The 141,467-nt window shown below is 34.2% G+C and overlaps 17 protein-coding genes and 1 pseudogene across 31 annotated transcripts; 8 read left to right on the top strand and 10 right to left on the bottom strand.

Moving 5' to 3' along the window:
• Positions 1-6,867: 6,867 nt before the first annotated feature.
• On the bottom strand, positions 6,868-7,296 carry LOC7493531 (uncharacterized). Its single transcript, XM_002305817.3, has one exon. The coding sequence runs from the start codon at positions 7,294-7,296 to the stop codon at positions 6,868-6,870; it is 429 nt and encodes a 142-aa protein (XP_002305853.1).
• Positions 7,297-12,257: 4,961 nt separating this feature from the next.
• LOC7493532 (histone deacetylase 5) lies at positions 12,258-18,140 on the bottom strand. The gene is made up of 15 exons (XM_052452477.1): positions 17,981-18,140; positions 17,667-17,875; positions 17,372-17,573; positions 16,803-16,949; positions 16,539-16,651; positions 15,961-16,172; positions 15,067-15,131; positions 14,618-14,788; positions 14,386-14,469; positions 13,900-14,020; positions 13,690-13,811; positions 13,314-13,507; positions 12,968-13,097; positions 12,786-12,850; positions 12,258-12,701 (listed from the first exon to the last, which is right to left on the bottom strand). Exons 2-15 carry the CDS (start codon positions 17,837-17,839, stop codon positions 12,533-12,535), a joined length of 1,968 nt encoding a protein of 655 aa, XP_052308437.1. The 5' UTR covers positions 17,840-17,875; positions 17,981-18,140; the 3' UTR covers positions 12,258-12,532.
• A 6,759-nt stretch (positions 18,141-24,899) lies between these two features.
• On the top strand, positions 24,900-25,508 carry LOC7487364 (uncharacterized). Its single transcript, XM_002305151.4, has one exon. It carries the CDS (start codon positions 24,961-24,963, stop codon positions 25,402-25,404), a length of 444 nt encoding a protein of 147 aa, XP_002305187.2. The 5' UTR covers positions 24,900-24,960; the 3' UTR covers positions 25,405-25,508.
• A 3,794-nt stretch (positions 25,509-29,302) lies between these two features.
• LOC18097595 (protein PELOTA 1-like) lies at positions 29,303-31,396 on the bottom strand (annotated as a pseudogene).
• An 8,413-nt stretch (positions 31,397-39,809) lies between these two features.
• Positions 39,810-41,517, bottom strand: LOC7493534 (probable carboxylesterase 18). The gene has a single exon (XM_002305819.4). It carries the CDS (start codon positions 41,305-41,307, stop codon positions 40,282-40,284), a length of 1,026 nt encoding a protein of 341 aa, XP_002305855.1. The 5' UTR covers positions 41,308-41,517; the 3' UTR covers positions 39,810-40,281.
• Positions 41,518-56,211: 14,694 nt separating this feature from the next.
• LOC112327274 (uncharacterized) lies at positions 56,212-63,243 on the bottom strand. Its single transcript, XM_052452282.1, has 2 exons — positions 59,993-63,243; positions 56,212-59,772 (listed from the first exon to the last, which is right to left on the bottom strand). Exons 1-2 carry the CDS (start codon positions 63,241-63,243, stop codon positions 56,331-56,333), a joined length of 6,693 nt encoding a protein of 2,230 aa, XP_052308242.1. The 3' UTR covers positions 56,212-56,330.
• A 6,031-nt stretch (positions 63,244-69,274) lies between these two features.
• On the top strand, positions 69,275-75,687 carry LOC7493535 (uncharacterized). Of its 8 annotated transcripts, XR_008059054.1 has the most exons (15): positions 69,276-69,541; positions 69,755-69,868; positions 70,000-70,086; positions 70,689-70,742; positions 70,919-71,064; positions 71,220-71,370; positions 71,458-71,595; positions 72,312-72,383; positions 72,466-72,539; positions 72,636-72,777; positions 73,222-73,300; positions 73,795-73,896; positions 74,210-74,478; positions 74,629-74,889; positions 75,447-75,687. XR_008059054.1 is itself a non-coding variant. In XM_024599822.2 (12 exons), exons 1-12 carry the CDS (start codon positions 69,392-69,394, stop codon positions 74,306-74,308), a joined length of 1,329 nt encoding a protein of 442 aa, XP_024455590.1. In that variant the 5' UTR covers positions 69,275-69,391; the 3' UTR covers positions 74,309-74,622. The 8 variants fall into 8 exon arrangements, 3 of the variants coding, with proteins under 3 accessions (XP_024455590.1, XP_052308360.1, XP_052308359.1); XR_008059052.1 differs by lacking the exon at positions 73,222-73,300 and having other exon boundaries at positions 69,275-69,541; positions 74,210-74,411; XR_008059051.1 differs by lacking the exon at positions 73,222-73,300 and having other exon boundaries at positions 69,275-69,541.
• A 481-nt stretch (positions 75,688-76,168) lies between these two features.
• On the top strand, positions 76,169-78,987 carry LOC7487366 (uncharacterized). 2 transcript variants are annotated; one of them, XM_024599826.2, is made up of 4 exons: positions 76,169-76,444; positions 76,910-77,283; positions 77,939-77,981; positions 78,184-78,987. In XM_024599826.2, exons 1-4 carry the CDS (start codon positions 76,312-76,314, stop codon positions 78,678-78,680), a joined length of 1,047 nt encoding a protein of 348 aa, XP_024455594.1. In that variant the 5' UTR covers positions 76,169-76,311; the 3' UTR covers positions 78,681-78,987. The 2 variants fall into 2 exon arrangements, with proteins under 2 accessions (XP_024455594.1, XP_002305189.1); XM_002305153.4 differs by having other exon boundaries at positions 76,170-76,444; positions 78,205-78,987.
• Positions 78,988-79,371: 384 nt separating this feature from the next.
• LOC7487367 (ATP-dependent Clp protease proteolytic subunit 3, chloroplastic) lies at positions 79,372-83,627 on the bottom strand. The gene is made up of 5 exons (XM_002305820.4): positions 83,239-83,627; positions 82,170-82,284; positions 81,021-81,196; positions 79,985-80,080; positions 79,372-79,867 (listed from the first exon to the last, which is right to left on the bottom strand). Exons 1-5 carry the CDS (start codon positions 83,578-83,580, stop codon positions 79,580-79,582), a joined length of 1,017 nt encoding a protein of 338 aa, XP_002305856.1. The 5' UTR covers positions 83,581-83,627; the 3' UTR covers positions 79,372-79,579.
• A 3,989-nt stretch (positions 83,628-87,616) lies between these two features.
• LOC7493536 (E3 ubiquitin-protein ligase SINA-like 10) lies at positions 87,617-91,481 on the top strand. The gene has a single exon (XM_052452530.1). The coding sequence runs from the start codon at positions 90,252-90,254 to the stop codon at positions 90,891-90,893; it is 642 nt and encodes a 213-aa protein (XP_052308490.1). The 5' UTR covers positions 87,617-90,251; the 3' UTR covers positions 90,894-91,481.
• An 860-nt stretch (positions 91,482-92,341) lies between these two features.
• On the top strand, positions 92,342-97,048 carry LOC7487369 (uncharacterized). 6 transcript variants are annotated; one of them, XM_024598440.2, is made up of 9 exons: positions 92,342-92,610; positions 93,290-93,420; positions 93,536-93,593; positions 93,689-93,823; positions 93,898-94,500; positions 94,585-94,728; positions 94,800-94,928; positions 95,195-95,236; positions 96,322-97,048. In XM_024598440.2, exons 1-9 carry the CDS (start codon positions 92,608-92,610, stop codon positions 96,943-96,945), a joined length of 1,869 nt encoding a protein of 622 aa, XP_024454208.1. In that variant the 5' UTR covers positions 92,342-92,607; the 3' UTR covers positions 96,946-97,048. The 6 variants fall into 6 exon arrangements, with proteins under 6 accessions (XP_024454208.1, XP_002305192.1, XP_024454205.1 ...); XM_002305156.4 differs by having other exon boundaries at positions 92,342-92,628; XM_024598437.2 differs by having other exon boundaries at positions 92,342-92,732.
• Positions 97,049-98,431: 1,383 nt separating this feature from the next.
• On the top strand, positions 98,432-100,339 carry LOC7487370 (uncharacterized). The gene is made up of 3 exons (XM_002305157.2): positions 98,432-98,824; positions 98,969-99,044; positions 99,370-100,339. The coding sequence occupies exons 1-3, from the start codon at positions 98,786-98,788 to the stop codon at positions 100,092-100,094; spliced, it is 840 nt and encodes a 279-aa protein (XP_002305193.1). The 5' UTR covers positions 98,432-98,785; the 3' UTR covers positions 100,095-100,339.
• A 1,143-nt stretch (positions 100,340-101,482) lies between these two features.
• LOC7487371 (uncharacterized) lies at positions 101,483-103,520 on the bottom strand. Its single transcript, XM_002305821.4, has 3 exons — positions 103,246-103,520; positions 103,034-103,119; positions 101,483-102,480 (listed from the first exon to the last, which is right to left on the bottom strand). Exons 1-3 carry the CDS (start codon positions 103,332-103,334, stop codon positions 101,681-101,683), a joined length of 975 nt encoding a protein of 324 aa, XP_002305857.2. The 5' UTR covers positions 103,335-103,520; the 3' UTR covers positions 101,483-101,680.
• A 9,167-nt stretch (positions 103,521-112,687) lies between these two features.
• LOC18097593 (AAA-ATPase ASD, mitochondrial) lies at positions 112,688-120,069 on the top strand. Its single transcript, XM_006384109.3, has 2 exons — positions 112,688-114,700; positions 119,961-120,069. The coding sequence occupies exon 1, from the start codon at positions 112,688-112,690 to the stop codon at positions 114,230-114,232; it is 1,545 nt and encodes a 514-aa protein (XP_006384171.3). The 3' UTR covers positions 114,233-114,700; positions 119,961-120,069.
• LOC18097592 (histone H2B) lies at positions 114,446-115,132 on the bottom strand. Its single transcript, XM_006384108.3, has one exon. It carries the CDS (start codon positions 115,042-115,044, stop codon positions 114,595-114,597), a length of 450 nt encoding a protein of 149 aa, XP_006384170.3. The 5' UTR covers positions 115,045-115,132; the 3' UTR covers positions 114,446-114,594.
• LOC7493537 (AAA-ATPase ASD, mitochondrial) lies at positions 117,900-119,657 on the top strand. The gene is given in 2 exon segments (XM_002305158.4): positions 117,900-118,941; positions 118,944-119,657. Coding segments are annotated over 2 exon segments (1,545 nt in total). The 5' UTR covers positions 117,900-117,945; the 3' UTR covers positions 119,493-119,657.
• On the bottom strand, positions 119,706-120,298 carry LOC127905186 (histone H2B). Its single transcript, XM_052452031.1, has one exon. It carries the CDS (start codon positions 120,296-120,298, stop codon positions 119,855-119,857), a length of 444 nt encoding a protein of 147 aa, XP_052307991.1. The 3' UTR covers positions 119,706-119,854.
• Positions 120,299-128,754: 8,456 nt separating this feature from the next.
• LOC7493538 (uncharacterized) lies at positions 128,755-133,058 on the bottom strand. Of its 2 annotated transcripts, none has more exons than XM_002305823.4 (10): positions 132,376-133,054; positions 132,113-132,250; positions 131,542-131,730; positions 130,934-131,071; positions 130,725-130,846; positions 130,433-130,565; positions 130,217-130,346; positions 130,054-130,133; positions 129,809-129,943; positions 128,755-129,331 (listed from the first exon to the last, which is right to left on the bottom strand). In XM_002305823.4, exons 1-10 carry the CDS (start codon positions 132,925-132,927, stop codon positions 129,104-129,106), a joined length of 1,845 nt encoding a protein of 614 aa, XP_002305859.4. In that variant the 5' UTR covers positions 132,928-133,054; the 3' UTR covers positions 128,755-129,103. The 2 variants fall into 2 exon arrangements, 1 of the variants encoding a protein (XP_002305859.4); XR_002981539.2 differs by having other exon boundaries at positions 129,174-129,331; positions 129,809-129,972; positions 132,376-133,058.
• Positions 133,059-141,467: the final 8,409 nt, after the last annotated feature.

Genomic DNA, 141,467 nt, shown 5'->3' with positions numbered 1-141,467 from the left:
CAGCATGACAATGGTAGGGGGGATGAAGAAAAAGAAGGAGAAGGTTACTTGGCGTGGGGAGCGTTGCAGGTGGTCGGGCTATGAAATTAGTGGAGAGGACGGTGATTGATGTCAGATGCCGGAGGAGAAAGAAGAAAAAGTAGGAGAACTTTGCGGTGGCCCCCTCATGTAAGGTGGTCGGCTGGTCACTTATGGTGGAGATTGTGGTGGAATAGCTGATTATGAGAGTGTTGGTGGCTGAGGGTCACAATGAAAAGAGAGGGAAGAGAGAAACGGTTGTAGTAAAAGAAAAACTGAGAGGGGGAAGGCTGATGTTTTGTTGACTTTTGACTCGATTTTCTCCTTTCGCAGGCCATGAAATCTATCTCTATTTATAGAAGGTGGAAGAGAGACATTTTGTCTTTAATGGTGCCAAATCTTGGCCCTTGATTCTACCTAGAAGGATCCCAATTGTTGGTTCAAAATGACTATCATGGATTATCAGATTTGCTACAAAAAGGGGTTGGTCGGGTTTGCTATTTTGGGGCGGTACCACAACCGATATGGTGTCAATCGACCAGAAAGGATCATACTAGCATGTATTCAGGTGTTAGACTATCGTTTTCATGCAAGTTTTGTCAAATTTGATGGAGAGATGAAACATTAAATGCTTTGGGAAGGATGCCACTCGAGTAGGTTTTCGGTAAAAATCTGAAGAACATTAATAGCTAACCCAAAACAGTGCTATTTAGGTAAAGTTCATTTTAGTCCTTCCATTTATAAATTCTCTCAATTACACCCCTGATTAGTTTCAAACTTTCAATTTGTTCAATTTTGCCCCCGATGAAATTCAATTTATTTTGGTCATTGATCTTGGATTTAAACAATTTGACTCTTAATTGACCATTAAACTTTTAATTCTCTTCCATTTCACCCCTGATTTTAATCAATTTGGTCTCCATAGTTCGACGCCTTTTGTATAATGGTCCTTGACTATGAATTTCTTCAATTTAACTCTTAATTGACTCGAAAACTTTGATTTTCTTATAATTTTACCCCTGACTTGAAGCATTTGACTTTGCAAAGATTATGTTTGGTCTCCTAAAATTTCAATATTCGCAATTAAACACAAATTGGGCTCCCAAACTTAATGTTTCACCAATTAAGCCCTTAATAAAATTAATTTGATCCATTTAAAGTATAATTAAGTCTTTGCACCTAGTTAAATCCTTCAATTGGACCCAAATTAATTCTTAAACATAATTAAACTTTAATTTGGCCCATAATTAAATCAAATTGGCATATTAAAAATCTAATTATGCCTATAGAATTAATTTTCATACAAATTCGACCAATAGTAATTTAATTTGCCCTTAAATCTCTATTGTCTCTTCAATTTTGGATAAAACAGGGTACAATTAGGCTCCCAATTCCATGCAAAATAACAAATAAATTTATCTACATTTGAAATTCTCCTAGCTTGCTTTTGCTAAAATATCAGTCTTTTTTTTTTTGCCTCTTTCTTAGGCCATGAAATCTACCCTTATTTATAGGGGGTGGAAGAGGGACATTTTATCTTTAATGTTGTCAACTAGGCCGAAGTCAGCCGGATCGGGTTGGGCTAATCAGCAGCCCAACAGACCTGGCTTTTTTTTTTGGCTGGGCTGGACCCGACCTAATTTTCTAGGCGAGGTCGAGTGCTGATCCACATGGTTGCTGACTCAGCCTAATTTTCTGGGCGAGGTCCAGTCCTGACCCACATGGTTGCTGGCCCGGCCCATCAACCATGCAATTATCTAATCATTGCATGAAAAATCATGTAATGACCAGATTGGGAAGGGGGGAAACAGGAGTAAGAGGCAGCACTACCATGCTTGGCCGAAGGCAAACGATTGCAGGGAAGATTGGAGCGTGGTTGGTGGTGGCAGAGGCGTGAGGAAAAAATAAGAAGAAGAGGTGGTGGAGAGAAGAAAAAATGGAAACAGGGGAAAAGGCTGATTTTTTTCAAACTTTGGCTTTTGATTTCTCCTCTCTCAGGTTATGAAATCCATCCCTCTTTATAGGGGGTGGAAGAGGGACATTTTGTCTCATGTGGTGCCAAATCTTGGCCCTTGATTTGACTCGAAAAGAACTTAATTGTCAGTTTAAAATGGCTATCATGGGCTATCAGATTTGTTGTAGAAAAGGTTTGGTCGGGTTGGCAACTTTGGAGCGGTGCCACAATCATTGTGGTGTCTATCGGTCATAACAGACCACGTTGGGGTGTAGTTATATGTCAAGTCATCGTTTGCGTGAAAATTTTGTTCAATTTGGTGGAGAAATGAAGCATTAAACGTGTTGGGAAGGAAGCCACTAAAGTAGCTTTTGGTGAAAAGCTGAGGAATAAAATGAATAGTCAACCCCAAAACAGTACTGTTTTGGTAAAGTTCATGTTAGTCCTTATATCTTTACCTATTTTTTGGGTTATTCCCCAAATTCTTCTTTCTTTCCAAATTATATATATAAAAAATAAGGACTAATATTTTGGCAATAAAAAGGAAAGCTGGGAGGACTTCAAATCAAACTGCAATTTTAAAGCTTAATTATACCCCAATTTATCGAAAACTAGAGAGAAAATACAAATTCAAGGAAAAATTCAATGATTATCGGATGAATCTGCTTAAAAATTAAGCCTAAAGACATAATTAGATTTTTAATAGGCCAATTTGATTTACTTATGGGCCAAATTAAAGTTTAATTATGTTTAATAATTAATTTCGATGCAATTAAAGAATTTAATTAGGTGCGATGACTTACTTATACTTTAAATAGATCAAATTAATTTTATTAGGGTATTAATTGAGAAGATTGGAATTTTAGAAGATAAAATTTAAGTTTTACCAAGTCAATTGATTGAAACCATGGGTAAAATCGCAAGAAAATCAAAATTTTGGGGTCAATCAAGGATTAAATTGAAGAAATTCATAGCCAAAGACCAATTTGCAAAAGGCGCCGAACTCTAGGCACCCTATCGGTTGAAATCAGGGGTGAAATTGAATACAATTGAAAGTTTAATGGTCAAATAATGGTCAAATTGCATAAATCCAAAACTAAGGATTATAATGAAAAAGACGCTGAAATTCAAGGCTAAAATTAAAGTTTGTTGAGGGGTAAAATTGCATAAAAGTGAAAGTTTGAAGCCAATCAGGGGTGTAATGAGACAAATCACAAATGGAAGGAATAAAATGAAAAAGACCAAAACGACAATGTTTTGGTGTTACTGTTCATCATCTTCTTCAGATTTTTCACTGAAAAGCAGCTCAAGTGGCCACCTTCCCGAGGCATTTAATGCTTTATTTCTCCTTCAAATTTGACAAAACTTGCACGCAAACGATCACCTAACATCTGACTATACCTCAGTATGGTCAGTTTTGGCCAATTTACACAACAACGATCGTGGTGCTAGCACAAAATAGCCAACCCGACCAACCATTTTACTACCAGATTTAACAGCTTACCATGTCCACTTTGAACCAACGGTTAAGATTCGTCCTAGCCAAACCAATGGTCAAAATTTAGCACCATTAAAGACAAAATGTCTCTCTTTCCCCCCCTATAAATAGATCTGGATGTCATGGTATGAAGGATGAGAAATCAGAAGCCAAATTTGAGAAAAAATCATTTCTTCCTAGTTTTTTCATCGCCCCCTTCTCGGCCATTACTTTGATCATTTCTTCCACTGCCCCTCAGGAGCTATTTCCACCACCAACCACTCGCCGGTCTTCCCTACAACACCATAAATGTCATCGGCTACTTTTCCGGCCAGATAAGCCTTCCCCCTTGTCCTTTTTTCTTTCTTTTTTCTCGCCCTCCGGCCAACCACTGCATGTAAAATTTGTATGCAGTGGTGGCTTAAATATGGATAAAGGGCTGGACCCATGCCAACCTAGCCCATTGATGGCTTGATCGGGTCCAACCTAGTAAAAAAGGAGGAGGCCAAAACCATTGGGCCAACGGTGGCCCAACCTGTTAAGCCGCCAGTCAGCCCAACCAGATACGACGGGTCCGGCCCAGCCGAATATAATAATAATATTATAATATTATTATAATAAAAAAATATTATAAAAAAATATTTATGGGCCCCTCACATGTTTTTCCAATAATGTTGTATAATAACGGGTTGTATATTTATACTGTAAGATATGAATCCGGTATTAAAATAACGGGTTTTCTCTGAAACTTTTCTAAAAATAATTAAAACAAATAAAAACAAATCTTAAAACTTTTAAATTAATTTCCTCTTTTAGAAAAATAAAAAAAAAATATTTTTTTCAATACTAAAAGTTTTCCAAGCATATATTCATAAAAAAACAAAAAAATTGCATATTGCTAATGTTTTAAAATGTAATATGGATATCATAACCAATTTATAATTATTCGTTAAGGTTCGGCCAAAATGTTAAAAACACTTCACCAATCATTTTGCTTAATGATCGTGCCCCCAAGTGTGGTGTTGTTTGATTCATCATGAAGGAGCTTAACAAATCGTTCATAAGATAAAATATATATTTTTTGAGTTAGTATATAGTTTTTTTGTAACATTTGTAATATATTTTATGTCATGTATGAAGTTAATTAGAAGATTATGATATTGTTATGGAATTTTTATAAATATTTAAAGACCGTGTTGTACAGTAACTAAGTGTATAAAAATAAAATTGATTGATGGTACGTCTGAGGCTACTTGTGTTGTGTTGTGTTGTGTTGGTTACATGCAAGAAGTTAGCGGGATGAGATTTTAGGTAAGGCCCATATTAGAGGTTTCGTTAAAATTATATAAATTCATTCATGTTAAATTTCACATTCATATTTGTGAACTTATATATGAAAAGAATTGTGTGTTATGATGCACAATGAAAAATTTCCTAATAATAATGAACAAATTAAAAAAGCACGCAAGATTTCGATGGGAAAGAGAAAGCAAGAGTGGGGTTAGCAGAGTTTGGAAAAACCACAATGTAATTATATAAGGAAATTAACAAATTTTATATTTAGAAATTGTTATCTAAAATTTTCAATATCTCATATATATTTAACAAATATTTTTGTACAGGGTTGTGTGATTTGTGGTATGGTGCCCATAAATATACAAAAAATCAAGTTGACTCTTATGACATCGATGTATTGAAGAAGTGTATACCGAGTCATGTCACAAAAAATAAGTATGAGAAGTTTCAAGAGTTTATGGAATTGGAAGATCTTAGAAGGTGATCAAGATTCGGGTCGCTGAACCAAAACAAAGAAACACTTGGTTCGGTGAGCAAGCATACCGGTGGATCATTCCCATTTATCAACCATGAAAAACGCCTAGTAAGTTTTTAAATTATTGTCTTCTTTTTTCAATACGATGTTTATTTGTTAGAATGTTTTACTACTTATTTATTTTGTAGGAATAACAGCTTTGACGTGAGCCTACACCGATGGAATTATATGAGGAAACTTGTTCATTGTATTTTTTTAATTCTTGTATTTTTTTTAATTATAATTGACCTTTTGTTTTGTTTTGTAGAAAACATAAAATGTCTCAATATTTGAAAAACATAAATAACACATTTCCACTCATTCTCCTCACAATCCTCAGTTATAGTTGGAGGTTAGAGCAATTAATGGACCCAATATGAATTAGGTTTATGAAATGCCTATGACATCGGTCAAAGAAATAAGATCGAGTTGTACTGCCTTAATTTTAGGCACACAATTGTTCGGCTCAAGCCAATCGACACTGGATTTTGAGTTGAAGGTCCTAGACAAGGTCGAGGAATGAGTAACCAAATTAGAAGAAGAAATGAAAGCCAGTTTAGAAAAAAAATGTTGAATTGAGATAAAATGATGGAATATATGTCTTCATATTATCCTCTTCATTATGGTCCTTTCGGCATAGGATTTCCCCCCTCCACCTCCACTTTTGTTTGTGTAATATATTTGTTGTTGTAAAATTAATATTTTTATGAATATTGAAATTAATAAAATTTTGATGTTAAATAAAATTGATAGTTTTAGGTTGTTTTGTGATTTTTGTTTTTTTTTTATTTAACAATTACATAACTAAGAAAACAAAAAAATCTACTAACTTTCCGATGGAATCACTAATGGGCAAAAAAAACTCATCAATGATTCTGTCAGAAAAAAAGATATTATTTCATTGAAAAGTTATAAAATAATTAATAAGTTTGATAGATTTAGCGAAGGAGTTAGCAATGATAATTATGTTGCCAATTCCATTACCTAATCCATTAGCAACATTTTAGGTTTTACCGGTGGAATAGATAATGAAATATTTTGTCAGTAATATTTATCTCGATGGAATTTGTAGGGGGTACTCTTGATCTTAAAAGGAAAAGGAGGGCAAATGTTTGAGACTCCATCATCCATTTAATACTCTGAGGATATTTTAATGCTTCGATTTTATGGAATTCAGTAAAAAATACATCATGATTTTTGTTTTATGTTGAGTTAATCTTTATATATAACCGGGTTTGTAAAATTTTAACTTGATTTGATTTAATAATTGGATTAAGATTTTTGCTCGTTTCTGACAGCAAGCTAGACGTTCCACACAATCTTCATAGAAGGAGTAATATAATTAATTCAAAGAAACTCAAAGAATCAAAAACGAGGAAAAGAAAGAAAAGAAGATTTATGAATTGAAGCAATTGGTCATTGGTAAAATGATAATAATCCGAATACATGAAAAGAAGGATTTCATGATCAGCTCAAAGTAAAACAAACAGTACAAGCTGATCACAAAGCTTGCAAAAGATCATCAAAGTCATTAATACTCGTGAATTCTTGATATATATATATATATATATATATATATATATATATATATATATATATATATATCATCTAATGTAAGGCGGATAGAACTCCCATAGCCATCTCTATAGCCAGCAACAAAACCATCCCAGTAGAGATGGCCACACTCAACGAAACAAGTAGCACCATCCCTAGTGCCAAACTTGGTCTAACATTCATCAAATAGTTCTGCAACATCTGCACTGCTTCACAAACATCGTTGTTGTAGTTGCAATGCATGAAATATTGTTTCTCCCACTCCATCCAATGAGAAGGTGGATTGTTGCTTTCTTCCGACATCTTCGTCTCTTTAATTCGTAATCGCAGTACAATCATGCTTTCATCTACAAGCTTACCCCCATAGTCTCGTCCCTTATTTCTTCTATCAAGGGCGACAATGGTGTTTCTTCTAGGGCATGGTTTCACTGAAGAAATTGGCCTCAAGGCAAGCTTGGAGGATGAGAATTTTGTTGCTTCCATGAGTGAAAACAGAAGTGCTCAAGCAAAGTTTTTCTTTTCTTACGGCTGAGTTTTACAAGAGGCAGGCATAATGGTGTATTTATATATAGCAAGGGGAACTTGTGGTTCGTGGTGGCTTTGTTTATGTCTTAATTATCTCTACTTCTATTTAAAACCGTGTTAAGGGGAGTTTGAAATTCTGAGACGAGTGAGTGCTCAATAAAAAAACAATTAGCAAGGTAGGACACAACTGTCCCAGATGCATGAACGTTAAGAAGGAAGGAATGTCTATTTTGAAGCCATAAAAAAGTCATTAGCTAGGTAAGACACAACTTCGAAGAAAAGAAAACTACATCAGGATTTTCTACGTCCATTTGAAACTGATGGCACTTTCTTCGAACATGTAATTAGTTTTTTTTTTATAATAATATGGTTGTATTATAATACTCAAAAATCGTGGTGTAAAAGTAAAGAATTTGAGATTTACATAATAGGTTTCGAGTTCGAGTCAGGATGTGTATTTTTTATAAGAGCCTGAGACAGCCGGGATTTTACTCATTCACCTGAGCTCATAAAGTGCGCTTTTCAAAAAGTGAGGTTTCCTCGAATCCAATATATATATATATATAATTGTATTATAATTAAATACCAATGCTTTTTAAAATATATTTGAATTGATGATTGAATTCATATTAAGAACACAATCAAATGGTCTAGATGTATTTTTCTTTATTGTGTATTCTGATTTCTATTAAAAAAAATATAGACATAGATTTTTATTTGATTTTAATTTGTATTGCGCACTTACCAATATAATAACATTAAAATTTTTCTTAAAATTACACGATATGTAGAGTGATTTGAGGTGGTAGTAGCTGTTTCCACATTTTTCAAGACGAAAGGGCACACCGCGTGGCCAAGCAAAGTGCATGCACCTGGGCATGATCTTTCCTACCATAAAATATGTTATGCCTCGACTCCCGGCGAAAAGAAACACAAAAAATCAAAACATCATATCAACTGGAACAGTGACTGTTATACAGAATTATATTCTTTAATCTCCTAATTAAATAGAATTATTGTTAAAATTATTATATCAGTATTATATATATATAAAAAAAACTAAACTATAAAACATGGAAAATACTAAATCTAATATAAAAGTTTTACCGATGTTTGGTTTGATTTACAAGTTCATTTTATTCTTTTTTGATTTTTGGATGAGAAATACTCATAGAAAATAATGATAAAACGAAAGTGATTAATTATTGTAATTTTAATCATTAAAATGATGAAATTTGGTATTTAAAAATTTCATTTGATCAAAAGAGTTTTAATAGCTGTAGTTATTCATTATCAAATCGACTGAAAATAAAAGCTAAGAAAGATATTGAATTTCATTTGAATTTTTTATTGAATTTGACTGCGAATGCCCACTAAGGATACTTTAATGCATCAAGTCGGTTTATTGAGATATGTATGTTGTCTTTCATGTGTTTTCATGTCAATGATCAGTTCAAAAATGGGTTTCTCCCCGGAACCCATATATTCTTTTTTTATTCTAAAGATGAAATTTCCATTTTGGAAAACTTTAAATATTTTTGGACCTTCTGCTTAATTTGTTGTGTTTGGGAGGACCCTATAATTTCTGGGTTTGAAAAAAAAAAAACCGACCCTATAATTTATGGGTTGGTTTTATTGTTCATATAAACATAGAACCAACTGATTTTTTTTATTTTCATTTTTTTTTAATTATGCCTTTCTATAGCATAATTAGAAGAAATTAAACCTGAAATTATAGTAAAAATATAATATTTAAAGATTAAGAACTAACATATAAAATACAGAAAAAATATATGGCTAGATTTATATGGTTTTGATTAAGATTTCACCAACAATATGAAATTGCAAAATTCACTTTAGATGTTGTCCATTTTAGAAAATTGACAAAAATGATTTAAAATCATTGTATATGTATTTTTGGTAAATAAATTGTTCAAAAAAACTTTTTTTAAAAAAGAGTGTAATATAAGTTAGAATCCTTAAGTTAAAAGTTAAAACTCTATACTTTTAATTAATTAAAGCAAAATTTTAACTCAATTTTATTAAAAAAAATTTAAATTAAAAGTTATTTCTAATTAAGCATACTTATAATTCTTTTGAGTAAAAAATTAAAAATAACTTGAATCAATTTCTAAAAATCATATCAAATATAACTTACGAGATCCAAACCTATAATTTCATATCACATATCTCTCAAAAGTTAATACAATTTCTTTTCGAACTCTGATATTAAAACTATTCATCACATCATCTCCATAGTAGATTTAGATTTTTTTAATAAATGAACAGAAGTTACAGAATGAATATATCTGGAAAGAAAAGTTTAAATTGTTTAATATCATTTTTGTTTTTTTTTTTTTTAATTTAATTGAAATTTGTTCGGTTGAACATATTTTCTTTTAGCTTTTTTTTTTTTTTAAATGCACTTCTTCTAAATGAGATACTCAAATTGTTGAGACTAGTGCTTGTAATCAAAGTTTAAAAGGCTTTGAACTTGGTTTTTGCCTGACTCCAAGCACTTTGTACCAATCTTGGGTGTCCTAGATCCAACATTGGTCCTAACTCTCGGCAGCTTCAATGCAAACCCCCGACTCAAAGTTAGCAAACCAGGGTTACATAAAGAAATTCTTGATTGAAAAATGATAATTTATGAGAGAAAAAATTTGACTGAGATGAAAAATCCTCAATGAATTTATTTAGATACCAATTGGAATAGAGAAATAAATTGGTATACAAAACGATAGCCTAGTCATAAATCATGTAAATCCCCCAATCAAGTAAAATTATTATTTAAATGATTTTTTTTTTTATAAATTGAGGTGAAAATAATTAGACAATAATAATAAAAATAACAGAATGGAACTCTAAATAAATTAATGTATGATCTTATACGTGAATAACATTGATCACTGATACAAGTTTCACGAACAATTGCATAAATTTTGACTGAAACTGATAAAGATCTGAAGAAATTTTTATTACAGTTAGATATTAAAATCCCTAAAAAATTAGTTAAAAATCTTGATGATTTAAGCATATAAAATAATATGTAAAAGTAATAACGGTAAATACAAGAAGTGATACATGACTTATTAAGTAGTGGCATTTTTGTAATTTATGCAAAACAACAGCCAAATATCCATGTGATTTTACTAAGGGAAAAACAATCTAAGAGAAAGATTTTAAAGAGGAAGGATGTTTTAGGAGTGGAATAAATTAGTGAAAGGAAGCTTAGATGGAAGTGAAGAAGTGGAGAGTTGACAAAGACTCACTAGATCAAGTTCAAATTTGGTTGGGTAAGGTTTTTTTACAATCTATTCTCTTTTATTTTAATGCTTTTATAATAAGAGAGAGAAAGAGCTAATTGTTGGGGGAAATGTGTATTTTAATTCTATATGCTCAAAAGTGCTAGATAAAGTAGAATTATGATGACAATTGAAAGAAAAAACATGGACAATTCTAAACCATAGGCCAGTCATAAAAATAATTTGGAGGAAAGGAAGAATTGAGTTAAATTGTGTGATATTAGACATAATGTCATGGCTTTATGATACTAAGACAACTCATTATGTCATGTTGAAAATTGCTAGACTCATTTATGTGGAACCCTACACTAGCTTCGAATAATTTTAAGAATATATACTTCAATTTATACACCTAAATGTTTCCTAAAACAATCTTTCATTTTATATATTCTAGATATCACAAAGTCCTTGTTTTTTGTATAATAATTTGTTTTTATTAATGATTTTTTTTTTAATTTCATGATTACTTCAGTCTTGCCAATGATCAAGTTTCCAGAGTTATTCTTATATCTAGTATCGTTAAAGATAGTTTTACTAGCTTTAGTATCAACCCTTTATATTTAGTCCTCAAGTGTTTTCTGTCAAATAAAACTACTCATGAAATCTTGCGTTATCAATTTAGTCATCCACACTCTTGTATTTTTTATCGAATTCTCTCTAATAAGGCTCAAAACTTGTGTCAAACCCTCTATATCGTTAAAAATGTTCTTTTGATTTCTTTCTTAGCCAATTATCATTTTAATTAAGCAACTTTCCTCTAGGCAAGTCCAATCAATCTCCTTTGGGGTTATTGAAGCATTTTAGTTTGGCTTTTTTATTCTTAGTCTTTAATGATATTTGGGTTCTTTCACTAACCTGCTCAGTGAATAGATATAAATACATTGTTATTTTTGTATATTTGTTATATATATATTTCTTTATGTAATACATTTAAGACTTCTAATGTTTTTATTCAATTTCAAGAGTTAGTTGACACTTAGTTGGAACTAGTATAAAACAATTTGTTTTGTAAAATAAATTCTTATTTTAAAATTGAAAGGATTGCTCATTATATGATTTGTTCTTATACACATGATCAAAATAAGGTCGTGGCACACCGATGAATCGATGAAACTCTATGAATCGCTGTTCAGAAATTGTGTGTTTGGCGTTGGAAAGTTGCCGAATGCTCTGCTTGTTTCTTTGTTCAAAGGCTCCTGGTTTCATGACACCATAAACACAAGTAATCTGGACAATTATTTTCCATTGTTAGATTGCCTAAGCTCCTTGAAGTTGTGCTTTTATGGGTACAAGGATGCATGCTCGGTAGCCCGGCCAGACCCAGAAAAGAATCGCATGGACTTAGTCCAATTACAGACTCTACAGCCATGACTTCGATGGTGAAAGGCAATACAAGTCAGAGGACCTCGGAATCTGCGCGCTATGCACACCGCCAGCGGGGTGTGAATACTGGCACTGGAGATGTGTTTAAACTTAAAAAGTCCTACCCAAGTTGTTGAATGAGAAAATAATGAGTGAATTACCTCGGAATAGATGTTCTACAAAGGACGAATGAAGAAATATAGTTGACCATGCATGTGCAATCATACTCGTAATAATCAAGAATATTCCAAATAAAAAGAAAATCAGCTGCATCGCTAGTAAAAATGTCTCTACATCAGTCATCGTAGGAGGAATGATGAACAGCAACACATCATGGATCAATGGGATCTTCAGACCCACAGCAATGCCAATTGCCAATATTGAAAGGTTTGGCCAGAATCAGGAGTATTCATAGGACATACAGTAATACACTCTCAAACTTCCTGTCAGAAGAGCACGAATGACTGTTTCATCAAGCCTACTGATTTCAAACATTTACATGAAGATATTAAATAAGACTGAGGTTGCTAACACAGTGGTTTCGAAGAAGCTTCTTCTATGTAAGCAATGGCTTCCTCTTCTGAGAGTTGTCCACTTTCAACCAGGCCCTTCACTAAGGTATTGGCATACTCTTTAGAAGGACGGCGCAAGGGAAACTCTCCAAGTTTAAAGCTTTCAGCATCAGAAATCGAACACCTGAATAATCACAAAGTGCAAAATGCTTAGAGAAAAATTCAGAAAAATAAAATCAAACAGCAAAGAAAAAGTCTCAGTGTGTACGTCATAGTCAGTATAGGAATATCACGCTCATTTCCCAAGTAAACAACATTACGGTACCAGCCGCTCTGCATGAGAAACAAAGTGTGAATTTTGCGAGCAATACAAAACCCACAATGTAAAATAGTATTTTACTGTTGTCTGTTGCAGCCTGATACAAGCCAGGCACAACAAATATGACATACCTTGAAAACCTCCAAAGAAATGGACCCCTTGTTCTTGATAGACTGTAGTGCAGCCAAATCAAATACAGGTGAATTCATCTGATAACTCGATACATTTTCTTGAAGCAAAACATCATTGAACTGCTCTAGTCTGTGCAGAGAAGGAAAAAAAAAAAAAGGAAAGCTAGCAAGTGAGAAGACAAATAAAGTGGATAATAAAAAGAAACCCTAAATCATTTTCATGAATTTTCTATTCATTATACTGAAAATCTAACATAGACCAAGATTCACTTCAAAACATCGAGAGGGAGATATACACATTAGAAATTTGAAAGGAAAAAAAAAAAGAAAAGAAACAGGAACATACGTTATTTTATACAGGCACATGTAAGTTTTTTCACCAACACTATTATCAGGATGAAGAAAAGCAACTCCCCCAGGGCCCCATGTACGTGTAGAATCACGACCAAAGTATAGTCTGTGTGGGAAATTTTTCCACAAAATCTCTTTTGGCAGGTTTTTGTCCATTGAACCAGTACATGGCTTCTTCATACCATCTACCTGAAGGTCATTTACAAAAATGGAATTGATATATGCTAAAGCAGGTGGACTCTTTCAAATTTTCAAGATATTAATTGCACAAACTTTAAAAAGCATAGGACCAAAACCTAAGAAATGCTTTGAATCTGTTAAAACCATGTTCATTCAGTGTGGTATCATCACTATGATACCAAGTATAGTACCTGACCACCTTCAATATAGCATAGGAATCTAGGCTTCCACATATTTGATCCAAAAGAAGCATACCAAATGTCAATCTTTGAAAGCTCAGATCTCCAAGAGGTAGAAGATGTAGCCACTTGATCTGGGATTTAGTTGACAATATGTAAAATGAAACGAAATTACAGAATAATTCAACTTTGACGTCTTCTGGCTTCAAATTATCTCGTTACCTTGGTTATCTTCAACTTTCAGCTTCGAAAAGGGTTCCATGACCTCCTGAACAATTTCTGACACAATATTTGGAGCCTTTTCATCCTCACCTTCAGAGTCAGAGTTTGAGATAAGAATATGCTGGAATGAAAAATGTTTATCTTAGCATGGAACACAACTAAAGAGTAGAAAGAACTGCATTTTAGGCAAAACCATTAAAATGATAGCAGTAAGCAAAACATATCTAAATTACATGAGGAAATATAAAAAATTAAGTTGAAAACTCTTTTCCTTCAAGAACAACATTTAGATCACCAGCATTCAGGTATTATGTCTAATAGTAATTCTACAATCATGTCCTTCAATGCCTTGCCCTATCTACTTTTTTCCCCCACAAATTCAAGTTTTTATTCACCCATAAAAAAATTGTCTGCTTTTAAATTTGGTGAGACTATGACGTGAAAGACTTGCAAGAGAAAGGATGTTCCTTTTAAGAAAAGCCTTACCGGATGAGGGGCATTTTGAATAGTCAACTTTAATGGTAATTCATCTGCAAGTGCAGGCCAGTAGGGACTTAATTTCTTGCGAACCTGGGGAATAAATGATACATGTTTTAGTCAAATAGAAAATAGCTGACACACGTCGCTTGAGATTGAAAAAAACAATTACAGAAATAAGCAAAATTGATACTGGTGGAGGAAAAAGATAATCTGGTTTAATTCAAATATGCTATTTTACCGCTTGTATCACACGCCATGTCGACTCAAATGGGTATGCCTCTACAGACCCACTGACAGGCTTGTCTTCAAGAAGAACTTTCATGCATGCAAGAAATGAATTTGCTATAGAATCAAGGTTGTATCCTCCTTCTAATGCCAACATAATCTTACCTTGTGCAAAATCCATCAACTGAAAAGAAAAGTTAAAAATAAATAAAGAAAGAAAAACGTTATGTTCTCATGCAAGTAAGATCCCTATAAAAAAACCAATCACCACCCATAAAGGCAGTTCAAATAAAACCTAGAGAATTCAAAAATAAAATTAAGTTTCTCATGCAAGTAACTTCCCTGTCAAATGTGCTACTGTACAAGTCCAGAAGTCTTTACCCCTCAGTTGAGGAAACATCACTATGAAAATACCATACAAATTTAAAAAGAAAGAAAATAAAAGTTAACTGCAGCAGCAACCTTTTTCAACATTACTGAGTATCCATATGGAGTGACACAACATCCACCAAGAGGATCACCAACAGCTGTTGAAAGATGTAAAACAACACTTAATAAAATAAAAAACAAAAAGCCAGTTATCTCATAAAATTATTATAAGCACACATCAAATCAACATACAACAGGGAATATGATTTCTATCTTATACATAAATTACAAAGGAATGCCTAGATATTTAATGTAGAAGTAAATGCAACCAAAAGAACATTTTAACTAATATAATGAATTACAATATGGCATTAAGCATCCAATGTATTCTGAAAAGTTGCTTAAACATGTATTACTAGGCATAACTACACCAGCATAAACAATCAACTGAATAAAAAATAGATTTGATTGGTACAAAGGTTTCATAAAATCAATACTTTCATTCTTGCTGTTAAAAAGGCTTTGTTGAATTGAATTAGTTTCTATCATAAATATTTATCACTGTTACTTGTGATGATCTGCTTGTAAAGAACAATCAACTGAATAAAAAATACATTTGATTGGTACAAAGGTTTCATAAACTCAATACTTTCATTCTTGCTGTTAAAAAGGCTTTGTTGAATTGAATTAGTTTCTATCATAAATATTTATCACTGTTACATGTGATGATCTGCTTGTAAGGCCGCTGTGTTCAAGGTCATGTTTAAGGCATATGAAGTCTGCTTGTAAGGCTGCTGTGTTCAAGGTCATGTTTAAGGCATATGAAGAAGAATAATGTGCGCATTCATGCATTATATACAATGTGTGAGCATCTGGTAGTCAAGGCTATTACACTTAACAGAGCTTTGACGTGTATACAAAGCTAAATCTCTATACCTAAAACACATTCATAATAAAAAAAAAAAAAAGTAATTGCAGAAATCAGACCTGCATCAAATCCTGCAGATACTATAATCATGTCAGGATCAAATTTCTTAGCAACAGGGATCAAGATGTGATCCCAAACAGCAAGATAATCTGCATCCCCACATCTTGCATGCTCCCAAGGGACATTTATATTATATCCCGTACCTGGTCCTTCTCCAATCATAGTATAAAAGCCATCATCATTCCCTGGGTAAAAACTCCCAAACTCATGCCTACATAAATTCACAATCCACATAATCATCATGATTAGATACAAGTAAAATTATTATCCATAGCACACATAAATTACAAATTGAGTGTCAACTTAAAACATCCCAACAAAAAGAACAAAGATAAAATTATGACAAGATAAAGCTTGATAAATCACTTCCTAAAAAGCTGAAGTTGGATATATCACTAACAATCTGTGACAAACATAGAAAATTACCTCTCAAAAAATGTAAATGCTTCAATGAAAACATATCAGAATCAAGAGATAAAGATATAGACAACATATTACTAAGGTTACATTGCCAAGTTGGGGCTTGTGATAAAAGGATGATGGAAGAGAAAATTAAGAACTTAAATGTATACAGTACCTATGAACAGAGAAAAATAAGACCCGAGAATCATTCCAAAATGTCTTTTGAGTGCCATTTCCATGATGAACATCCCAGTCAACAATCAAAATCTTTTTAACACCCAATTCTGGCTGTCATAGTCAAAGGTAACAAGTATAAGATGAAATGTTGAAAAAGACAGCATCTTAGTAAGAGTTTAAAAACAAAAAAGTATATTAGTAAACTAGATTCAAGGATAAAATAAAATTTGAACATATGTAAATACAAAAACATAGTTCTCACTCTTTCATCTAATAGAAAACTCGCTGCCACTGCCACATTATTGAATAGGCAAAAACCCATCGCCTCATCATATTCAGCATGATGTCCAGGAGGCCTAACAATCGCAGCACCAGAATTCAAATCCCCTTTTGCAATTCTCTCAGCAAGCTAGTTGAAAACACATTCATGATTAGAAATAAATTTGACTGATAATATATTGTTACTAAACTAGTCATAATTCACGACTCAATGAAGTAAAATTAGCTTCGTATCCAGTATAGAAATTGCAAGTTGCAAGCCAAATGTAAAGCAAGACGTAATAGTCAGCCTAATAATGAATCCATTTGGAACACTTGATATTCTGAACTTACAATTATTGTCTTTACAAGAGCTTAAGAAATCATACAGAAAAATACAACCACCTTAAAGTTGGACACTTAATTTCATAGAAACTTCTCTTGCCAAACACGTCATCTTTGTGTGAAATCTTCAATAAATCTTTACAGTATTGAAAAATAAGATAGAACACAATAAACAAAGGACAAGCATCCTAAAATACGTCAAAATATTAATAACAGAAAAAAACATACCTCTAAAACGGAGCCGGCCGCATGGTAAGCAGCTTCAGATGATCCCTCATTAAAGTAAATTGAATTCAGTTTTGAAGCAATCCTATTTCTTCGTGAATCAAACTGTTTGGAGCTTATATTTCTAATCAAATTAACATGATTTTCAGAGTGAACGGCCATTAAATATTTATCTTCTGCTTCTTTCCCACTCAAAACCACACACCTGAAAGATTCAAAGGTAATAACAATAATAATAAGTCCAGTCATAAACCATCAATACTATTTACCCAAAAAAAAAAAGTTATAAAGGGAGTACCTTTGAGGAATGTTATTGGCTAAGAGCTTGTTCCAAATAACCCTAATGCGATTGGGATTCTCTGGATGAGAATCACCATCAGGAGTATGATGCTTACACATCTTCTCATCATAAATTATTCCCACGAGCCTTTCACTGCTATTCATTTCACCGGATTCCTCCACCTCACCCATACTTGCTGATCTTACTCTCTCTGTCTCTCTCGATCGCTTCAAACACCCACATGAGAAAAGGGTTTGAGTGAATTAATCATTTATGTGTTCATTGTTATCAGCTACTTGGAATTCAAACAGCTAAAGTTAAAAAGATTATACCTTGCGTTGGTTGGTGGAAGGGAGAGAAAGAGAGAACGATGGGAACTCTGTGGCTGACCTGTGAGGGAGACGTGAAGGGCAGTGGCAGATTCGCTACTAAGAATTGCTTGCTGTACTTAAATTCTATATTTTATGACATCAACCAAATTTTTTTGTTGCATGATTATTTATTTTGCTGTGTAAAATAAATAATAATTTCTCTTACTTTTATGGGCTTTGCTCAATGGGCAAATCAAGATGAGAATTTTGATTGTTAATAATTAATTTTTATATAAATTTAATGTATAAAAATACTATAAAAATAAATAAAGGTTAATATCTCTTATGTATAATTTTAAAAATATATATATTAATGATAAAATTAATTTTTCTAAAACACCTTTTTTTTAGAAATCTTTAAAAAAATAAGATAAAGGTAATGATGGTAATATAAAATATAAATTAAATTAAATTAATTTTACCTCATCCAAACATATAAATGCTATTTATTTATTGATTAAATTAAAAATAAATACTATAATTAAATTCAATTATAGTAAAAAATTAATTTTAAATAACATAAAAAAATTAATTTTAAATAAAAAAATTCAAATTTATTGAAACTCATACGCAGCTAATATACTAATATATCTGTAAATAATAATGATTCAAGATTTTCTTATTATGGATGAGGGCGTCCACTGGGAATACAAAATGGCCATTATCTTAATTTCTGGAAGCACCATTGTTGATTTCAAGCACAACGATATGGAATCTCGACGGAGGAGAAGATTACTGCAGAGAATAAACGGGCTGAGAAAATGCGACTAATTGCATCCTTGTTGAAGGTGTGGTACCAGGTATCTTGTTTTTGTATTGCATGTACTTGAAGTTCGTATCATGTTCTTCAGTTTTTGTATTTGCTGCATGGCAGAACCCTCCACAGCACAAAAAACAAGAACAAAACATGAAAATCGATCATACTTTTGCCGATGAGTTCTATAATTCAACTCAGACGCGGCCATTGTGTTTGAGTCTTATTAATATTTTCCTTCTATATGATCATTATATTACTAGCTTTTTTCCTGTTTTACTGAGAATTCAGAGAACTAACGAAAAGCATAGATGAAGTAGTTCACTGATTTTGGGAATTCTTGGACATTTTATATGCATGTGAACACTTCAGACACATTACAGTTGTGCAGCCTTTTTCTGGTTTTTTTTTATTATTATTAACGTGGGTGTCCGGCCCAGCTTGCGCGCACCTCGACTAATCTTACAGACCCTGAAGTTAATGATCATGTAAGCCTCTAGTGGCTCTGAGGTTTGTGGGACTCGAACTGGTGACCTCTAGGGAGCAAACTCAAGGCCTGACAATTTGAGTTACACCCCTTAGAGTTTATTTTTTCTGTTTTTTGTACTTAGATTGAATTGTAAGTGAATATGTTGTTCTGTCAATCAGTTAATTATACGCTACACTAATTTTGTTTATATAAAATGTATTTATTATTAATATGAGTTTTTTATTTTTAATATTCATTTATATTTGATTAATAAATCTAATATTTAATTACTGAATCTAGAGTAAAGATAAAATTTATAGATCAAAAATACTTTACAAATAAAAATATAAAGTTGTTATAATTATAAGGTTCCTATTATATCAAAGTTGTAAACCCGGTTAAAAATTTTATAGTGCTAAAAGAATATTATGATTTTTAATTGGCGATAAATGGATTAAAAAAAGGTGGAAATCTAGTTAAAAATCAATAATGGTATTGTGAAATGATAATAAACATGAAGGTGAAAAAGTAAAATAAATATATTTTAAAATAAGAGGATAGTCCTAAGAATTTAGTTAAATAATTAATACGATACATGAAATGATAAAAACAAGATATTCGATTTTTTGTGTAAAATCACCTCCCAACCAATTTTACATTATTGAGTGTACTTTTCAATCTGAGTGTTTAATTGGGTTAAAATTCTACAAGAAGTTTTGTAACATATTGAATTACTGTAAGATAAAATTTCAGGGCAATCTAAGTTCGGGAAAGTTGCAAGAAAATATTAACAACCAAACAGGAATTTAAAAGGGCTCATTAAAGGTAAAATAGTCACTTAAACTTAAAAGCTGGAAAAGTCATCCTCTTCTTCCTTAAATTGTCAAAAGAATTGGAAATAAAGAAGAGAAAGAGATAAAGAATTGTGAGGCTAAACACTAGAAATTCTTGAGGAAAAGTAGAAATGGAGGAAGATTTATGAGTTAAGAAATGTGAAACATCAATTAATCCATTAAGCAAAGATTTAAGAGGAACTAAGTGTGGAAGATTAGGGTTGTAACTCACGGCAAAGAGGAGAAAAATTGAACAAGTGGAAAAAACTTTAACCGGCTAGCTTTTGAAATGAAAATAAATGGATTTAATGCATGATTATTAGATTTTTGAATTAGAGTTTTTAGAAGAAAATAGGGGGGAAATGTGAAATTGATGTAATTGTGAAGAAATATGTTGTAGATAATATAAATAATGAATGATTGAAGAAAAAAATTGGTGTTCTAGAGAGAACCAAGACCGGCTATTTGGACAAAAATGAGGAACATTGAAATTTAATAAATGTTTGTGTAATTAATATGTGTTGATGTATTTATGGTGGATTGAAATGGATTTAATAAATTTATATAGTTGTGATTAAATATTTAACGAGAGAAGAATTTGGTGAGAGATATAACTAAGATTATGAGTTGGATTATAGAAATGTAAAATAGATGTTGATGAGGAGTTTTGAAATGAAAATTGTATTTATGAATAAAAAGAAATAAGGCCTTTAGGACCGGCTAATAGAGGATTTTTATTATAAATCATAGTTTTGAAAGTTTTGATTGTTATGTAATGAGTATAGAATTGTGAGTGTGAAGAATAGGAGAATTAAAAGGATGACTTGATAAATAGAAATTAAGTTAAAAGTATGCATGATAAAGTAAATTAGAAAGTATAAATGCTCACGTAAGAGAAATTAGAAACATGAATGTTTTATTAATTTGAAAGAGTTAATAGTTAGTAAGATTTTAGTATTGTGATTGAATGAGTATATCTCAAGGGAATCTAAAATTTATATGGAAAATAAAATTGACTTTTATGAGAAGTGGATGACTAATAATATATTGTTCATGTTGATATAGAAGAGGTCATGGAATCTACTCTGAGACCATTTCATATGCTCAGATATCAAGTAAGTATTTGGCACCTTATAACTAGAATATTATTTAACTGTGTCTGTAATTCTTCCTTAAATATATAGTAACTTTATTTGATAAACAATAAATTGTTAAAGAAACTAGTTACCCTGGAAAATAGAACTAGTGCCCTAATTAATATGCTATTAAGAAACTAGTTATCCTTGTTAATGAGGCTAATGCTATGATAAATAGGCAAATGAAGATATTGATTCCATGGTTAATGAGATTAATACTCTGTTTACTGGGCAAATGAAGATATTGATTATCTGATTAATAGAATTGGTGTCCTGATTAATGGGTAGATAGATATTTTGGTTCCCTGATAAATGAGATAATTCCCTAATTAATGAAAAATTAGAGAAACTAGTTCCTAGTATTACTAGGACTAGGTCCCTGGTTAACGAGCAATTGAAGAAATTCATTATATAGAAATGAAATAAGTGTTGGTTTGGCAAGAAAAGATATTGTATCCTTAAATCATGTGAATTGTATGAATTGAGAATAATAACATATAAAAGTAATCATAGTAAATATTCTTTATTTATAAACTACTTATGCTTAGTAATTAATATATAAATTACAGGCACTTCACAACGTCATAACGAGTAGTGGATATATCATTTGTAATTTTGTGAAATTAATGTGTGTTTTGTTATGTAATATAATTTTGTGACCAAGTAGTGTACGCATCTAAATTAAATATGAATGATGTATCTTAATTAGTTCTTTTGAACCCATATGACTGTAATTATATAGAGTAAGTTTTAAGTTTGATTTGCATTAATATGAATAAATGTTAGTTTCATGTCGTAACTAAGTTAATTGTCCCATTACTTGAAATATTTTGGAATAATACAATAATTGATTTGCTTGAGGAAATTTGGAAGAAAAGAAAGAAGTTGTTATTGTGTTAATGGTAATATATAAATATGGAAATCCCGAATGATGAGAATATGTTGAAATCTTATTTGCAGACTGTGAAAATTGATTAAGTCGATAACTTGATATTAAAAAAATATAAATGAAACTTTGCTGAAATTCTAGTGAAAAAAAAAAAAACAAATCTTGTACCATAAATGATAATACTATATGTTCCTGTAAATATGATAAAATAAAATTTAGGGTTATTACAAAATCATTATTCCTAAATATTTTTTGTCAATGTTATATTAAAATTGGACGTTAATTATAGATGTTGAGACTTATGCATATTATATTTTTTTTCTTTTTATAAAAGGAAGCAACTGCTCCTATAAACTGAGATATAAGGGATACATGCAACTAATATGTTAGTGTTTGTCAGATGACAAATACACTAAACTGATCCGCAAGAGAATTTCATATAGAAAGATCATTCATGTCTATAGAAAGGCTCACACGATAGTTGTGTAAGTGATCCTTAAACTTGAAATCACTAAGTTATCTTATATAGGGAGTGTTATGCTCTGATCTGACCACACGTTGTCCTAATCAAGTGTAACAAATGAGCACATATTGAGTATAACATAAACTATATGATGGTATTTGAGTAATCAAGAAAGAATTCATCATCCTAGATGAATTATAAAAAATATTTTATTTGTTCTCAAATAATATTGATTGTGAAATTCATTATCAATATGGAATGAGTTTTGAAACGTGTTTCGAAATCTTATTTAAAAGATCAACGACTATAATGTTGAGAATTAACATGATTCAAGAAAACAGACATACTTCATACTATAATATCTAAATTGAAATATTATTGATAAATAAATAATAATTATATTGAGAAACTACACATTAAAAGATTAGATCAAACCACTTATGACTTCTCTAATATTTGAGGGATCATGTCAGGTTGCTAAAATTTGTACTTGATCTTTAATTATAAATTATTAAATTGATAATATATTAAATTATTTAGTTTATTTAATCTTATTTTATTTAGGATTATGGTTTATTTTGGGCCAACTTATTAGAGAATCTAACCGGTTATACACATAAGAACCATTGGTTAAAAATTAAAATAAAATGATTAATCAAGTGTGACTTGATTGTAAATAAATTTTATAAATTGAGAATTAACATGTAATTAACATAGGGGATTACAATTCTAGACTTAGAAACAATCAAGTAATGACTTGATTGAATAAATTTATAAAATTAATCTAAAATAATATATGCGATATTATTTAAGGGAAAAATTGATATTTTATCATTTATAGGGTTTTTAGGTTTTCTTATAAGTAGAATGTTATGGTTTTTATTTTCTAAGGTGAGAATAGTATAGTACAGAAACACTTAAAACAGAAAAAAAAAAAAAAAGTCAATACTTTAAGGTATAGCAATTTCACTCTCCTAAAAGAGTTTAGAAGATTTTTCACTACTGGTTTGTATAGATTACCGTTAGAGGTCGGATAGTTGAACGACTTGTGTTTTGCGACAACCTAGCTTTTAAGCAAATATCTAAAGCCGGAAAAAATATATATTCTCCAGGTAATCTTTGTATAAACCTTAAACAACTCTAGATCTGTCTAACAGAATTTTTAGAACTTTTAAAAATTTTCAAATTTATTGTTTTTGCTATGTATGTATATATGTTTTGACACAACAATTTTTACACAAGGAATTTATGTTTCTCGGAGTGAAATATATATGCCGATGATATATTTAGTTAAACATCCCCAAAGGACTCAAGCTTAATGGATATCTTTTCTTTTACTTTGTTCTTCATTTACGACAACCTTATTTTAAAAAATAACTCGCATTTGCTCACCTCACAATAAGGCTTCACCTTGATTTTAATAATGTCTATATATATATATATATAGATCTCAATACGTAGAAAGCGGTGCTCAGATTTAGTTTGATATAATAACAAAATGCTTTTTTCATATTCTTAAATTTAAACTTTATCATTCTGATTTATAAATGGATCAGCTAAACATTTAATGTTATATTTAACTCAACAACTTACCTTCTCTAAAATTTAGATGTAGACATTGTAAAAAAAATCATTTGGCACGGCTGAGTTTGCCAACAGGTGAGATTAAGCTTTTTCCATGAAGATTGCAGTTGCGGGTAACGATTATTTTTTTAAATATTTTTTATTCAGAAATATATTAAAATAATATTTTTTTATTTTTAAAAATTATTTTTAATATCAATACATTAATTTAATCTAAAAACACTAAAAAATATTAACTTTAAAAAAATAAAAAAATTAACTTTTTTAAAAATATTTTTAAAACACAAAAACAAACTCAATTATCCCCGCAGCCATGGTAATGATTATTTGTTAAAATATTTTTTATTTAGAAATGCATTATTTAATTTAAAAACACTAAAAAAATTAAAACATTAAAAAATTAAAAATATGAACTTTTTAAAAAATATTTTTAAAACAAAAAAACAAACTCAATTATTCCCGCAGCTGCGATGATGGATAACGAACATGGCACCTTGGCCCCATCTAGGTATAAAATAATTATAGTAAACAAAACAGAAGCACCGACCCTTAGCAGCAAGGCTGCTTCCCAAGGCATGGAAGACCAATCAGGAACTGACAGATATCACTTTAGATTTAAGGAACTAATATTTAAATCACTACACCAAATATTCAACTGGACACGTGCCAGACTTACAACAAAGCTCCAGCCTTGTCTAATTAGATCTTGACATCTTATCATCCATCCATCCATCTATAAATACAGAACCAAAAACCTTGCACTTCTCCATCGCATTTTCTCATCTACTTTGATCAATCAAAAGCTTTTTAGCAATGGAGTCAGCTCCTCTTTGCTCCTCATTACTTCCTTCTTTCCCACAAAAACGCAGATATGGGCGTGGTAAGAGGTCAAGCGGCACGGTTGTTCTCGCTTCTCGGAGAGAGAACTCCCAAGAGTGGCTGAGATATGGAGAGTTGCTCGTAGATGAAAGCATGCTTGTGCTGAGGAAACGCATTCATGAAATGAAAATGGTGGAGAGAAATTATGAGCCTCCAGAAGAGTGGATGGAGTGGGAGAAGCAGTGCTATACATCCTACGACGAGTTTATATGTAAGTTTGTAGGGTTTTTGCAATTGCATTTGATGAATACAAGGCCTAGTTTGGCCCTAGGAATGCTTTTGCTGATTACAATGAGTGTCCCGGCATCAATGGTCATGATTGCCCAACAATTGATGGAGGCAACATGTGGAGTCTTCTCAACCGTTCATGGAGGTTGATGCGGTGTTTAATATTCTTTCGTTTCTTAGAGTAGGTCCATGGAATATATTTATGTAAATGGAAATGAAAAAAAAAAACGTATACATTTTATTTTATTGTGCAATTAGTTTAGTTTTATTTTTCATTTCTTGGTTGGAAGAGTATCAAATTGATTGGTATAATTGCCTTGATTTTGATTTCGCTATTTAATCTACGGTTATTAAACAAAATGGACCCATATATTTAATAAATATATTGAGCAATTATTAGTATCTCTTCTATTGAATTGATTAGGAAAATGATAAAAAAAAAAAACCCTGAAATAAGCTGAAAAGATTTTTCACTTGATATTTCATCCAATCCAAGATTTTTATCATAATTAACTTAATCCATGATGTGCAGTTTTCTTTCATTTTAATATCATCCACACTTTTTTTCATTTTAGTAGATCCTAAACCACACTTTTTTCAATTTAGTACATCCAGTTATGATCGATCTAAACCAGCCCATTATGCATACGATTCAACATATCAACTATTAAACAACTTATTAAAAACATAAGACACCCAACCAGAAATGTCACTAAATCCCCTGTTGTCGAGGGATGCCCTCAACATCGAGGGACATGTACTAGGTTGTATGTTCGACTCGTTTAGATTTCAGGTTGTGAGTTGGAACAAAAAAAAAAATTTTCATTATCCATAATCAGTATCGATGAATATGATAGAATGGAAGACTCCCCTTCACTATCTATAATGAAAAGAAAAAACAATTCTAGAATATGCTTCTTGTGTATCAAATTTATGGTTTCTATTGTTGCAAATTCAATTACCTTAATTTTCAATCCACACTAGCTAATGTTTTACTGTTTCTTTATCACATCTTTTTCAAAGAAAGCAATTCCAGAAAGCAAAGAATTGCTTTCTAACAAACACGTCTTGGATTATTAACTTTTCAAAGAATTTACCTTAAACATCCTAAAGTTTCTTCGCGATAACACTTTCTCTCTTGTATCTAAAAATTTACACTTCATATATTAATAAATGTTTAAATTAATTCTTCCTTGACTTTTTTTGTAAAACTATTGAAATATTAATATAAGCTGGTTCTGCTTGCTTCTTCTTTTTTTCCCTTCGGGTACTATTGCAATATATATCAATCATCTTGAGATTGAAAGGAAAAGAAAGAAAAAAAGGGAGAAAAAGAAAAGGATGGTTATTATACTCTTATAATTGGCGAGTGGGATCCTCAAAGTTTATAATGAAAATGAAATCCCTGAGGATTGTATTAATGATGCTTTGAAATTGATTCACATATTTTTTATCTATGGTATAAATAGATAAATTATTTCAATTTTGAATTTTTCTGAAATGAGTTATTGCTATTGCATAAGTAGATTTGATCTCCAATCAAATAAATTTTAGGTTCTCTTTAAAAAGCCTTCATTTTGTTCAACATTGGAACCTGATGATGCTCACATTGGGTTACTATCGTGGAATGGAAGAGATAAAAATAGTGGTGAGATGACAAAAAAGATATGGGGATAAAATTTTGTTTAGTAGTGATATACAAGACAAAGTGATTGTCTTTGTATCCTATTTGGTTGTGAACAAGACAAAAAAATATGAAAAAGTCTATTTCACCCTTAATATGTATTGTTGCCAAACTTATATACTTTAAAAAGTAATTAGATTTTTTTTACTTTAATTTATATTGAGAGTTAAAATTAATAATGTTATAATAACCCTAGTTATAAAACCAGAATTGACTTGACGGGTTGATAGGGCTTGAACTGGTCCTAGTTTAAGAAAAAATACAGGAATGATTAACTCGACCTGACCCGGTCAAAACCCTAAGTCAACCTAGGATAAAACATTGATAAAAAAACCCATAGAATTTTTTGGAAAAAAAAAATTGATCAAAACAAGGTTGCTATGATTATTTAAAAAAAAATAATTTGAGTCAACCGAGTTGACCCTCCCGTATCGTGACTTGAACCTTATCACTGGTTGACTACCGGGTCAGGTTTTAAAACCATAATAATAATCACTTTTATTCATACCTTGACTCGGTCAACTCGTGTTGACTCTTCCAACCTTTGACCTAGGTCTTGCTCTAGTTGACCTCCGAGTTGGGTTTTAAAACTATGATAATAACAACTTTTATCTTTACATTGATTTGAGTCAACCCGGGTTGACCCCCCTAACACGTGCCTCGGGCCTTGCCCTGGTTGACTCCCAAGTTGGGTTTTAAAACCATGATAATAACAAATTTTATCCTTACGTTAACCCCCCCTAACTCGTGCCTCGGGCTTTGCCCCAAATTGAACCTTGCTCCTGGTTAAGTCTCGAATCAAGTTTTAAAACTATGATAATAATAATTTTTATTTTATTTTGACCTTCCTGACACGTGACCCGAACCTCATACTGGGTTAACCCCTAAGTCAGTTTTAAAACTATGATAATAATTACTTTTGTTTTTATGTTGATCCGGGTCAATGGTTAACCTTACTCGTGACTTGGCCTTGCCTTGGGTTGATCCTTGAATCGAGTTTTAAAACTATGATAATAATTATTTTTATTTTTACGTTAATTTGGGTCAACCCAATCCTTGACTCAGGCCTCGACTAGTGACCAGGGCTTTACCCCAGATCAACATCGAATTGGATTTTAAAACTATGATAATAACTATTTTTATCCTTACAATTCTTACTTAAACAATTTTAGAATTGAAAGTTTTTTAGAAGGATATTTAGGAATAAAAAATAATAAATATTGTCTCTGAAACATGTTTGTTATGTACCTCTTGTTTGAAAGTACATAAATTCACTCTAAAACTGTTCCAGAGAAATACTTATTTTTATGCCTCTGTCTTTGTCTCTTTAACTAAACACATTTATGTCTTCATTGTCTATGCCCTTTCTATCACAGGGCAGTAACCAAACACTATCATAGAGGACTTTTATACAATTAGGGTGTAGAGAAATGATAACCTTAGGTTCCCCTATTGTACGTTAGGTTCTGGGATGATCATAGACTCAAGGATGTTGAGTCTAGCATCCCTCTAGGTCTAAAGGCATTTGGATCTAGCGTATAGCTAAGCCTAAGAGAGTTGGATCTAACATCTTGTCAAATCCATAAACATTTGGGCCTAACGCATAGCCGACTTCAAGGAAGTTAGGTTTAGCATCCTGCCGGACTCCCAAGCATTTGGGCCTGGCACGTAGCCGAGCCAAATGGAGTTGAGTCTAATATATTGTCAGATCTCTAAGCACTTAAGCCTAATATGTAGCCGAGCTTAAGGGACTTTAGTCTAGCATCTTACTAGAACTATATATGCTTGGACTTAACACGTGACTAGGCACATGAAAGTTGGGTATATCATCTTGCTAGCACTCTTTTCCACTGGTTTTAATTTTTGTTGAGTTTTCATGATGAGGTGTCTTTCTCTCAACCCGTGTATCCAATCCATGGGCATTTTAAGTAAATGCACTACCTGTGATTCATCAGAACCTCTCCTTTGTTAATAGCTTCATTCCAGACAAATTTTCATTACAGAAGAACTTCCCCGACCCCGAAATGTTTTAACATATTTTCCTTACATTACTTTCGATTTGGATTCTTATAATAATTGGTCGATGGAAGGTGCATTACTAATAGCTTTTTAAATATAATTCTTCAAGAAATATATAATATTGTATATAAGGATGTTAAATAAAATAGTAAATTAAATTATTATATATTATATAGGTTTGCGGAGAAGTTATAAAACAGTCTATTCAATAAATTAAAACTTCTAATGAATTAATATGATATTATGTTATATATTATGTAGGTTTGTAGAGATGTACTAATAGAACACTCTATTTATTTGAAAAGATTAGCTTCCCATTTGATTATTTAATTATCGTTGATAATTCTTTTTATATTTATAATTTCTTGTGTTTTTTAATTTATTTGGTTAAATATAAAAATATCATTTTATTTTTTTATTTAAAAAATCAGAATACTCAAAATTAAATACATTCATAAGACAAATGCTTTCTTTTCTTGTATTAAAAATTAATCTGAGATTATACTTGAAACGTAGCATGGATAGAGTGCTAGTTACCATCTCAATCAAATAGGATTATACTTCGAAATACTAACAAGCCTATATACCTCGTTGTCTCATCGAAGGGTGTCTCCTCTAACATCCGGTATCACTTTTCATTGCTGGTTGTGGAAACATTTGCTTCCTCTGTTTTTAACTTTGCCACGCCATGTATGATGCGAGCACTATAACATGAAACAACTTATCAGCAATGGAGCAGTCTCAAGCTTGTGTTTTGCTTAGAACTAGCATGGATTCTCATCCCAGTACTTACCAGAAAGATGTTGAAGAAAATAAGAAGATATCAGAAAAAGAATGATTAATTTATTTAAAAATAGTGGTGCAATTTTGAGATCATTAACCATATATTTGCCTAATTGAGTAACTGGACAGATATAAATGATACAATTTAAAGCCAAAGAAACACAACCTTTGTTCATTACACCTCAATATGTTCAAGGTCCGGCAGAGGAAATCGAAGAACTGCAGCGATGCCGGAATACATTGCCAACTGCTCTCCTGAAACGTGCATTGATGAAAATATACGAGCAGTGCCCCCTGAATCCTTCACTGATTTAACTAGATGGGCAAACTTTCGCCTCGTCGGTATATCAGCATTATTCCTGAAAAGATCATCTTTGATGAGAAGTGTTTGTGTAGCCATATATTCTTCTTGTGCAAACTCAACGTGCTTCGGCCCATAGCATGCTCGAGCAGAATCATTCAAAAGCATGTCAGAGAAATCTTTGAGGTCTCGGATCTCTTGAGCTGCTTTAGTGTCTTTAATCAAGTTCATGACATTCGGAGCACCAAGAACATCTTCCAAAGCATGCTTGTTTCCAGAGCTTGTTTGCGCAAGAACAAACCGTGACTCGTTCTTGATAATCAACTTCAACTCTAATCTCCTCTCTGCCTCCAACAATAAGTAACGATAAAACTGATCTTTAATATCCCCAGGACTTGCAATCACAGCACACCGAACCACATTAAAATCAACATGTTTCACAAAAGCCTTCAGCACATGCTCGAAGAACTTATTCGATGCCGTAACCCCATTCTTTCCTCGAGGAATTGAAGCTTCTATCCGGGCACAAGCGGTAGTAATACTTCTCCAAACAAGAAAGATACTTGCTAATCCTTCATTCCTTCTTGCATTAGAACGACAGAAAGATCGGCAGCACCTGAAGCAGAATCAAAAGCAGCCTCATTCATCACATCCAATGCCACTGCATCCCAGTGCTCCTTAAATAGAATAAAGGGTTGATTCAGCTCAAGTTCTAAACTATGAAACGCTCCAATCTTCACAAAATCATTCTCTAACTCATTCTTTCCACGAATTCTCAAGACTGATTCTTCTTTATCATAATCTACAGCCTCAACTTTGATTTCCAGCTTCAGCTTAATCTGCCCCGAACTTTTTTTAACACGACCGTCTTTCGAAACTTTCCTGACAGTATTAGCCATAACAGCATCTCCAGGAACAATCAAATTGTAGAGAACCCACCAATCATCTAAATCAACAGCTTCTATTTTAATGCTACCAGAACCATCTGGTTCAAAACTCTGTCTCCGGATCTTCATGGTGGCTAGAAACAAGAGATTGTGTAAGCAGAAAAGAGAAAGAACGCACAAGAAAATTTACTTGCACAAAGCGCTAACTAGGAAACTACGGATTAGGGCATCTGTATCTGCTTTATATATAAACGAAGGAAAATCCGAAATTGTATAGGAAATATAAGCAATCCTATTTCCTCCCGGACACAACAATATCCTAAATTGGATTGGAAATATGACGCTTCCTACCATGTTTCCTAAATCTGCGTTACTTGTAATCCAAGTTATCAGTAAGAATCTCTCTAAAAAATAAAGAGAGAAATGTCATGAAATCAAGGATTAAATCAATGTGTAATAATGAATATACAGGGCAAGCCACAAAATTCCCATCCATGTTCATGGAGCTCTGCTCCATTTCTGAATATCATTTAGAACATAATTCATGATTAGTCATTCTACAAAAGTTCTTCAAAATCCAAAATTGATGTGTAAAGCAAAAACAATTATATATAATGTAAAGATAGATATTATGGAAAAAGGAAAATTCTGAAGTAAATTAAAAAAAAAAAAAAACCTTATTGAAAAGAGCATGAATCTTTAAGTCATCATGAGCACCACGATGACAACTGAGCCTTGGACAGAGTGATACTAATCTTTTGACTTTTCCATTGCTCTAATAAAAATCATGCATGGAATTTTGCAACATTGAAAACTCCCAAAGAAATATGTGAATGGAAGAATATGGATAAACAAGATTAATTGCCTCCCGTATGTGCAGTCCAAATTATCTTACATATTTTTATTATTGCAACTCACACATTCATAATTGATGACTCGTTCAATTTTAGTAATTGTAACTTGTGAAAGTTCTTTTCACATTAAATTAATCATAACCTGTGTAGATAGCAAAAAAATATAAAACAAAAACATCAATAACATAACTGAACAAACATGTCGTAAAAATTGCAGTCGTGGATTAGTATTTTCAGAGTTGTGTCGTCTTGATTGATGAGGAACTGAATTTGATCATTAATTGGTGGGTTGACAAGGTGATTTTCACGCTCACCTGCTAAAATAAGTCTTACATCATAATAATGGACCCTTCGATACTTAAACGTAGAAGAAAAGAAATATATTGAGTAGGAGGATAATATGAGAAGCAAGAGAAAAATATTTGCAGAGAGGAGCATGAGCATGGAAGACTAATGAAGTGGGTCTCTAGCTGGACTTTGTTTTTTTGGACTTTGATTTTGTGTGGACTCTTTTGGTCAGTATGTTTAGGCTGGACTTTGTTTTTTTGGTACCATCAAGTATAAACATAGTGTTCATCTAGTACTAAAAACTTTCTCCTCGTTGTTACTGTCGCACTTGTGCGGCGTCGCGGCGATCGTCCAACTTCACTCAAGGTGTGTATCTGGAAAATACGGGGAGACAAGGAATTCTTGTCTCTTATCAGTGGAAAAAATGAAATGGGAGTCGCCACCTAGTATTATGGTCACTAGGAACCCTAACTGGTCTCAGAGATCGGGTACGGAGACTGGTTGCGTAAAGGGAAGGTATTAGCACCCCAAATACGCCTTAACTAAGGTAAGCTGCATTGTTTTATTTGTCTGATCAAAATCTAAGGTTTGGTCGTGTTTTCTAATTGTTGGTCCTATCTATCTATAATTCAAGAAAAGCCCTCATAAAAAAAGAGGTTCTTATCTTAATGGGGTAAAACCTAACCATTCTATCGTCAAATAAAAAAAACTATCTTTTTAATATCGGGAGTACGTTTTACGTATAAATTCATAATCTCGGATATTAAAAGAAAACAAAATAATTTTTTTGGATTTTTTGAAATATTGGCCAAGTTCTCGTGACTTTAATAAACTGGTTATTAAAGTCAAAATGCATGCTAAAACATTTTTTTTTTGAAGTTTTCTTTGTTGTATGAAAATACAATATGAGTTTTGTTTTTTATTTATTTTTAGAGACTTGGCCGTATGCATGAAAAAGAAACATGTTTTTTTTTTTTATGTTTTGATGAAAACCGGGTATTTTAATACCGAATTTGTATCTTTACGATATAAAAATACAGACCGATATTAATCAAAACGTTTTAGAAAAATAAGCGGGAAAATCACAAATTTTCAACAATGATTTTTTGAATATATTTTTTGACTGGCCCGGTCCAAAAAAAAGAAATTTGGGCCTATTAACTACAGGCTGGACTCAGCCCAGCCGCGTGGGCTGGGCTGATGTTCCAACCCGAAAGAACAAAGAGCTGGTTGCTGGTTACTGAGCCGAGCACAGTAACCAGTGAATTATAATTAGGTGGTTACTGTGCTCTACACAGTAACCACCTAATTATATTTCATTTGCTGCAGAACGTGAATTGCTCACGTTCTGCATGCAAATGAAGCCGAACCAAAAAATGACAGCAGAGGGGGAAGAAGGTTACCTGGAATGAGGGAGCGTGGTTGTTGTCTCCGGTGGCTTGCGGCAGCGGCGGCGGGGAACCCCTGTGATTCTTTTTCCCTTGGTGCAGAGACACAGCAGTCGTGCTGGAGGAGCAGACGATGGCTTCGCTGATGAAGATGGTGGTCTCCCTTCCTCTGCGCTTTGCTTCCTCTCTGTTTCTGCTCTCTCTCTTGTTCTTTCTCCTTCTCTGTTTTGTTTCGGTTTCTCCTCTGTTGCTGCTGGTGGCAGCGCTGATGGTGGCGGAATGGCGGTGCTGGATGGTGGTGGCCGAAGGCCACGGTGGAGAGAGAGGAGCAGCTGCTGGGAACCCGAGAAGGATGATTTTGTTTTCTAACTTTGGACCCGAAAACCCCCCCTCTGTTTATGCTTCTTTGTAAACCTCCACTGTCTCCTTTCTCAAATTTGTTCCTCCCTTCAAGTTCGTTTCTCAAAAGTTTTGCCCCCTCTGGTTTCCCTTTTTTCCCGTTTTTGCAGCTTGCCCGTCTTCCCCTGCTCTTTCCTTTTTCCTCCCCTTTTCTTCCCCGTTTCTGCAGCTTGCTTCCCTCTGCTCTCCAAAAATTTTCTCCCCTCTTCTTCTTGTCTTTCCTCCCTGTATTTATAGGCAGCCGGGGAAGAGGTTCACCATACCCTGTACAAGCACAGGGCATGGTGGGCGGGGCATGGGTCTTCTGATTTTCGTCATGGTAGGGGGCATGGGTCTCCTGTTTCTCCATTAATGAGGGTATGGGTTGTGTAAGTAGTTAGGCAAGTGGGGAGGTAGAGAAGGAGAAGTTAGCGGGAAAAGATTTAAAATCTTCTTCTCCCCTGTCTCTGCATTTGCAGGGGAGAAGAAGCTGCACTATGCCGTTCAAAACGGCACCGTGCAGTTTTTTTTTTTTTTTGAAGAAAAGGAAAAAAATTAGGGAGTGACCCAAAAATGGGTTATGACAGTTACAAAAAATAAAAATCCCTCTAATCTCTCATGAATTTTCAATCAACATATTTTAAAAATTAATTTTCAAGCTTAGTCTTTATTTAAAAGGCCCCAACACAAGGTGATAATTCAATGATAGATAAGCGTGGCTTATATCTATGCCCAATATACCTAGACTTGACAAGAATGCCAAGCCCGAATGACATGGATCTAGTTCATTTCCAAGCCCAACGTTCTTGGATGTGGTTAAGAGTAGAGGCCAAGTGGGCAAAGATTTAGCGAGTTGTCAGATATAACATTCTTAAATTCAGTTATGCACTAAGCCCAAACAGACATAGTTCTAATGAGCTGTCAAACTCAATATCCTTAAGTTCAGCTAACCACTAAGCCCAAAAAGACATGGGTCTTGCAAGTTGTCAGAACCAACGTCCTTGAATTCAGCTACGATCTAGACCTAAATAGACATGGGTCTAGCGGACCCAACATCTTTGGATTCAGGTACGCGTTAAGCCCAAATAGATATGGTTCTGGCAAGCTACTTGGCCCAACATCCTTGGATTCAGCTACGCACTAAGCCTAAACGAACAAGGTTCCAGTGAGCTGTCAGACCCACCACCTATGGGCTTGGCATCGTGCTAAGTCCAAATAGGTATGGGTCTGAAGATCATTATAGAACCTATGTTAGGCTATAAGGCTTCATTTGTTTATTCTTATGACCTTTAACTTAAAATGCTAAAATCAAGGATATTCATCTTTCTACACCCTTAGATGTATGAAAGGCTTCATTTCTCATTAATGCTATCAGAACGAAATGAATCTCTAACCCCTCCACTTCAGCAAAATAACAAGGTTCAAAGGTTATAAATACCTCCTAAACCACCTAAATAAAGGGTTAACAATCTTCATTATCTACTGCATAAATATTTTCAGAGCATCTCTCTCTAAAATATCATTGCAATCTCTCTTTATAAAGATACTTACTTAAGCATCCGAGAGTTCTCAAATCTACCAAAAATGATCTTTTACAGGTATCAGCCACCATTCTTCTTGGCTTACCAAGTACCAAATATCTTGGTTTGAGAGAATGAGTCTGTTTGAGAGAGCTAAAAGATTAACTGATTATTCAACATACAAACCTTGTTCCTAAACTACTTGAATATTTTAGAACATCATCATCCATCATCCAGCATCCAATATATTAAGAAAAAAGTTGTATTTCTTTTTACCTATATCAATTTTAATTTTAAGGCTTAAAAATCATAAATCATTTTAGTTTTTAAAAATGAAACATAAGTTTTTAGAAAAATTAAAAAGTGGGGTTTTAACGTGGGACAAGTATCAATAAGTCGAAGTTTAGATGAGTTAAATAAGTTTTCTAATAAAAACAGATAATTTTTTAATTTTTTGAACTAAAATTTAGCCAGTATGTTCTACAAGTGTAATTTTATAATAGGTTAACTAGCTATAACAAATTGAGATATTTGTTTTCATACCTAAATTAGATTTATAAGTTAATGTTCGGTATTTTTTTTATTTTCAAATTTATTTCCTAATTATGTTTTAGAATTTTAATTAGTTTTGCTTTTAATTAGCTTATATTAGTTTGTGTGTTAGATAAAACGTGATTTCTTTTTTATTTTTACAGTATGCTGGTTAGATTCTAAGAAAATTGTTAACATTTTGGGCCTCGTTAAATCATTTCTAACTAGTATATTGGTCTGTGCTTCACAGCGGGTCAATAATCATTTAATTTTAATTTGAAAAAAACAATATAAAGAGCATAGTGAATATTTGAGTACCTTGAGTTTGGTTGTGGAGCCAAACCCAATAGCAATGGGTTTAGATATAGAGCCAGACTCGAGAGTCTTGGGTCAGACAGCAATAACAGACTCAATAGCATTGGGTCTGGCGGCCCAACCAGACCCAATAGCCTTGGGTCTAGCCGCGGAGCGAAACCCAATAGCCTTGGGTTTGGCTACTGAACTGATGGAGATTTTGAAGGGATAGAAGGAAAATAAAAAGGTCCTAAATCCTTAACTTATCAAAGTCTTATAGGTGTCATTTCTTTCCTTTGTCCTTTACTTGTTTGCTAAAAATCCATGCTTTACTGGTCGGGTGCTTGAAGATTTTTTTTTGTGGTAAAAATCTTGGGGGTAAATTGAAGTTAGCCGATGACGATGCCAAATGGGAGTTGGGCCTTTGAGAAAATTTCAATTGTTTGTTTCGTTTCATGGATTGGTGTGGTTTTAATTTGATAATCTGTGCTGAAATTTTAAGTTCTTGGGATTTGGATCATGAATAAAATTTCAGGTTCGATCTTCAGTGATATTGCATAGTTTTTTAGAGTTTTTGTGATGTAACTTGGGTTTTCTCAAAGGTTCAAGATCTGAGGTCGACATTGATCTCTCTGATGACAGGTTCATGTATTTATTTATTTGCTTCTCAATACAAAAATGGGGGCTTCCCTTATATTTTTCATGATTTTGTGAAATTTTTAGCATATTTTCATTGGAGCCAGACCCAAATATCGGACCTAAAAATTTATTTTTTATATTACCACTAAAAAAAATCATACAAAAACAAAAACAAAATATTAATTTGAATTACATAAAAAAAAATTCAAATTTTTTAAAAGCATGTTTTGATAAGGAAATTCATCCCAAACTCAAATGAAAATTTTTTTATCATTACTCAATTTTTATACAATATTCAAATTGTCCCATCAATTTATTTCTTTTTAATTATATGAAAAAAATTAAATAAAAAAATTCAAAAAACAAAAAAAAAATTAAAAATACCTTAAAAGAAAGTTGTCGAGCCAGGCCCAAGATTCCTTAGGCTTCCACTGTTCTTCATTAATTATTTTATCATATGAAACAACAACTTTTGACATTAAAAAAAAAAACCAACGTCCCTTGTGAATTTTTGTTTTTGTTTTTGCAGTATGCCGGTTAGATTCTTAGAAAAGTGTAAACATTTCGGGCCTCATTAAATAATTTCTAATATGTTTTTGAATTCACATCAGCATCGCGGAATGCCCAAACTAGTTAAAGGTCACTCAAGAAGTCCTGGCGGAGCGGTAGACATACTCTCGTCGTTTATGAGGTTGGGGGTTCGACCCTTTTCTTCGTCTGCAGAAAAACGCTTGGGGAAGCCTTACCACCCAGGCCGAGGGATTAGTCTGGATCAGCGCCTGGGATACCCTGGTTTGACAAAAAAAAAAAAAAACTAGTTAAAGGTCACTTCACCTTCTTCTTATGACTAGATGTGCCGTCCTCAAGGTGAAGAAGAGGTAGGTTTTGTTTGGTGTACCTGCCTATATATCATGGCTTCACTTTAATTTCAAATTCGAAGAAAAAAAATGCTGACCTTTTCAAAAATATACTTCGATAACTTCCATGAACAACTTCGCCTCCTCCTTCATATTTCTTCAAAGGACCACATGACCACACGAAAAGGATGCAATTACTCATGCATTGAATGCTTGCTACTTGCAAAACTTTTTAGTTGATTAGAGATTTTTTACTCAACTAAGTATTATCTATGGAGTTTAGTAGAACTCAAAACTCATTTCATTTTGCTTAAAATTGAACTAAAAAATAGTAAAATAATAGTATATTGCATTCCAATAAGCAGTGTAAAAAAATGGTCAGCTTATTTTTTCATGAACAAAATTCTATTGGTGAGAGAAAAAGAGGGTGAGACACTGTAACTGAGATTTGAGAGAAAATAAGTACATTTTTTTTTGTTTTTATTAGATAAATAGAAATATGGTGTTCGAACATCGTAACAAGTCACATATGTTTCTAGAACATGATAACCTGCATTCACTTGTTGGCGTGTGTAATGCACAAGGCAACAAAGTTACTTTGCTCGTTTACCCTAGCCCACTATATTTATTTTAGGTTTAATTTTGGTTCTTTAAGCCTTAATTATTTTATATCAACATTATTTTATTTTAGTTTGCAAAATCGAGAATCAATCGAGTGTTAAAAATTTCCTTTGACATTGCGAGAACCCTATATATAGACAATTAAAATAAACTATCAAGTTAAATCTTAAATAAATGTAATGTAGAAGGATAGAACTAAAAAAAAAAAAGAGTAACCTTAAGGGGAAAAAAAAAGGACTTGAACTCTTCCTCTTACCATGCAAATATGTCCCTAATTTATCAAAAAAAAGACTTGATATTTTTTCAAGTTTCAAACTTGATCTCCAAAACTCTAATTATTTTAAATCAATGAAAATGAATTTTGTTTAACCAAACCAAGCATAAAGAAGCAACAGAACATTTCTCTAACAACACAAGATCCTCATATATAAATATAAAAATAAATTACAAAGACTAATTTCAAATCAATACAACGTTAAAAGACCATATAAAAAGAAAAAAATATTATGGAAAATGAAAAACAAAATTCTAGAGATTAAAAAAAGAGGAATTACTATTAGAATCCACAAAATTCCTCTCAAATCTCACAATAAATCACTAAGTCCTCTTAATGGTGTGTGTGTGTGTAGTTGTAGGTTATGTATTTTATTTAAAAGTGATTGGGGTTTAAAATTCTTGCCAATTGGTTGATATTGGAATTACTAAGTAAATAAAAGTGAATTTGTCTCTAATTTGGGCGGGGAAGGTGGGGTGCCATTGGAGATTTTTGACCTATTGCTATATAGGTTTTAAGAAGAATTTCGGATCTTGAAGATGTTATATCACTTACAATCCATCCCTTCCTTCCATGTAATCTTATAAAATCGACTTAAAAAAAAACATTAACAAATGAGTTTATGAAATTTACTGATGAGATTCCCTTATTCAAAACATGAGATGCTCATTCATTAAATAAGATATTTTTAATAAGTAGATTTAACTAAATTGTTGTCCCTGTGGACTGAACTAATTTCTTTATAGTGAAAAAAAACAATGCTAAATCACTATTATTGTATTTCAAAGAGCAAAAAGAAAAAATAACAACCCGATGTAATGGAAAGAGAAATAAAAAAATAATAATGATTGTGAAACCCCATTAATCAAACTATAAAATGGTAAAATCAGAAAAAAAAAATCAATAAAAAAAAATATTAAAAAATCATGAAAGGGTGATGAGCACATCAAATGCCGCCCCGAGCAATATCCGACTCTGTGTGGGCGGCGCCAACAACTTTTACAATTTAATATTAATTTATATATATTAAAATATCAAATCCATCTTGGATCTATAGCTAGAAGAGTTTATTTTTTAGAGATATTTAAATAATTGACATGTACAAAAATTAAAACTTAAGAATTTTTTTGAAGGGTTATTTGATAATTATACTAAAAAAAACATAAAATTACTAATTAACACATTTCTTTAATATAATTATTAATAAGTCTCATGTTCTATACCCATAAACCTAACCTTGGCCACAGTGAAAGCCTGCCCTCTTTTATTATAGAGTAATAAAAGTGTTATATTGACATTGCTATCATCTTCTTCCCCACGGTTGGGCAAGCTGTCCCCCAAAGATACAAGAGGTAGAATAGACTATAGAGCTAGTAGCTAGCTAGTGCAGACATGTGATATTTTGTCCTTTTTTCTAAAATCCAAACGACAACTTGCTATTACTTTAAAACAAAAATCTCAACATAAAACCATGACAGTCCCATATGAACCCGCAGTAACTGTGCATAATGATAGAGTTCCTAGGCATTTTAGCACCTCACGATGCATCTGCCCAATGAATTCCATCTTCAAGAAAGATGGAATTTATTCAACTGCGGTATCTAAATTCTAAACTTCAAGGCCCCATCATAATTTCTTACTTCCCAGAAACTACGAATGCATTGCTTTAGATTCATGGAGGGCGGGCGTACGATTGTTTGGCTTATAGGCTATGGCTTAGACAGTCTCTTGGTAACAAATTCTTTGATCTCCGAGAATAATCTTGAAGACTCGGGCAGCTCCGGGAAGATATAAAATGCGTGAAACATATTTGAATACTCAATTAAGGTAGCCTCTTTCCCGGATCTCTTTAACCACTCATAATACCTCCTTTGCCAATCTTGTAACGGGTCGAACCCACCAACAATCACAATTGTATCCGGAAAATCCAAATCCGAGATGTTCTCAGCATTCGGTCCACTCACATTCACTGCATAGTGATCCCGATCCGATCCATCCGGCAAAAACACTCTCCAGCACCAATCGGTTCGTTCCACCGTCACGAACGGGTATCCAACCAGTTGGAGTTCCGACTCGGTCCTCTCTTGCCCGCCAAAATACGGCTGAATAGAAACCAATCCAATTACCTTAACATTCTGAAACCCAGCCCGACAAGCCCGAACCGCAACATGATGGGCCAAATTTGCCCCGGCACTATCTCCGACCAGAAAACACTTAGACAAGTCTGCATTAGGTGGCAGTAACCCATTGGCTCGATCATTGTCCAGGAACCGAAGCACTTCAAAACCATCATCGTATTGACAGGGAAATCGATGTTCAGGCGTAAGACGGTAATTAACTGAAAGAACAATAGCAGGAAATATACGTGCAAACCTGCGACAAACGACGTCGTACGAACTTGATGCGGCACTTAGGAAAGAAAATCCACCTCCATGAAAAAATACCACAACAGGCAAAGAGGGAGTATCGCTACCGTCAACCCCGCTATTTTCCGGGGTGTAGAGGCGGAACCAGAGGTTGCGGGTGGGGTCCACGGTGATATCAGAAGAGATGATGGAGTGAATGGGTTTGTTAGGGGAAGGAGAGGACTTGAAGTCAAGGAGATTAAGCAAACGTCTGTTTATGGTGCCGTTTGAACGACGTGACAGATCTGTTGCCGCTGAGATCATTGTAAGGACCAGTCGTGTCCTCCATGGGATGGCTAGTTTTGCCGGTTCTGGTGTTTCACTGCTCATGTTTACAAAGATAGAAGAAGGAAAAGAGTGAAAATAAGAAGATGGAAGACTGGTTGAAGGTTTTTAATGGCTGAATTTCTAGCGTAGGATACGGAGGAGCTCTTGGTTGGTCATGTAGGGCCAATGGCATGAGAAAAGTTATAACAATTTCGTTTCGTGTATCATCGAAATATTTCATATCACTAAAAAAAAAAAACAAAAAAACATTCATAATTTTGATTTGTTCCGTATTTTTTAGATAAATTTTAGCTAGAATGATTCAATTTCATTTCACATGTTCTGTTTCGTGCTTAAAAAGCTTTTAAATTAAATTAAATCCGGTTTAATTTGATTAATTAAACCATCCAGGTACAAACTATAAAAAGTTCTTTTTCATTACTATTTTCAATAACAATAATATTAATAATAATATTAAAAATAATTATTATTATTTTCATTAATAATTATATTAATTTTTTAAAATTAGATTTATCATCAATATATATGGTTTATATTCATGTTATTTTTTTCATGTTTATACTTTGTAGGAATTTGAGCAAAACAAGGGATGCTTTAGATCTTATTAGCCTAGATAACATTGACCTATTGAATGAATGAATTTGTGAAGAATCTAGCCCTCTTGATGGAGAGGATATAAGTTGGGAGACTATTGAAGCACCTTTGTCTACTTTAACTTTAGAGGATGAAGAGATATGTTTTGATGATGAAAATGAGCTTGGTGGAAATGATCAACTATTGAAATGTTTAATTGGTGACTTTCCCTACATACCACCACAAGATCAAGATCCTTATTTCTATTTTAATGATGGAGATGATGTTTGATTTATGTTTCTTTTGTATTAAAACATTTTACTTTCATAATATTTTGGTATATTGTTTAAATTGAATTACTTTAAGCTAAAGTTCTATTTAATCTTGACTATTTAGGAATATTTTAATTGAAATTATATTTGTTTGACATTGTGTTTGTATTGCATAATTTATAATTAATTTATCTTGAATTTGAATTATGTTTGTTGAATTATACACACACACACACACACACATGAACAATACAACCTCTAAACGGCACGCCGAAATCGAAATATTTCATTTCAATTGAAAAAACGAAACACTTACCGAAACAAAATTGACAACCTTGATAACAACAGATGAAAAGGATCGATTGAATTTTTTATCATTGGAATTTGGAAAGTTATTGCATATATACCCCTAACATGGTTGTCAATTCCACTGTAGTTGGTGTTTAGTATTTTTTTTTATTTGAACGGTATATTTCAGTTTTGTAACATTTTAATATGTCATTTAAAGTTGAAATAATTTCAATTTAAATTCAAAGATAAATTAACTTGAAATTATGCAATTTAAATTTAAAACACAAGTAAAAAAATGAGAGTTAAAAATATATGATCTAATCGACTCAATGAGTCTAAAAACAATATAGACGACTAGTAAAAATATAATTTGAATAAAGAAAAATTCAAGATTACATATTTTTTTAAGAAAAATTTTGAGATGACAACATATTCGATCGACCCGGATTAACCTGGATTAATTTTCTAAATCCATAACCTGATTCATGAGACTATAATAACCCCAAATAAAATAAATCAAAACAAATTATGAAGTTCAATTCTGAATAAACCTATTGTTGAATAATGAATTTGAAAAAATTTCAATCTAACAAAAATGACATTTTAAAACAAAATTACGAATTTGAATAAAATTACAAAAATAACATTGGCAGTCTTGCAAAACCTTTCTAAACTCCAATTGCCCTAAACTTTTAACTTGAGATATAATAATATGTCTGAAGACTCCTCATAAAATGTTAGTCTAATCCAACGATCGAATTAAGAGATATGATTGATACCGTAAAACTAAACAATATTAAAAAATATATATATTATTTGGCCTAAACGGAACAACTAGAACATAACCGAAATGTTCTGGTCAAAATTTGAACGAAATTTACGGAACAGACCGAGATTATGAGCGAGATAAAATCTGTTTCGATTTGTTTTGTTTTTTAAACTGGAATGAGATATATCGGCCATCCCAAACAAAAAGAAAAGGAATTGACAACCTTAACCCTAGATGGATTGGCTTTCTATTTTAACATTTTCTGCTATTTTTAGTCATTGTTTCATGGCATAATGTTGGAAAATCTTTATAATGGTCTAGCTATAATAGCAATAATTATGGTAAAAAGATAAATATAAAAAGAGAAGAAAGAATTACATTCTTTCTCATTAAAAATAATTTTACATCTTCAAAAATTATCTTTTTAATTTTTTTTCTTTCTCCTACAGCATGAATGCTATTAATTATAATTTAAGTATTATAAAATTTCTTGTATCAATTAAAATTAAACTATTATATTTAATAAAATAATATAAAAAACCCATCAAATTCAAATATAACGATTTAAGTGCCATCACTAATTATAAGAACCGTGAATTAAAAATAAAGTTAATGGCATGACCCTTGGGTATCTTTCTCCCGTCTCCCAGCCATCCTGCAAATTTTGACTTTTTTGAAAATTAGCATATTTAAAAAAATTAAGTAATTAGCATAAGTGAAGAAAAATTAGAAAATAACACAATTGGTAAAATGTTGTCGTTTAGAAAAAAAACTGACTAATGTTAATATGCTGAAACGTTTTTTTAATTATGCTGGAAAGGGAAAAAAACACCTGTAAATTCCTCATCTTCCAATATGTAACAAATTATATATATTATTGTTTTAATCTCTTTCTTGTTTAGTAATAAGTTGAATAGAACTGCTAATAATTAGTTTTACATGAAAAAAAATTAATGCAACTACTAATAATTAACATTATATGATAAAAAAAATATAGATACTAAAATTCCTGTTTGAAGTTATAAAATCTTAAGAGTATTTTAGTCTAAAAACATTTTATACATAGCTCGTGATTTTGTATATAGTTATATATAATGGTATAATTACAATTATTTGTGGTGGCTAAATTAATAATGATGCACTCATATATATATATATATATATATATATATATATATATAATTTATGGGGTAAAATGTTTCCTCATCCTCACAATAAATGCTTTCAAAGAAATATCAAAAGGGATGGGCTTCTGGCTCATAAGTAGTTGAAAGTTGGCTCTGACTTTTCCAGCGAGATGAGTGGTATCTGTGAGAGTGATGTTGATAAATCTGTTGCAAGTATTTAATTTTTTTTTATTATTGTTAAATGCTAGTCATTGTACCTTGCCATCAAATAAATTTTAGTTTACTAATGAATTGTTGGTGTAGTGTAGCGTTTAAGGTATCCCTATAAAGATAAAAATAAAAGTTTAATTTTCAGGAAACGTATTTATTTAGAAGGGCAGCCACGAATTCTGAACGAGACTAGTCTCATTCTTTAAAAGGATATGAGGATACCCGAGTAAGAACAAAAAAATAAATTTTGGTTTAATTTCATTTTCTCCTTGAATTTTATATAGGAACTATCAATTTCCTTTTGATATGATATTTTGTTCAAGGTTTAGAAAATTAAACTGTGTTTTTCTTTCTTAAAATAAACTATATATCTCTATGTGATTGGATTTTGTGAAATTGGCAGTTTGGCACTGTATTTTTCCGCATTTGATGCTTTTATTGATTGAGATTTTTAATATATTCAAAATTTAGTGAGTTTTTCTTTGAATTTTTCTTTTATTGATTGGATTTTATTTTGATCAAATTTTGATCCCTTTTTTTTTTCTTTCAAGTGAATTTTCTTTGAAAACAAAATTAAATATATTCAAAATGAATCACGTGAAGAATTTATCTATGAAACTATTGGTAAACTATCTGTATTTTTTAGAGGAAACAAATTGAGGTTTACGCAATAAATTAAAACGATATTTTTTTGTTAGTTTTACTATTAGATATAAATAGAAGGACTTGATTAATAAATGGATGAAGTAACAGTATCAATTCATAAGAAAAAAAGAAGAAGAATTTGATTTGAGATTAAGGGTGTGTTTGTGTTTGCGGTGCAAAAAACACAGCAAGATGTTTGGTAACTGTAAAAATTGCGTTTTATACTGTGGGGACCACTAAAAAATTGAGTTTGAAATGCAGTTTTTGTGAAGCAGTTTTTACATGCTTTTTTAACCGAGTTTCGTAAAACACTGTTTGTTTTTGCATTTCAAAAGCGCTTTTGAAAAAAATTTAATAATTTTAATTTTTTTCTTTGTTCCAAATTAATATTTTTTAGTGTTTTAGATCATTTTGATGCACTGATATTAAAAATAATTTTTAAAAAATAAAAATATATTATTTTAATACATTTCCAAATAAAAATCACTTTGAAAAACAACCGCAATCACACAACTACCAAACATTTTATACATGTTTTTTTGTTACATATAAACCCCAATCATAATTTTTATCAAATACGTAATTAAAACCAACTAACCATACTTAATTATATTTTTTAAAAATTTATTTTTTTTAAATTACAACTATAAAAATTATCTCGAAAACAAACGCTATTTTTGAATTGATATCTCGTACGAGGGAAGAAATGAAATCACGTTTGACAAGCTGAAATGAAATTAATAGATTTATTGGTTTTAATAATTGAACCTATGCAATTTCTAATTGATAGAAAAAGTGGAAGCTAGCTGGCTTTTCCTAGCTTTAACGGGCTCTTTGAGGTAAATCATGACGTCTCAAGATTAGAGATTAGATGTGTTTTTAGTGAGAAGTGGACAAGTTCATAACCAGATATTCTGTCATTTTCAATTATTGAAGTATTGACAACACTAAGAAATCCATTCTTATTTCCAACCATAATGACACGAAAGAGATGAAAGAGATCAATAGACATTAAAAGTTGAATTGTCGACATGTCAAGTCGATATCTTATCTCTTGAAATTCCTCCTTTTTTTGGGTGCTACATGTTTAATTTTACGTTTCAAAAGTGTTTTTGAAAAAAATTAAATTTTTATTTATTTTTTTCTTTGCTTCAAATTAATATTTTTTTAGTGTTTTCAAATCATTTTGATGTGCTGATGTCAAAAATATTTTTTTTTAAATAAAAAAAATTATTTTGATGCATTTCCGAGTGAAAAAACACTTTGAAAAGCAACCGCAACCACACTTCCAAACATGCTAGCACTCGATAATCAATCAGTTCTCCTCAACGTTATACGCACCCATGTGATGGTTCCAATTCCTTCCAAGAGCTATACCAAGGAGTTCTATCTATTGAACACATTTATTCTAAGTTAGATGATGATGATGATAAAAAGATGTTGTTAAACAATTCAAATAAATAAAGAGAAATACAAAAATAAGAAAGAAGGAAGTTAGGGTTTCATTGATATTGATACAATCAAAATAATCAAAAGGAATAAGTTTGACCTTAATAGAAAGAGACTATATATAGGCTAAACAAAGGAAACTAAAAAGAAAATGTAAAGACTATTCCACCGTTAATAAACAATAAAACAAAATAACCTTATATTTCTTAATATCTTCCCTCAAACTGACGATGCAGCAACTACAAGCATCGATAGTTTGTCAACTAAAAAATAAAAGCGGGAAATAGAATATAACTTGGTAAAGAAATCTGCAATCTGCAATCTGCAAAGAAGAAGGAACAAGGGGCAAAATAATTGTGTCATGCTTGAGATGATGAAGAGTAAGATGACAATCGATCTCAATGTGCTTAGTTCGTTCATTAAAAACCGAGTTGTGAGCAATTTGAATAGAACTCTGGTTGTCACAATACATACGAGTAAGATGAGAAAGAGAAACTCTAATATCTGTAAGTAACCAACATAACCAAACAATCCTTTTGGTAGTATATGTCATAGCACGTTATTTTGTTTTGGTTGAAGATTGAAAAACAATAGATTGTTTCTTGCTCTTTCAAGAAATAAAAGTATCACCCAAAAACATATAAACCCAGTAACGAACTTGTGATCTATGGGATCACTGCTGTCATGGGGCGACGTCGAAATGACACACTTTAATGTGCCTCTTAAGAGGTGATGTTGAGAAGGAAAGGGTTTTAGGTTTAATCATATGACTAAGGTTCAAGAGTTGCCACCTAGTATTATAGTTATTAGGAAACCTATGGTCTGTGAGAGTCTAGGCAAGGGACTGGTTGTGTAAGGGAAAGACGCATCACCCCCAGTGCACTCTACCTGAGGTAAACTACATTGTTGTTTGATTGTTTTTCTAAGTCAAGTTTCTATCTGTTGGTCTTCTTCTAAGGTCTAAGGTAGATTTCTCTTCGTGAGGAAGTCTCTACCTTATTGGATGAAGTCCTAACTGTTCTAAACTTCAAATTTTAGCATCATATTTATTTTGCACTTTGTATCTTTCATACCTGAGGGTGTACTCTATTGTGTAGTTTTACACCCCAAATAATAAATGTCTACATCTAAACCCTAACATAAAATGAACAAAATGATTGGTGAAGGGTTTTTAATATTTTGGCAAAATCTTAACGAATAATCATAAACTAGTTATGATATCCATTTTTTGTATTTTTAAAATACGAGAAAGATGCAATTTTTTTATATGAAAACATGCTTGAAAAACTTAACATACGAGAAAATCATAAATGTTTTTGAAAGGACTTTTAATTTTTTTTTGATTTTTTGATTTTTTTATAATATATAATAATAATATTATTATTATATATTATTATTAAATACATGGGCTGGGCTCAACCCAGACAATTGGGCCAACCTAGATAGGTCTGTTGAGTCGATTAGTGGCCCAAAAAGGGTAGGACCAACATCGGCCCAAATGATCCAATCTTTTTTTTTTTTTTGGGTTTGGGTCGGACCCAGCCTAGACATTTAGGCTAGGATGACACGAGTCTAGTCCAAACTTGAGGGGTTAATTATTTTCCCCCTTGCATGTAGAACGAATTATTGTTCTGCATGCATGATGACAATGGCGGAGAGGGATGAAAAAGAAGGAGGAGAAGAGAAGAGGGGACTACTTGGCATGGAAGGAGAGGCCGACTGGTTTGGCCGTCGACCGATGGTGGAGTTGTGGGTGAAGACACTGGTGTTAGTTGATGAAGGAGGGAGAAAAAGAAGAAAAAAAAAGGGAAGTTCGTGTGGAGGTTGTTGTTGTTATTGTTGCCGCTATAGAGGAAGAAGGAGAAACAATCAATAGAGAGGAAGAAGTATGGTAGCGCTGATGGAGGAGTTGGTGGCTGTCATTGGCTGTGGGAGGAAGAAGGAGAAGCTTGCGGTGGCTCCTCCTAATGTGAGGTGGTCGACTAGTGGTTACGCTGGTGAATTGTGGTGGAGATGGTGGTGGTCAAGCTAATGGTGAGAATGGTGGTGGCCGAAAGCCATGATGAAGAGAGAAAGAAAAGAGAAACAATGGTAGAAAAAAAAGAGGGGAAACTGATTTTTTATCGACTTTGGCCTTTGATTTCTCCTTCCTCAAACCATGAAATCCACCTCTATTTATAGGTGGTGAAAGAGGGACGTTTTGTCTTTACTAATGCCAAATCTTGACATTTGATTCGACCCAGAAGGATCTCAATCATTGGTTCAAAGTGGCTATCATTGGCTGTCAGATTTGCTACATATAAGGGGCTGGTCGGGTTGGTCACTTTAGGGCGATGCCACATCCGTTGTGGCAACAATAAGCCAGAACAGATCACACTAGAGTGTCGTCAAATGTCAGGTGATCATTTTCGTGTAAGTTTTGTCCAATTTGGTGGAGAGATGAAGCATAAAACGCCTTAAGAAGGAGGCCACTCAAACAACTTCTCTAGAGAAGAAGATGAATATTCAACACTAAAACGGCGTCGTTTTAGCAAACTGCATTTTAGTCCTTTGATTTCTACTCTTTCTTAATTACACCTTTTATTGGCTTCAAACTTTCAATTTTGTTCAATTATGCCCCTGGCAAACTTCAATTTCAGCGCCTTTTCATTTTGGTATTTGGTTTTGGATTTTTTCAATTTAACCCCTGATTAGCCATTAATCTTTCAAATCTTTCAATTTCACCCCTGATCTCAATCAATTGAGTCTCTAGAGTTTGGTGCCTTTTACAAATTGATCGTTGACTGCGAATTTCTTCAATTTAACCCTTAATTGACCCCGAAACTTTGATTTTCTTGCAATTTTACCCCTCATTTCAATCAATTGACTTGGTAAAAATTAAATTTGGTTTTCTAAAATTCAAATCTTCTCAATTAAGCCCAAATTGGGCTCCCAAACTTAATTTTTCACCAATTAAGCCCTTAATAATATTAATTTGACCCATTTAAAGTATAATTAAGTTCTTGCACCTAATTAAATCCTTCAATTGAACCCAAATTAATTAAAAAAAACATAATTAAGCTTTAATTTGTCCCATGATTAAATCAAATTGGTCTATTAAAAATCTTATTATGTCCCTAGGCTTAATTTTTATATAGATTCGTCCAATAATGATTTAATTTGACTTTGAATTTGCATTATCTCTTTAGTTTTAGGTAAAATAAGGTACAATTAGGCTTTCGATTCCATCCAAAATTGCAGCTTGATTTTTTTTACATGTGAAATCCTCTCAGCTTGCTATAGCCAAAATACTAGTCTGTATTTTATTTTTTTATTTTAGAAAGAAAAAAGATGAATTTGGAGAATAACCTAAAAATATGTTATGATAATTGCCCCCTCTTTACAATGCTTACGATATAAAGTCGTGTAAGAGACTTTAGATAGTAAGCTTTGTAAAGAAGAAAAATGAATGAGAAATAACAAACTCACCAAATCAAAAAATGATCAATCCTTCTAAAAGTGTTTGAAGTAAGGGCTCAAAAGCGCACTCAGAGAGAAAAAAAAGAGACTAAAAAGCACATTATCTGAAGGATGAGGGCTAGAAAGCGCACTCGAAAGAAAAGAAGATATGATTTGCATAAAAAAAGATGATCTTTGAAAAAAACCTTTTGAATTGGTATGGTTGCACCAAGGAACCTACCTCTTGGTAAAATTCAAAAAATTTGAAATGGTCAAATTATCGTTGGCAACCTGTCTAGGTGAAAAATACGAAGATTTTTCAAAGTGGTGAAAAATACGAATGATTTTTCAAAGTAATGAAAAGTATGAAGATTTTTCAAAGTGGTCTTATTGTAATGGGTGACTTGCTCCGGTGAAAAATGCAAAGGTTTTTCTAAAGTGGTGAAAAATACGAATGATTTTTTAAATTGGTGAAAAATGCAAAGATTTTTCAAAGTGATGAAAAATACAAATATTTTTTCAAAGTGATCTTATCGTAATGAGCAACCATTCAAGTGCAATGCTAATATTTGTTTTTAGAAAGAAACATTTTATACCAGTGGTTTCGATACTTCTATAGTTGAGTACAAAATCAATGTGTTTTGTTAGCTTTGTTGCAATCATACCTTCAGAAAATTGAAACAATTATCACCCTGCTTAAACATGAATCTATAAGGTCTAAAAGGGGTCAATCTAAACAAAAATAAAAGTAAAAGATTAGAAAAATACAATTGGAATTCATGTTCTAGATGAGAACTAAACCCACAACTAACTTTCAGTTTCACAAAACCAAGCATTATTTGGGTTCGATCTCGAAATAATTTTATTGGATTAACCGTTTAATAGCTTGGTGCATTACAAGATTTTATTGGATTAATTGCTTAATAGCACAGTGCATTATAGGTTGCATCGTAATAAAAAGCTTTTTATGTTTTTATTGATGAATATAAGTGCAATTATAGTGCACTAAGTTGCTAAAGAAACACTTAACTTTAGATATTGTTAACGTGTAGGAGTGGTGTATTTTAGACTTTTTTTTTAATTTAATTGTGGTATGTGAAAAAGTGTTTGGTTAACTAATATGATATAACTTAATTAGGTGTTCTTAATTAAAATGATAATTAAGAAGATATTTATTTGTATAATATCCCTTTGTCGCACGTCAAAATCCGCGCGGCGTCCGCTGGCGATTATTTATTATTTGTGTTTTGCTTGGTTCTTTGGAGTCGCCACCTAGTATTATGGTCACTAGGAACCTATGGTCTGCGAGAGTCTGAGTAAGGGACTGGTTGTGCAAGGGGAAGACGCATCACCCCCAGTGCACCCTACCTAAGGTAAGCTGCATTGTTGTTTGATTATTTTTTTCTAGGTCGAGTTTCTATTCGTTGGTCTTTTCTAAGGTTCAAGGCAGATCTCCCTTCGTGAAGGAGTCTCTACCTTATTGGGTTAGATCCTAACCGTTCTAAAGTCTAAATTTTAGGATTGCATTTATTTACCCCTTGTATCTTCAATACCCGAGGGTGTACTTTATCGTGTAATTTTACACCCCACAAATATTAAAGTCTACACCTGGATCCTGAAAAAAAGAGTTAAAAAAAAGGTTTTTGATATTTTGGCCAAACCCAACGAATGATCATAAACTAGTTATGATATCCATTTTTTGGATTTTTAAAACGTGAAAAAGATGCAATTTTTTTCTGAAAACATGCTTGGAAAATTCTTTAGGACTTGGCCGTATGCAATAAAATATTTTTTCTTTTTTTGAATTTTTTTTAAAATATTTCGGAGAAAACCAGGTATTTTAATACCGGACTTGTATCTTATCATGTAAGTATACAACCCAATATTAAGCAAACTTGGTAGGAAAATATTTAAGAAAATCACAAATTTTTTGAAATGATTTTTGAAATTTTTTTGAATTTTTTTTTGAATTTTTTTGATTTTTTTTTTAATACATAATAATTAATTAAATTTATTAAATCTGTGGGCCGGTCCGGCCCAAACAGTTGGTCCGGTCCAGGACCCTTGGGTTGGGCCGGTCTCGGCCCAACAGGTCCTTCTCTCTTTTTTCCGGGCCGGGCCAGAACCGGCCCGACCCCTTGGACTGGGCCAGAACCGGCCCCGCCCAAGCAAATGGCTAATTAATTAGCCGCTGCATGCAGAAACGAATTCTGCATGCAGCCACGGTGAAAGGAAAAAGGAAGGCGTAGCAGGGGAGGGGCGAGTTACCTGGCGTGGAGAGAGTCGGCGGCCTAGCTGGTGGTGCACGGTGTAACTGAAGGTGGTGAGGCCGGCGACTTACACTGTTCACGGCTGGAAGAAGAAGGAGCAGTTTCCTGCAGAGGAGAAGGAAAGCTCACTGCCGGAGCTGTTGGTGTGACGGGGGAAGGAGATGCTACTCTGGCTGCTGCTGGTAGGAGTGAAAGCTTCTGGGCAAGGTGGTGGCTGCTGGCTCTGCTGTCGCCGCTGCTGCTGGAGTACCGGTGGCAGAGGAGGAGATTTTACAGAGGAGAGAGAGAGAGAAGTGGTGCAACTGTCACGTGAGATGGTTTTGTGGCTACTGGAGGTGGGGATGATGGCGAGAAGCTAGGTGATGAAGGTGATGGTGGCTGAAGGCCACGGTGGAGAGAGAAAGCAGAAAAAATGATTGTTTGCAGAAAAATGGGTGCAGAAGGCTGGTTTTCGGCCAACTTTGAGCTCGTTTTTCTCCTCTCTCTGAGCATGAAAATTGCTCCTATTTATAGGGCTGGAAAGAGGGCAATCTTGTCTTCAATGGGGGAAAAATATCAGCCCTTGATTCGACCTGAGCGATCCAAACCGTTGGCTCAAAGTGGGCACCTCGAACTGCCAAATTTGCAGACTGCCCGAGGTGCACACTTTGGGCCAATAAACGAAGCCGTTTCAAACCTTTTCGACCCGACCGGACCATTCTCGAGGATAAAGGTGTTTCAGTTGGACATGTTGGTGCATGCTTTGTCGAATTTGGGGTACAAACGAGGCAGCAGACAAGGCTTGAAGTCGGCCACTCGGGCAGCTCAGTGGAGAAGAAGATGAACAGTACTAGGCGACGCGTCGCCTGGTCCTGCCCCTTTTTTTTTTTTTTTTTTTTTTTAACGCATGAAACGGCGTCGTTTTTCCCAAAACGCGCCGTTTCATTTAAATGAAAAACTGGCGCCAAAGTGCCAGATTTCACATCAATCCTTCCTCTTGCGCGCGTTTTGTGTTTTGGTCCTTGGTTTCAGATTGCTTCAATTAAGTCCCTAATTGGCCCCAAAACTTCAATTTTCTTGCAATTTGACCCCTGATTTTGTCAATTAACTTGGTAAAAATTAAATTTGGTCTCTTAAAATTCCAATCTTCTCCATTAAGCCCAAATTAGGCTCCCAAACTTAATTTTTCACCAATTAAGCCCCAAATAAAATTAATTTGACCCATTTAAAGTATAATTAAGTCCTTGCACTTAATTAAATCCTTCATTTGGACCTAAATTAATTCTTAAACATAATTAAAATTTAATTTGGCCAATGATTAAATCAAATTGGCCTATTAAAAATTTAATTATGTTATTGGACTTAATTTTTATGCAAATTTGTCCAATAATCATTTAATTTGACCTTGAATTTGCATTTTTTCTCCGATTTTGGGCACAATGGGGCGCCGAAAGGCCTTGAATTTCCTCCGAAAATTGCAGATTGATTTTTGCCTATTTTTCCTATTTTTCTTGATCAGCTTTCTCCACATTGCCAGCTTTTATTTTTATTTTATTTTTTTTTATTATTTTTTTTTGTTTTTATTTAAAAAAAGTGAATTTTGGGGAATAACCCAGAATTGGGTTATGACAGTTGCCCCCCTCTTTACAATGCTTATGATAGAAAGTCTCGTAAGAGACTTTAGATAGTAAGCATTGTAAAGAAGAAAAACAAGGATGAGATATGATTGACTCATCTTGTTGAGGAATGATGAATCCTCTTGAGGGTTAGAAAGCGCACTCGAAAAGGGGTAGGGTTAGAAAGACACACTACCTAAAAGGTTAGGACTCGAAGAAGCTCTTAAAAAGAGGCAAAGGTTGGATAACGCACTACCTAAGAGGTGAGGGCTCGAAGGCACATTCAAAAGAGGAGGCAGGGTTAGAAAACACGCTACCTAAGGTGGTTGATGGCTCTAAGGCGCCCTAAAAAAGGAGGTATGGTTGGAAAACACACTACCTAAGGTGGTTGATGGCTCTAAGGCGCACTAAAGAAGGAGGTATGGTTGGAAAACACACTACCTAAGGTGGTTGATGGCTCTAATGCGCACTAAAAAAGGAGGTATGGTTGGAAAACACACTACCTAAAGTGGTTGATGGCTCTAAGGCGCCCTAAAAAAGGAGGTATGGTTGGAAAACACACTACCTAAGGTGGTTGATGGCTCTAAGGCGCACTAAAGAAGGAGGTATGGTTGGAAAACACACTACCTAAGGTGGTTGATGGCTCTAATGCGCACTTAAAAAGGAGGTATGGTTGGAAAACACACTACCTAAGGTGGTTGATGGCTCTAAGGCGCACTAAAAAGGAAGCAGATAGGGCTAGAAAGTATACTATCTGAATGATGAGGGCTCAATGCCCGCTCAAAAAGGAGGTGATGGTAAGACACCGATATGTTGAGGATGCATCGTGATCAATATGCATGTATACTTACCTGAGAAATATAGGTCCCCTCTTCTTCATGGTGCCTTTCTTTTCTCAAGAGTTGGAGTGTCTGATAGTAAGCTTTGATGTCACTTTTCGCTCTTGCTTACTCGAGTCACATCTTGTGATCTTGACCCTCGGGCAGGATATGACATCAACATACATCTTATCCCTCAAACCTTTATCTGAAGAGATTTCCAGCTTAACCCAACATTTCCTATTTTCTTAGAAGGGGAATCATGGAGCCAACCCTATGTGTTTTGGTGAATTGCTCTCCAGCTTGATCATGCCCGCAAGTGTTTAAATAAGGTTTGGGGATGAGGCTATGTGAAGGAAGATTTGGTTATTTACAAGGAGTTGTTTTCATGTAGAATTTTTGGAATTTCAAAGCTATTCCAGACGCAAAAATCATTTTGACATTGATTCAAAGCAAACTCATTCTGAGGAAATTCAAGTGATTCCTATGGAGAGGTTTTCAGATGTGATGAAAAATTTTTGTTTTGATTTTGGTGAAAAATATGAAGTGACATTTGGTTGGTCACAAAAGGTTGAAATTTCAATTTGAGGGTTAATGAGAACCGTTTTTCAAAGCATTCTTTTTATTTGCATGAATAATGATTTTGTTTTGCATGAGAAAACACTGCCTACCGATCCAGATTGATTGCCTTTGATCAGAAAGGGCTTGATTAGGCACGTAATGTAGGCTTGGGCTCTTGGCTATGAAAAGATGGTATTTAGGCTCAAAAGGTGTTTAAGGGACTTTGAGACTAAGGATCACTAGTGCTTATATCCCAAACTTTTTTTCTTCATACATTTCTGGACCCTGGATTTGATATGTAAAATGGTCCACGGTGCCCCCCAATGCTGGGCTTGGGCTCTTTCTCATTTTTTGTTTTCTTCATTTGGTCTTGAGCATCATTGCATTGACTCTTTTTTTTGTTTTTGCTCAAAAATTTTGAATCCTTTGGATTTTTCTTCATGCCCCCCAGCTTTGTATGGGCACTTTCAATCGTTGAGGTTTTTCATGCCCCCAAGAGTTATTTGGGCACTTTCATCGTTGAAGACTTTTTATGCCCCCCAGTATTGTTTGGGCACTTTCAATCATTAAGGATTTTTGGCACTTGCCCCCCAGTATAGGGTGTGATCCTAGTCAAGGTTATTTCAAGAAAAATGCATTAGGCTCAAAAGGGGACTGCAAAGGATATATTTCAGCCTTGTGAAAGGATTATCAAAGATGGCCTTTCTTCATCTCAAATGCATGCATTTAGGATCGGTAAGCCTTGCTTTCATGCGAGTATGCAGAGTGATTTCTCATTATTCATGCAAATAAAACTCAGCTTTAGAGTCACTTCATGGTGCTTGGATTGTCTTTCAGGGTTTTTTTTTCGAGTGTCAGGATGTCATCTGAATTCTCAGAACTTATTTGTTTGAACAACCATCAATTTGACTCTAGTTTTGTACTAACACTTTGAATTCCCAAAAATCTTTATTGAAACATGAGATCATGCATAAAATTTTTTAGGGGGAACACACTAAAGAAATCTTGGCCAAACTTCAATTTTATTGATTGATATAGGTAAGTACATCAGGCATAGTACTTCTTTACAACATCTGAGTTTACAGGCCTTGGTAGATCCCTTCCATCCATATTGGTCAGAATTAAAGCCCCTCCAGAAAAGGCCTTTTTCACCACATATGGCCCTTCGTAGTTTGGTGCCCACTTACTTTGATCTTCTCCTGACGCTAGTGAGATCTTCCTTAACACCAGATCTCCTTCCTCGAACACCCTTGGTTTGACCTTCTTGTTGTAAGCTTTGGCTATCCTGCTTTGGTATAACTGGTGATGGCAAATAGCTGCTAGTCTTCTCTCATCGATCAAGTTTAGCTGCTCAAATCTTGACCTTGCCCATTCTGATTCGTCCAGTCCTGCATCCTTCAGGATCCGTAGTGATGGGATTTCTATTTCCAAGGGCACAACCGCCTCCATTCCATACACTAAAGAGTATGGGGTGGCATTTGTCGAAGTTCTAACAGTGGTACGGTACGCATGAAGTGCATATGGGAGCATCTCATGCCAATCTTTGTAGGTGATCACCATTTTCTGGATAATCTTCTTGAGATTCTTGTTAGCTGCTTCGACTGCCCCATTCATCTTTGGTCTATAAGGGGAAGAGTTGAGGTGCTTAATCTTCCATTTGGTGCACAATTCGTCAATCAGCTTCCCATTAAAGTTCTGGGCGTTGTCGGTTACCAATCTTGCCAGCAGACCATAACGACAGACCAAATCCTTTTCAATAAATCTCTTGACTACTTTCTGTGTTACATGGGCATAAGAGCTGGCTTCTACCCATTTGGTGAAGTAGTCAATGGCCACCAAAATGAATCTATGCCCATTGCTCGCTTTGGGGTTGATTGGCCCTATGACATCCAAACCCCACATATCAAAAGGCCAAGGCGAGATCACATTGAACAGAGGTGTCGGAGGCGCATTTATCTTGTCGCCATATATTTGACACTTATGGCATTTTCTCACATAGTCTACACAATCTCTCTCCATGGTCAACCAGAAGTATCCAGCCCTTTGAATTTGTTTCACCATTGTATGCCCATTAGCATGTGTAGCGCAGATCCCCTCATGGACTTCTTTTAATGCTTGTTCAATCTCATTTTCATTCAAACATCTGAGCAGAGTCCCATCAAATGACCTTTTATATAAGATTTCCCCATCCAAGTAAAAACCCATAGTCATTCTTCTCAAAGTCTTTTTATCTGTCTTGGAAATCCCTTCAGGATATTCTCGATGCTGGAGAAACTCTTTGATATCATTGTACCATGGTTTCCCATCTGGAGATTCTTCAATGAAGTAACAATGAGCTTGAAAGCTTCTGGCCTCGATATTTATTGGTTGTATCCTGCTTTTAGCATCAACTTGTGTCATCGAAGCTAAGGTTGCTAAGGCATCAGCAAACTGATTCTTATCTCTGCTTACATGGGTGAATTTGATTTCTTCAAATTCATCGGCTAACTTCAAGAGATAACTTTGATACAACTTCAACTTCTCATCCTTGGTTTGCCATTCACCTTTGACTTGGCAGATGATTAGTAAGGAATCCCCAAAGACCTCGAGCTTATTGGCCTTAAGTTCTAGAGCAGCCTCCAGGCCAATGATGCAGGCTTCGTACTCGGCAGTGTTATTGGTACATTCAAACAGTAACCTTGTTGAAACGGGATACTGCTTATTTTCTGGGGAAATCACTACAGCTCCAGCTCCATTCCCCGATACATTTACTGCCCCATCAAAGTAGAGGGTCCACTGATCGTTTTCCCCATTTTCATCTTCGACTACTATCACATCTTCATCTGGGAGGTCAAAGTTTAGCGGCTCGTAGTTTTCCATGGCATGATCTGCGAGATGATCGGCAATTATGCTTCCTTTTACAGCTTTTCTTGTCATAAAGACAATGTCATATTCTGCCAACAACACTTGCCACCTTGCTATTCTACTTGACAGATAAGGCTTTTCACAAATATACTTGAGCGGATCTAATTTTGAAATCAACCAGGTTGTGTAGTATAGCATATACTGCCGGAGTCTTTTTGCACTCCAAACCAAGGCACAACACAACCTTTCAATTGTTGTATATCTCGACTCACAGTCATTGAATTTTTTACTCAAGTAGTAGATAGCTTGCTCTTTCCTTCCTGACTCATCATGTTGTCCCAACACGCAGCCCATAGCTGTTTCTGTTACTGTCAAGTACAGGATCAAAGGCCTCCCCGGTGTTGGCGGTACTAGTAATGGTGGGTTTTGCAAGTACCTCTTTATTTTATCGAAGGCTTCTTGACAATCATCATCCCATACTCCAGGATTTTTCTTTCTGAGCAAACGAAAGATTGGTTCACAAGTCACCGTCAACTGGGATATAAATCGAGCTATGTAATTCAGGCGCCCGAGAAAACTTCGTACTTCCTTTTCTGTTCTAGGAGCAGGCATCTCCTGGATAGCTTTAGCTTTATCAGGATCAACTTCTATTCCTCGACCACTCACAATGAAGCCCAATAATTTTCCTGTCTTCACCCTGAATGAGCATTTTGCAGGGTTCAACTTTAGCTGGAATTTTCGAAGCCTTTCAAATAGTCTTCTTAACACTTGCACATGATCTTCCTCTTTCTTTGATTTTGCAAGTATGTCATCCACATAAACTTCCACTTCTTGGTGCATCAAATCGTGGAATAGGGTAACCATTGCTCTTTGATATGTGGCTCCAGCATTCTTCAATCCAAATGGCATTACTTTGTAGCAAAACGTTCCCCATGGTGTGACAAAAGTGGTCTTCTCTTTATCTTCTTCAGCCATTCTAATTTGATTATAACCAGAGAATCCATCCATAAAAGAATAGGTAGCATTTCTTGCAGCATTATCAACGAGAATGTCTATATAGGGCAAAGGAAAATCATCTTTTGGGCTCGCCTTGTTCAAATCTCTATAGTCCACACACACCCGAATCTTCCCATCCTTTTTTGGGACTACGACCACATTAGCCACCCATTGTGGATATTGGACTACATCTAGAAACCCTGCATCCCACTGTTTTCGTATCTCGGACTTTACCTTGAGTAACATGTCCGGGCGCATTCGTCTGGTTTTCTGCTTAATTGGCTTGCTCCCTTCGATTAAAGGAATCTTATGTACAACTATGTCAGTATCTAGACCAGGCATGTCGGCATAAGTCCAGGCAAAAACATCTACATACTCGCGTAATAGAGAGACTAGTCTATTTCTTTCTTCAGTTGTGACAAGAGTGCCAATCTTTAATTCCTTATTATCTTGTTCATCTCCGACGTTAATGACTTCTAGTTTCTCACTGGCCGGTTCCCAGGATTTTTCTGAGTTTTCTACCAGCCTAGTAAACTCTTTTAGATCTTCCTCCTCCCATTCTTCATCATCCATTGCAATCATATTATCAAAGTTTGGCCAATTATTCTTAGTGCAATGATTTTGTGGATCGATGGAACTTTCAGAATTCCTGAAAGTGTAAGGCGTGCTCGTGTAAGAGTGATTCGTGAAAAGATAGAAAAAATGCAAACACGCGATTGGACACAAGAAAATGCATGATCTCATTAAAACAAAAGTGCTTGGTTAACATAGAAAATTCTTGCGGTATCATGAGCTAAAAATACCGGCAAGATCAGCACAAGTCAAAACAAGACAAACAAGTCCGAGCATTATCAAACAAGAACAATTACTTTTTAAACACAATAGGAGCAGGCTCCATCTTCCAGTTCTGGTACACCTCCCCTTCAGCCAATCTTCGCACGAAAAATCTGGCAGGAGGTTGATCAATGGTGTGAATGGAGAGCTGTGGCAAAACCTCATCCTTTATCTCCAGATCCGCTTCCTCTATTCGTTTTTCTTCTTGGCTCTCCAAGGTATTGATGTGAAGATCCACTATGCCAGATCTAATCACTTCTGCAGCCCTTGGGAAAGACACTCGGAGTGGTGGGATGACAAATTCCTCTTTTTCTGGCTCTCTTCCTTCAATCCTCGCCATTCTTGCTTCTCTTTTAACCTGAGTGACCCGCTTGTAATCATCTTTCTTGGGCTTATATCCAAGCCCAAATCTTTGATTTGCACAGTTTGGCTTGATCAGGCTAGGCATTCTGGTCTCAAGATTACATTGATAAGGAGCCCCATTCTTTAAAAAGTACTTAGCAGCCATCTTTGCCGTTTCTGGGATTTTAGGCTTTCTTAGCACTGTTCCTTCAGGAACCCATTCTGCATTCACAATTTCAAAAGCATGAATATACCCATCTCTACAATCTTCTGCTTCAATAAAAGGTATGGCCACATTTCTTATCATGGAAACTGTCTCTTCAGCCTTGACAGTTATAAGCATTCCGTTCATGATATACTTCAAACATTGGTGCAATGAAGAAGTCACTGCTCCAGCTGCATGAATCCATGGCCTTCCTAATAGTATGCTGTAAGATGGATGAATGTCCATTACTTGTAATGTTATCAAGAACATTTGTGGCCCCATATATAGCTCTACTTCTAGGGTCCCAATGATCGGTCTTGGCGAACCGTCATATGCTCTCGCCATCAAGGTGCTAGGCTTCATGTGTGACTCATCGACAGGCATTTCTTTCAACACATGCATTGGTAGGACGTTCAATGCAGAACCATTGTCAATGAGCACCTTTCCGATCAGAATATCCTTGCAACGCACCGTAATGTATAACGGCTTGTTGTGCCCAGTACCATCAGGACTCAATTCATCTTCAGTGAAGTATATATAATTTGAGGCCTGGATTCTTCCCACTAAATGTTCCATGGTTTCTTGATTGATTTCTTGAGGAACATATGCTTCATTCAATACTTTTTGTAAAGCCTTTCTATGTGGCTCAGAGCTTAGAATCAGAGAAAATAACGATATTCTGGCTGGTGTTTTCTTGAGCTGTTCAACAACACTATATTCACTGTGTTTCATCAGCTTTAGGAATTCGTTGGTTTCCTCTTCCGTGACAGATTTGTTTATTTCTTCAGTTACATCAGCCCCTTCTTTTCCCTTAGCCTTTCTTTGTTTTTCCAACTCTTCTGGGGTGAAACATCTGCCACTACGGGTCAAACCCCCAATTTCTGCTTGAAAGATAGGCGGTTGTGGAGTGCTTTTGAAAGAGTACCCATAGTTGTGAGGTAAAGCACTATAGTTCCCTTTATATTCCACTACTGGTTTGGACAAGACCAATCTGGGTGGCTTTCCGGTAGTGAATTGCACTCGACACACCTCTTTCTTTGGTGCCTCCATCATGAACACCTCTTCATTTGTTGCTTTCTCAATTCGCAGCATTCCTCGACTCATCATTTGCATCACTTTTTTATGAAAGCCCTCGCAATGGTTGATCATGTGGCCTCTTTCATTATGAAGTTCACAACATTTCTCGCTACCTTCTTCATACCTTGCATCTACCATCATTTGATAGATCCTATCCATTGACACCTTTAAGATTTTTGAGTGTCCCTCTTCTAACATGTTTACAGACCCACTACCCGAAGCATGATTAGGTAGAGGGTTTGCATTGACATTAGGGGCATCTTCAAATGCTATCCATCCTGCTTTGATCAGTTGCAAAAGTTTTCTCTTGAAGGCATTGCAAGTATGGATGCTGTGTCCAGCTATACCGGCATGGTATTCGCAAGTGAGATCTGGTTTATACCAGCTGGGGTAAGGTGGTTGGAGGGGTATCAAAGGCACAGGGACTACTTGCCCAATACTTAGCAGCTTTTGGTACATCTCATTTAGGGGTAACGGTAACGGAGGCAATTGTTCTGAGGTTCTTTGGTAGTTTCTTTTGGGGAAACTTTCAGCTTGGTTTTTTACTTGGTGGCTTTGGGGTTCAAGTTTTCTGGCTGGACTTGGAAAATTGAAGTTGGTGTTGGCAACTTGGGGTGGAGAGGATTGAGGGTTATATGTTTGGAAAGGGCCTTTCTTGCTTCTGTAACTACTTTCGACATGGTCGATCTCTCTCTTCTTCACTCCGAAACCTCTTTTCTCCACAGGTGCAGAGATTCTTCCACTCTTTACTCCTTGTTCTATTCGTTCAGCTACGGCCACAGAATCCGTGAATTGTTGGGCCGAACTACCCATCACGTGCTCATAGTATGGTGCTTTTAGTGTATTAGCAAACAGAGCAACCATTTCCTTTTCCAAGAGAGGGGGGTGGACTTGTGCTGCCAAATCTCTCCATCTTTGAGCATACTCTCTTATGCTTTCTTTATCTCCTTTCTCCAAGTTAGACAAACTGGTTCTGTCAGGAGCAATATCCATGTTGTATTTATATTGCTTGATGAAAGCATCCACAAGGTCCTTCCATGTATGGATCCTGGTATTATCTAACCTCATATACCAACTCAATGCCGCTCCACTCAAGCTGTCTTGGAAGAAATGCATTAGTAGTTTTTCATCGTGAACCACTTCTGCCATTTTGTTGCAATAAGATTTGAGATGGGTAACAGGGCATTGAGTGCCGGTGTATTTGATAAATTCCGGAACTCGAAATTTCTTTGGTACCACCACATTAGGGACTAGACACATTTCTACAGCTCGCACAGGGTCATATAAGTCTATTCCCTCAATGGCCCTAATCCTGGCCTCTAGTGCTGCCATCTTGTCTTGATCAACATCCTCAGATGGCTTAGTTTTGTGGGACTCATTAACGAATGCATCCATGACAATTGGTACTGGTGTTGGTACAGGTGGTACGGGTGTTGGCGACTGCATGAAAACCGGATTGTGTTGGGGTTCCTGCGCATGTTCTCCCATTACCTCTTCAGGTTGGTTTGTTGGGAGAGGAGCAAGCCTAGTTGAAGGACCTTCACCCGAGGTATTCCTTAGTACTTGCTCGAGTAAGCCGGTGAGGCGAGCCACACTGTCCTTTAAAGAGTCCAACTCTTCTTGGAAATGAGCCTCACGGTAAGCACGTGCTTCATCTTCCATGTTCCTTGCTCGAAGTCGGGTGTGGTAAGTTCTTTGGGGACCTATATTTTGACCTGGCGTATGCATGTGTGTTATAATGAATGAATGTATAAACATGAATGCAAATGCATGTATATGGATTTAAAGAGCTAATCCATGACTTCCTTCGCCAAATACAGGTAACATCCGAAATCTGATACTCACAAAGAGGTTTTACCCAATTCCATTGATTGATTAAATTTCGTACACATTATGAAAGTTCCAAAAGTAGACATAGTACAAAGTGGTTCATACAAAGTGTCTTCATTCAAATGATATCCCTCTATTAGCCACAATCCTGATGAAAGAGGAAACTTCATTCAAATATTCCTCGTATCTATGGCGGTTGTTGGCAATCCTGGTAGCCTTTGCTCGTAGCTCATTTGCCTTTCTAGCCACCATGTCGATTAACCTGTCAGTTTGTTCAATCTTGTAATGGAACACGGTGTTATCTTGAAGCAATGTTCCATTGCTGGCGGCTAATGTTTCATTGTTTGTCTCCAAAATTCGAACCATCTTTTCCAACTGTTGAATCTGATTTCTGGCCCTTTGTAATTCTTCCTTCTCTATATCAAGCTCGGCTACCTTAGTGTTTAGTTGTGCATCAAAACTGATGATATAGTCTTGCCACTCCTCAAACTGCTCTTGCATTTCCTTTGCTTCTTCCTCTCGGGACTCAAGCTCGGCTTGTATCACAGACACTCGGTTTTTCATACCATTTATCTTATCCAGGTATCCCTTCACCTCTATCTCAGCTACCCTTCTTGCTTCTCTCTCATCTTCAGCCTGCATCTGATATCGAGTCCTTACCCTTTTTTCTTCTTCAATGGCGAGATCAGCCAATTTGTTCTTCTCTTTTCCAGCCTCCCATTTTAATTTATACTGGTCCCTTTCTTTCTTCAGAAAAGCTATTGTTTCTTTGTCGGCAGACTTTCTACTTTCCGAGGCCTTTTTTAGACTTGCCAATTCATGCTCCACCATTACAAGCTTTTTTACCAACTCGTCATTCTTTTTTACCAACTCGTCATTCTTGGCCTTCCCCTCATTCAGTTGCTGATTTGCTTCATGCTGGCTCTTCTTTAGCTTAACAATCTGCTCATCTCTTTCCTTCAACTGCTGATCCAGAGAGGCCTTCATCTCTTCTTCTTTCAAAAGTTGGTCTTCCAGGAATCTTTGATGATTTTTACTATTACCGAGCTCAATCCTCAGCTTATCCAACTCTTCTCGGAGGTCTTCCTCATTGTTGACCCTTTTTCTTTTCAGCTCCAACATCACAGACGACTTATCTTGGGCTTTTCTTTGTTTTTTTGCTTTTTGAAGTATCTTAGATGAACTGCCCTTCCTCCATATTGAATATGCCGGGCTAACAGAGAACTCTTTTTTATGCTCTTCCTTAGAGACCAAAACAGGCTGCTTCCAGTCATTTCTGATGGCGTCTAACATATCCAAAGAGCTAGTTTCTTTAAACAGACCGGTATATTCGGCCACCGCCCAAGTTCTTGGCACGTGTTGTACTCCTCCAAACTGTCTAGCTACTAATGAGGGTGAGTAGCTGATATATCCAGTTAAGCCAATCAAAGGAACCCATGCCTTGTCGCCACAACTCATGAGGTAAGATGAACCACTTACCCAAGGAGCTTTCCATCTGAAATTAGTTTGGGGAAGTTCTCGGTATTTTTCTACCCATGCCTTTTCATCCAAATCATTCCATTCTTCAGCTAACATCAACTCAAGAGGCCTCATGTTAAACCACCAGAAATTATTGAAGACTTCTTTTGATGCTTCCAAATGGCTTACTATCCACATGAATAAGAGAGGGATACAGCATCGCATCGCCCCTTTCCCATGTAATCTGCAATGGTTTAGAGATAGGAAGGTTTCAGCTAAGATAGCTGAAGTAGGGTTATTCTTTACCTCTTCAAATTCGAGGAAGGCATTAGCAGCTTCAATGCTAATAATTCCGGCGGCTTCTGAAGGAAGCAGAACCAATCCAAAGATGGCAAAAGCAATTATCTGATATCTTTCTTCTCCTAACTTCCCTTCTTCCTTATCTGTCTTCAATTTATTCTCGATCATCTTCCACTTGAAACCTCCATTGGGTATCCTGTACCGATCAACTTGATCCAAATGTAGAAGTTTGGCAACTGCTGTAACTGTATTCTCAACTCTTTGTCTGAAGTATACTTTGTAAGGGCTATTAGGAAAACTTAAGATCTGAGCATACTCCTCAAGAGTAGGAGTCATATCAATATCCCCGAAGGTGAAACATCTGTAGCTTGGATCCCAGAAATGCATCAAGGCTTTGACCGCTGAAATCTGAACAGGCATTCTTATTAGATGAGCAATTCTTCCATACTTCTTCTCAAACAGATTCTCATCAATATATCCCAGAAGAGAGGCCAACTTCTTTATGGTGTCTACGGAATAATGCACTTTGGTTATGTGTGGTAATTCCTCAACCTTGGTTCTTGGGCAATCCCCTTCAATTACTTGTATCATCTCAGATCTTTCCCCATATTCCGAAAAGGTAAGGGAAGTCATGGTCTTAGCAATAAAAATCCTGTAAAGTTTAGAAAAAAAATCTAGGTTATTATATGAGGGATATGTTTTCTAGCTGGTCTCAAAAAGGTCTATGAACTGCCCAGTGACCACCTCACGTGAAGGCAGTATAGGGGTTTACAAGGGAAGGTTCGGGCACTATGTGTCCGCTATCACCAAGTAAACACTCAGCTCATAGTTGGATGTTTCGCGAATCTGAACCCCGACTGAAAGTCATGGGGCAGACCACTACTCCCCACCTAACCTAGAATTGGGTTTATTCGCAAAATTAAAATGCATGCTAAAGCAGTAAAAATGCGTGCTAAAATTAAAGACCAACAAAAGGAAAACAATCAAACAATCAATGCTTAGTCCGACCAGACATGGTTGTCCCCAGTGGAGTCGCCATTCTGTCGCACGTCAAAATCCGCGCGGCGTCCGCTGGCGATTATTTATTATTTGTGTTTTGCTTGGTTCTTTGGAGTCGCCACCTAGTATTATGGTCACTAGGAACCTATGGTCTGCGAGAGTCTGAGTAAGGGACTGGTTGTGCAAGGGGAAGACGCATCACCCCTAGTGCACCCTACCTAAGGTAAGCTGCATTGTTGTTTGATTATTTTTTTCTAGGTCGAGTTTCTATTCGTTGGTATTTTCTAAGGTTCAAGGCAGATCTCCCTTCGTGAAGGAGTCTCTACCTTATTGGGTTAGATCCTAACCGTTCTAAAGTCTAAATTTTAGGATTGCATTTATTTACCCCTTGTATCTTCAATACCCGAGGGTGTACTTTATCGTGTAATTTTACACCCCACAAATATTAAAGTCTACACCTGGATCCTGAAAAAAAGAGTTAAAAAAAAGGTTTTTGATATTTTGGCCAAACCCAACGAATGATCATAAACTAGTTATGATATCCATTTTTTGGATTTTTAAAACGTGAAAAAGATGCAATTTTTTTCTGAAAACATGCTTGGAAAATTCTTTAGGACTTGGCCGTATGCAATAAAATATTTTTTCTTTTTTTGAATTTTTTTTAAAATATTTCGGAGAAAACCAGGTATTTTAATACCGGACTTGTATCTTATCATGTAAGTATACAACCCAATATTAAGCAAACTTGGTAGGAAAATATTTAAGAAAATCACAAATTTTTTGAAATGATTTTTGAAATTTTTTTGAATTTTTTTTTGAATTTTTTTGATTTTTTTTTAATACATAATAATTAATTAAATTTATTAAATCTGTGGGCCGGTCCGGCCCAAACAGTTGGTCCGGTCCAGGACCCTTGGGTTGGGCCGGTCTCGGCCCAACAGGTCCTTCTCTCTTTTTTCCGGGCCGGGCCAGAACCGGCCCGACCCCTTGGACTGGGCCAGAACCGGCCCCGCCCAAGCAAATGGCTAATTAATTAGCCGCTGCATGCAGAAACGAATTCTGCATGCAGCCACGGTGAAAGGAAAAAGGAAGGCGTAGCAGGGGAGGGGTGAGTTACCTGGCGTGGAGAGAGTCGGCGGCCTAGCTGGTGGTGCACGGTGTAACTGAAGGTGGTGAGGCCGGCGACTTGCACTGTTCACGGCTGGAAGAAGAAGGAGCAGTTTCCTGCAGAGGAGAAGGAAAGCTCACTGCCGGAGCTGTTGGTGTGACGGGGGAAGGAGATGCTACTCTGGCTGCTGCTGGTAGGAGTGAAAGCTTCTGGGCAAGGTGGTGGCTGCTGGCTCTGCTGTCGCCGCTGCTGCTGGAGTACCGGTGGCAGAGGAGGAGATTTTACAGAGGAGAGAGAGAGAGAAGTGGTGCAACTGTCACGTGAGATGGTTTTGTGGCTACTGGAGGTGGGGATGATGGCGAGAAGCTAGGTGATGAAGGTGATGGTGGCTGAAGGCCACGGTGGAGAGAGAAAGCAGAAAAAATGATTGTTTGCAGAAAAATGGGTGCAGAAGGCTGGTTTTCGGCCAACTTTGAGCTCGTTTTTCTCCTCTCTCTGAGCATGAAAATTGCTCCTATTTATAGGGCTGGAAAGAGGGCAATCTTGTCTTCAATGGGGGAAAAATATCAGCCCTTGATTCGACCTAAGCGATCCAAACCGTTGGCTCAAAGTGGGCACCTCGAACTGCCAAATTTGCAGACTGCCCGAGGTGCACACTTTGGGCCAATAAACGAAGCCGTTTCAAACCTTTTCGACCCGACCGGACCATTCTCGAGGATAAAGGTGTTTCAGTTGGACATGTTGGTGCATGCTTTGTCGAATTTGGGGTACAAACGAGGCAGCAGACAAGGCTTGAAGTCGGCCACTCGGGCAGCTCAGTGGAGAAGAAGATGAACAGTACTAGGCGACGCGTCGCCTGGTCCTGCCCCTCTTTTTTTTTTTTTTTTTTTTTTTTAACGCATGAAACGGCGTCGTTTTTCCCAAAAACGCGCCGTTTCATTTAAATGAAAAACTGGCGCCAAAGTGCCAGATTTCACATCAATCCTTCCTCTTGCGCGCGTTTTGTGTTTTGGTCCTTGGTTTCAGATTGCTTCAATTAAGTCCCTAATTGGCCCCAAAACTTCAATTTTCTTGCAATTTGACCCCTGATTTTGTCAATTAACTTGGTAAAAATTAAATTTGGTCTCTTAAAATTCCAATCTTCTCCATTAAGCCCAAATTAGGCTCCCAAACTTAATTTTTCACCAATTAAGCCCCAAATAAAATTAATTTGACCCATTTAAAGTATAATTAAGTCCTTGCACTTAATTAAATCCTTCATTTGGACCTAAATTAATTCTTAAACATAATTAAAATTTAATTTGGCCCATGATTAAATCAAATTGGCCTATTAAAAATTTAATTATGTTATTGGACTTAATTTTTATGCAAATTTGTCCAATAATCATTTAATTTGACCTTGAATTTGCATTTTTTCTCCGATTTTGGGCACAATGGGGCGCCGAAAGGCCTTGAATTTCCTCCGAAAATTGCAGATTGATTTTTGCCTATTTTTCCTATTTTTCTTGATCAGCTTTCTCTACATTGCCAGCTTTTATTTTTATTTGATTTTTTTTTTATTATTTTTTTTTGTTTTTATTTAAAAAAAGTGAATTTTGGGGAATAACCCAGAATTGGGTTTTGACACCCTTGAAGGTTAAGTTTTGGAATTTTAATCAGAAAATTTCATATTAAAAGAACTTTTTTTAAAATCAATTGTTAGAATATAAGAGGTATTAGATTTAGTATTTGAAAATGAATATAGAGTAAGAATTTAAAATCAGAAAATAGAAGACCTACACAAAAAATATATTTTATATACTATGTATTTTTTAATAAATATGATATCTTCTCTTGCATTTTGAAAAATATAGTACAATGCTTTTGACTTTTGAATAAACATTTCTTATTCCTTGAAAAAGAAATTCTTGAAAACGGGCTAGAAGAAATCGAAACAGGACCGATCTTAGGCCTAAGCCATAGTTGGGCCCGGCTCATGAATAAGTCGATTCCGACTCCACTTTTGCCAAGAAACAAACACGCAATTCTCCCTCTTTTCCTCTCTCTTCCTCAATCCACCAGCTGGAAAAAATCTAAGCACCTCGCATTTGAAAATCAGGCAAGAGAGAGAAGAAAATGACTTTGAGCTTTGAAGAAATGAATTTGTTATATTCACTGCTGAGATCAGAGCAAAGACCAATCGATGAAATCGTCACCGAATTTATCAACAATATCAATCGCTCTCGCTCTTCCACTCTTTCTGCTTCTCTCTCACTACTCTTACAGGCAAGCAACGCATCCTCTCTCTCTCTCTCTCTCTCTTACTGAATTTATGAATTTTGCTAGGGTATAGGTGCTCTCGAATTCGATATAATTAATCCTTAAGGATTTTTTTTTTGTTTGTTGATTGTGTTTAGTAGTAAAAATTATGAGGACATAAGTATTACGTGCTTACTTTGTATTGGTTGATGATGAATTGGAGGTTTAAGTGAAGTGCAGGAGGATAAGATGATGCTCAAGTCTACGGAAAGGTTAACTGCGTTTGCGATTCTTTATCTGACGTATTCATTGCAACAGTCTTCTGCAAATCCGTTTGTAGCTTTGTTTATCAATGTAAGTAGCGGGATTCGTGCCTGCGTCACTGAAGATTATTATGATAGAATGTGAATATTAGTAATGCAGATGAATGCAATGGTTCTGAAAGAAAATGTGAGGCTTATGAGTTTCATTGTGGGATTTTACAGGCTGCTTGTGATGAGGGAGCAGAAAAATACGAGAGGGCGTTTGTTCTTCAGTTGTTAGCCTCTGGAGGCTCTGGTGGTAGCAAAGAGGTTCTAAACTGTCTTTTTTGTGTTTTTGATATTAAGTGATCTGTTGAAGTGGTTCAGTTAGCATGTGAAGGAATGCGGCAATTTAGCATGTCAGCATGCTTATTACATGGTGGTTGTTTTAACAGTTGTTTTTTCTAGTGTTGTTTTTGTAGAATTTACTTTTAGGAACAGGCTGGAACACTTTACACCATGTTGCTTGGAGTTGGGTTGTGTCTATAAATCAATTATATTTAACAAAAAATGATCAGGAATTTGATAATTGGCTGCATTTTTGAAATGGTTACGGAAATTATCTTAACTATTTTATATATTTATCTGAAAATAGCGTGTTGTTGGGGATAGCGTAGTAAATTTCAACTTTTACCATCCGAAGATGTGGATCTTTTTGTTGGCGAATAGAAAAGTAAATCTTGTATTCGACTTTTACCATCATTAGGTATATAAGATCAAGGTATTCAGGAGCTGGTTTGTAACTTTAGTTGGATTAGTCACATCTCTTCATGCTTGTTCATTTTAGTCTCTCTTACATTCTTCCATTTTTAGTTCCAATTGTTTCTCTTTATGATAATGGTTTCTGAGAACAACTTTCTGCTCTTTTCCAGTTTCTTAAACAGTCTGCTGCAAATTACATCAAAGTTTTTGATCCTTCAGTCCATGTAAGCTCCTTATATATGTCAAATCATGCTTTTGATGAGTGAATCCATATTAAACTTGTGCATATTATCCATTTCACCACATTGGAGATTCGGTTCTGCTAAATAAGCCTTCTAATCTAGTCCTTGGAACTTTTCTTTTTCACATTGCATTGATAAACTTATCTGCTTATTGTCAGGCTTTCCCATCACGTGAACATTTGCAGCATCAATATGGTGATAAAGTCCATCCCGAAGCAGATAATTCCTTATTTAAAAACATTTCACTGAAAAATATAGTGCCAGATCCAGATGTACCCCATGGTTGTGATGCAAATTCACAAGAGTATGTCCCCTGGAATCGAAGGAACAATTCTAAAGATGTGATGTTTTCCTTTTGTTTGTGCACTATTTTCTGCTTTCAATTCGTGCCAGGTTCAATTTCCATATTCTTTCCTTTTTGAATTTTTCGACATATAGATGATAATGGTTCCTTTGTAGGTTTGATTTGCAACCTGGAGTGAAACCTAAACTTGGATCTGGAGATAGAGACGAGGCTCTAACTGGATTGTTGGCAAACTTGTCGCCAGAGGGCATAGGTCCTCAATGGATCAGGTCGAGACCACCGAGGCTGCCAATACAGGATGGTGAAGTAAGGGCATTTTATTGTCAAGTATTTGACTGCTAAGTAGAATTGTTTTTTTTTTTTTTTCCTTAAACTTTTCAAACTCATTTCCAGTTAGTGTGGCTCAACCCCGATAGCAATCATGAGCTTGTGTGGGATCATTGTATGTGTGCTGATACTAGCAGGGGAGCAGCAGTTAGGGGGTTGATTGCAAAAGCCTTGAAGGGACCTCTTGCGCCTTCTCAACAAGAGGTTCTGCTACTGTTCTATGTTTTAATATTATGCACATATACCATTTATAAAGCAACCTCTCAAGTAGTTTTTATCACAAATTTTACTTGGATACGGAAAGGACTTTTGGAATCTAAAGAAATGTGAAATTCTGGTTCATAATGGATGTGGTAATTTGGTACTTCTACAAAGTAATTGTGCAAATGCTTGATAACCATGTCTACTTGATTATACTACATTACCGAACTATTTTCAAATAGCTTGCTTATTTTCATCCTTCTTTTTAACCATGTAGCTTCCATATTTTAACCTCTTCCCTGCTGTCATGTCCTAGCTACCTTATAAGGTCTTTTTTTACCTCTTCAGATTTTTTTTTGAATTAATTTTTCCCTTGATAGTACTTGTATCAAACTGCTTATGTGTTTTTGCACGTGTTAGTACTGAAAATATTGGAAATACTAGTTGAATGCTCGCAGCTTTGCCTAGCAATGAGATCATGGCAGGGTTCAGATTTAATTAGTCTTAGATGTGTTAGTGACCCTGGCAAAAAAAACCATCTGTAGTTAAAACGTTTTGATTAACTCAATAATTACCTATTTGTAGATAGATTGTCTTGATGAATTGTTCAAGTTCATTTTAATTTTAGAGAGAGAATTGCATGCTCAACATTGTTTTGTCTAGTTGTTGCATATATGATATTGAAATGAAGTAATGACTTCAAGCTCTCTCTTGTCCAGCAAGTCTTGGTGGAATTGACTAATGACCCAAAGCTTGTATATCACTGTGGACTGGCTCCAAGGAAGTTACCTGTATGTCATATGACACTTTCATTTTTCATTTGTAATAAGAGTTCTGCTTGAAATTCAAAGGCCTTTTTTCATCTGCTGTCAGGAATTGGTAGAGAACAATCCTCTCATTGCGGTTGAAGTTATTACCAAGTTGATAAATTCTCCTGAAATTGCAGAGTATGTGTTTGGTGCATGGGTTGTTATCCTTTATTTTTATTTCTAAATATGTGTGATACTGGTCTGATGTTTGTTTATTTTTATTTGTGGGTTCAGTTACTTTACAGTACTTGTCAATATGGACATGAGTCTACATTCAATGGAAGTCGTGAACAGGCTTACAACAGCAGTTGAACTTCCAAAGGAGTTCATTCGAATGTACATAACTAACTGTATTTCCTTGTGTGAAAATATCAAGGTACATCCAATGACCATGCATATTTATTGCATTGATAATGTCACAGTACTGGTGGAACAAAATAATGTTCTGCTTGAGGAACCAGTTGGTCACTTAATTATAGTGGGCAACATAATGAAAACATTTGATGAATTTCCACTGAGGAGATCATGGAGAAAAGGAAACTCAAGCATTCATTTGCATGTATCTATGTTAGACAAGATTGTGCTCCTTGGTTATTTGTATGTGCACACAAACACAAGAATCCAAAATGTAGTAGTTGTGGTTTTGGTACTTCTTAAACTAGCTATATGACAATTCATCATGCAATTTTTTTTCTCCAACAACTTGAAATTGCCTCATTTTTCCAGGAGAAATACATGTACAAAATCAGTTAATTTCATTTCATGAGGTTGTAATCCAACCAGATATTAACCAATGATTTTAACCTTTCCCGATTTCCAGGATAAATACATGCAGAACCGACTTGTCAGACTTGTTTGTGTTTTCCTGCAGAGTCTAATCCGAAACAGAATTATTGATGGTCAGTTTGCCGTTCTACCTGTGATTGAACTGTTATAGCAGCCAGTTGACATTAATGCATATGCAGATGATGTACTTCGTTCTTTGATACTCGTACATGAGGTTTAATGAAATGAGAAAACTTAAAGAATATAAGAAAGCAGACTACATTACTTTGTCTGAAATAAATTAAAAAAAAATATTCTGGAATTTTGTTTGGAGAAAACTAAATCAAAAGGAACAAAATTTTGTAATCAAGTCTTGTGATTGATGAGATAAGCTTACGGGTGCTGGGACTGAGAGTTGAAGATGGCATGAAACATGGAATTGGGAATTGCTGCCTGGAAAGCTGTATTCTGCACTTTTTTTAAATGTCTTAAGCTTTCAGAACAATAAACTGCCTAGAAAAAAAGAAGTATGGGCTTTTATTGCATGACATGAATTTTTTATGTCCTCTTTTGGCTCCACTTTTGGCAACAATTCTGTTGATTTTGACCTATGGTTGTGGTATTGCAGTTAAGGATCTTTTCATTGAAGTCCAAGCATTCTGCTTTGAGTTTTCACGAATTAGAGAAGCAGCTGGTTTATTTAGACTTCTCAAGACCTTGGAATGAATGGGTCCATTTCTACTCCTTGTGCTGCACACTTCTTTTTCTTTTAGTTTACAGTTAGAGTTTTTATTTTCCCTTTGTAGATAACGAATCCTATTCTTCCTTTCTATCTTAGTTAGTGCACCAAAACTTCTCTTTGCAACTAGATTATCTGTGTGGCCTCTGATTTATAACGAATGAACTGAGATTTTGTTTGGATAAAGTTACACTTATCAACAGAAAGCACAGAGGAGAAAGAGGAAGGATTTGGAGAAAGAAGTAAAGCATTTTATTTAATTTTCCTTGGTTCATTTCCTCATGAGTTTTGTGCCAAATTTCAGGCGTTTTTCATGCTGTCGACGGTTTTTGGAAGATTTGTTTGGAAGATTTGGCTGTTCCAGGGAAGGCATTTTGAAGCCCCATGGATCTTTCATATATGATAAAGTTCTATTCTTTCTTTACTGGACCTACGTGATGACAAACTGGCTAAATAGAGTGCTGGTTAACATCATCAATGTAGCTGGAGCACCGTACCTGAATGAGGTAGACCTGGTTTCCTCCAACTTTGGATAGATCATCGTGTTGAGAATTAAGTCGTGATTTATCTGTGGTGAGGAACAGGGACACTTAGTGTTAGCCATTGGATTTTTACTGATTTCCATAACAACAATAACTTTGATTCGCTGCTTGATTTTGTTGCTGGAATCATTTCTTCAAAGGGATAAAAGATGGTGATGCATTTGAAGGGGTTTAACTGCAGGTTGCAGCTACTGATTTGGATGCAGGGCACCAAGGAGATCGCTCGGTATCATTTGCAAGCCACAAAAATTCACACTTCCGTCTCAAAATATTAACTGTAGGCCTGCCAATGCACCATGGCCGGTTTGGATCCAAAGAAAGCTATTGGAAACCATTTTCAAGAATATGTAATCAACACCCTTGTTCCATCAATCCACATCATCTCTCACTGTCCAAACCATGCCACATAAAAGTCAAGGGTCTAAGTTTACCAAAGCTACTGGTGAGTGCGTCTTTTTGTCTTGTAATTATTTTTTAAAGTATTTTTTAAAATTATTTTTGTTTAAAAAAATATTAAATTGGTTCTTTTATGTCTTCATGATATTAAAATTTTTAAAAAACTATTATTTTAATATATTTTTAAATTAAAAAAAGCATGCATCACACGTTTATAGCCACCCAAAAGTAAATGTCTTCCAATTTCCTCTTTCACAAGCTCTTATCTATTCTTTTCATATAAAAAAAGGACAAAAAAAAAAAAAAAAAACAGGCGGTGTTTTCTTTTTGACACGCGGTGATCTAAGCCATTAAAATGTTCTTACCACTTAGATATTATCCATTAAAATGTCCGAGTTTTTATTTTTATTTTTTTGGTCTTTTCTGATAAGAAGCCATACCCTGATATTCTCATCTGTAAAAACTTGACACACCAAAAGGGCACAACAGGGTTGCTGAGCCAAAGTAAAAAATATAGGCATCTTGTTACCATTAATTTTTATGCCAGGCGATTTTTTAATTTAGATGACCTAAAGAATGCAGACACTCTTCCTCACTATGCAGAGAGTCTTGAGAAGTGGAGGCCACATGGTATAGACACCAGCAACATCCACCCCCACCACCACCAGCCCCCATCGGCACTACCATTACCACCATTGTTCCAAATGTAAATCTTAGGCTGTCAATTTTATGTTATTTAATTTCCATGTTTTTGAAGTTATTAATAGCTTAATCCTTTTCTATGTTTTTGAATTCGTTTGTAAGTTAATTCTTTTCGTCGATTTCATATTATTTTTTAGATGAAGACTGTATTTATAATTAATTAAACTACATTAATAATAAAATGAAATAAATTAAGCTCACCATGATTTTCAAGTTTTCACACGGTACATGTTAGCTGTTGTCACTTGTTAGGGTGTTGGGCGGTTTTGCAAATTTTTGAAAAAAAACAAAATTTGTTTTAAATTAATTTTTTAATATATTATATTAAAAATATTATTTTAATATATTTAAAAATATTATTTTGATTTATATAAATTCTTGTTACATCTTATAAAATATTTTTGGCCAATTTATTTAGTTTAAATTTTGATTTAAATCAAGCTAATTACATGAAATTAACAATATAAATTTAACTAATAAAAAAATTTAGTCAATTTGATATATTCAATTTACTAGAATCTAAAAAACTTTAAATGAAATTTTTTTTAAAAAAAATAGATTTATAATTTATAAAATATTAAAAATTAAGTAGGATATAATTATACGACAAAATAGCCATCAGATTTTTCCAATTTATTAGACCAAAGTACCTTCAATTTCTTAACCTAAAATTTCCCAATTGATTTTTTCTAATATGAACCCTAGAATTCTAGGGTTTTCAATTTCCTCTCATGCAATCAAAATCAGATCAAATTGAGCTTAAATTATGGTGAAACGTAATAGCACCAATGAAGAGCCCAGCACAGCTCCGGAGCCAGATCGCTGGTATGACATAAAATTAGGTTCTTCTTTTCAAGACCACCATGACCACTCCTCTCCAAAGTTCTGTACTTTACGGTGTAAGCATGCTCTTACCATTAAATCCCACTTTAAATTTTCTGCGTTCTGTTTTGTTTCAGAGAAAATTCAGTGAAGTAGTGACAAAATCGTTCTTTTTTGTTTTTAATGACGTTGTTTTGGAATTATGATAGCTTATTTGAATTTCCAGTCTTCAGTTTGTGTTTTCCTTTTAGAATCTTACATGATTGGTTGGTGGTCCAATGGAGGGATTGGTAATTAAGTTGGTTTCTTTTCAGCTTTGCTTGCTTGAGTGTAAATAGTAATGAGGTAACAGAGGAAAAATGTAAAAGATATAGGGTACACTAACATTGGTTAAGATGATTGGAAAAAGTCTATGAAAGGATTTATCTTGGTGTTTTAAATGGGGGATCGCATAAGGCTTCCATTTATTTACTTTTAGAAAGGTTAGTTGTTTTAGTGGAGGAGAATAATTTATTTATTTATTTTATTTTTGTATTTCTTAGATGAATTTAAACCAGCTTCAATTGATAAGAGTCAACCAGGATCGCTCCATAAGAGCAGGGATAACAGGGTAAGTGTAGAATATCACAACAACCAACAGGGAAAACCCAACGTAATGTTTGAGGGTGTAAGTGAGGATTACAAGGAAAATGATGCTGTCTTGTTCTTTGATGGGGATACCTTTCACTTGGAGCAGTTGCATCATGCAGTGAAGCGGTTGAGACATGTCCGGCTCCCTGGTGAGTCTGCAGCTGCAGCTGCAGCTGCCACTGCAACAGTTGCATTGGTTGCATCAGCATTTGAAACTCGTTCTCCACCTGTTGGTAAAGCAGCAAATTCAGAGTCTCTGGACAAAGGAATGGTTCATCAAACACCAGTAAGTGTGCATTGATTTCACATTTCTTTTGTTTTTTCTTGAAACTGTTTCCAGAATAAAAATGTGTAAACAGGAATGAAAAGGAGAGAAATCTTGAATTGACACTTCTTTTTTCCATTATGTCCTCTAGATTTTCATTTGAAGTTTATACCTTTTACAGCCAAATCTAGATAAATCTGAGAAGCTCTCTTCCCTCTGCTGCTTCCCAGATAACATTTTATGTAGTTGGCACAATTACTAGAGATGAAAGTATTCATAATTTCTGAGTCATTTTCAAATCGTGAATGAATGAAGATATTGCTGAAGTGTGCTGTAAAACTTGTTCTTTTACTCTAAAAAATGGTGTGCTGAAATAGGTGTCATTGGATGGCATCTGCTTTAGGTATTTTTTTATTTGTTTCAAAATGAATCCAATTTCAGCAACAGAGATGGAAGCATTCTTGAACAAAAGGATTGTGATTTTACTTTCTCAATTTTTGTTCACATACTGCATTTTTTCATCAACTCTGCTTGTTTCTGAATGAACTCTGTGGTGTATTTGAATAACTAGATGTTATTTATGTTTGGTTTTGGAATTAAGGTTTGTGGTAGAAGCTTTATTTAGACTTTATTTTGATGTGTATATATTTCTTCTGCTTAATATAATTGTGTGCAGGTTCAGATGGAACAGATTGGCACTGGTGTCTCAGAAAGCTTAGGTATACTTCTTTTCTATAGTAACTGTTGATGGATATACTGGTTGATAGTCGTTGTTCTTTAGACCTACAAGCTTGAGAAGATGATGGATGTTGTTTGTACCGAAGGTCTTTACTAGTAGTTTATCCCCATTTGTTACAACCTTGCCTCGTATGTTTACCACCGCTGTATTCCATCCTTCCTTGGGTTGATGGATTGGCTCAGCTTTCTCTTTGCCTGGTGCAGAACTTGAAGATGAGAAGAGCATGGAGCATCTATTATTTCCTCCTAACCTATCCACCTCATCACCAGACCCCAAGAATGAATCCGAGGAACAGGTGGACATAGTCAATGATGACGATGATGGCTGTGAAACTGCTAACAAGGGCAAAGCTTCAGAGAAGGGATTGCCACGCACTGTTCTTAACATTGATATTAACTTGCCACATCAAGTGGAAACAGATGATGAGATTGCTGATGTAGATATCAGTGATGATGACATTGACAAAGGCCCTAATGCTGCAGAAGCCCTTAAAGCCCTGAATGCAGTTGACAAAGGTCCTAATGCTGCTGAAGCCCTTAAAGCCCTGAATGCAGAAGGAATGAAGGGACAAAATTCAAGCTCAAGCGGTAGCAGTGGGAGTGACATTAGTGGGAGTGAGAGTGGGAGCAGTAGCAGTGATAGCGAAAGCAGTGGTGGTAACTCAGTCTTCTCTATCTGATGGTTGAAGTCATGCTTGTTACTCGGAGATCGAGATCACATAATGTGGTTGTCAGGATGGCTGATTCGGTTCAGCATTCAGATCACGGCAAATGTGAAACTTGATGAGATTTTCTCCCACGGCTGATCTCGAGCCAAAATGCTGCATTTTAGAAACTTAGCTTAGGTTTCCTGTACTTTCTTTCCTGTAGTTTAGTTAGACCAGCACCTCTTCTGTAGTTTAGTTACATCAGCATGGTTCCTGTGAATTTGAAAAAGAATGTTGGTGTATATGGTAATGCCAATTTTCAGGTATTTGTTCATGCCAATTTGCTTGCAATCCACGTAGACAATGCTATCAATTGAAACGAGTCGTACCATCGGATCATAGCTTATAGTAGCAGAATTGCCCTGCAAACTACCAAGTGACAGCGGGCATGCGCATGCCTCAGAAAAACAGGCATCCGTAACCGTGATGGTAAAACCACTACGGTTTTCAGTGGACTAGAGATTTTCCACTAGAGTTTGCCTCATGGACAGTAGAAAAATTCTGAATATTCGTTTGAAATAGTAGCCTCAAGGATTTCGAATTGTCAGGTTTCAGGAACCCACAAGGTGAATATACTAATTCAAGGGAAACAAGTTAATTCTATGAAAATTCGTTGAATTATAACCATTATGACAAGTCAATAACAATCCTAATCTTTCACTAGTTTTATCCTGGATTAAATGCACATTTATATTTATAAAAAACCACATTTTAAGGAAATCAACACTATTCGAAGTAAATGTACAAATAATAGAAACCATATGGCCTTTCCGTTTTTCAAAATTTATACTTAATAATCCATAATCTACTTTCACAACATTACATAGCACAGCTCCTTTGATAGGTCAACAAATCCAAACGTGTCTCAAATCTTATACTGGACTTGGTGTTTCCTTTTCCCGGTCCACGCCTCTATCCCCATCACCTCCTCCAACATATCCATTCTGTAGCATTTTATGCTCTGAAGGCAAATTATTCTTAGCTTTCTTGCTCCCTTCAATTTTCCAAAGATCCCACACCCGAGTTTTTGGTGGAGGTGAAGCATCTGTAAGCGGTGCAACTAGTCCTGGCTTACCATCATCAATAACTTCATCTACCAACCCATATTCTTTAGCTTCCCAAGCATTCATGAAATTGTCACGATCAGTGTCAACTTCAACCTGCACACAACAATGAATGAGGGAGGAAAGAAAAGAAACAGCAGGGAAGATCAAACCAAACTACAGGAACATTGGATGGTGAGTGATGAAAGAAGGAAATATCATTTGATATCTAACCTGCTCTAGAGGCTTCCCTGTTATTCTTGATAATATCTTGTTCAGCTTAATCTTGTGGTAACTCATTTCTCTAATCCGGATGCTCATTTCTGATGCCTGAAATCACATGCAACTGCTGAGAAACACATGTCAAACAGTTCTGAAAACTATCATTTTGCCAGTCAGTATTTTCTAGAGTATCATACAACTCGAGTGACCCTAAACACCTTAAAGTAATTACTGTCTTGCAGTATTTTACGAACTAAGTTACACCCTTTTTAAAACCAAATTGACCAGAAAAGATAACTAAATTCAAGTGTTGATAAAAGTTTAGATCAAATCTAAAGAAGGAAGTGTAGCTTCAACCGAAGTTATGATCAATGGAGAAATAATCTGTTCTTGATCCACTCAAAACCTATAGCTATCTGCAGCTTCAACCGAAATTATGATCTCAACATCATCCTCCTTTCCCTTTCCAGGAACAGGAAATAAAGCATAAATTAAACCTCCACTAGTCTTGAGGCTTTGTTTGTTTTTGCGGCCAACTGAGGGGTTGGCCGCAAAAACAACCGGGCTCTTAATTTAATCACATACCCACCACCCAAAGTGTAAATCTTTTAGGGAAAAAGTATCACCCAACCAAACTCCAGAATGGGCACAAAGAAGGAAGTGCAGAACCTCAGAACAATGAAGTAAAAGGTGATCCAGTGACTCTGTCACCTTGTTAGGCAATTTAATACTCTTCTATAGAACAGGTTTTTAAAGTTCTACTAATCAGATGGTCTGATGCTAAACAAATTACTTTAAGTGCTAATTATGAGAATCACTTTCTTCTAGAAGTCACCTCTTAGAGAATCTCCAGTTACATATCGAAAAGTTGTTGGATTGGAAGGTGAGCATTTGTAACATTATCCCTTACTGAATTTCAAGCTGGAAATTACATCAAACTCATAGATTTCACCCATTCAATATTCCTAGTACAAGGATTTTTCAATATATATGCACAATAAAATAGGCAGATTATGAAAACACAAGTAAGAGGAGACTAAAGACTTACTTTGCCTCCAGCAGTTCCAAGTGGCTGATGAATCATCACCCTCCCATTGGGCATGCAAAATCTCTTGCCTTTGGAACCAGCAGAAAGAAGAAATGCTCCCATGGATGCAGCAAGCCCAAGGCAAATAGTTGAAACATCAGCCTTGCACAACTTCATCGCGTCATAAATTCCCAGTCCTTAATGAAGCAATGCGTGAAGGGAAAGATAAAAGGAATAAGAGTATAACCAGGAGCTTTTTAGACCCAAATAAAATGCACAATGTGATACCGTAAAGATTCAAACCTTTAATTCTACCCGAACATTTACAGAATGCCATAAAATTCTTTTAGTTTAGATCAAAGAATGACATTATTTAATTAAGATACAGAAAATGAACCATGACAATGGGAGACTAACTCATTCTCCCGGGGAAAAGAGATGTGACAAGAAAAATGTGACAATAGGGCTCTCAAAACCCATTGAACATCAGCTAGTAAAACAAAAAAAAAATCACCCAGAGGATGAGCTCTAGAAAGAAGCCAGATCCCAATGCAATTGCATCAATATAGGTTGATCCTTAAAGATTGTTAAATTGAGCTCCAACCAGATATTCATCCTCCCAAATCAGAAGAAGCGTAGACATAACATTTCCTTCACTATATTCAGGAGATTATCCAAGATACACCAATAATAACAAAGAGTTTCCACCACAGATTCGAAATCATTGAATTAGAATGCATAGTTACAGAATTAGTCACAAATGGTATAACAAAATCCTAAGCTAACAGGAATTGGGTATGTTCAATTGGTTGCAACTTGCATGACACATCAGACTCCATGAAAAAAAGCAGATTTCAAATACTAAAAATGTCACAGGAATCATATGGAAAAACATTCATTTCCAAGATTAATTCTATTCTTGAAATTACCCTTTAACTGGTCTGATACAGTCCAGTTTAATATCAGTAACAGATTACACAATGTTGATCCATGTAGCTCAAATTATTTTAGCAATCCTAAGGCCTTTACAAACAGCAATTTCTATGTAGGAACCATAAGCTTCAAAGTATATGGAGATATATAAAGGGAAAATGAAAATAAAAAAGGATTGATGAAAAAGGAAAGAGAGCACTGAAAAATCAAGCATATTATATAAACCTATCCACATACCAGCAGTGACAGAACCCCCAGGTGAATTAATAAACAATTTGATGTCTTTTTTGGGGTCTTCAGCATCCAGAAATAATAGCTGACTGATAATAAAATCTGCTGTCACGTCATCCACCTGCCAAATACCAGTCAGAGTAAGTAAAATTAAACCAGCCTTTTGCCATTCTTAAGCATGTTTAAAAACCAGGAAAGTTGGAAATCCTCGATATATTGCTAGCATCTCTATCACTTGCACACATAATAGCATCCAGATTTAAAACTACCACAATTCTAAAAAATGAAACCCAAAGGCCATAAATTTCACAATAAGGAACTGATATGACAATAATCAGCAAAACCCATCTCAGAGTGCCAATGGTTAAGCCAGCAGACCAGAAAACACACACACACACAAACATATATATATATATATAGAGAGAGAGAGAGTCCCACCTCAAATCTCAATTTCTATCTGAAAGAAGATTTCTAACAAAAAAGAAAGCATCAACCACAATCGAAGATTTAATTAACATCCACTACATAGAGAAAGACCCATCTAAAACCTGTGTTCCAACATCATTACCAAAACAAATATGCTGCAATCAAACAATAGTAAGAAACTCACCTAACAAGTTCAGCAATTACTCCCCAAAAACCACATCATAATACAAAGGTTCGATGAAACACTACTTGGCAACATCAGAAAACCTCACTTCCAATATCTCTAACAAAACAAATACAGTGCTACTATGTCATCCAAAACCTAACAACTACTCCCGCAAAAAAGAACTACACATACCAGGCTACAAAATCCTACAAATATTCCAGCCTCCCCAACTTGTCAGATAAAAAGAAAAATTATATCAGCCTACAAAACTAAAGGGCCACCTCAAGATACTAAAGACCAATACTTTGATAACCAATATATATATAAAACCTCTACAAACCATACAAAACAAAAGGAGAAAAAAACCACCTACAAAATCCATCAATGAGTCCCAAAACAAAAACCCAGCAACAAACTTCGTACAGAAACAAATTCTACACAACTTTTAACATCAATTCAAAAAAGAAAAGAAAAGAAAAATACTTGAGAGCCCAAAAAAATGATTCTTTGACGGAGAAGCATGTTGGTAGTATCCAATTCCTCAAATTTTGGCAAAGTAGGAGCTGAATTAGCAAAAGATGAGAACTTTTCAACATCCCAGTTGCTAGCCAAAGTCTGTCTTGCGGTGTTAGCATCGAATGAACTCTTCGAAGCCTTAACACAGATAGGTTTTCTTCTTTTACTGCAAACACTAATAGTAGTGCTGGTGTCAATGGTGACTGGTAGCAGAAGATGATTCTTGTTAATGAAACTGTTGCGACTGGAGAAACATAGAGGGCTGCTTGTGGATTGTGAGGCTGTGAGATATGCTAAACCTACCTCCATTTTTCCTTTCTATCTGCTTTGATTTGATATTTTGGTCCTGTTTTTAAACATTTTGTCTTTGGTTTATGGATATTTTGTTTGAGGAAATTAGAGAGAGTTCGGTGACCAAAGTGGACCTTCTGCATAACTTTCTAGTCTGAAGTGTAAGCAATGGTAGATTCTCCTGGCCGGGTGTTGTAGTTCGTTGAACGGTGCCGTTTGGCCCCTCCTGTTTTTTTTTTTTAAATAAAAATCAAAACAAATTATAAATTTTAATTTAAAATAAATTAAATATTAAATGATAAAATTAAAGAATAAATTAAAAAATAAAAAATAAATTAAAAAATTGTGTTTGGGCCTTGTTTAGTTTTTTTTCTTTTTTTTTAGGTTAGAACGTCCGGTATTTTATTTTATTTTATGAAAGAAAAATACTGATATATTTGAGAGGATTGTGATTTAAGTTAAATAGGGCAGATATATGGCCAAAATCATGGATAATTTGGCCCCTGCGCTGCTGTATGGTGGATGCAACTTGTAAAGGTCTCAGCCAAAGAAACATTGGTTAACTTGCTACGATAGATAACCTTGATGTGCTTGTGTTTTCTTCTTCTTGTCATGATCTGCTCCGATTACATGATGATGATGATTGTATTTTTATAACATGAATATTTTCCATGAATGAAAAGGTTTAAAGTCTCAAAAACTCTGCTACTTCAAAAAATTTATTAAATACAAATAAAAATATCAATGAAGAAATATTTTCAAGAAATTACAAAAATATTTACCGACATAACATAACATCGTTATTTCTATTGGTATTCATTGATAGAAATTTTTCATCGATGAATACCGAAGAAATTACAAATGAAAATTAAAGAATGAAAAAAAATGGATATGTATCCTTGTTATTTCCGTTGGGAAATATGATGTATCAATATTTCAGATTGAATTACAAATGAAATATAATTGTAGCTAATTTTTTTTCGCTGAATTCATCAATAATATTTAATTTATAACTTGTCAGACCCCTCTCCCCTCTCTCATTTCTTCTTCTTCTTCTTCTTCTTCTTCTTCTTCTTCTTTTCTACAGATAACAACACCCTTTTTATTTTGTCACAAATCAAGCTTTCATCATCATAAATACAATCACATCAATACTCAGTCTGTCAGTACCCATGTTTTGGTTCAATTTGTTTTGAAGATTCGCTACATCAAGTAAGCAAACCTTACCAAAAAAATTTTTGTTGTAACCCATTTTTTATGTTAATTGTTTTACTTTTTTATGTAGTATATGTAGTTTGTCTGTGTGTTTATTTATTTTATAGCTTTTTTCCTATAGAAACTTGTTGTATGAATATATGATTTATACATGCTAGGGTTTATTTGAGATTTTAAGAAATTATATTTGTTTGTCATTTAATGAAATTGAGTTTGATTTTGTAACTTAAGTGTTTTATAATGAAATAAAAATGGGTATATTTCGTATTTTATCAATTTTATTATTAAGTTGAGAATTTAAGTAAATTTGGAGGAATTTGAATTTTTTTGGAGAAAATTGATAATTATTAAAGGGTAGTATTAAAATAGATTGAATAATTTTGAATCCAACCAATGATAACTAATTAACTAGGTACCAATAATTTATTTAGTTCACATTATTAATTAATACATGTTGGCATCAATATTCAATATAGATTTCATATAAGTAATGGATGATCATTCTTGAATGTATTAAGTTTCACCCAAAAGAATGAGCGAAATGCATTATTGTAATGAGATTGAGAGTTTTATTAATTATATATTATCTAATCTAAAAAAATATTAGTGGAGGCGGTATTAAATGTTCATGGTGTAAACACAAAAAGTTTCTCAATCAAGATGTTACGGTGCATTTTTTATAAAAAAAAAAAAGTTCATGGAAAAACACTTGTGTTTGTTTGCACACGAATAACCCTATGTTCCTTACGAGACTAATGTAGAAAGAATGGTTGGATCAATTTTTAGTTCTAGCAACGTGCATGAAGTTGTAGATGATAATAGTAATTGTTATAGGAGTATAGTTATGGATGCAATGAGGAAAAATTAGGGTTATGCAGGAGAATGTTCAATCGTAGATAAAGAACCAAATGCATGCACAATTAGTTTTTTGAACTTTTTAAATATTCAAACAGACCATTATGGATGAGTGTGCAAATCACAGTAAATTATCAACCGTTGCACAAGTGTTCACCATTAAGTCAAATCATGAGTTGAGTGAGACTGATTACAACAGAATCGTCGAATGAGCAAGAAGCATTTTACCTGAAGGGAATAGGTTGAAAGAGAACTTTTATGTTGTTAAATCTATTATGAAACCCCTTGGCCGAGTATAATAGAAAATTGATGTAAGTACAAACTTCTACATGTTATACTATCGTGAAAATATAGATTTGACCGAGTGTAAAATATGTGAGCATGCCCGGTATAAACATAAAACTAGTAGGGGGAAGGACTATTGTCGCACATAGAAAACTAAGATACTTTCCAATCACTTCTAGACTGCAAAGGTTATTCATGTCTCTAAACACTGCTGAGCATTGGAGTCATGGTGCAACCTTCCAATGGTGAAGCCTAGAAGCAGTTTAATAGGGTGTATCCTCAGTTTTCAATGGAACCACATAACATACGTGTTGGGTTATGTACAAATAGATTCAATCCATTCCGGTCATTTGCTGCACCTTATTCTTGTTGACCGGTGATACTCATAATTTATAACTTGCCACTAAGGATGTGTATGAAGTCGAAGTTTATGTCCTTATCTATAGTCATACCTAGTCCTAATAGTCTTGGTAGGAATATAGATGTTTGTTTTTTGCCATTAATTGATGAGTTGAATCAGTTGTAGTCATTCAGGACTGTGACGTATGATTTCTCAAGGAAACAAATTTTTCAGATAAAGGCATTTTTGATGTGGACTATCAATGATTTTCTTGTGTATGATATGGTTTTTGGTTAGAGCACGAATGGAAAATTAGTATGTCTATACTGCATGGAAAATTACAAGACTTTCACCTTAATAAATAGCGGTAAAACATATTTCTTTTTTTATCGTCACCGAAGGTTCTTGCCAACCGATCACGAGTACAAAAAGAATATAAATGACTTCTTTGTAGGTAGAATTAAAAGGGATGTTGCACCGCTGATATTGTCAGGTGAAAAATTGTATGACGTGGTCTTACAATACGATGACATTGTCTTTGATTTTCAATCTGGTAAGCAGAAGTTTCTTGATTCTGATGTGATCTATAATTGGGTAAAACATAGTTTTTTTTAGGAGCTTTCTTATTGAAAACTAATCTCATCCACCATAATCTGGATGTCATGCATATAAAAAAAAGTGTGTTTGAAAATATTTTTAACACGATGATAAATATGAAAGGAAAGACAAAGGACAATATGAAAGTTAAAATGGACATGTATTTGTTTTATCACTATATAAATATTGAGTTGATTTATGGTGGATTACAAAACCCAAACACAACTTCAAATATGCCAATGATTTATTTCACAATCTTTCTTCTTTTTCTATTTTAATTTTTTTTCATGTTAATATGCCAAATACTTATGTTCGCCTTTTATTTTTTTTTAAACAAATAAATAATAATATGATGGATATCTAGATTCAAAATTCAATAAATAAGATATATGAACATTTAAAACTTTTAGCCATTGGATAAATGGATAAGTAAATAAAGATATCAATAAATTCAACATTGAAACACAAACAAGAGAGATGATAAAAGTCTCAGTAAGTAGGAGTTAAATTGTCAAATGACGGAGTGTTTGGAAATATGGTTGTGATTGTTTTTTAAAGTGTTTTTTTATTTGAAAATACATTAAAATAACATTTTTTATTTTTTTAAAATTATTTTTTATATCAGCACATCGAAATAATCTAAAAATACAAAAAAAATATTAATTTAAATTAAAAAAATTAAAAAAAATTTAATGCTTTTCAAAAATATTTTTAAACACCAAAACAAACCGGCCAGACGGTTTCATCTCGTTTTCCCGCTTCTCCTCAGCAAACCCAAAATCAAGAAAATAGTGGAAGTGAAGAGGAGGAAACTTCATTTCTGGACATCATTCGTTCTTTGATGGCCAAAAGAAACAAGGGGTCCAGTTCAAAACTGCAAAGTGAAGCTCCTATAAAACTTGCAAGAAGAGATAAAGGCTCTATTTCAGTTACCTTGGACTCTGAAGTTCTTGATTGTCCTATCTGTTTTAAACCCTTCACCATTCCTGTCTTTCCGGTTTTTCTTCTGTTCTTACATTATTGTTGATGATGTTTTGTTGTTTGTTTTCTTTATGTTTCTTGTTTGCTTTTTAGTGCTCGTTTTTTAAATAGGAAATCAGGGACGGTTATATGTGAGCTATTCGTAATTTATTAACATGGTTTCTTGAATTTTTACCTGGGATTTTGCTGTTTTTGGCTTTAGCTTTGAGAAGAGTTGAGGCTCAGGTTGGTTTCTTTAAGTTGCGTTTTTTGGCTATAGTGATAATTATGCTTTTATTTTTGTCTTAAATGAAGATTGGTATTGTGGCATGTAATTTGTGTAAATTGAGTCTTGTTGAGAGAAATTAACACCGACTCGAAAAAATTGTCAGACATGTTTTCTGTAATGTGCTCCTACTTTGTTATTTTGATTTGAAGAAAATGCTATTCTTGCAGCTTGTGTAGAAATTTCTGATAGATACTTTAGAAACACAAGTTCTACAGTCCATTGTTTACATGAGAAATGGATTGAGTGGTTTATTTTCTGTAGTTACGGAACAGAGCTGGAGGTAAAGAAGTTGGTGAGGATTCCTTTGCTTAGTGCTATTCTTCAAAGGAAGTTTGAACTTAGATTGTTACCAGTCACTGTAATGTTCTTGAAGGAAGTTTGAACTCAGATTGTTATTAGTCACTTTAATGTTCTTGAAGGGAAGTTGGAGATAGATTCCATTGGAAGCAGACTTATTTATGGAGTTGTTGTCTAAGGAATTATTAATTGACATACTGTAAAAATGTAGATTGTATGAAGGTTAGTTGAGAAAGAGTAAAAAAAAAAACTGAAAAGAAATTGTGCATATGAAATACAAATTGAAAGTGGTGAAGAATGAATATTGTGAAATTATCATGGTTTGATTAGATATTCTTTGTATTAATTGTATATAGTCTAAATTCTCAACTAATGTCGAATGTTGCTGCTTGTGACAAGTTTGTAATTCTTGACCTAGTTTGCCATCAAATCTGAAAGCTAAATAGATGAAATCAGTTTACAATTTGCTTTATGGGATAATAGAGAGTGGTTTTGACGTCTAGTTAATTCATTCAAATTACTTAGAAGTCAATTTTAGTGCATTCTCCAACTTATGAAATAGGCCTTGTCATGCATCTCTGTGTTCTGTTGTTTGAAATTCATCAAGTAAACCTTAAGATGTGGGTTGGTTTCCTTTATCTACCCAAGGAAATTTAGTTAATCAGATAAAGGATTCAGTGTAGTTGGCAATAATAGCGTAATGACGGATACTAGATTCCTATGATTGGTAAAATCTCCGGTATGTGGTTTAGCCGTCCCCACTTGTATTAATAGCAACACATAGTTCCTTCTCTTTTTGTCCATTATTATTTTCTTACACAATGTGTTTCCTCTCTTAAAATGGTGCTTCCATGTAATATTGTTTTCTTTGTGGTGTTTGTGCAACAATCTCTTGTAAGACCTGTCATTTTGATTTTCTGAAGTTGTGTTGCATTTAGCTGCTCAACGTTGACATAGTTTCCTGCCATTGAACTTGATTTTCCTCTGATGTGTAGCTGGTTTTGGCAAAGGAAGATTTATGGTTTCATTGAACTCACCGTGTCTTGAGAAACGTTTGGGAACGCGGCTGCGGCTGCGTTCCCAAAAAATTTGAAAATTTGTTTTTTTTTTTTTACTAAAATTTAATATGGTTTGTATGGTTTGGATCGTTTTGATGTGCTGATGTCAAAAATGATTTTTAAAAAATGAAAAAACATCATTGGCATGCATTTTAGCACGAAAAATTATTTGAAAAGCACCCGCAACCACACTGCCAAACATGGAGTGCTTGGGAACTGGGTTATTATCAAGAAGCTGTCTTATTTGGAGTTATGCATGCTTAGTCTTGTGAGATTAGTTAGTTGCACGAAGTCAGAGTTCTTAATGTTCTCAATTAAGTAAAAAAAGCGCATTGAACATAATGGTTAAACCCTTGCTAATTTCCTCACTAACCCAAGATTGGATAGTTTTAGATTGAATGGACATAATTGGGTGCTGGAGATGGTTTTTGTTGTTGCTTTTTATCTTCTTTTATCGGATGTTGGTATAAAGTAATCATTCAATACAATAGAGAAAGATGTTGTTAGGTTATGATCATGTACAAGGTTTTGAATGACATGGAATGAAGAGTTAGTGGGGTCATTTAAAGTATAGATCATGTCTTAGCACCATTTTCGACCTCTGTTTACATGTTAGCACAAAAACTCTAGTGATTATAGTCTATCACATTATATAGTCTCATAATGCCATGTGTTTGCATTACTTATTCTAGGTTCCTTTTGGTGATTCAGTTTTAGTTTCTTAAATCCTTCCAATTGCTTGCTTAATATCTCGGTATTGTAATTTTTTGCTTGCTTACTGGAATTTCAGTGAATGAATGGACACGCTGCTTGCTCTTCATGCTGCAGTAAACTTGCACATATATGTCCTTCCTGCTCATTGCCTATTGGTTATATTCATTGCCTGGCCATTGAGAAGGTTCTTGAATCAGCCAAAATATCATGCCAAAATATGAAGTATGGGTGCAAAGAAACTGTCAGTTACAGCAAGAAGTGTGACCATGAGAAGAGCTGCATCTATGCAACATGCTCCTGCCCAGTGTCAGGCTGCAGCTTTGTCAGCTCATCAAAGCAGTTATACTCACATTTAAGCAGCACACATGTAGGTGATGTGAAACACTTTGAGTATGATTGCAAAATCCCCGTTTCCTTTACCGCAAGTAAGAAATTTGTTGTTCTCCAAGAAAAGAAAGAAGGCGTTGTATTCATCCTGAACAATGCTTTGCAAATCATGGGGAATGTGATCATGGTTAGTTGCATAGGGCCCTCATCCAAGGGAGGATACTTCTATGAACTTTCAGCAAACAGTAAAGGAAACAGTCTCATTTTTCGATCTTTTACACCTTGCTTTCGGAGCAGGGTTGATAACCCTCCTTCAGTGAGGTTCCTCCTAGTTCCAGGTGGGTTTTTTGGTTCTGGGGAGAAGGTTACCTTGGATCTCTGCATATGGGCGTAAAGATGCATACTCCTTCCATCACCCGAAGTAGTAATGGTTGATAATTAAAGCATTAAAATAACTTGGCAAAATTATTATATTCTCCAGCGTTTTGTAGGTGCTTCGGTTGGTAAAACGTTTGCCAGTTGCTTTTGACTATAAGCTGGAACATGGCATCAAAGAGAGGGTACGAAGACTCATACGGGCTGAATCTCTATGGTTGTAGAATCTTAGTGCCATTCATGCATCTACTGCTGAAACTTGCTAAAGTGGTTCTAATCTATATCTCCATGGGGTAGAAAGCTGAATCTGCATGGGTTTTGCTTTTGTTCTCTCCTTTAGCTTGTTTCTTTCTTTGTTGGGAATGTTCCATTCAACCTGCCTTTTGAAATTTCCCTTGTATGTATAATTAGTTGTGATAATCACTTAGGAATTTGGATCCTATATATGATCACTAGAAGTAAGCCGTACATTCATGGCTGCTTGATCTTGATCAGACAGTGGAGTCTGAAAGTCAGAACTGTTTTGTTGCTAGTCTTTTCCTAATATGTCACTCAGTTCCACATCCCTGTCTCATCTTGTATTTGGACAGCAGGCAAAAACGATTGATGTTTCTCCCTTGAGTTACTGGCTTATGGTAACTATTGGTAAGCAAGTTTGCTCTCTTGTCTTCTTTTTTATTATTTTTCGGTTCTTGGTTTCTAAAGGGAAGAGAAAGTTTTGTTGGATTCTGACATAGAAAAAAAAAATTCATTGTTTTTGCATTTTCCTGCTATGAAATTAGTTGATATTGATGAGCACGGATTTTATTTGATGAAATGAACTTGTTAATATTACCTAAAAAAATATACTAGAAAATTGGCATTTTAAGTAAAAGAAATTCAATTTTTTAGAAAATATTATCCAAACAACTGTACAAATCCATATTTTTTCGTTGACAGACAACCAATTCTGAATCTCAACATCATCATTTTGCATGGGCTCGTTTGGTAGAACCCTGATATTAATAATTTGAAATAAAAAAAAATTATTTATTTTTAAATATTTTTCAAATATAAAAATAAACAGATTGTAACACCCTTTTAAAAGATATTTTTAAAGACTCCAAACTATAAACCTAAATGTAATTCTAATTATTAGTAATTGGCAAGTGAATTTGGTTGACAAATAATTGAGGGCACGATGCATTAAATTTACCGGAAAAGATCATTATTTCTTATAATTGATATGAATGATTACAGATATTCGTAGTGTTAGAAGTGAGATATTGTTAGTAGCCCCGGGGAGAAATGTGTGGAGGTTGGTATGGTCCTATGGATACTGTTAATAATGTAAGGGCTATATTGAGAAAATATTTTCTTTAAGGACTCAATTGAACTTTATTTTATTCTGGAGTACTAATTTGCTCTTTGAACAAAAAAGAGAGAGACAAAAAGAATTAGTGAGAAAGTACAACACCACACAGCATGATTGGCACCTTTCACACAACAAAGCCACTGAAACTCCAAAACTGAACTGGACAAGAAGATTATCAAAACTCCATATCCAAAAACTCCCCCCCCCCCCCCCCCCTCTTTTTTAATTTGAACCCTTTTTTTTCAATTTCAATTTCAATTCTAATTCCAATCAGTTTCTCTTCAAAAAAACAAACTCTAACCCTAAATCTAATCACTAATTCTGGGCTCTCCTCTTCTTGATCTCCAGTTCAAGCTCCTTCTTTGTCACTATCAGTGAAATGGTTTTGCTTCTCAAACCCGTAATTTCATTTATATACTCATTACTACTTATTTGCTTATGTGTATGTAAATGTTATGTATAACTGATAGCGAAAGCATGAAGAAAAAACAGGAGGGAAAAAAGGTACAATTTTTAGTAGCATTGGGTAGTGCCCAGAAGAGTAATTGTGTTTTCTGTGTGAAATCTAAATGGGTTTACTTATTTATTATTATGATTTTTTTGAAATCATGAAGGTACTACCCAATAAAGCATGTCCTCTATGTATGTTTTTGAAGGGTTTGATAGTCATGGTTTTGATGGAGTTGAGGTTGTGAAAGTGTGAAATTGAAAACCAGAAGAGTTTAGTATGTTGTGGAGTAGTGTGCTGGTGTACCCTGTTTGGCAAAAGCATCAGGTACATCTAAGCAAAGCATGGGATTAGAGAGGAAGATTTTAGTGATGCTAACTAAAAGGAAATGCTTCTTGGGCAATAATGTTTTTGTTAAGAAGATTCGAGTCGTCATGTTAAACTGCATGATTTGCATTGATTGTGTGTTTTATTACAACACGCGTCTTAATTCTAGCATGTATTGGTTTTCTGGTGAATGTGATTTTTTTTTTTTAGTTCATGAAATTTGCTGTTATCATATGCTCTTCTTAGTATGTGTAGTTTGGTGATTCTGTGACATGCTTATGTTCAGGTCCCTAGTGAAGGAAATTTATCAACGGAAAAGAGAAAAGCGGAAGATGATATAGAGTCAGCAGAGAAGAGGAAAAGGAAGAAGAACAAGTGTCCTACTCCTCGTCCAGCATGCTCATGGGTGCATTTTAGGTACAATCACTCATTTACAAGGATTTCCTATGTGTCTACATAATTGTCTTGGGTTTATGATTAATTGTTGAATTCCTTTTCCAGCTGCTTGCTCATGTTTAATTCAATGTTACAGTCGGGAGTTTATCAAGGAGTACAGCGCTTCCCATCCTGAATCATGTGGTCTGAAAGCTGTGAGCCTCCTTGTTTCCCAAGCAAAATTGGTAGACAATTGCTAATAATGTAATTTCAAAGGCAAAACTAGACATGGTGGCTTTTTCAATTGCAGGCCACAAAGGCAGCATCAGATGCCTGGAAGTCAATGAGGGTGGAGGAGAAAGCAAAATATACAAAGCAAGCTCGTGAATTGTGGGATAGTTACTTGAGCACTGCTCCTGCTCGTATCCCCAAGCCAAGGAAACAGGTTCAGACCTATACTTGGCTTGCAATATTTATGCATATTTTATGCCACATAAATCTTACAGCTAATGAATACAGACCAAACTAGTTACGAGATGCTCTCCAGGCCGTTTGTTTAATGTGCTTCAACGGCTCTCACCAGAACAAAATGCTGCAGTGAAAAGCATGGGATTTGGCAGTCTTCTTGGCCTTAGATGTCGGACCCTGCGCCGCAGCTTGTGCCTTTGGCTATTGGAGAGGTTCAACACTGCAGGATGCAGCTTGGAGATTTGTGGCATGTGCATTCCTTTATCCCCAAGAGACGTGGAGATTGTGTTGGGATTAGCAGCTAGCGGGAAAGATGTGATCAACTCAGGGCCTGATGACTTAATTGTCGACTTACGTCGCAGCTATAATGCTACAAATCATGGAATTTCAGTGCGTCTTCTAGAAGAGAGGTTGACAGCTCCAGAAGCTGGAGAGGATTTCAAGAGATCGTTTGTCCTCTATGCATTGGGAACTCTTTTATCCCCAACAGCAAGACTGGATGTTAGCCCTTCATTTCTCCATTTCCTGACAAATATGGATGTTGTCCATCAATATAATTGGGGAAAATTCTTGCTTGATCGTCTAGTGCGGGAAGTATCTCGCTTTCACCAAGGAAAGCAACGCGCGGTTGGTGGCTGTCTTTTGTTTCTCCAGGTGAATTTATATTATTTTAAGCTTCCACTTGTGTTCTAACTTTCATATGCATCACAACTTACCCCTGAAGTTTACTCTTTTCAGCTCTTTTACTATGAGAGCATCTCTGTTGAGGGATCCCATTCGTCAAATTCTTCTGTTGTTCCTTGTTTGTCATCATGGGGTGAGGAAGAGATTTCTGAAAGAGAAAAACGGCAAAGAGAGCTTGGTGGTTATGGCTTTGGAGAGGTAATTGATATTTGTAACTTTTGCTCCTATGAAAATGATAGGAATTTGTCTAGCTTGTTGCTCCTGTGCAGGTAATTTGCAAGGAGAGGTGCACTGGCTTGGAGTTTTCAGAGTCCAGAGGCCAACTAGACGGTTCATCAGAAGGCAAAATAAGCAGTGGGGTTAATCATGATTCTGTTTTTGAGCAGCAAGCTAACCAGGTAATTATTTTATGGCACACTTTGATAATACTAGTATTCATAGTATTTAAATGACACAGTTTTATTATAATTGGTAATTGTGTCTTCAAAATGTTGGGTTAGTTGAAAAGTCAATGGTGTGGATGATCTGAATGGCATGTAATGCTGATCCTGCTGGTTGAGAATGTTAGTCTTGCACTTTTATGACTTGAACATACCTGTAAAGAACTTGTGAAAAAAGTTGTGGACAGTTTATGCAGGATGCTTACTTGTGATCTCTTTTGTAGGCTGGCAAAGAAATAATGAACGGGAATACTTATGTGGAAGGGGTACTCAATCTCTTTCCTCCATATATTCTTAATGTTGCTTTGTTGCTTCTGTCCTGTGTCTATTCTTCTCACCAGCCTGTCTCTTGGTGGTTGCGAGCAGGATATATGTTGCTACCTTGTATTAGGATGATAGCATTCCCCAAAATAGGGAATGCTTGTAGGTTGAACCCTAAACGTGCCTAAACATGGCTGCAACATATGATGATATCTTGTTGCCAATTGGTTGATTTTGCTTTCGATGGGTTACGGCATTTGTTTCTAGTGCTCAGTCCCCTGGGTACTATGAAGTTTATGATACCAAATTTGATGCAAGAACAATGTCTAAAAATTAATCATGTGATCAAGCTAGAATCAAGTTGTATGTTTGTTTGCCAGGTTTGAACTCAACTCGGTATTTATAGCTTATTCTTGTGAATCTGGTGATAAGCTGCTAGGGAAGATAAATGGGCGATTTAAGTATATTTTTCTGTGATTTACTATGAATATGTTAGAATGCCTGCAAACTTGTAAAAATCTAAAATAATACTCTAATTCTTTTTCCAAAAAGAGAAGCAATAACTGCAACAGAAACATATAGCCTTGGCCCTTGAGATTGATTAGTTTTCCTAGAGTAACTCTTGTGATAGACAACAGTTTTGGGGTGAATTGAGGGTGGTATTAAGAGGTGTTAAACAACCAACTTTGGGATGTTCAATTGGAATTTCATCAAACCAAATGATAAGAAAGTTTTTCCCTGGTTGTTGACAAAACTACTCTCTGGCACTCTATTCAGAATGCTGATTTCATATGGATCCTCCAGAGTGGAATCTACATTTGGATGGAGACATTTTAAAAAAAAATTAATTGAACTCTGTCAACAGATCCAAGTGAATAGATTTTGTCTATAGGTTTTGATTTGTTGTATGGGAACCTCCAGTATTCACCAGAAAGAGTAGGGAGAACATTGGAAAACAATGATTAAAATGAACTGGGATTTGTTTTAAGGTTTGAACCTAGAATGCAATGTTTTGAGTGTTTAGCAAATGTGAAGGTGCAGACAAATACACCTTTCATGGTCATCTAACTTTGTGGATATGTTTCTGCAGGCAAATGTGCCAAGCCTTTTGACAAGTAATGATGTATTGTGCGGGAACATGGAGGTGGGTACTGAATCAGCTTCAACAATATGCCAAAACAAAGAATATGACTGCAATGGAACACTGAATTGCATAGATGATGTTATCCCTGAAGAAACATGCATCTTTTCACCCCATGCGTGCCCTCTTCTAGACTGTAACTTTACTGGCTCGTCTGAACAGTTGTCACTACACTTCAGCAGTAAACATTGGGACTGTGGAAGGCGTTTTAGGTACAACATTCCTTTATCTGTCTCATTAGGGGTGAACGAGCAATTCCTTGTTCTCCAAGCAGAGGAAGATGGTGTTCTTTTTCTACTCGGCAAGGGCATTGAGAGCTTAGGGAATACAGTCATCGTAACCTGTATTGGACCAAGCTCATCGCAGGACAGGTTCTTATATGATGTCGTGGCAAGTAGAGGGGTAAGCTCTCTCAGATTGAAATCATTAACCGAGTGTTTTCCTGGGAGGGTGGAAGGCTTACCTCCTGTAGATTTTCTTCTGATTCCATTCGCTTTCCTTGGTCCTTCTGGGCAGCTTGACTTGGAGGTTTGTATATGGAGTTCAACCGAGCTAGGTGCAGATTGCACTTAATTTCTTTTACAAACATTCTAGATCATCATATTTGTAATGGTCTGAGAACATTGTATTTCTTCGTTCTAAAATTAATCGAAGAGTTGTAGAGTTATTTCCATAATTTTGCCCAAAGATTACGTAGTCCCCTGTTCTCTCCATAGGCATTTCAATCAAATCTTGAAGAATGCCGAACTTTCCAGGAGATCACGTTCCATCAAATCCAGTCCAACGTCCAGTTGATTTTGTATAGCAAACATTTCAATAAATCATCATGGCCTGTCGTATTGCCAAGGGTCTGTTGTGGACGTGTGGATCCAAGATCAACATAAAGATTCAAGAAGAGGACGAGCCTTTGTAGATGAATTATTACGTGTCGTCTTGCCAAGGGTTCTTACAGGATTATGATCCATTTTCATTGTTTTACAATACTTCCTCCATGGAGGGGGGGAAAAAAAACTTATTTTTGTGGATATAAAGATTATGCTGTAACAGATTAAAAACAAATTCTTATTTAATTTTATAATAAAGTAGGACTCGGTTTGATAACATCAATTAAAACACTAATCTTTCATTTTTTTCGTCACTAAAAACTTAATCCGGATCATATTTCAGGTTCTAGATTTCTTGAATCAATTTACCAGATCAATCCGGATCAAATAACTACTGTTTAACAAGTGTATAGAAGCCTGGGGTTGCCATGATGCATGCTTTAACGTTGGTATAATGTTGATGACCGTCTCTACCATTCAAGACTTCCCTTTAGAAAGAAACCTGTCTAAGATTGGGTACTGTAGACTGCAACAAGCGAACAAGGAATCTGATTCTAGTTCCTGATTAAGGGCAATTTTCCCTTCGGACATTAATCCATTTCAGGACAATCGAACAGTGGACATTGATATGGTCCCTGTGTAAGGAGTCTGCAAATTGGACAGACTGGTGATTTCTGCCTCTACATTTCTCCATCAAATGCACAGAAGTGTCCACATTTGACACCGTCTTCATGAAGCCTGTGCGTCTCCCTTCATGATTTGAAATCACAAGTGCACAGAACAATAGTATACTTATCCAAATTTTAATTTTTTTAAAAAAAAATTTATTATGTTTTTGAATAATTTTGATGTGCTATATTAAAAATAATTTAAAAAAAAATAAAAATTATATATTATTTTAATATATTTTTTAATAAAAAATAATTTAAATAGTAATTATCATCATATTCTCAAGTACTCCTTGACTGTGAGGTGTTACTGACCAAATCAATAAATAGATAAGTATCACGTGTAGTTTAAAATAAAAATAAAAAATTGAAATTGAAATATTTTTTCTTTTATGAGGAAAAAAATGTCTTTTTTATTTTATTTTTAATGGATCTTTTATCACTTTCTGAATATATATTATTTTTCAGAAGTTAAATCCATCTAAGAGTTAAAAAAAACACGCCAGTAAATTTAGTTATGAAAAACATTTTTGGTTATTTTCTTCTCCTAACTAATTGGTTTGGATCTCGTGACCATATGCAACAATGCCAGCAGCAGATGGTGTACTTCCTCGAGAGAGAGAGAGAGCAGGTGCACAACTTTATGAGCCTAGAAACCAGTGGCATGCAGATTCTGCCAGCAAAAAATGTCAATTTTATGAGCCTAGTCTGCTTCACACAGATTTCCCCCTCTTTTATTTTGTTGGGGGACTTGCTCTACAAGTCTACACACAAGGATTTTGTTTTTTCTCTGCATAAAACCCTTTACAAGTGGTCTCGTATAGAGGAGAAAGGTAAACTCCTTAGAAACTGCAGAACGATAGGCAGAATCTACCGATACATTTCTTCTCTTCTTTGTCAAGGACTCTTTGAAAGTTGAAAATGTTAAGAAATGGCCACGATCAGCTCCTAAAGGTTGAGGTCTGTCTACACTAACAGCTTTCCCTCTACTTTTGACACGCTTTGTAATTCTCCTTCATGAGTTTACTTCTGCCTTTACTTGCCACTAAATTTGCTTCCTTTAACTTGGTTTTGTTTTCCTTGTTTCTTTTTTTACGGTGACAGACACATTATCTCAAAGTGCACATCAACTGTGAAGGGTGCAAGCAGAAAGTGAGAAAACTTCTTAACAAAATTGATGGTAAGAGTATTTTTAGTTTTGCCTTTTAACTTGTCATCAACATGTGTATTTAGTTCTAGTTTCTTTTCTACCTTTATTGCAGTAAGTTTTATGATTACAGCAAATAACTTTACCAACAAATCTCTTGGCAAAAGGTGATGCTTATGTCCAATGATTCTTTCAATGTTGTGTGATCTTTTTCACAGTGTGTTTAGCATGTGATTCTTTAAAGTAAAACCCGGTAACCATTATCTTATTCTGGCTGAATAAAGATCTATGCTAAGATTTTCTCTTCTTCTGGGCACTAGAGTTTCTAATAGACTAAAGTATTTGGTCTTGTGTTCAGGTGTTTACTCAGTGAACATAAAGACAGAGAACCAGCTTGTCATAGTTTCAGGCCGGGTAGATTCTGCTACTTTAATCAAGAAATTGGTCAAGTCTGGTAAACGTGCAGAGCTATGGTCTCTACGTACCAAGAACAAACGGAATCAAGAACAACTCAACGCAAACCAACTGCAATTTCTAGCCAATGACTTCAGTGACCCTCAAAACCAATTCATGTATCCAGCATCCTTTGACAATGAGACTGGTAATACGAGGAGCTATGGAGATTTTTTTAACCAGAATGTAGAATTGAAAGCTATGAATGTGGGGAGAGGTCAGGATTTGATGGCAGCCACAAGAATGGGAAACTTTTACATGGATGACGATAATTTTGCTGGTAGTGGCAGATCAGGGGATGATTTTGCATACATGATGGGTCACGCAGATTATCAAGGCAGTGGTACTGGTTTTGCTGGAGAAGGAGGCCATGAATTTAATGGGATACCAACTTATGAACAGACGTATCGACCATCCATGATTATGAGCAACAAGCAGCAAAGGTACCACTACAATCATCCAGCCACAGAGATGCATAATATTTACATGCAAGAACCGCATACGGGCAACAATATGATGACAAATGACAATTTCATGTACCAGCATTACATGATAGATCATGCATCTTCAACATCTCCTCCCTATACTGACTACCACCTTTTCCATGCAATGTCATATCCTTGCTACTAACCAGACAAATTACTTACTTATCTAGCTGACCTACAGAAACATCCTGGGTTCTTTTGAAAAGGTGGGGGCATAGAATAGGTAGGGTTTATGTTATGATAAGAATCTATTTTAAACATGTAATGCTTTTATTAACATATGGTATGAGATTGCTTTCATCTTTTCTACTAAACCTTGTTCCCTTTAAAGAAATAGTTTGCAGGTTTACTTTCCTTTGTTACTGGCTGTACACTGCTTCTTTTGCAGGTTTACTTTCCTTTGTTACTGGCTGTACACTGCTTCTCCTTGGTCCTTGTTGGTCGGAGTTTCAATGTTTTTCCTTTTTCTTTGTATTGTTGGTTATATATGGGAGAAATTTACAAAGATATTGGGCTCAAGTATTAATAGGGGTATTTGAAAGTATACTAGTGGTGGTTTTTTGTTTGGAAAAACATCAAAATAATAATTTTTTTATTTTTTTAAAATTATTTTTGATTTAAGTAACTGATCTAAAAACATAAAAATAAATAAATTTTCATAAAATATCATCTGTAATGGTTACACCCCTGGAGTTTTAGAATATACTTCTTAGGTATCCAGCATCAGTGCATCACTTCACCTTTCAAAAATCAGTACACCTGAATAGGTACAAACCTGTGAACAGTTCTGCTTAGTTTATATTGAATGCAACTTGATCCAAGTTTTTGTTTGGGACAGCAATTTTAAAAGTATTGAAAAAAAATTTAGTAAATCAATAATATTTTTAAATAAAAAACACCGTGAAAAATTTATTAGAATGCTACGGGTGTACCCATGTTCCCCAGATGAAAAGCATCATTTTAATGCTATCATTTTGAGCCTGAGAGGCCATTACATTATTCATCCAACCTCTCAGAGGATAAAGACTGTTTTGCTCACCCTAGATCTAAAAAATATCTAGCGGCTGATTTGCAACATGCAAACCTCCACCAATTTTGAGAGGGCCACCGCATATTGAAATGAGATGCCACTGGCTGCTGATATTGTAATCTCGGCTGCATTTCCATTCCTTCTTTGCAGCTTAATGAAAAGGCATCCATAAGAACTTATTTTCCAGACTACAAAGGTTATCTTGGTTTAATTCCGAAACAAAATCAGACAAATTTGGTTGGCATTGCCTTTTTCTATGGTAATCAATAACAGGCAAAGAACTGATTCTCAAACAAATTAAGCTAGAATGAATCATCGGAAATGAGCTGTGATTTAGAAGCATGTATCAATGATTCTTTTTCATACTCAAGAATATACGTTAAATAAATGAGAAACCAAAATAAAGGAGAGAGTTTCTCGTGACTTTTTAGAATTTTTTTTAATAAACTGGGAAATGGTACGTCAAGCTAAAAACACAAGAAAGCATCTAAAAACAAATAGGATAGGAGAACAGTAATGAAGCTCAAGGCAAATAAGAAATCATAGAACCATGAATGGTTTAAAACATTTGTATAATTTTGCACTAACTTTCAGGACAAGGAAAGTATAGAGAGATCTAGACATAAGAAAAAGAGTTTCCAGATTCAAACATGTACAGGTAAGTTAACTCACTCTCACAGTTGAATGAAGGAAACTGCAACTTAACGCCTCTGTGCTTTTCTTCGTCTTGACTGTGCCTTCTGCCATTTCTTTCTTGGAACAAGTGTGCTCTTTGGTTTCAACTTTAACTCAGGTGAGAACTTGAAATTTGGATCTCTCATACGTGCTTGTATATCCTTGAAAAACTGCATATTCAATTTCTTAGGCCCTCCCTGACGAAGCTCCTCATACTCTGGTCCAGAAACAATATTTTCAAATGCTCCAATTAGGATGTCTATATCACTCATGACTTCCCACACATTGGTGTAACGCCCATCTGGCCCTTTCTTTAATTTCTTCAAGGCATTCTCAACTGCAAGTTTCCTAGCTTGCTTCCCAGGGGACAACTCTGGTTCATTTTCTGCATTCAACAGTTCCGAGATCGTCCGATACTTGGGTTTTTCCTCAAACTCAAACAAGTTATCTAAATACCTATCGCTGGCCTCATTGGGGTGTGCTTCTGTAGGAATATCATCCTCATCATCACATTCATCACCAGTCCACAAAGTCTTCTCCTCATCACTCCCAGACCATACACTTCTTAACTCATCACTGTCATCAGCATCGATAAGGTCTGAGTGCTCCTTCGCCTGCTGCCTTACCTTCCGAATATCTTTTTCAAGTCGATTTCTACCTTTATCAGAACTGTTCTCATCATCACTTTCATCTTCACTTCCTGTCCATAGACAAGAATCTTCATCCATCTCTTTTTTCCACGCTTCCCGGAATCCCTCTTCCCCAGGCTTTTGACTGCCAAAAAGATCATAATGCCTATCCCTATTGCGAGCATATGATCTTATAACTGCAAAAAATCCAATATAATGTCATGTAACATATTCAATGACCAACAGCAGAGACTAATTGCAATTGTGAATAACAGCAACTGCCTCAATGCTAATATTGCAGGTTCACTGTTTAACAAAATGCTATCTACTTAAAACACTTTTATCCTCTTGAGCATTGTGATACTATTACATAGAAAAATAATATAACCAAGTCATGTGCTTCAAAAAAAAATCATTCAATTATTATCACCATCTCTTTTTCAATGTGTTTTAAACAAAGACAAACAAATCCTAAATTCAAAGAGCACCAAAGATTTAGTCAAGAAGTGCAGTAACCTTATTCTTCCAGCACAGGACATAAAGACAATAAAATAAATGGGTTCTGTGAGGACTTTCTACAAATACATAGACTGCATAGCCAATACTTCCATTAACATCAACAACACAACTCGTTAATGATCTTTCACATGCAATTAACTTATGAGATTCAATTGACAGACACTGAAACTTAAAACAAAAAACAAATAAAAGAGAGGGAAAATGATGGTTTAAAAACTTGCAGAAGCTAACCTTGGAAACTTGGAGAAAACCCATGATTATAACTGTGATTTATTGAATAATAACTTGAAGTGACAGAGTTAGAAAGAGCTTCCATCCTGCAAGAGAAAGGGAAAATGGGGTTTTTAGACTTTAACATTAATATCAAATTCTTCAAAAATTATGAGCATAAAACACCTTTTCATATGTGGGTGTGTGTTTTTAGAAAGAAGAAAGTGGGTTACCTTAGAGAAGTTTGAGGTAGAAAATGGGGTTTAGGGCTCCTGAAGGAAAAATGAAGGGAAGAAAGGCGGGAAGAGAGTCTTTTAGCCATTTATCTCCTGTGTAGACTAAGTTTCAGAGTCATCTACTTTGCTCTTTTCCTCTTTACTGAAAAATGAGAGCTTTGAAGCTGGCAGTAGACATGGCAATCAGACCGGGTTGGGTTGTCTCGGGTTCGTGTCGATGCACACTTGAACGTAATTCTCTAATTTGTTAGGAACGGGTTTGGATCGACCCTCATGTTTGAAAGTATCTTTAATAAGAAAATTTCAATTTAAACCATGTTTATTTTCTAGAAAATAATTTTTGAAAAATTAATTTTCAAACTTTCTTGTGTTTGTTTGTTATTAGAAAAGTTGGTCAACAGAAAACACTTTTTAGTTAGAGAAAAATTTAGCTTAATTTCCAGAAAAAGTGTTTTCCTAGAAAATTTGGACGGAAAATACTTTTTGGAAGTTGTGAAAAATTTAGAAATATCATATTATTTACTGATTATATCAAATTTGGTTCTCAAACTTTTGATTGCTATATATACTTTGTTTTGAATATTTATTTTTCAATTTCATTTCTTAAAATTTAATTTTTATATTAACTTTAGTCCTCATTTTTATAATTGTTATTTGCTTTGTTCTTATTATTTTTTTATTGAAATTTTTTATCTATCAAATTTGATATTTATTCTTTTAATTGTTACTTATTTTATTTGAAATAATTTATGAAATGTTAATTATTATTATTTTAATTTCTTCATCTTTTATTTTTTTTATTTTTTAGATTTGATATCTATTATTTTGATTATTATTTATTTTATTTGAGATAATTTATGAAATTTTTTTTTTCAATATCATTCTCATTCAACTTTTTTAATTTGTAAGATTTGTTCCTTATTATTTTAATAAACTTGAGAAAAATAAAACATTAATAAGTTATTTTCCAACTCATTTTCCACGACATAACCAAATACTGGAAAGTGTTTTCCAACTTATTTTCCATTACACTATCAAACATCAGAAAATAATTCACTTTCCTAGAATTCACTTTTCAAAAGGAAACTACTTTCCAATAAACAAACAAAATCTTAGATAAATTATATTTCATTGAGCTTTAGTTTGATTTCAAGTCTAATAGTTAATTTATCCCATAAAAAAGAAGATTAATCGTGTTATTTCCAAATTAATAATTTTTATTTATTTTATGTAAATCCTAAAAACTTTTTAATTGATTGCAATTTATGTTTAACCTATAATTATAGTTTTAAAACCCAAAATTAACCCGGACTAAACTCTAAATCTCAAATAAAAAAAAAATCAATCTAAATCAATTTGATTAACCAAAAAAATATTTATAATCTTTTATAAATATAATAAACTAATTGATAAACTACAAGCCTAAATATAAGTCCAAGCATGATTAAGTATAAACCTTCTCAGCTCTTCTTATACTATTCCACAAGCTAAAATATAATTACAATCCTAACCAGTTCCCTCATGTGTAGATTAAGTATAAAGTTAAAACATGTGAGGTTTTTATTATATTTAAAATTATTATTTATTTTTTTATATAGTAATGATTATTTTTAAAATTTTAAATTTTATTCTTATTTTTTATTTGTATAATTGTGCTTTTTTTAGCCCAAATTAGCACCAATTGTATTTTTTTTTAAGAGATGATTGAATTAAAAGATAAAAAACTAAAGTGAAAAACAAAGGTAAAATAGATGGTAGTTTTCAAATTTATTTGAAAAGTACATTTAAGTCTCTCGTCTTTTTTAGTTATTAGGTGATCAATCCCTCTAATTCTAGAAAAATTAATTTTGATATCAAATTTTATTTTTATTATTTTTCAGTTTTTTTTTTTTAGAGGAGAGAGAAGAAATAACCAGATTCTAGTGTAGAGAATTAAAGTTGTCATTGTAATAATTCCGACTACCAAAATGATATATTTTTATTCCAAATAGTTTTACATGGTAAGGGGAGTTCAAATTAAGTTCTTTTTTTACTTTGAAAGTGCCTTAAAAACAAACAAAAATAATTATTTCAAAGAAAGATGGAATTTTGCCAAAACAAATCTCAACAGATTTGTATTTTATTATTGAATATTTTTCTCTAATTATAAAATCAGAATTCTAAATTAAATAAGAAAAACAAGATGTAATCTAAAATTAAACTAAAAAATTGAAAATAAAAGAGAAAATAATGACATCAGCTCAAATAGCATCTTTGACTAAGCAAATAAAATATTTTTTAATCAAATTTAAACACGATACACTAATTAAATTACAAGCTATGGTTCTTCCTCAGACTAGTTGTTTGACGTGATCAGAACTCTTTATTGTCCCACTCGTCCGTCCATTACAAGCCTATATGTGGTCCATTTGTGGGAAATCTACTGTTCAGAACCATCAATTCTTTTAGACCTGTCTACATCTGTTATAGATACAGGCCTCTGCTCCAGCACCTGCAACACTGGATTTCTCTACTCTCAAGTCATGGATTAAAATTCCAGCTAAAGGTTCAGTGCATCATCACTTCCCATCAGAGAAGATGCACGTGAATGTGGTATATGGTACCAAATTGAGTAGAGAGACGAATACAAGCTTTTAACAGTACGTTTTGTAAAGTCACCAAATCTCTCCAGCCAACAGTGATGTTTAATATCTTGAACTTTCTTGGCCTAAAGATCCTGGATCTCCTTATTCGAAAGGAGTGATAGGATTGGAATTTGATTTGTCCCATGGATCATCAAGGCTATTTCTGAAGATCCTTTTATTTATAGCGGCCAGATAAAATATTATGCATATACCAAGAAATCTGTCACTAGTTTTTGTCTAGTCATGCATCAAACTCTGCAGAAATTAAGGTGCACAGCAGTATCCAACTTTAGCAACTGGCAAATTTACTATGCGGATGATGCTCGCATTGAATTTTCCTGGTTTCTTTGGTAACTTACAGACACTGTACACATCTTTGTTTTTATCTTCAAAAACCCAATAGAGTTTGATTTTCTGTAAAAAACAAAAATGCATATGCTTAACCAGATCTCTATCTGCAGCTTAACCAGTTCCATTATTAAAAAAAAAAAAAACATACCTTCCAGGCTTCCTCGCATATCGTTTTCCTAACCTTATTATCTATAGTTTCATTGATGAACATTCCAAGAAATGCATATGCTTCCACGGCTGGCTCCACAAGATATCAACCACCTTTTCTTCTCTCATTCTGATCCTTAAATAGATCATAATCTGACAGATGGTCTTTATTTTTATCAATTTGCTTTAACAACATTGTATATTATCAGTGATGAAGATAGGAAGGTTTAGAGAATTGAACTGGTTGATAAACTTCAGAATAATATATTTTGATAATTTGAACAATACAACTGTTAACATATATATACACAGGATTGCAGGTTTGAATTTGGAAACAAAGCTAAGATTACGTCTAGCATTTACACTGCATTTACACTGAGGATTATTTGTTGTTACAGGCTTGATATTAGGCTTGAGTGATGGTTGCACAATTCTGTGCAGGAGGCAAGGGATCATGTGCTGAATCTGTGGTGATTTCCTTTATAATCAGAAGATAAGCAGCATTGTCATTGGTCACCACAAGCTAATCTGCAGAGCCAAAATTTTCAATGATCTCAACGAGCTTCGTCGTTGTGGATTTTTATAACCTTTCTTTGTAATTGGATTACCTTAGAGGAGTTTCTCTCTATTGTTACTTTTGCAAGTCCAGTTTTAACCAATTTCTCAATATTAGTACTTGTTCATCAAAAATCTGAAGTACCAATCTTTTCTCTCTTTTTTTGGGGTGGTAAAGAAAAAATGCTAAACAGTGTCCGAGAGGCTCAACAGGGACATAATATAGGAGAGGATCGTAAATGATAGAAACGGATGAGAAATCAAGACAGGTCATTAGCCTCGTAGGCATGGACATGAGTATCTGATCAAGGAGATTGTGTTCACCATGTTATTTTACGTGCTTGGTTGTTTTTATGTTTCCAAAACATTTTAAAAAAAATTAATTTTTTTTATTTTTTGCTTTAAATTTATATTTTATGGTGTTTTCAGATCATTTTGATGTGCTAACATAAAAAACAATTAAAAATATAAAATAAAATTATTTTAATATATTTTCAAGCAAAAAACACATTAAAAGACAACCATAAACATACTTACAAACACCCCCTTAACTCTTTTTTTTATTCTGATTTGTTATTAGTATCTAGAGAATTATGTGTAACGTATTTTGTGTAGGGGGTATGGGATACAATCTGACTGATGGGTCATTTCTATTGCCAATATGCATACTTTAGGATTCAAGAAAATTCAGAGTAAAACTATTAACTTTGTCTTCTCGTCAAGTAAAATGTGCGTGCTCAAAGAAAAAGAAAATTAACCATTTAAGACTTCAAGAACTGATACTTCTTGGAAGATTCATGTTAACTTGTTTTTCTCTATGATGTCAACCTCGACATTGTTATGTCATACATGTAGATTCCAAACAACGTCAAATTCAAGAAATGTTGTCAAATTGAGTTGTGTGAGATACAGTCTAGCTAGTGGGTTATTTCTACTGCCAATATATAGGCGTGCTTTAGGATTCAAGAAAATTCAGAGTAAAACTATTAACTTCGTCTTCTCGTTAAGTAAAATGTGTGTATTCAAAGGAAAAAAAAATTAATCATTTAAGACTTCAAGAACTGAGACTTCTTGGAAGATTCATGTTAACTTGTCTTTCTCTATGATGTCGACCTCAACCTTGTTATGTCATGCATGTAGAGTCCAAACCAAGTCAAATTCAAGAAATGTTGCCTAATTGAGTGGAATGGGATACAGTCTGGCTGATGGGTCATATACTTTAAGATTCAAGAAAATTCAAAGTAAAACTATTAATTTTGTCTTCTCGTCAAGTAAAATGTGCGTGCTCAAAGGAAAAGAAAATTAACCATTGAAGACTTCAAAAACTGATACTTCTTGGAAGATTCATGTTAACTTGTTTTTCTTTATGATGTCAACCTCGACCTTGTTATGTCATGCATGTAGATTCCAAACCATGTCAAACTCAAGAAATGTTGTCGAATTGAGTGGAGTGGGATACAGTCTGGTTGATGGGTCATTTCTATTGTTAATAAGCGTACTTTAGGATTTAAGAAAATTCAGAGTAAAACTATTAACTTTGTCTTCTCGTCTAGTAAAATGCGTGTGCTTAAAGGAAAAGAAAAAGATAATTAATCATTTAAGACTTTAAAAACTGAGACTTCTTGGAAGATTCATGATAAACTTGTTTTTTTTTATGATATCAACCTCGACCTTGTTATGTCATGCATGTGAGTTCAAACTAAGTCAAATTCAATAAATGTCATCTAATTGAGTGGAGTGGGATACAGTATGGCTGATAGGTCATTTCTACCATCAATAAGTGTACTTTAGGATTCAATAAAATTCAGAGTAAAACTATTAACTTCGTCTTCTTGTTGAGTAAAATACGTTTGTTCAAAGGAAAAGAAAAATTAATCATTTAATACTATCAATAAGTGTAATCTGAAGTGTTTGGGAGTGTGATAGTGGTTGCTATTTAAAGTGCTTTTCTTTTCAAAATATATTAAAATAATATTTTTTTTATTTTTTAAAAATCATTTTTGACATCTAAAAATATAAAAAATATATTAATTTAAAATAAAATAAAAAACTTAAAATTTTTAAATTTTTTATAAATACTTTCAAACACCTATAAATCTTGAAAAACATGCATGTGGAGTCCAAAAACACTTTCCGACGGAATTGACAAACACAGATGAATCTTGGAAAACATGCATGTGGAGTCCAAATCACGTCATATTCAGATAAGACCAATAAAATAGAGAAACAACAATAGTAGTTGAGCAGGAACATCCTCATGCTAATAACCCTAGAAGCCACTTCCAAAATATCTTAGTTGTTATTGTTGGGAGGCGAACCCAGCTCCTCCGCCACCACTTGTTGCTCGACTACAGCAAAAAAATCCATTGCTATTTCTTTATTTTCTTGGTGAAGTGGTTTGGGCTCTGTTTCAAAACAAAACACGCATGGCATAGCAAGGTTGAGGTCATCATATATAGAGACACACAAGTTTAGCATGAATCTTCCACGAACTCAGTCTCGGTTCTTATAGTCAGCAAAACCTCTTGTACACCCACTATTAATTATTAATTAACAATAAACTAAAACTGCTTAGTGTTTCATTGTGCAGTACACAGTGAAACGTTGAGCTGTGTTTTTTTTAAAAAAAATTTTTTGTTTTTTTATGTCTTATGGTTTTTTTTTTCTTTTTTTTCTGTGTTTTTATCTTTTAATGAATTTTTTTTATTTAATTTAGTTTGTTAATGTTAATTTTTTTATTTAGTTATTAGATTTTCATGACACGGATTCCGGGTTCGACGGGTTAACCTGGTTTGACGAGTTAACCTAGAATTTTTTTTTTTGTTTTTTTTCTTTTTAATTATTTTTTTTTCGTTTAGTTTATTTTGTTAATGTTAAATTTCTTTCTATTTAATTATAAGACTTTCATGACACATATCTCGGGCTTGACGAGTTAACCCAGTTAATTCTGGGTTAACTGGTCAATTTTTTTTTTCTATTTAGTTATTAATTTTCATGATGCGAATCTCAGGTTTGACGGGTTAACCTGGTTTGAAGGGTTAACCAAGTTAATTCAGATTTTTTTTCTTTTTCTTCATTAGTTTTTTTTTTCCTGTTGGTTTTTTTTCTCTGTTTTTTTTATTTTAATTAATCTATTTAATTATCACACTTTTATGACACGACCTTGCAACCAGACACACATCCAAGGCTCTTGGGTCCGGTGTTGCAGCCAGACTCACTTAAACTTGAGTCATGTAAGTTTAATATTATTATTAATATTATAAATATTACTCTTGGGTCAAGCGTTGCAGCTAGATCAAAGACTCTTGGGCATATATTTGCAAAAAGACCTAATACTCTTAGATCTTAGCCTTTTTTAATATTTTTTATGCAAGAAAAAAAATTAACCTGTGGCGTGTGCCTTTGTTTTTCTTTTTTTCTCCTTTTCTTTTCAAGCCTTTTACTGTGGACTGCACACTGCAGTCCACAGTGAAAAAGCTGATGCCTTTAGTTTTTTTTTGTTTTATAATTAATTTTTTTTAATTTATTTTCTTAATATTAAATTTGTTCCGTTTAATTATCAGACTTTCATAACACGGATCCCAGGTTTGACGGGTTAATCCAGTTGATTCAGATTTTTTTCTTTTTCTTCATTAGTTTTTTTTTCCTGTAGGTTTTTTTTCTCTTTGCCTTTTTCCTTTTTAATTAATCTTTTTTTAATCTATTTTATTAATATTAAATCTTTTTTCCATTTAGTTATCACACTTTCTGGACACGAATCCCAGGTTTAACGGGTTAACCCAGTTTATTCAGATTTTTTTTCTTTTTCCTCATTAGTTTTGTTCTTCCGATTTCATCTTTTAATATTGTATGCAGTCCATAGTGAAAAGGCTAATGCCTTTAGTTTTTTTTTTTTTATGCCTTTCACTGTGGACTGCACAGTGCAGTTCACGGTAAAAAGGCTGATGCCTTTTTTTTAATTAATTTTTTTATTTAGTTTGTTGATATTAAATTTTTTTCTATTTAGTTATCAGACTTTAATGACACGGATCTCAGGTTTGACGGGTTAACCCAGTTAATTTAGATTGTTTTTCTTTTTCTTCATTAGTTTTTTTCTTCTTATAAGTTTTTTTTTCTTTTCTTTTTTTCTTTTTCTTTAATATTTTTTTATTTAATTTAGTTCATGAATATTAAATTTTTTTCTATTTAGTTATCGACTGATGCCTTTAGTTTTTCTTTTTTTTTATTTGCCGTTTTTATGCCTTTGACTGTGGACTGCACAGTGCAGTCCGCAGTGAAAAGACTTATGCATTTTTGTTTGTTTTTTTTCCTTTTTAATTAATTTTTTTCATTTAATTTAGTTTGTTAATGTTCAATTTTTTTTCTATTTATTCATTAGTTTTTTTCTTCCTGTTGGTTTTTTTCTTTGTTTTTTTCTTTTTAATTAATCTATTTAAATATCACACTTTTATTACACGACCTTGCAGCCAGACCCACATCCAAGACTATTGGGTCTGGTATTGCAGTCAGACTCACTTAAACTTGAGTCATGCAAGTTTAATGTTATTATTAATATTATAAATATTACTCTTGGGTCAGGCGTTGCAGCCAAACCCAAGACTCTTGGTTATAGCTTTGCAAAAAGACCTAATACTTTTAGATCTTAGCTTTTTTTGATATTATTTATGCAAAAAAAATTGACCCGCGGCATCGCGCGGGTCATGTAACTAGTCAAAAACTAAAAAACAACCTCTCAACCCTTGTATCTTGGTAATCCTGCTCTCAACACCATGGACCATAAACCCAACAATTAATTATACAAGCAGAATAAAGTTCAAATGCATAGTTATCAAACCCGGTCTGGAGATTGACCCGGCCAATAAGTTGGGTATCGGGTCACACGGGTTGACCCGGTAAAGTTAAAAAAAATATTTGAGGTTTTAATATTTCGAGTGAAAAAATTAAGAAGCAATCCGTATGGATATAGGCTAAAAAATTATTTCAAAATGTTTTTTTATCTCACATTGGAAATGTATTATCTTATTTTTTTAAGTTAAAATATTTAAATCAAAAAAGTTTTTTATCCCACATTGAAGAAACATAATTTTTTTTTGGAACATAGAGTATATAAGTTAATGAGTTTCAAATCTCACATTGAAAAAATAAAATATTTTTCTAGTATTTATATAGTTAATTTTGATATGGGTCAGTAAACCATTAAAAAAATAAAAAAAAGGTTTTAACTAAGAAAAAAAACATATTTTAAAAAACATATCTACTAGATTTTACCAGAATACCCGAATTTCGAGTTGAACTAACAAATAAAATAGTTTTTTTCAAGTTAATTACAAGCTCAAGTTTTAAATAAAACAAATCCAGTCAAAGCAGGGCCACTTCTGATAACTATGGTAAAAGGTGAGGCTTCGGGAGCCACCCACCCAGCATATCTTCCTTGCTCGGAAGAAGAAGTACCCCTTTCGCTATAAGACGTACAAACCAAGTAAATTAAATTTCCCGAGGACATACTGTATCCTGTGGGCGATTAAGATAAATAAGATAATCAAAAGTAGCCAATCGGAAATGAAAGAGACAGAGACACTAAGCGGGAAATTTCTAATATATGATCAACTTCATCAGCAATCCTGCCAAAAAATAACTCCACTCATGTGCCCTTTACCGATGCTATATAAACCTGTTACTACTTTGGAGATTGAGGAACAAATCAACACGTTTCATTCTCTTAACAATTCTCATTCTCATCACTTTCAATTTATTTCTCAATGATGACTGGAGAAATATGGACTCAACTGAGCTCGGCCATTACTGGCCTAGTGCTTGCGTGGGTCATGTTTGAGCAATATTTTCCTCATCAACTTCGTGGCTATCTTGAAAAATATAGTCAGAAGTTAATGAGCTATGTGTATCCTTACATCCAAATTACCTTTCATGAATTCACAAGTGAACGTCTCAAGCGCAGCGAGGCCTTTTCTGCCATTCAGAGTTATCTCGGCTCCAATTCTACCAAGACTGCTAAGAGACTCAAGGCTGATGTTGTCAGAAACAACGAGCCCTTGGTCCTCACCATGGACGATTACGAAGAAGTTACCGATGTTTTTGATGGGGTTAAGGTCTGGTGGTCTTCCAGTAAAACTGTCCCGAAAACACAATCTATTTCTTTTTATCCTGCAGCCGATGAGAGGAGGCATTACAGGCTCACGTTCCACAAAAGAAATCGAGATGTCATCACCGAGAAATATATAGAACATGTTAGGAAAGAAGGGAAGGCGATTGCTGTGAAGAACAGGCAGAGAAAGCTCTTCACCAACAATTCTAGTAAGAATTCGTATGCGTGGAAATCTACCAAGTGGAGTCATGTGGTTTTTGAGCACCCCGCTACATTTGATACTCTGGCAATGGAAACAAAGAAGAAGGAAGAGATTAAGAAAGACCTTACCAAATTCAGTAAAGGAAAAGACTATTATGCGAAGATCGGCAAGGCCTGGAAGCGTGGCTATCTCCTTTATGGCCCTCCAGGAACTGGCAAATCCACCATGATTTCTGCTATGGCTAATTTGTTGGGTTATGATATTTATGATCTTGAGTTGACCACAGTTAAGGACAACAGCGAGCTTAGGAAGCTATTGATCGAAACCACCGGAAAGTCTATCATTGTGATTGAGGATATTGATTGCTCACTTGATCTTACAGGACAGAGGAAAAAAACGAAGGAGAAAGATGATGACGACCAGTCAGACAAAGAGAAGGATCCAGTTTCTAAGAAGAAAAAGGAGGCTGAAGAAGAAAGAAAAAGCGGCAGCAAGGTTACTTTATCTGGACTTTTGAATTTCATTGATGGACTCTGGTCAGCTTGTGGAGGAGAAAGAATCATAGTGTTCACTACCAATTATGTGGACAAACTGGATCCTGCTCTAATAAGGAGAGGAAGGATGGATAAGCATATAGAGTTGTCATATTGCTGCTTTGAGGCGTTCAAGGTGCTAGCCAAGAACTATTTAGAACTCGAATCGCATGAAATGTTCGGAAAAATTGATGAGCTGTTGGGGGAGACAAAGATGACCCCAGCTGATGTTGCTGAGAATTTGATGCCCATGTCAGATGAAGAAGACGAGGAGGATTGTTTGAAGCGATTGATTGAAGGTCTTGAGACTGCAAAGGAGGAAGCTAGGAAAAAAACTAAAGAAGAAGCGGTGTCAAAGGCTGAGAAAGCAGACAAAGAGGGTGGCGAAACATCTTCTCAAGTGGCTAAGGAGAATGGCGAAATATCAGCAGAAGAAGCGAAAGAGAATGGTGTAATCGCTGGAGGTTAGGGTGGAACAGTTTCATCACACTGAACACCGTTAGGCATATATGATTGCGAAGTAACTTGGAACACAGCGCTGTCAAAATAATTGTTCAACAAGAACAAGTTTCTTTAATCCTTCGATTTCTGTTGTTACTACTCTATGACAATCCAAACTTCCTTGACAATCCTAGCCTTGATTTCTAGGCTGCTAGCAGATTTCAAGACTTGGAACAACAAATTTAATAAATACTATTGTATTTCATCTTCTACAATAGAAATAAACATAGAGATCAAGCAGAAACCCTAACCCTAACCCTGGATACACATACCCGACGCATACTTAAGAAACAAATCCCAAATCAAAAACATCATTAAGTACATGGATAATCAAGAACTGGTGAACTTAGTGACAGCCTTAGTCCCTTCTGAAACAGCATGCTTAGCCAACTCTCCGGGCAAAACCAACCTGACAGCAGTCTGGATTTCCCTCGAGGTAATTGTGGGCTTCTTGTTATACCGAGCAAGTCGTGAGGATTCCTGCGCAAGCTTCTCGAAAATATCATTAATAAAGGAATTCATTATGCCCATGGCCTTGCTTGAGATCCCTATATCTGGATGAACTTGCTTCAGCACCTTGAAGATGTAGATCTTGTATGTCTCTGTGATCTTCTTCACCCTCCTTTTCTTCTTCTCTCCGGCTGCTGCTCCTCCTTCCTTTGGGAGCTTCTTCCCTGCCTTCGGCTTCTTCTCTGCTGGGGCTTTCTCTGCCACCGTTTTCTTCTCTTCGGCCGGCTTCTTCTCCGCCGGTTTCTTCTCTGCTTTTGGTGCCATTATCATAGATTTTTTTCAATAGATTGCGTGAAAGGAATAACTAGATTCTGGTCTAAAGAGTGAAAGTTGTTGTATTCCGGCCATAATATTAGATTTTTATTCCAAATAATTTTATACGATAAGAAGAGTTTAAATTAGAAGTTTTTCTTTTCTTTTTACCTTTTACCTTGAAAGTGCCTATAAACATCATTGAAAGTGCCTAAAAAACAAACAAAGATAATTATTTCAAAGAAAGATGGAATTTTACCCAAAACAAATCTCAACAACAATTATAGCAATGATTTATATATTATTATTGAATATTTATCTTTAATTGTAAGTAGAAAATCAGAATCCTAAATTAAATAAGAAAAACAAGATGAAATCTAAAATAAAACTAGAAATTTAAAAATAAAAGGGAAAATAATGAAATGCTTAAATAGCATCTTTCAAGCATAATTTAAAACCAAGCATATAGTATAAGGTACAAAATTAAGAGCAGAGAGATGAATACAAGCTTTTAAACAAAAGTTTTGTACAGCCACCAAATCTCTAGCAACGATGATGTTTAATATCTTGAACTTCCTTTGCCTAAAGATCCTGGATCTCCTGATTCGAAAGGAGTGATGGGATTGGAATTTGATTTGTCCCATGGATCATCAAGGCTATTCCTGAAGATCCTTTTATTTATAGCAGCCAGATAAATGTTACGCATATACCAAGAAATCTATCACTAGTTTTTGTCTAGCCAACTTTAGCAACTGGCAAATTTACCATGCTGATGATGCTCGCATTTGAATTTTCCTAGTTTCTTTGGTAACTTACAGATACTGTGCACATCTTTGTTTTTATCTTCAAAAACCCAACACAGTTTGATTTCCTGTAAAAAAAAAAATGCATATGCTTAACCAGTTTCATTATTTTCTTTAAAAAACATACCTTCCTGGCTTCCTCGCATATCGTTTTCCTAACCTTATTATCTATAGTTTCATTGATGAACATTCCAAGAAATGCATATGCTTCCACGGCTGGCTCCACAAGATATTGACACTTCTCATCAAGTAAAATGTGCGTGCTCAAAAAAAAAGAAAATTAACCATTTAAGACTTTAAGAACTAACACTTGTTGGAAGATTCATGTTAACTTGTTTTTCTCTATGATGTCGAACCCCGACCTTATTATGTCATGCATGTAGAGTCCAGACCATGTTAAATTCAAGAAATATTGTTTAATTAAGTGGAGTGGGATATAGTCTAGCTAATGAGTCATTTCTAGTACGTACTGTCAATAAACGTATTTTAGGATTTAAGAAAATTCGGAGAAAAATAATTAACTTTTATTCTGTAAAGTAAAATGCGCGTGCTCCAAGGAAAAAAAAAGGTAACCATTTAAGACTTTAAGAACTAAAACTTGTTGGAAGATTCATGCTAAACTTGTTTTTTTCTATGATATATGGAGCTCGACCTTGTTATGTCATGCATATGGAGTTCATATCATGCACGTCGTATTCAGAGAAGACCAATAAAATTATAAAGAAACAACAACAGTAGCTGAGCAGGAACATCCTCATGCTAATTAACCCTTGGACACTCAAGAAGCCACTTCCAAAATATCATAGTTGTTGTTATTGTTGGGAGGCGAACCCAGCTCCTCCGCCACCACTTGTTGCTCGACTACAGCAAAAATCCATTGTTATTTCTTTAATTATTGTCTTGGTGACGAGGTTTGGGCTCTGTTTCAAAACAAAACATGCATGGCATAGCAAGGTTGAGGTCATCATATATATATGGAGACAGACAAGTTTAGCATGAATCTTCCACGAAGTCAGTCTCGGTTCTTATAGTCAGCAAAACCTCTTGTACACCCAGTATCATAAACTAAAAGAAAACCTCTCAACCCTTGTATCTTGGTAATCCTGCTCTCAACACCATGGACCACAAACCCAACAATTATACAAGCATAATAGAGTTCAACGAAATAGTTATCAAACCCGGTTCGGGGATTGACCTGCTTAAGAGACTGGATCCCGGATTACATGGGTTAACTCGGATCAACTTAGATCAACCCGGTAAAGTTTAAAAAAAAATATTTGAAATTTCAATATTTCATATAAAAAAATTAAGAAACAATCCGTGTGGATATAAGTTAAAAGATTATTTCAAAAGGTTTTTTTATATAACATAGAAAATGTATTATCTTATCTTTTTAAGTTGAAGTATTTAAATTAAAACAAAAATTATTTCACATTGAAAAAACACAATTTTTTTCTTGTGAATATAGAACATATATATTAATAGTCTTCAAATTTCATATTAAAAAACTAAAACATTCTTCTAGTATTTACATAGTTAACTTTAATATGAATTAGCAACTTAAACATGTATATCGATATAAGCTAAAATAAATAAAAAAAGTCTTAGCTAGGAAAAAAAACAAATTTAAAAAAAAATCTCTACAAGATTATACTAGATCATCCGAGTTCCGGGTAAAATCATTTTTTCAAGTTAAATAGAAGCTCGATTTTTAAATAAAACAAGCCCGATCAAAGCTATGGCTGATCTGATAACTATAGTCAAAGATGGAGGCTTCGGGGGCCACCCACCCAGCATCTTCTTTGCTCGGAAGAAGTACCCCTTTTACTGCATATTGTATCGTGTGTGCGAAAGATAAATAGGATAATCAAAAGTAGCCAATCTGAAAAGCAAGAGTATTCGCCAAGACTTGGAAATGAAAGAGACAGAGACATTTAGCGGGAAATTTCTAATATATGATCACCTTAATCAACAATCATGCCTAAAAAATGACTTTACTCATGTGCCCTTTACCGATGCTATATAAACCTGTTACTACTTTGGAGATTGAGGAACAAATCAACACGTTTCATTCTCTTAACAATTCTCTTTCTCATCACTTTCAATTTATTTCTCGATGATGACTGGAGAAATATGGACTCAACTGAGCTCGGCCATTACTGGCCTAGTGCTTGCGTGGGTCATGTTTGAGCAATATTTTCCTTATCAACTTCGTGGCTATCTTCACAAATATAGTCAGAAGTTAATGAGCTATGCGTATCCTTACATCCAAGTTACCTTCCATGAATTCACAAGTGAACGTCTCAAGCGCAGCGAGGCCTTTTCTGCCATTCAGAGTTATCTCGGCTCCAATTCTACCAAGAATGCTAAGAGACTCAAGGCTGATGTTGTCAGAAACAACGAGCCCTTGGTCCTCACCATGGACGATTACGAAGAAGTTACCGATGTTTTTGATGGGGTTAAGGTCTGGTGGTCTTCGAGTAAAACTGTCCCGAAAACACAATCTATTTCTTTTTATCCTGCAGCCGATGAGAGGAGGCATTACAGGCTCACGTTCCACAAAAGTAATCGAGATGTCATCACCAAGAAATATATAGAACATGTTTTGAAAGAAGGGAAGTTGATTGCTGTGAAGAACCGGCAGAGAAAGCTCTTCACCAACAATCCTAGTGAGAATTGGTATGGGTGGAAATCTACCAAGTGGAGTCATGTGGTTTTTGAGCACCCCGCTACATTTGATACTCTGGCAATGGAAACAAAGAAGAAGGAAGAGATTAAGAAAGACCTTACCAAATTCAGTAAAGGAAAAGACTATTATGCGAAGATCGGCAAGGCCTGGAAGCGTGGCTATCTCCTTTATGGCCCTCCAGGAACTGGCAAATCCACCATGATTTCTGCTATGGCTAATTTGTTGGATTATGATATTTATGATCTTGAGTTGACCACAGTTAAGGACAACAGCGAGCTTAGGAAGCTATTGATCGAAACCACCGGAAAGTCTATCATTGTGATTGAGGATATTGATTGCTCACTTGATCTTACAGGACAGAGGAAGAAAACGAAGGAGAAAGATGATGACGACCAGTCAGACAAAGAGAAGGATCCAGTTTCTAAGAAAAAAAGGAGGCTGAAGAAGAAAGAAAAAGCGGCAGCAAGGTTACTTTATCTGGACTTTTGAATTTCATTGATGGACTCTGGTCAGCTTGTGGAGGAGAAAGAATCATAGTGTTCACTACCAATTATGTGGACAAACTGGATCCTGCTCTAATAAGGAGAGGAAGGATGGATAAGCATATAGAGTTGTCATATTGCTGCTTTGAGGCGTTCAAGGTGCTAGCCAAGAACTATTTAGAACTCGAATCGCATGAAATGTTCGGAAAAATTGAGGAGCTGTTGGGGGAGACAAAGATGACCCCAGCTGATGTTGCTGAGAATTTGATGCCCATGTCAGATGAAGAAGACGAGGAGGATTGTTTGAAGCGATTGATTGAAGGTCTTGAGACTGCAAAGGAGGAAGCTAGGAAAAAAACTGAAGAAGAAGCGGTGTCAAAGGCTGAGAAAGCAGACAAAGAGGGTGGCGAAACATCTTCTCAAGTGGCAAAGGAGAATGGCGAAATATCAGCAGAAGAAGCGAAAGAGAATGGTGTAATCGCTGGAGGTTAGGGTGGAACAGTTTCATCACACTGAACACCGTTAGGCATATATGATTGCGAAGTAACTTGGAACACAGCGCTGTCAAAATAATTGTTCAACAAGAACAACTTACTTTAATCCCTAGATTTCTGTTGTTTCTACTCTTTGACAATCCAAACTTCCTTGACAATCCTAGCCTTGATTTCTAGGCTGCTAGCAGATTTGAAGACTTCGAACAACGAATTTAATAAATACTACTGTATTTCATCTTCTACAATAGAAATAAACATAGAGATCAAGCAGAAACCCTAACCCTAACCCTGGATACACACACCTGAAGCATAATTAAGAAACAAATCCCAAATCAAAAACATCATTAAGTACATGGATAATCAAGAACTGGTGAACTTGGTGACAGCCTTAGTCCCTTCTGAAACAGCATGTTTAGCCAACTCTCCGGGCAAAACCAACCTGACAGCAGTCTGGATTTCCCTCGAGGTAATTGTGGGCTTCTTGTTATACCTAGCAAGTCGTGAGGATTCCTGCGCAAGCTTCTCGAAAATATCATTAATAAAGGAATTCATTATGCCCATGGCCTTGCTTGAGATCCCTATATCTGGATGAACTTGCTTCAGCACCTTAAAGATGTAGATCTTGTATGTCTCTGTGCTCTTCTTCACCCTCTTTTTCTTCTTCTCTCCGGCTGCTGCTCCTCCTTCCTTTGGGAGCTTCTTCCCTGCCTTCGGCTTCTTCTCTGCTGGGGCTTTCTCTGCCACCGTTTTCTTCTCTTCGGCCGGCTTCTTCTCCGCCGGTTTCTTCTCTGCTTTTGGTGCCATTTTCAGAGGTTTTTTTCAATAGATTGCGTTGTGTGTTGGGTTATCTACTTATTTCTCTTTGTTTCTTTATATAAAGAGGAGGTGGATTGTGTGATTGGTTACTTCTATTTCACAAGGACCGATGACGTGGGTAATTAGTGCCATTGGATTAGGTCTGGGGAACTTTCTTAATCGACGGTAGAAATGTTTAGTGCAGTTGGATGGTCGTCGTTTTCGCGCGGATTGCTGACGCGGAAAAACAAGTCTAATGGAAAATTAATTAAAATTATCTTAGCCAAAGCCGGAGAAGAATTATTTATTGGGTACATGTAATTATTTAAATGCATTTCATAGATGATTGTTGTATTCACGGGATAATTAATTTGACTTAAAAAATTAAAAATCAATTGTTTTAATAAAAATATCAATTAATTAAGAATTGAGTTTTATCATGGGATGACTAAATCGTAATTCGAACGTTTTTTAAATAACATGTTTAGTAATTGTTCTTCTCATGCGACAATAAAGATGGTGTTCGGGAGTGTGGTGGTGATGATTGTTTTTTACTTAGAAATATATTAAAATAATATATTTTTTATTTTAAAAATTTATTTTTACATTAGCACATCAAAATAATATAAAAACATTAAAAAAAAATTTAAGCAAAAAAAATTGTTTCAATCATGTTTCAAAACGGGTACGAAGGATAATGAGCTTATCAAACCTCTATTAACAGAGGAGATCATGATTCCTTTGCGTTACCAAGCTATCCAAACCCAGGGTCAGTATAGATCGGAAAAGAAAACTTACTTGTGAGAATTCGCTTTCTTATTCCTGGATCAATTACTTCAGTGTCACTTCAATTACTAGAACCAAAGTGATATTCCACAGTACAAACGTCTTTGTAAATCTTGTCAAGTTAATACAGAGAGTCAAAATAGGAGAAGAGAAAGAGAGAACTATATTATTTCAATAATGAAAACTTTCATATTCATATGAGTTATGTCTCTATTTATATAAGTAAAGGAAGCGGTTACTTTCTTTAGTAACTCCTCTAAATACTTGGACCAAGCTCATCCTTCATGGGCGGACCAAGTCTAACCCAATAACCAACATCTCTCACTCGCCCATGAAAGACTAGATTTATCTAATACATTATATTTCAAACTTGCACAAGAAATTCATACTTGACGAACGGACCGTGCGACCTGAAGCACACAGTGAAAAGAGCTCCAAAATATATAAATCTAATATAGATCATATAGGAGACATCAACCTCATGATTAATTCTTTCTTAAAGAGTACTAATATACCTCAAGCATTTTTAGTTACACATGACTGAATATAATTCAATCCCTCAATAATTTCATACTCAATTCATCCTTACAATTACAAGTATTCTAAATCACATCAAATCTATTCAAGTGATATGATCCCGGCCGGTGAATACAAGTAACAAGTGTAGAACTAAAATTACTTTTTCTTTCTCACTCATATCAATTAGATCTGAATTAACTCATTTTCCTAAGAGTATTCATTTAAGTCAAATCATTACATGACCATGGGATATACTCCTAAAGTAGCGATCATTTATACATCACCTTATGATATAGTCAAAAGTCACAAAGGGTAAGATTTTAAGATCTTAGATATGATCTTCAGGACTCACATAATAAAGAAGCAGGGATCCATTTTTTATTCCTGTGATGGTCGTTAGCACATGGAGTATGAAATACATGTTATAATGGAGCGTACTCTTTTCTTTTCTGAAGACAAAGAATGTATGTTGTTGCTCTCCTTGTTAGAGAAAATACATCATACGAGTCTTAGTCTTGTTGCCAAAAACATAGACTTCAAATTAAAAATTCTCATTTGCTCATTGTCATTAGTGGCAAATGAATAATTTATACTCAGCTTCAATCATAATAATAGACACATGAATGGTGAGAATTCATTCATGTCGATTCTTTTATTTAAGAACCTCATCCTAGTCCCAACCAATGTGACATTTTAATAATCATTTTAAATTAAAATTGCTCTCATTGTGCCTAAGTCTCTTATGGAGCATTAAAACTCAAATAGTCTCATTTTTACTCACCTTACAAATGCTAGAGGTGATTGCTCATGTGAGTGAGTCAATCTAAGTTTATGATATACTTTAACAAAGTGTATTATACAATACTCACAATATATTCTATAAAACAAATAATGAATAACATGATATAGTAATGACATTTATCCATTATTCAATCATTGTAAGCCTTTGTATGATCCTTTTGACTGCCATTCAGAGTTTTTAACCGGGTTTGATTGATATCGGCTAACCAATCCAATGACATAACATATATCGGGACGTGTGCATATCATTGTATACATCAAACTACCGACAACATTGGCATACGGTACTATGGAAATTTTCTCCTTTTCTTCTGAAGTCTTGGGACACATATCACGGCTCCAGCTCAAGCTTTTATCAATATAGGTGCTTGTTGGTTTGTTATCTTGTATGTGATAGCGCTTATACATCTTTTTTATGTAACTCTCTTGAGTTAAACCCAAAAACTTTTTAGCGTGATCTCTTATGATTTTTACACCAAGAACATAGCTGGCTTCACCCATGTCTTTCATTTCAAAGTTTGATGATAACCACCTTTTAGTAGTATCAATCATCTCTTTTCTATTTTCAGCTATTAAGATGACGTCAACATATAGGGACAATATTATAAAACTATTATTAAAACATTTTAAATACATGCAATGATCTTCTTCCATCATTGTAAAACCATCATTAAGGATAGTTTGATGAAATTGATGTTCTATTGTCTAGAAGCTTGCTTAGGACCATATATAGATCTTTTAAACTTGCAAGCTTTGCACTCTCATCCTTTAGTCTTGAATCCTAAAGGTTGATCCATATAAATTTTCTTATTTAATTCTTCATTGAGAAATGCAGTTCTAACATCCATTTGGTATTACTTTAGGTCCATATGTGCAACTATAGCTAAAATAAAGCAAATTGAAGTAATACTCACAACTGGTGAGAATGTATCTTCATAATCAATTCCATTTTCTTGAGTGTAGCCTTTCGCTACTAGTCGAGACTTATAACGTTCTATTGACCCATCCGTCTTACATTTAATTTTACGAGCCCATTTATTTTCAATGGATCTTCATCCTGACTGTAAATTAACCACATCCCAGACTTGATTAGTTTTCATCGACTCTATTTCTTCTTCCATAACTTTAAATCCATTCTTTTGCTTTAGGACCAGATAGAGCATAACTGAATGTTTTTGGCTTTTCTTCATCTTATGGAGCAATCATGAATGCTTCCCCTTCAATCTCAAATCGATGATGAGGAATTGGTTCACGAATGCTTCTACGAGGTTGAGATTGCTCATGATCTTGCTCCATGAGAGTAGGAATAGATAAAATATCACTCTCATTATTTCTAGAAGGATTAAAAGTTTCATCTAAGTCCTTTACTGAATGGCTTGTTGCGCCATAATCTAGATTTTTCATTTCATATAATTGAAAATCTTTTTCAACCTCACCTGTTTTTGGAAAAACCTTTTATAAGAATACAACATCACACGATTCAATCTCCGTCACTCTTCCATCAGCTTTTTCACCAATAAATACAAATTCTTTGGAATGTTCAGAATATAATATAAAGATACACTTCTTCCCTCTAGGGCCAAGTTTCCCATATCCATGAAAAGTATTGTGAATATAAGGCTGTGTTTGTTTCCCGGAAAGTGGTTTTCAGGAAACCACTTTCTAGACTTTCTTGTGTTTGTTTGTCATTAGGAAAGTTGGTCAACGGAAAACACTTTCCAGTCAAAGAAAAATTTGGCTTGGTTTCCAGGAAAGTGTTTTCCTTTTATTTTGGGCAGAAAACACTTTTCGGAAGTTGTGAAAAATTTAAAAATGTCATATTATTTGTTGATTATATCAAATTTGGTCCTCAAACTTTTGATTACTATATATATTTTGTTTTGAATATTTGTTTTTCAATTTCATCCCTTAGAATTTAATTTTTATATTTAATTTTGGTCCTTATTTTTATAATTGTTATTTGCTTTTCCCTTATCATTTTTTAATTGAAATTTTTTATCTATCAAATTTGGTCCTTATTATTTTGATTGTTACTTATTTTATTTGAAATAATTTATGAAATGTTAATTATTATTATTTTAATTTTTTCATCTTTTAATTTTTTTTATTTTTTAGATTTGATGTCTATTATTTTGATTATTATTTATTTTATTTTAGATAATTTATGAAATTATATTTTTTTTTCAATTTCATTCTCATTCAACTTTTTAATTTCTAAGATTTGTTCCTCATTATTTTAATAAACTTGAAAAAAATAAAACATTAATAAGTTATTTTCCAGCTCATTTTCCATAACATAACCAAACACTGGAAAGTGTTTTCCAACTTATTTTCCATTATACTACCAAACATTGGAAAATAATTCACTTTCCCGAAATTCATTTTCCCGGAATTCACTTTCCAAAAGGAATCTACTTTCCAGCAAACAAATGGGGCCTAAGTTGCACACCTCTATGGATGCAAATAACCTAGATTAGATTTGACGACATTCCATAGTTCATATAGGGTGGATGAGATAGATTTAGAGGGCATACAATTAAGTATGTAAGCAGCAGTTAATAATGCATCTCCCCAAAAGAAAATTGGTAAGTTAGCTTGCGCCATCATTGACCTAACCATGCCAAATAGGGTTATATTTCTCCTTTCTACTACACCATTTTGTTGTAAAGTATAAGAAATAGTTAGCTGTTTAGTTATACCATTTTCATCATAAATTTTTTTAAATTGTTCAGATAGATATTCACGTCCTCGATCAGTTCTTAAAACTTTGATCTTGGTGCTTAGTTTATTCTCCATCATATTTGTGTATCGAATAAAGCAATCTAATGCTTCAGACTTATATGAGATCAAATAAATAAGATCAAACCGTGTAAAATCATCTATAAATATGATGAAATAATTTCCTTCATGTCTTGCCTCACATTCATTAGGCCACAAATGTCTGAATGAATAAGTTGTAATGGATTACTAGCTCTTTTAGCTTTGCCAAATGGTAATGTAATTGCTTTTCTAGCAAAGTAATGCTCACAAACAAACAATTCCTCTTTGGTAAGTGATCCTAAAAGACCAGCTCTTGCTAATCTATATAATGAATCTTGCCCATCTATATAATGAATCTTGCCCAATGTGTCATAATCTAGCATGCCAAGTTATAATATTATTATAATTAATAGTGCTGGAATTTTGAACAACATAAATTGAAGCATCATAATTAATAGATACATTAACGGTGTTTAACACCATAAAAGCATTTAATACAAAACCAGAACCATAAAAAATATTATCTAGATATATTTTTACACAACAACCAATAAACGCAATATTAAAGCCCAATTGGAGTAAAGCAAGAACAAACACAAGATTCCATTGAACTTCTAGAGCATGGAGTACATCATGAAGATAAAGTGTGCGACCGCCCCATAAATCCAATTCGTAGGTACCGATCCCAAGCACAGCAGCGGATGCATTATTCCTCATGTATATGTATCTACTTCCCTTTGGAATTCGATGAAATTCCACAAAGGTTGTTCGATCCCTTGTTATGTGGTCGGTTGCTCCTGAGTTTACAGTCTAGAAAGGAACAGATTCAGCAAGCATTAAATAACTACTAACATATAAGTTAGAGGGATGATTTTGGTTAAACATTACCTTTGTCTAAGTGCAATTACGAGCAAAGTGACCAGGTTTACCACAATTGATTCTTGCCTTTTTTACCGCCATATTTTTTATGATTACGCTTATGTCCACTATTATTTGCTTCTATTCCTCTCTTGCCATAATTGGGACCCTTAGCCTTACCCTTTTAATATTTAGAGCCATATGCGTCACACATCTTAGTCTCAGATATAAAGGCCTCGTTTATAGGCTTTTCAGCGTGAAGTCGATCTTCTTCAAGTTCGACATGACGAGTAACATCATAAAATGTCTTGATGTTGTCATTGTGGGTAAGGTTAACACGCATGTGTTCCCAATTGCTTGGCAAAGAGCGGATAACTGCTTGGACTTATTGTTCATCAGTCATCCCATGCCTAACATCCCTTAATTCACTGATCATGTTAGGTATGACTGTAAGATGTTGCCTCATCATCCGATATTGGCGCTTCTTATAACCATTGAATTTGAGGGTTAACTGACGAAGTCTAGTAGTGGAAGTTTCTCCATACTAAATCTTTACCGCGTCCCAAACAGATTGAGTTGAACGATGCCTTTCAAAACACAGCATTATATCATTTCTCATGCTACTCAACATCAAACTACGAGCTACACAATCCTTGCGTTTATAGGTTTGATATGCTTCCATATCAAGCTTGTGCTGAGAGGTGTTTCCTTGCTTAGGTTCAACCATCGGTTGTGTGATTGTTTCCAGCATTTCTTGCTCTTCCAGGAGATACTCAATCTTATGATGCTAAACATCATAATTCTTGTCACTTAGTTTGTTTTCATGGTTCAAATCAGCAATAATACTCTTAGATGCAGTCATATTAAGCATTATTGACACCAATTACAAATATTAGTATCTAGTACATTTTAAATGACATTAATTGTCATTCTATTCTAAATAAACAAATAATAATCTAACACATACAATAAAAATAAAAAAAATGTAAAACACTTAATCAATTTTCATTTGTATGGTCTAATTATTATTGAAAATTTAAATAAGTGCAAAATTATAGTTATTAGTTTTAACTGACAACTCCCACGTGATCAACTTGCAACTCGGGTTTTGGGTTTTGGATTGCGGGTAAATACTTGCTATTTAAGCTTAAATATTGCTTAGTGCCAAAAACAATTTGTCTAGCTACTTCATTGTTCAGTTTTCTTAAGAAAACTCATTAGTTTCTTTGGTAAGCTGGCAATGTATCTCTTTGTAATTTGATAAGAGAAGTTCCAGTTTCAAGCAAACTCATAAACAAAAAGCAATTGAATAAAAAATGGATTCATAATAGATAAGCTCTTTGATTTTTACATCTAATATCTACAAAAAAAAAATCAAATGTTTTTGGATTTAATTAATTAAAAAGGAAAGGGAAAGAGAAGATAGATTTTTGTGGTTGCTAAGAACATGTTGGAGATTGTGGTAGATATTACTTTTAAAATATGTTTCACTTGAAAATACATTAAAATAATTTTTTTAAAAAAAATTATTTTTGATATGAACACATCAAAACAATATAAAAACATAAATTATAAATTTTTAAAAAATATAATTGAACGGCAAAAATGAAAACATCTTAAGATGATTAGGTATTCATCTTAAATAGCAAATTGGCAATCAACCATCCACTACTCATCTACAATACTTTTGGCACCATCTTAGATGTTTAAATTATCTAGAATAGAACCATTTAGTAGGTGACTCAATAGTAAGAGCTTAAGACCAAGGAGTTTGCTCCCCCTATGGTCTCAGATTTGAGCCTTGTGGTTGCTAATATTGATGGTCACTGGAGGTTTACCTGGTTGTTAATTTCTGTGCCTATGAGAATTAGTCGAGGTATGCGCAAGCTGGCCCGAATACCCCCACATAAATAATAATAAAAAATATCTAGAATAGTAGCAAAGACATAGCACCCACCCTATTTGCCTAATTCAAGGGGAATTTGGAAAGCGGCTAGCTTCTCCTTATTTTTCTTTCTTTTGTTTTTTTATCAAGTGGTTTAAGGATATTTCTTCTATTCTTGATTTAAAAAAAAAATACCAGTACCTAAAAACATCTGTCAAAAAACTTAGAATCAATTGGCATACAAATTTTCTTGATGATATTCACACCATTAAATTAAAAAAAAAAACATCATATTATATTTGAATATGAGGAAACTAAAAGCTATTGGATACAAAAGAGTTAAGAATGGTAATGGTTACTTTTTAAAATATTTTTTATTTATAAATACATTAAAATAATATTTTTTTTATTTTTAAAAAATTATTTTTGATATATGAACATAAAAAGTATCTGAAAACACCAAAAATATTTTATTTGAAGTAAAAAAAATAAAAAAAATACTTTTAAAATACAAAAATAAAAAGAAATGTTTTTTATTTCTTCCCTAAAATCAATCCTGTAAAGAGGAAAGAAAAGGGAATTGTAATTTTGGGCCTTTGTAGTTAGGCTCCAAGCTTCAACTAAAGCATAGCACAATCAGGAAGGGTTTCTTAGACAAGTTATTGAACACGCCCAGGTATTTAATTCCTTTCTCGTTGATCTCTGAAGAAAAGGGAAGAATCTGCTCCACATGTTACCAGTTTTTCTTTAGATCTAAGATGAGGCAAGATAATTTTATATATTTTCACACACGCACGCACAGTTAGGACCTAAATTATCTGCCACCAAAAGCTAGTGAATTTTGATTTAGTTCAACTAAGAAAACAAAAATAATTTGATTATGCTTCCAAGCACACCAAGATTGCATTTACACAGCTTTATGATCTAACATCACAAACCATATAAATTACTTATTACGAAGGGCAAACCCTAGTTATTAAAAACTGGCTTGAATCCGAAAACTAGACAGACCAATATTCTGTGATATGTGCCAGCCAACTCCTTTTGGCCACTATTTTGCTATTGCTGCCTCCTATTTGCATTATAAGACTCCTCGTACTCTGCCCATTTTACAATGGAACGTCGGGAAGAACTGCGCTAAGCCGGACATAACCAGTAGTGGCAATGATGAAAGCCGTTCACTGCTGGGAACCTCCATGACGAACTTAGGAGGGTGGTAAGTTGAGCATTGCGGAGAGTTTTTGCAAGTCCCAGTATTCCTTCTGGGATATGATAACAGCTCCCGCAGCCAGAGCAGCTGACACAATAAACAGGCTTCTTATGCATCCATGGCCTCGCGACAGTCGTCCCAGAATTGCCTTGCAGTACTTGTCTGCTTCTTTCAAGGATGCATAGTCCCCTGCATTTTCCTCCTCTGCCAATGCTTTCTCATTCTATAAAAAACACAGCATAAACCAAGTTAAAGATAACAAGATGGTCACATGATAAACAGCTGGCATAAGATCGTCAGTACAAGCTGAAGCTGTGAGTTAGAATAGGTGCACCAGCAACTAAGACATGTTATCTGGGTCCCAACCATACGCGTTATAGTGACTGTAATAATCATTTGATACTTGAAATATGGTAATAAATATAGAAAAACATAAGTGCCTGGAGCAATGAGAGGAAAGCCACCTCGTTTCTCTTCCTCCCTTGTCAGGAAAAAGAGGAATTCAGAAAACACGAGGGCTGTTAACCAAATTCACAAACAACCAACCTGAAATGCCTAATGGTAATTTATTTACAGTTCAGGGCTTGTCTAAGACAATAACAGAAAAGAATTAACAAGGGTACCAATGACCTGAAACCTTTATTTTAATACTATAGATACATTACTGTAAGTAAATATGCATACGAATTAAAAATGTTACCTTCTGCCTGAAACTCTTCAGAGTTTCCCTCACAGGGTCAAGAGAAGAATGTTTGACCGAGTAGTCCTTCCATTCATTAGACAGCCTTCTCAAAACAGTGACACTTGCTTCAAGATTATCCAGATAAAACATGTCCTGTTTCCAAGTAATTCATGCAAAGTAAACTAAAGCCAATGATGTATATAACAACGGCGAAGTGTCTAAAATTTAAAATTAAGATCTTAATTACATAAGAAAATGCTTACCCATTGTTTGTAACTATTAGGGTTCTGTGTCAAACACCAAATAAAAATGTCACTTGCTTCCCTAGACAGTTCAGAGCTACCTGCAGAAAGCACTGCTGATCAGACTGTGATGTACATTTATGGAGAGCAACAATCAATTGATGCCCATTTGAGTTTTGGCTACCTTCTCCGGTGGCTTTGACTGCAATGTTCAATATCTGCTGCGGAACTTGTTTCATTGCTTTGCTTCCTGAGGAACCAGCAAGAGCAACCTCCTTCAAGGTTGGATAAACAGCTTCGAATCTCTCAGTTGCCTAAGGAAAAAAAATCAACCAAAACTTGCCTCGGACCTAAAATACCCACCAAAATCTAGCTAAAAATGCTGCACCAGAACACCCACCTTAACTCTAGCTGAAGGAACTGGGAAGGTGAGTCTCATCAAAAGTTCAAGAGCTGAAGGTGGCACTAAGCGCTCACCCTTTTTAACAGCGCCATTTAATAAAATTGTACGAGCTTTGGGGGATGACAAGATTCTAATCCAAGCAAAAAAGGGGAAAGAGAGAAGTCAGAAAAAAATATGAAATAAACACTGAAAATTTATATTCCATAACTAACTGCCCAATAATTTCAAAGATCTGAATAACACAAGCATCAAATACGAAGTGTGAAATTAATTTCAATCCCAATGATACCTCTCAACCAACTGCAAGATCAAGTCTCTAGATTGAGGATTACTGCTTGATTTCCCACTCAGCATAGGGAAGAGAACACGAATCCATGTGTATAATCCCACAACCAAATCTCCTTGGGACGCCTAAATCAAGATACAATTCCAAATATTAAAATTTATTTTCCTAAGAGAAGAAACCACATATCTGGGAATTCTAAGCGGTCAGCTTACCTGAGCAATCATCCATCCAGTGACCGGAAGCTTGTCTTGTCCTTGATATTTTGGATTTTCACTAATTACCGGCAATAAATTGATCAACACATCAGGCTTGCGTCGTAACGTCATTGCCAAAACCACAAATATAGCAACCTGGAACTCATCAATATATCAATAAAATGGTTACTTGGATGAAAAAACACAATCTATACCCAGCACTATTACAGCAACCACATGAAAATTAGTAAAACTTAAGGTATGTAACGTGTACTAGCTAAACCTTTAATGTTCATGCTGGTGTGCTAACAATAAACAAAGCCTTAAAATAAGCATGTTTCCAAACATTTTTCAAACAGGAAAGAGTCATCCGACTTGCTGAAAAGACTCTGGAAAGAAATGGGTGTTGACAAGAATATAAATGAAATTGAGGGTGTGAAACTCATATTTATGTTTTTCTAAAACCTTCAAAATGTTGATTTCCAGATAAAATTTCTTTAAAGTAAGACTCAATGGATGAAATTTAAACAAAACATGATAGTAGGGGGGGGAAACTCTTGAATGAAAGTGTTGACTAGCATAGAAGTATTTAGAAATCATATAGAAAGAGTAGTTCTGAAAGCTACCAGAGACTTAGATGGTGATCGCTGGACCACCTTTTTGGATCCCTTGGCAACTCCTTGATGACTTGCAAGGTCAGCAAAAATTCTATCCAATGACCATAACACAAAGGACCCAAGTGCTTCAAAGGATCGCTGGCCAAGCCAGTCAACTGATGCCTTGAAAACATCTTGAGAGATGTGTGCGAGGGGGGTCTGCTCAGAAAAGCAATAATTTAAAATAAAATGTTAGAAATGGTTATGAACATACAAAATTCATTAAAATCACATTGAGCACACTTAAAGTGAATCAATTCCGATCGATCCAACTTAGATCATCATATAGATGAATTACACAAAGTCAGTACCTAAACATCTTAGCACACATAAATGTCAGGACAAACAAACAAAGACTAACTATAGCATTATATCCCAAGTCAATCGCACACATTAATACTTTTTTCCATAAAAACCCAATCTTTGAAAGAAAAAGAAAAAAAACATGTTAACAAAAATGATATTATATTTATGTAATAAAAAATAATTTCACCTTAGTCATAATTAGACTGATAAAAATATTTAAAAAGAAAAAACTTACATCAATCAATTTGGAAACAGGAGACTCCTTGAAGATCTTTAACCAAGGAAATTGAGCTGAACTCACTGATGAAAATGCTCTTCCATAGTAATCAGCAAATCTCATTAACAGTATATCCTGCTGAGTCTCATACGACGCCTAAATCCAACAAAACGACATCACAAAAAAAACGAAAAAGAGAATCTTTTATTTTTTTATAAAAAAAAAACAGCATGTATGGATTGGTTAAAAATCAAATTTAAATTAAACAATTAAATGCTTACAGTGATGTCAACAAGAAAGGCGCCTAGATCACCGGCATCGATCTTCGCAGCCGCCTCCGCCATCGTTACTTTTGGTTTCTTCACCTTCGGCTTCTTCACCTTCTTCACTTCCTCTCCAGCACCACCACCGTCTCCACCATGACCTCCATCTTCACTCTCTCCATCATCCTCATCAGAATGCCGCTTCGATCCATCTCTCTCACCACTCTCCTCCTCCTCTCTCTTCCGCCACTCCTCCTCAATCCTCCGGCGCCGGTCTTCCGATTGCTTCTCAATCGACCGAAACACATCAGCTTTCTCACCGCCGACGCCGTTAGATCGCTGGTGATCGGAGGAAGAACTCTCCGACGAGTTCGAGACTTTCGAGGGTTGTTGTTTCTTGTTTCGTTTTGAATACGTAACTGTTTTCCATCCGCCGTCGTTCTGATCTTTACCGCTAACGCTACCGTTAGCGTTAGCGTTAGCGTTACCGTTACCGTTACCGTTACCGTTTCTCATTTCTATTTCATCTTCCATGAGAAGTTGTGCTATAAGAGCTGAATTCTCGTCCATGATTGAAGGGACAGCAGTTTAAACGGAGCGACAGAACCGGAGGTTTAGTTTTCAACGGCGAGTGAAGAGAGCGGGGTAGGCCGGGTCGGGTTTTTGAAGGAGAGGATCAGAGAAGGGAGTCACTGGTGATAAAAGGACGCGAGAATATTTCGGGTTTGGCATTTGGACTTTTCTGGTAAGTAAATTACGCTGAATGCCATTATTATTAATATTTTAAATTGGGAATTCCTATTGGCAGGCACAGCCTTTTCTCTTTTTTTACACTAAATAACTAATATAAATTTTTAAGTTGTTTTTATTCAAGAATATATTGAAATAATTTTTTTTATTTTTTAAAATTTATTTTAATATTAATATATTAAAATGATTTAAATTAATAAAAAAATTAATTTTTTCAAAAATATTCTTGAAACACAATTAATATTTTAATTTTTTCAAAAACAAAACTGGAATTTTCAGCTGGAAAAAAATCTGTTTTTTTAAGTTTTGGATACACAAATCTGCAAACTTGGCAAAAATGACTGCCAAAGGAGCCCATGAAAGAATTTATTAGGGGCAAGAAAATTGCTTCTTCTTTCCATAATCGCATTACCCACTTATATGGTAGTCCAGTAATTTTTTAATAATTAATGTAGATATTCGAATCAGTTTATATATATTTTTAACTAGTTTTATAAATATTAAAATTAATAATTATATATTTAAAATTTAATTAATTAAACTGCACCCCTCAGATTAGTTTCACTGGTTTTCTTGAGCATGACAGTAAGTGCATTAATGCTTTCATTGATAATGGCTTGAATGCTTTCTTTGCTTCGACAAGACAATGAGTCGTTCTCAGAAAAAGAAGGCAGTGCATGTGTCTTTCTCAAGAATTTCGTATGGGTCCCATCCATTAAATACCCAAGGATTTTAATATATATATATATATATATATATATATATATATATATATATTATCATTCAAAAATCACATCAATATAAATTATTAAATCCGATCAAAATGGATGTTGATATTGCTAGTATATAACTATTTATGCGTTACACGAAAAGGATGCTCCATTTTGGTTTTCAAGTTGAAATCCAATATTGCTGTAATGAAATATTGATATCCAACAATAATTAAAAAAAAAAAAGGGAATTGATTTAATTCAAATCCAACAATCTGTTATATATTAGATACTAATATTTCAATGCTAATACGGTTGTAATATAGACACAAAAAAGGAAATTTATTTTTTTATTACATCTTCTCTTTATGTGTGATAAATAGGATTTTTAATATTCAAATTCAAGGGATATCAGGGAAATAAATTTCTTGAAATGAATAAATTCAGATATTATCTTTCTAAAATACAAATGAAAAAACATTTAACAACTTTTGAGTTTTGATTCTAAACTTTGTTTGGAAGTACAGTTCAAATGGATATTTATAAAAAAAAAATTATGTTTTTTTATCGTTTTAATATTGTAATGTTAAAATTAAATTTTTTAAAAAATAATATTTTAATATATTTAAAAATAAACATTTTAAAAAATATTTGTTACTGCTGTACTAAATATCCCTGAGATGCCACGACATATTAGGTTGTTGACCATATTATTTAATTAACAGTATTTGATTAATTTGACAAAATCATGCAGTGGTCAATAGCAAAGTTGGTGGGATTGTAGAGTAGATCCAATCTCAGGATCGGTCGGCTGTCTGATTTTTGAAACTGTATTATAATTGAAAATCTTGAATCCCATGCAATTATGACAATAATTGTTTTCTTTTGGAAATATTGTCATGAAATATAGCTATCAAATAAAATCAAACTGACTTTCAAAATAAAAACAAAGTTGTTGTCGTCATTACGACATTGTCAATGGACATCTTATGATAGAAGAAGTTGTTTTACCTTCTTGTAATAATGTATAGAAATACCAATAGCATGGAGGTTTTTTTTATAGTTACAGAAAAAAACCTATAGTTACAGAAAATACTAAAACGTGTGGTATTTTTACCGTATATGATAATGTTCACACACACACACGTATGTTATTGTGAATTCACCAATTATTTTTTATTTTTTTTCATTTTGATTTTTAAACTTTAATTTTTAAGTGATTTGATCCTAAATTAAAAGTTAATTACTTTTGATTTCTTAAAAAATTATGAATTTAAATGAATAAAGACCGAAATAAAAAAGATGTCAGAAATGGATTGCGTGTCAAAGTTTTCAAGAAAAATACGCTTAGATTCTCAATCTTTTAAAATAATAAACAGGTCCCCTTAAATTTGACAAATTTAATTATGGTGTAAAAGTTTATTTGTATTATTTTCCGGTCCCTGATTAGAGAAATGAGAAAGAGAGAGAGATTGCTAAATTCCAATGATGAGAAAAAAAGTCACCGTTCTTACCATTTTTACCACCAAAATGGTTTTTTTTATGTCCACATGTTCCATGCGATAAAAAAGGCTTGATAGTGGTTGTTTGGAGTCTTAATGTTGCCTGAAAAGCAAATCCAAGTTGAGAAAGTTAAATCTAAACTGGTTTGATTTTGATTTTTTTGGATCATTTTTAGGTAATTTTTAGTTGTTAGATTGGTTTGTGGGTAGTAAGATGTTTTTAGGTTGAAATAACTTGAAAACCGAGTTTTTTTTTTTTGAAAAAACATTGTCTTGATTTTTCAGTAGTCATACTGGTGGCTGAAATCTATGCTTGCAGATGACACATTGTCTGTCTCAACGGGAGATGTGTCATATGTGTATTTTATTAAAAAAAAAGGATAAACAACATGTCATTCACTCCTTTTAAAAAATTAAAAAATAAAACTAAGCCCAGGCACACAAGTCTAGGCTTAAAGGCCCACCAACGCGTCTGAGCTTTTCATTACTATGGCCCAGGGCACTAGGCCATAGGCCAACACGTCTAGGTTTTTTGTTAAATATATATATATATATATATATAGGTTAAATATAAATTTAAGAAAAAAAATTATTGAGTTCAGTTGAATCCATAACAAGTATCACAAGTTTGACGAGTTAAGCCACAACACCTAGACTATTATTATTATTATTATTATTATTATTATTATTATTATTATTTATTTGATTGATTTTTTTAATGTCTTTTTTAAAATAATTTTTAAATTTATGTTTAAATTAAAACTAAATATTATAATTATCGAATTACTATGCTAATATATTATTTAATTAGTTGGCCAAATACAACAATAATTTCAAGGAGATAAATATTATAATTATCGAATTACTATGCTAATATATTATTTAATTAGTTGGCCAAATACAACAATAATTTCAAGGAGATATATATATTAGGTGGATGCTTGGATTTTTTTATTTAATTTCAAGAAATACATAATTTAATAAAATAGTAAGATATTGCAAAAACAAAAAAGGAGTAGTATTATCCGAACAAATAAATCATAAAAAATTCTCGTGCATGCATTGAATTTTTTTTATTTTTATTTTTTTGTCTTAAGACGCCACGCCCATTATTTAATACTATATTTATAAAATCCACATATCTATGTATTATCAAGACTTTAGTATGAAAAGTCTTTTTGAAAATCATTTTTCCATGGAGTAATAAATTATTGAAACCCTAACATGACACCTTAGATCATTCAATTAGAGGAACAAATCAAATCAATTTCCTTTTCCGATACTTATCAACAGCAGCAGCAGAAAAAGAAAGAAAGAAAGAAAGAAAGAAATCCCTTCTTTACTTTTATTTTCTGCCCATCATCAAATATTTGCAATCCCATTTTGTAATTTGACGAGGCTGCGAGGGGTAAATGGGGAATATAAGAAGATCCGATATGAACGAGGGTCTTTTTATTTTTAAATATTTAGTTGCTGGTTGTGGAGCCCACCCGGAGGCCCCATAGAGTCCACAGAGACCCCACCCCAATCATCATGGAAAATTTTAGGTTGCCTCATGCTAATCAGCAATTTTATTAACTTCTAAGGGCCCCACCCCGTAGGATTAACGAAGACCACCCTTACAATCATCTACTTATGACATCATCACTTCATTCAAGGAATCTAGTTTATTGACCATTCAATTTATTTTATATTTATATCTTTGACTCTCCAAACATTAATTTTATATATATATATATATATTGTTTGCAGAACTTGAAATTATTTTTTGTCAAAAAAAAATACATTTAAATTTATATAAAATGTGAAACATGCTTCTCTATAATTATTTAAAACATTACTAGCAAAATCTCTATGCTATGACATCACCCGTGACCATGAAATTGAGTGATTTGGAGTTCGGAGGCAGGTAGTAGGTAGGTGAGTTACAAGAAGAGGAAAGGGAAGAAGAAAGAAAACCTTCCCTTTCTTTTAAAAAGAAGATGATAAAAAAATTAATCAAATTTCAGGATATTATTATTGGGTCATAATGAGTAAATTCCAAATAATATTATTTCAAAAAAAAATTTAAATGATATTAAAACAACATTGTTTGAAGATTTGTTTTTTTAAAAAAAAATTAAATCAAGTTTTGACAAGATTATCATGTCAAAATAAGTAAATTATATATTATTTTTTTAAAAAGAACTTGGCTCAGACCAGGGCTGGGTCAACCATATCCTATTTTGATTAGTTGAACCATACCATGTTGAAACCGTGTTCCCTTAAATTTAAATTTTTTTTTTGCTAAAAATTATTTTTTTATGTTCTCAGATCATTTTGATGTGCTGATCTCAAAAATAATTTTTAAAAAATAAAAAAAATCATTTTGATACATTTCTAAACGAAAAACACTTTAAATCGCAACTACTACCACAATCTCAAACAAACCCAAAGTAGCTTTATTAGAGCGTGTTTGGCTATGCAGTTCAACCTGTTTTTTATTAAAAGTTAGATTTTTTTATATATTTTTAGATTATTTTAATATAAAAAATAATTTTAAAAAATAAAAAAATTATTTTAATTTATTTTTAAATAAAAAATATTTTAAAAAATAACATCCGTTGTAAACATATAGATGGAAACACACATCTCACCACGCAGACATATGATATTTTGTTTTGTGTTAGGTTGTGAGAATCCCATGAGAAACATGTTGATAGGTTTGATATTGTACTGTAAGACAGCGTTAAGGCTACGTTGTACAATCTTTTCTTAGGTCATGTCATCCAGCATGGTGTCAAAGAAAGGGACACAGGCAGTCTCTTTCTTTCTTTCTTTCTTTTTGATATATACTCATCGCTCACATTCTGCCGCGGGAATGGACCAGTTTTTATCACTCTCTCTCCATGTACAAACACGCTAAAAGCATGAAGACCTTTTTTTTTTTTTTTTTCTAATATTATTAAACTCGGGAAAACAGGTAAAATTTGAAATTCTCTGAAATAATTCTTTGCCCGCGTGAATTTTGGACTCCGCTATTAAAAAACTAACCTGATATAAATTAATTGGTCTCAAGAAAATATAGCTGACCAGCAAAAGCATGAATTAATTTATAAAAATAAAAAAAAAAGATTTTTTAAAAGTATTGAGGCGATAACATGTTAGATAATCATGTGGCTTGGTTCATGGATTTATATGGGTTTTATTAAAAAAAAATTAAATAATTTTTATTTAATTATATGATAAAAAATAAATACTCGTATAATCGAGCTTCAATCATAGAATAGATTTTTGTTCGATATCATGATAATCCTAAATAAAACAGGAAAAAAATCATCCACGAAGTCTATTTCTCAACCAATTAAGCATTGATGAATGAAATAAAAAATATATTTTTTTAATTATTATTGAGATTAAGTAAAAACCAAATTGCCCTGAGATGATTAAGCCTGATAACTTTAAAAGTTGTTTTGTTTTCTCTTTTTTAAAAAAAGCTTAGATTCAAGTTATGTGTTGTTTTGGATTTATAACATTATGACAACCAAACTTTGTAAAAAAGTACAAAAAAACCTACCCTAACTTCAATCAATTAAAAAATGGCTAATCCATAACAATTGAAGGAGAGCAAGAATGAAAGTTATCATGGAAAAAAATGGTAAATTAATTGTTTAAACCAATACTAATTGATCTAGATGAATATTTAAAACCTAGGTTAATATTTTAAATTTATAACCCGTTAAATTAAAATCTCAGGTTCAATTAAAAATTTTATTTGTTAACCTGTGTAATGCTAAATGATAAAATTAAAAAACTAACCAGAGAAAAAAAAAAAAACACAGAGCATCAAATATGAAAGAAGAAAAAAAAATGAATGAGTGAAATTGAAAAGGAAAAAAAAACTATCTTAAATAAAAAAAATCAAAAGAATGAGGACCAAATTTGATAGACAAAGAAATTAAAGGAGGATGCAATTAAAAACAAAAGAAAAATTGTGAAAGGAATTAAAACAAAACAAATAGATATAAAAAAAATCAGGGACAAAATCAAAAGAAAAATAATTTGAATGGCTGATATGAAAATATAGAGAGCCATGCTTGGATTTCTAGGAGGAAAGAGAGAGAGAAAAAAGGAAAAAAAAAAAGAGGATGTCGGCTATGCATCGAAGGTCTAATGAGTACATGCGTCGAACAAGAAGAAAAAAAAGGTTGAGACAAATTGAATGATGTGGAAGAATCAAATTTTTTACAATCGTATACAGCCACACACGCTGCTCTAAGACGACTAACATGTGCAAAGCATGCATCAACGACTTTTAACTTTTGTTTTCATTTCAAAAACACCACCCTACCCTCATTATCCAAGCATTATTACAAGAAAAACCATTTTGCAATTACAAATTAATTGTTCGGGTCAAGCTTAAAAAAACTTAAATCCAAGGGTAATACACTGTAGCAAAAATATGAAATGCCAAAAAAATCCTAAACCATAATTAACTAATTATTTGTTTTTGAGGGTGACAATGTCATTTATCTATGCAAAATATTAATAAAAAGATGAAGACACCCTTAACAATTCAGAAATGAGAAATGAGAAATGAAGCCAAGGAAAAAACTAGTTTACTCTTAAAAAGACAATTAAGTTAGAGTTTTTTCAAAGACATGTATCAATGATTTTCCCACATGTGTTAGCTTTTCTCTCTAATGTCTCTAGAACAACAATTTTAAGCTTTTTGTTTCTTTTGGTTAATGGCTAATTAATTATTGAGACCAAAATTATTAAATGGATTGGTTAACTTGGGTTGACTTAAATCAATTTAAAATAAAGTTGTTTAAAGATTTTTTTTAAAATAAAATAATATATATATTTTTAAATCAAATCAAGTAATCCTCGACTTTAATTAGATCGATTAAGTTGTGGATTGACTTATCAAGTCAATTGAATTTAACTATATCAACTTTAATACTATTCAATATAAAACACAACCTAGATCAAGCCGAAGATGGTGAGTCTCCGGATTGACTTATTGGGTTGGATTTAACCATGCTATGAATAATAGAACAAACTATGACTTTTTTTAACTTTGGTCCCTAAATTTCAACTCTTTTGGAATAAAATCCTTTTAGTTTCAAGTTTTTACAGATACATGGTATGTGCATTTCTTATGGGGCCTCTTTAGAATCCAATGGAGTGTTTGTTAGGCTTCAATTCAAGATTACTTTTTAGAGGCACAAAGGAAAGAAAGCCTAGGAAGTAGTAAAAAGAAGTGGCCTTTTCCACGCTTGAAATGGAGTTTAAGCCCCACCATTCCTCTCCTACAAGACTTGGCTATCATGAAAAGGGAAGAAAAAAGAGGTAAATGGGGAAAAAGTTGTAATATTTTCTAAGCTCCCCAAAAGGCCACAAGGACTAAAACACATGGAAATGATTGAATGGAAGAGAGCAGTCAAGAAAAGGATGTGGCCATAAGATGCTACCTGCTACTGGGCTAATCAACCTAATCAAATCTAAAATTAGATCAAAACCAATATCCTCTTTTGATTCAAGAAAGTAGAACCCTTTCCTCTCTTTTCTTGAGCGAATGAAACATGCCATGTGAAAAAATTAGATGAGGCACAGCATTTGTTTATTGCTTCCTAATTCGGAAAATCTAATATGTAGCTGGAAAAAGGAGCCATCGATCAGGAAGTTCCCATAAATGGTGTGATTTTATCGGAGCAAGAGCCCATCTTGGGCGGCGTTTTGATTCAAAACCACTGTGATCTAGCAATTTGAAAAATTAAAACAAATTTACGAGTCACTGATGCAAAAAAACTTCATCTGTACTTTTCTGATTAAGGTTCTGGTGTTGACTCCAGAGAATGCAAAAATCTACCGTGCTTAAATGACCTGAGAACACAAATGTTACTGATTACACTCCAGAGACAACTAATGGTCATAGAACTTGCAATTGTTACACTAAAATTTCAGGTAACAATTGCAAGTTCTATGACCATTAGTTGTCTCCTCCATGGACCATGGTGGGTTTACAACAGGACAGCTCTGATTGACCATCTGTTTAACAGTATCATAATTTCAGATTGGTGAATCTCTAATTGGTCATATAGCTTTTGACTTGGCATAGGCAGACAGCAAAGTTAATCAATCAACAAATCTACAAATGAAGCCA

This window comes from Populus trichocarpa, chromosome 4, assembly GCF_000002775.5.
Source record: "Populus trichocarpa isolate Nisqually-1 chromosome 4, P.trichocarpa_v4.1, whole genome shotgun sequence".
NCBI classification, from domain to species: Eukaryota; Viridiplantae; Streptophyta; class Magnoliopsida; order Malpighiales; family Salicaceae; genus Populus; species Populus trichocarpa.
Note: the sequence above shows the minus strand (reverse complement) of the source record. Positions and strands in the feature narration are given on the sequence as shown.

Excerpts from the sequence above, each read along its gene's own strand:
- LOC7493531 (XM_002305817.3), bottom strand. The coding sequence starts at position 7,296 with ATGGAAGCAACAAAATTCTCATCCTCCAAGCTTGCCTTGAGGCCAATT.
- LOC7493532 (XM_052452477.1), bottom strand. The coding sequence starts at position 17,839 with ATGGGTGAGGTGGAGGAATCCGGTGAAATGAATAGCAGTGAAAGGCTC. Across the intron at positions 16,173-16,538 it reads TTATTTTTCTCTGTTCATAG|GCATGAGTTTGGGAGTTTTT; the intron begins GTACTGTATACA and ends GAATTTATGTAG. Across the intron at positions 13,098-13,313 it reads ATGTGCCTGTATAAAATAAC|ACTAGAGCAGTTCAATGATG; the intron begins GTATGTTCCTGT and ends TTCTCTGCACAG.
- LOC7487364 (XM_002305151.4), top strand. The coding sequence starts at position 24,961 with ATGGAGTCAGCTCCTCTTTGCTCCTCATTACTTCCTTCTTTCCCACAA.
- LOC7493534 (XM_002305819.4), bottom strand. The coding sequence starts at position 41,307 with ATGAGCAGTGAAACACCAGAACCGGCAAAACTAGCCATCCCATGGAGG.
- LOC112327274 (XM_052452282.1), bottom strand. The coding sequence starts at position 63,243 with ATGGAAGATGAAGCACGTGCTTACCGTGAGGCTCATTTCCAAGAAGAG. Across the intron at positions 59,773-59,992 it reads GCTCCTATTGTGTTTAAAAA|GAATTCTGAAAGTTCCATCG; the intron begins GTAATTGTTCTT and ends TTACACTTTCAG.
- LOC7493535 (XM_024599822.2), top strand. The coding sequence starts at position 69,392 with ATGACTTTGAGCTTTGAAGAAATGAATTTGTTATATTCACTGCTGAGA. Across the intron at positions 71,065-71,219 it reads TGTGATGCAAATTCACAAGA|GTTTGATTTGCAACCTGGAG; the intron begins GTATGTCCCCTG and ends GTTCCTTTGTAG. Across the intron at positions 72,384-72,465 it reads TGGCTCCAAGGAAGTTACCT|GAATTGGTAGAGAACAATCC; the intron begins GTATGTCATATG and ends ATCTGCTGTCAG.
- LOC7487366 (XM_024599826.2), top strand. The coding sequence starts at position 76,312 with ATGGTGAAACGTAATAGCACCAATGAAGAGCCCAGCACAGCTCCGGAG. Across the intron at positions 77,284-77,938 it reads GAATGGTTCATCAAACACCA|GTTCAGATGGAACAGATTGG; the intron begins GTAAGTGTGCAT and ends AATTGTGTGCAG. Across the intron at positions 77,982-78,183 it reads TGGTGTCTCAGAAAGCTTAG|CTTTCTCTTTGCCTGGTGCA; the intron begins GTATACTTCTTT and ends GGATTGGCTCAG.
- LOC7487367 (XM_002305820.4), bottom strand. The coding sequence starts at position 83,580 with ATGGAGGTAGGTTTAGCATATCTCACAGCCTCACAATCCACAAGCAGC. Across the intron at positions 81,197-82,169 it reads TGGGGGTTCTGTCACTGCTG|GACTGGGAATTTATGACGCG; the intron begins GTATGTGGATAG and ends TGCTTCATTAAG. Across the intron at positions 80,081-81,020 it reads TTGGAACTGCTGGAGGCAAA|GCATCAGAAATGAGCATCCG; the intron begins GTAAGTCTTTAG and ends ATGTGATTTCAG.
- LOC7493536 (XM_052452530.1), top strand. The coding sequence starts at position 90,252 with ATGAATGGACACGCTGCTTGCTCTTCATGCTGCAGTAAACTTGCACAT.
- LOC7487369 (XM_024598437.2), top strand. The coding sequence starts at position 92,679 with ATGTTATGTATAACTGATAGCGAAAGCATGAAGAAAAAACAGGAGGGA. Across the intron at positions 92,733-93,289 it reads AAAAACAGGAGGGAAAAAAG|GTCCCTAGTGAAGGAAATTT; the intron begins GTACAATTTTTA and ends GCTTATGTTCAG. Across the intron at positions 93,421-93,535 it reads TGCTCATGGGTGCATTTTAG|TCGGGAGTTTATCAAGGAGT; the intron begins GTACAATCACTC and ends TCAATGTTACAG.
- LOC7487370 (XM_002305157.2), top strand. The coding sequence starts at position 98,786 with ATGTTAAGAAATGGCCACGATCAGCTCCTAAAGGTTGAG. Across the intron at positions 98,825-98,968 it reads ATCAGCTCCTAAAGGTTGAG|ACACATTATCTCAAAGTGCA; the intron begins GTCTGTCTACAC and ends TTACGGTGACAG. Across the intron at positions 99,045-99,369 it reads ACTTCTTAACAAAATTGATG|GTGTTTACTCAGTGAACATA; the intron begins GTAAGAGTATTT and ends TCTTGTGTTCAG.
- LOC7487371 (XM_002305821.4), bottom strand. The coding sequence starts at position 103,334 with ATGGCTAAAAGACTCTCTTCCCGCCTTTCTTCCCTTCATTTTTCCTTC. Across the intron at positions 103,120-103,245 it reads CTACCTCAAACTTCTCTAAG|GATGGAAGCTCTTTCTAACT; the intron begins GTAACCCACTTT and ends TTTCTCTTGCAG. Across the intron at positions 102,481-103,033 it reads GTTTTCTCCAAGTTTCCAAG|TTATAAGATCATATGCTCGC; the intron begins GTTAGCTTCTGC and ends GATTTTTTGCAG.
- LOC18097593 (XM_006384109.3), top strand. The coding sequence starts at position 112,688 with ATGACTGGAGAAATATGGACTCAACTGAGCTCGGCCATTACTGGCCTA.
- LOC18097592 (XM_006384108.3), bottom strand. The coding sequence starts at position 115,044 with ATGATAATGGCACCAAAAGCAGAGAAGAAACCGGCGGAGAAGAAGCCG.
- LOC127905186 (XM_052452031.1), bottom strand. The coding sequence starts at position 120,298 with ATGGCACCAAAAGCAGAGAAGAAACCGGCGGAGAAGAAGCCGGCCGAA.
- LOC7493538 (XM_002305823.4), bottom strand. The coding sequence starts at position 132,927 with ATGGACGAGAATTCAGCTCTTATAGCACAACTTCTCATGGAAGATGAA. Across the intron at positions 130,134-130,216 it reads AGTCAAAGCCACCGGAGAAG|GTAGCTCTGAACTGTCTAGG; the intron begins GTAGCCAAAACT and ends TGCTTTCTGCAG. Across the intron at positions 129,944-130,053 it reads CTAATAGTTACAAACAATGG|GACATGTTTTATCTGGATAA; the intron begins GTAAGCATTTTC and ends ACTTGGAAACAG.